The sequence below is a fragment of the Cydia fagiglandana genome, chromosome 3, assembly GCF_963556715.1.
Source record: "Cydia fagiglandana chromosome 3, ilCydFagi1.1, whole genome shotgun sequence".
NCBI classification, from domain to species: domain Eukaryota; kingdom Metazoa; phylum Arthropoda; class Insecta; order Lepidoptera; family Tortricidae; genus Cydia; species Cydia fagiglandana.
Window position 1 is genome coordinate 11,026,273 of NC_085934.1, and position 135,974 is coordinate 11,162,246.

At 37.0% G+C, this 135,974-nt stretch overlaps 9 protein-coding genes and 3 non-coding genes across 14 annotated transcripts; 6 read left to right on the forward strand and 6 right to left on the reverse strand.

The window, feature by feature from the left end:
* Positions 1–2,665: 2,665 nt before the first annotated feature.
* On the reverse strand, positions 2,666–2,737 carry Trnaw-cca (transfer RNA tryptophan (anticodon CCA)). Its single transcript has one exon. It is a non-coding gene; the product is annotated as a tRNA-Trp (tRNA).
* A 1,746-nt stretch (positions 2,738–4,483) lies between these two features.
* Positions 4,484–4,556, forward strand: Trnar-ccu (transfer RNA arginine (anticodon CCU)). Its single transcript has one exon. It is a non-coding gene; the product is annotated as a tRNA-Arg (tRNA).
* A 222-nt stretch (positions 4,557–4,778) lies between these two features.
* On the reverse strand, positions 4,779–12,894 carry LOC134680020 (uncharacterized). Its single transcript, XM_063538997.1, has 12 exons — positions 12,568–12,894; positions 11,989–12,166; positions 11,044–11,325; positions 10,038–10,312; positions 9,460–9,645; positions 8,620–8,910; positions 8,246–8,363; positions 7,916–8,055; positions 6,983–7,266; positions 6,263–6,478; positions 5,332–5,521; positions 4,779–4,961 (listed from the first exon to the last, which is right to left on the reverse strand). Exons 1-12 carry the CDS (start codon positions 12,608–12,610, stop codon positions 4,813–4,815), a joined length of 2,352 nt encoding a protein of 783 aa, XP_063395067.1. The 5' UTR covers positions 12,611–12,894; the 3' UTR covers positions 4,779–4,812.
* Trnat-agu (transfer RNA threonine (anticodon AGU)) lies at positions 5,179–5,252 on the forward strand. The gene has a single exon. It is a non-coding gene; the product is annotated as a tRNA-Thr (tRNA).
* A 113-nt stretch (positions 12,895–13,007) lies between the features above and the next one.
* Positions 13,008–16,359, reverse strand: LOC134680021 (phosphatidylinositol glycan anchor biosynthesis class U protein). The gene is made up of 4 exons (XM_063538999.1): positions 15,407–16,359; positions 14,855–15,126; positions 13,948–14,645; positions 13,008–13,780 (listed from the first exon to the last, which is right to left on the reverse strand). The coding sequence occupies exons 1-3, from the start codon at positions 16,168–16,170 to the stop codon at positions 14,392–14,394; spliced, it is 1,290 nt and encodes a 429-aa protein (XP_063395069.1). The 5' UTR covers positions 16,171–16,359; the 3' UTR covers positions 13,008–13,780; positions 13,948–14,391.
* A 538-nt stretch (positions 16,360–16,897) lies between these two features.
* Positions 16,898–27,124, reverse strand: LOC134680103 (uncharacterized). Its single transcript, XM_063539149.1, has 6 exons — positions 26,953–27,124; positions 26,652–26,821; positions 19,231–19,301; positions 18,711–18,850; positions 17,876–18,025; positions 16,898–17,114 (listed from the first exon to the last, which is right to left on the reverse strand). Exons 1-6 carry the CDS (start codon positions 27,017–27,019, stop codon positions 16,963–16,965), a joined length of 750 nt encoding a protein of 249 aa, XP_063395219.1. The 5' UTR covers positions 27,020–27,124; the 3' UTR covers positions 16,898–16,962.
* A 6,095-nt stretch (positions 27,125–33,219) lies between these two features.
* On the forward strand, positions 33,220–53,012 carry LOC134680082 (transmembrane protease serine 9-like). The gene is made up of 12 exons (XM_063539118.1): positions 33,220–33,691; positions 39,857–39,930; positions 41,192–41,368; positions 43,071–43,192; positions 43,446–43,591; positions 44,321–44,406; positions 44,633–44,731; positions 44,923–45,086; positions 45,344–45,479; positions 51,462–51,600; positions 52,054–52,199; positions 52,828–53,012. Exons 1-12 carry the CDS (start codon positions 33,556–33,558, stop codon positions 52,981–52,983), a joined length of 1,581 nt encoding a protein of 526 aa, XP_063395188.1. The 5' UTR covers positions 33,220–33,555; the 3' UTR covers positions 52,984–53,012.
* Positions 53,013–54,040: 1,028 nt separating this feature from the next.
* Positions 54,041–63,957, reverse strand: LOC134680022 (serine/threonine-protein kinase greatwall). 3 transcript variants are annotated; one of them, XM_063539002.1, is made up of 12 exons: positions 63,885–63,957; positions 62,615–62,863; positions 61,491–61,719; positions 60,898–61,077; positions 60,588–60,709; positions 59,874–60,076; positions 57,860–58,069; positions 57,292–57,514; positions 56,417–56,571; positions 55,785–55,909; positions 54,947–55,159; positions 54,041–54,259 (listed from the first exon to the last, which is right to left on the reverse strand). In XM_063539002.1, the coding sequence occupies exons 1-12, from the start codon at positions 63,888–63,890 to the stop codon at positions 54,213–54,215; spliced, it is 1,962 nt and encodes a 653-aa protein (XP_063395072.1). In that variant the 5' UTR covers positions 63,891–63,957; the 3' UTR covers positions 54,041–54,212. The 3 variants fall into 3 exon arrangements, with proteins under 3 accessions (XP_063395072.1, XP_063395071.1, XP_063395070.1); XM_063539001.1 differs by lacking the exon at positions 63,885–63,957 and adding an exon at positions 63,061–63,253 and having other exon boundaries at positions 60,931–61,077; XM_063539000.1 differs by lacking the exon at positions 63,885–63,957 and adding an exon at positions 63,061–63,253.
* Positions 63,852–65,725, reverse strand: LOC134680023 (MICOS complex subunit MIC25-like). The gene is made up of 3 exons (XM_063539003.1): positions 65,488–65,725; positions 64,545–64,781; positions 63,852–63,998 (listed from the first exon to the last, which is right to left on the reverse strand). The coding sequence occupies exons 1-3, from the start codon at positions 65,614–65,616 to the stop codon at positions 63,894–63,896; spliced, it is 471 nt and encodes a 156-aa protein (XP_063395073.1). The 5' UTR covers positions 65,617–65,725; the 3' UTR covers positions 63,852–63,893.
* A 945-nt stretch (positions 65,726–66,670) lies between these two features.
* On the forward strand, positions 66,671–71,774 carry LOC134680095 (splicing factor 45). Its single transcript, XM_063539139.1, has 7 exons — positions 66,671–66,964; positions 67,843–68,020; positions 68,524–68,645; positions 69,120–69,317; positions 69,804–69,957; positions 70,711–70,808; positions 71,455–71,774. The coding sequence occupies exons 1-7, from the start codon at positions 66,809–66,811 to the stop codon at positions 71,725–71,727; spliced, it is 1,179 nt and encodes a 392-aa protein (XP_063395209.1). The 5' UTR covers positions 66,671–66,808; the 3' UTR covers positions 71,728–71,774.
* Positions 71,775–73,300: 1,526 nt separating this feature from the next.
* On the forward strand, positions 73,301–82,440 carry LOC134680024 (GILT-like protein 1). The gene is made up of 4 exons (XM_063539004.1): positions 73,301–73,605; positions 74,390–74,575; positions 76,264–76,437; positions 76,761–82,440. Exons 1-4 carry the CDS (start codon positions 73,462–73,464, stop codon positions 76,995–76,997), a joined length of 741 nt encoding a protein of 246 aa, XP_063395074.1. The 5' UTR covers positions 73,301–73,461; the 3' UTR covers positions 76,998–82,440.
* Positions 82,441–92,413: 9,973 nt separating this feature from the next.
* Positions 92,414–103,856, forward strand: LOC134680115 (general odorant-binding protein 83a-like). The gene is made up of 6 exons (XM_063539163.1): positions 92,414–92,557; positions 94,575–94,650; positions 97,044–97,132; positions 98,047–98,149; positions 103,444–103,514; positions 103,753–103,856. The coding sequence occupies exons 1-6, from the start codon at positions 92,492–92,494 to the stop codon at positions 103,768–103,770; spliced, it is 423 nt and encodes a 140-aa protein (XP_063395233.1). The 5' UTR covers positions 92,414–92,491; the 3' UTR covers positions 103,771–103,856.
* The last annotated feature ends 32,118 nt before the right edge of the window (positions 103,857–135,974 follow it).

The window sequence follows — 135,974 nt, forward strand, 5'->3', positions numbered from 1 at the left end:
TGCACATAACAGTAAGTAAACACACGGCCACACAAGGATATCTGCCGATGTGTGTGTGCTGGCAAGAATGCGATTCATTTGAAAGGCGCCAGTGGAGACGTAAACCAGTAACCTGACTAACCGTCTCGTCCACAAGCGTAGGTAACCCTATCATATGACTAGAACGTCATCTGATATTTTTCGGACACACCATTATCAACCCTCAAACGTTATGTATTAAAGTCAAAATTGGAAAAAGCGCGACCTTTTTAAGAATGAGGATTAACAAGGAATAAGCTTAGTAAACATCTTTGTATTTATAAACGGTTGTAGGTTGTGTAACTTGTGTAGGATTATCCCAAAAAAGTTGCATATTTATTTATTGACATTGCATTTGATATTAAGGAGCCGAGGAAGAAGTTGATAAATAAGTAAGTTATAGAATGGCCTCATCCTTGGTTTCATCAGGACGACTTTAATCTTTTATTTAAACTCATTATGAAATTTTATTAGGCTGTAGTGTAAGTGTGAAAAACTGCTGCTCAACTGCTGGCTGGTTTCATTCCGGTGAAAAATTATGACTCAACTGATGAGTCACAAGATCACGCCTACCTACAGTCTTGATTCATTTCGAAACTGGGTACATATTTATACTTAAGTACTGGGTACACATACATAAGATGAGTGCGTAAGATACAGGTATACAACTACTAAAGTCTAAATTAATAAATAATAACTTATTTAAATACATCGACATTACAAAATGTTTCTCAAAACTTATATACACATATAGGGAAGGCACATATCATAACCTCGTTGTCTATCTGTTCTGTCCAGGTGTAACGGAAGTTTTTTAATGCTTTTTTTATTGTGATATTTTTTTATGATGATATTTTCTTCTACCTATATCTATCTATAATAATAATACTTTTGCAGTAAAATAGGTACCTATACTTTTCTAAAAATTGTTTCTCTGAAAACCTAAATTTAAAAACTACATTGCTAAATAAAAACAAAACCCAACTCATCATTTTTATTTTTTGGTAAGTACATATATGCCCCGGTATATAAACGTTTTATATTAAAGTTTTTTTTTATCGGCACTCACGCGGATACGGATACCCGAGCTTTTTAAAAGTATATTCTTTATTTGCGCATTTTCGTGATCTCACACGTAAGAAAGATCAAGACAAGACTATCAAGACTATCCCACTCAGTCCCAACCTTTCTTTTTTTTTTCCCTGCCCTTATCCCACGCTTGTAAAAATAGATATAGTCGAAAAGTAGCAACTCCTCCTCCTCGGTATCGTCTTGGGTCGTCCCATTCGTTTTTCGTCAAGTTCTTAAATTAGTCCTATTCTGCTTTCGTCACTCATTCTACATTCGTCACAATCATCAGTGGCTTTCAATGTAGAATGAGTGACGAAAGCAGAATAGGACTAATTTGAGAACTTGACGAAAAACGAATGGGATACCTCTTCCTCCCCCCATGAACCCCATCTCACGTAATAAATGAATTGCACCAATTAACGCTAAAAGTGTTAAACTTTTCCACGTGCCCCTATATTTGAATAGACACTTAGATGCATTACTTAGGTCTTATTAGGTCTTGACTAATATTGTCTGTGGGAGCAAGCAAGTTTCTCGAATAAACCAGTGTAACAAGACCCTAATAACTATACGTAACAATACCTACTAATTGAAAAAAATAAGTAAGTAGATTATTTGTTCAATATTACTCGTTAAAATCACAATTTTAAAACATTTATACCTAAACCGCAGACCCATTAGTAAAAAAAAGACATAGAACCGTTTAATGGCGACTTTAGGACGATTGGTCGTCGTGCACGGTCCCAATACTATTATTGTACCTACTTTCAAAGGTAGATGTAAGATTTGCATTGTTGAACTGAATGGTATTTAAACTTTGACATCATAATAATTAAATAAATGTTGATCTTACATACTTCCGTTGTTTCTCCAATAAACAAAAAACATATATCATACAGGACGGCCTCCAGCGAATCGTACGTCCATCTCTTTCACTTTAGTATTGCAAGATAAGAATATGAACTCTGAATTTCGGCTGAACGATCTCTCTTGCACTCGACAACATGAATTGACACCCCATCCAGTAGATAAACAGGTCAACCTTACATTTGAGTAGATACATATTTAGAAGATCAGATCAGGCCGGTTCCGTGCAGCTCTTTAATTAGGGCATTTAGCACTTAATCTCAGCTATTCTGATCTGTGATAGCGGTTTGTAGGAGATGTGGCCGGTTACGGGATATGAGAATTTCACGAACGGATAATTTGCAAGTTTGTTACCAAGTGTTAATTTGCTCGACAACTCATCGTCGTAAATAGACCACCTAACCAATAACACATTTTTTATAGATTTTATAGCAGTACTATGTGAAGTGAATATAAAGTTGGTATAAGTGCGGTTAAAAATTGCTCTTACAACTAACAATGTTAAGGTACAGTCAAGGAATTTAAATTCCGACCCATTTCGTACTTTGTCACAGTGACAATCAATATGAAAGCCGCTAGAGACCTCATACGGTTGTCACTGTGACAAAGTACGAAATGGGTCGGAATTTAAATTCCTTGACTGTACCTGAAAACAAACGTCATTTGTTTTTCGTAAAATAAAAAAAAAAAACAACAAAAAAGCATTTTGTGACCCCGACGTGATTTGAACACGCAACCTTCTGATCTGGAGTCAGACGCGCTACCGTTGCGCCACGGAGTCGTTGGTGGCATCGACGAATTTACTGTACACAATTCAAAAGTATTAAAAACTACTTGTGCCTTCCACATTTTCTTTGATTTCAGTATTTTTAATTTTTAAAATAAATTAAATAAAATTAATTTAAGAAGAATAAGAAGCATCTGAGACTTTTTTAGCTTAGCGTCAATTTTGAATGTAGGTAGTTAGATATATTATGAATTATTCTTTATTTTTAATTTATGACCGAAAATCCAAAATTAAATCATTGTTTTAAAATCAGCTTCTCTATTCGATGAGAACCATTTTTCATTAGCGTCATATACCTAGGTAACCTAAATATTAACGAAGTATCTACACCTTTTATCTTTTGCAATCAATAAAATATCGTTAGGTTAGGTAGGTAACCTACTTTCCAGCGAGTGTGTTATTTTTATTTACCGCCAGTATTTGATAACTCCCGACTCCCGATGCGCGATATCACGATAACAAATCAAATCATACTCACCTTATTTTAGCAGGCTGGGGCCCGATTTTTGAAATTCGACAACTCGATTTCGTGTATTTCGTTAAATGATATCTCCACTACTAGGCGTTTAAATGCTACTAATAGGATTGAAATCGAGTAGTCAATACCACTAGATTCCAAATTTCAATCACTTGTATTTCAAAAATTAGCATTTCGCCGTTTTCCACCGATTTTCGAGTGACGAAATCGAGTGATCGAATTTCAAAAATCGGCCCCCTGTGGGCCGATTTTTGAAATTCGACCACTCGATTTCGTGTATTTTGTTTAATAATATCTCCACCACTAGGCATTTAAATTCTACTAATAGAATTGAAATCGAGTGGTCAATACCAATAGATTCCAAATTTCGATCGCTCGTATTTCAAAAATGAGCATTTCGTCGTTTTCCACCGATTTTCGAGTGACGAAATCGAGCGATCGAAATTCAAAAATCGGCCCCCTGATCTAATACTTAACCTCGTAAGGCCCAAGGGGTTATGCATAAATCACGCGAGGTGTTTTCGGCTACTTTTTAACCAACAAGAAACTTTCGTAAACCATAAGTAAGTAGCATTTCCTTTGTTTTGTTGCTTTCTAAAACAAACGAAATCCATCCCAATTTATTAGGTGTATAACAAGGTTCATATCAAATAAAGGGAAATTTTGCATGGTGGGCCTTACAAGGGACAAATTGCTAAACCTACCCATGATATTATTTTTACAATGTTTAATTTGTCAATGGGATAAGTGACCTTGGCGACAGTTGGGTCCCTTTTATAATACCTACCTATTCGTACGGATATAATTTAATGTGTTTTGGGGTGCATATAATTATAACATTTATAACTGGAAAGTATCCGAATGCTTTTCATTCAATCAGATGAAGATTATATCATCTTACCTAAAGAATAGACATCAGAATGGACACTGGATATAATTATTTAGGTACTGTACTTTATAACATAAACTGGAACTGTTGGCAAACAAGTTACATTTCAAAGGATGCGGCTTAGCACGGTGGCCTTTTTATCGCTCGTCACCAATTGTCACGTTCTAACAAGTATGTAAGTGCAAAAGGGACGCGCATAGTGATAGTCGATAAAAATGGAGCCGTGCTGCGCCCGCAGCTCCTGCTACACAATCAAGTAGAAAATAATACCAAAACAGATGTCATGTTGTATAAAAAAATTATAATTCGTTTTTATAGTAGTCTTAAAATAGCCCGTAGAACGTAGCGTGTAATTTCAACACTCATGCCAAGCGCCCCTGTGGCCTAATGGATAAGGCATCGGCCTCCTAAGCCGGGGATTGTGGGTTCGAGTCCCACCAGGGGTACAACATTCTTTTTTTTATTTAATTAGCTATGCACTATACAAGTGATATATATAACTCATATAACACATGACTCGGTACTGTTGCAGACGTTGACCTACTTGAGTTTGTGAAATTTTATTTAAATTGATATTTATTAAACATGTTTACGATACGTAGACGGAAACTGGAACTTCTTCTTGCTTTATCATTAAAATAAGCAAGAGAACGAACAGATCTAAAATAATTTATTAATAAATTCTTAACAGAGTCCTTACAGTCAATAAACACATACAATTATAAAATAAATTAATAATTGCAGTTTCCAATGAAGATAAATTCTTGACGCGGATCCACGTAGAGGCAGACACCGCAAGCCTGAATGCTGCACATAATAACCCACTTGGTTTGGAAAGCGGCAATCGTTATCTGTTGAAGATATAATATTATTTCATTTAACAAGAATAAAAATCTCATTAGTACTAATTATACTAACAAATGCGTGGACTACTTCATGTCATGAAAGTTACTAAAATTAATAAAAAGGTTATTGAACTTTAGGGCCCGTTTATAAAATTAATTTCCTCTCCTGCGAACACTTTTACGTTATAACCAAGTAGTTGTTATTTTCGACCTACTGCCCAATGGCGCCGTGGCTTAGTTGGTTAAAGCGCCTGTCTAGTAAACAGGAGATCGGGGGTTCGAATCCCCCCGGGGCCTAGGTTCCTCTGATAATGGGGAGCTGAAACTATATTTTTTTTAATTTTCTCCTTTTTAAATTCACCATAATTATACTTACTTGCACAAAAATTTTCGGAAGCAGTAGCGCTTACTTCGAAATTAACTGGAATGCAGAAGTCTATCGACGGACAGGGTGTAGTGACATTGAAAGTGTGCAGATTTCTTTGAGGAATAGTTTGGCAGCTACGTGATGCTTCTGCACCACGCCAATTACAAACCAAAAGTTCTCCGTGACCTTGATTACGAAACTGAAAACATAATTAAAAATGAAATTTTCATTACTTATATCCACCTATCGCTTAATTTTAGTACTTATATTAGTAGAGCGTGTTACCAGCTTGTTTTTCGGTGGTTCATACATACGAAGATAGATGGCATTGTAATTAAGTTCTATGTGCTGCCATCTTTTTACAAGTGTTAAAACTAAGGTTTACATCAATGCTTCACTAGATGGCGTTACAATAGTACCAAGATGGAATTACCTATGTAAAAATATATTAAGACGAAACAGGAGCTAAGTTGTAAATACTTTAGGTAAATATACCCGTCTCGCTAACGGAAGCGGCTCCTAAAACTAGTGCGATAAGGACAAGGTGAAAATTCCCGCGTAAAAATCTCAAAAATCGAGGTTTCGTACTCGACTATTTCCTCCTCCAAAACTTAACCAATCCTAACCAAACTTGGAAATTTAAATGATTATGAAATTATCTGTGTCGGACCGTTTTGCTTTTTTGGCTAATTGATATCAGTTTTGAATACTACGCCTCTCATTGCGAGATAGTCAATTAGGCCATTTTGGCCATTATTGAAGGTCTCTAGCGCCTTAAAAAACAAAAATATCAAAAAAAGCAAAAGGGTCCGATCCGACACAGATATTGACAATATTAATCTGGGTTGAAAAAATCATTGCTCTAGCATCAAAATCCACGGAGGAAACAGTCGAGTACGTTTGTATGGAGAAATGACCACTCCCTTTGGCTCTTAATTACCTGTACATTGATCAATGATTGGTCCCTCAAATAGAACGGATGTATGCGATACGACCGTTTCACACCTGGTGCCAACACGAAATCCTCGTACTCGACCAAGTCAAAAACGGTGTCGTTGAACGGGCATTGCGCGCCGATAATTCTGGTCGGAAGGTCATTTTCCTTCAAGTAGAGGTCAACGGCATTTACTACATCCATGACGGTTGGCGACTCTGTCTGTGAAATTAGGTAATAAGTATTTATTATTACTTGAAAAAAATATGTGTCAAACATTATAGACGGGTCTAACGCGAATTATATTCAATAATAATGTGAGTCTATAATGTGAGTTAATATGTATTCAAAACGCGAAAGTTTAAAATATTATATGTGTCAAAGTTTAAAAATGCCATTTTAACAGTAGTTGGTAGGTATCATAAGAAGCCTCAATAAGATTCATATTTTGTACAGCGCTTTATACATTACCATTTATTTATTTATTTAATTCATTATTGTTGTCGATTGCGCTATTATTATGTGTGTCCTTTTAATCCATTTAGGCATGCGTTGTATGTATGAGGGTGGTATTCCACTTGTCCAATGTGTACTTTGTCTCACATTTTGCTTAAAGAGAGAGGGAGAAGCACTGACATTGGACCAATATATTGGACATATGGAATACCACCCTAAGACATAAAAAAATAGTCCTGTACGTGACTAAAATTAGTAAAAAAAATGTACCTGTAAAAATATCTCAGAATAATCCATATACTCGTTATTGATATTCTGAAACGGTCCCAAGTCCAACGCAACATAACCGAAGTATATATCGAAGAACGAAGTCCTCAAAGAGAGCATCAGTTCCCGGGCCCGTTCGACGTCGTTGGCAGACGGACGGTCGCTTGGACTGATTATGAGGACCACTGTGCTTAAAGCAGCACTGTTGTTCTGCTCAAGAATGGACTGGTTTTGACCATGCTGGATTATGGTTGAAATCACGTTTGGGATGTTCATACGATTTGGCCCTGTTGGAGAAGCGATATGTTAGTTATACTGCAATAAGACTTTATTTTTCATTATTACTCGTATTAAGACAAAGTCCCTTGCCGCGCATGTCTGTCCGCGATAAACTCAAAAACAGAAGCCGGGGCGTGTCGTTAGTTTTTGATAAGAGGGAAGGTTTGGTCTAGTTGGCAGACGGATGGTCGCTGGGTCTGATTATAAGCACCACTTTGCTTATGGCTGCGCTACTGATGTCGTTCCAGGCTATAGTTCGTTTTTTTAGCATTAGAATGAACTTAAAAGAAGGTAAGCAGTCTTGACATGGCTTTTAATTGAAAAACGCTTAATTAGATTCATAATTGTTACATATTTGCCGTAACTTATTTTTAAATTGTGTTTTCCAATTAATGACACATCAAGATTGTTTACATTACTTATTTCTAATGCTAAAAAAACGAACTATAAAGTCCGACCGCTTAAATGAGTCCTCGCCTGCGCGGTACGGGGGCGACGGGGCGGGACGACGTGCGGGCGGTGGGAAAGGTGCGGGCGCCGTACGCCTGCCGCCCGCACGTTCCCCGCCACCCTTAGTCGTCCTACCCCCTGCGCAGGCGAGGACTCAATTAAGCGGTCGGTCTATAGAGTGCACCTTCGCATTCTGATACAACTTACAATCGTCAGTGAAGTTGCTAATGTGTGTGAACACGGCGGTCAGGTTATGGGACGGGGGAGCGATCCATCGGCCCGTGTTCCCGTGCAGCAACCCCAACGTGCTGCGTTCTAAATCCAACTCCAGTGCACCTCCCACCCATCTGCATACATATTACAATCATTTCAAAACTAAAAACAGCATAGAGGTAAAACAAAGGTCTGACTTATTTAATTAGAATATGCAAGTAAAATGGAGTCAATCACCATCGCTTTACGACATTAACTTTTAGTTACGTACAGTCAAAAGAAAAATAGTCTTGAAAAAATGATGACCTTGAAGTATGAACTTACGAGACAAATTGTTCCACATCGTATTGTTTCCACGCGGCATCCGTCGCGATCACGAGATTCATCTGAGGAACACTGCTCGGGCCTTTACATTCTCTGTTATTTTGGCTAAAAAGTGTAGCTGAAACCAACATCAAGCTGTGAGTGACACAGACAACAAGCATGTGAACATCAAAACACTGTGGTACTATTTCATTAAATCAAAGCTCTGTCCCTGTCATTTGTGTGGAAGTGTAAACCCTTCAAAGTATGCGTCTGCCGCGCAAAGGCCTACCGCGAACACCGAACTTCGCAAATATTTTTGTCTGTCACTTATTACGGTATTCGCGGTAGGCCCTTAGACATGCATCCACTCCCTCGAAGCATTTAGAACTTACTAAGATATTCAGTAAAAGCAGAAACAGCGGCATCACTGATCCGATTCATCTTCTCCACAGGAATGTACACTCCGCCCTGAGTGAGATACAGCACATTTGCAAATCGTGAAGTCTCCGTAGCTATGGTGGCACTGTCCACGATGGCTTTGAACAGCGTCTGCCGGTTGCACGCCCTCACTCGCGGCTCGAACGACACGCCTGCGTCGGAGTAATACATGTCGAGGACTTGCGAGAGCCGAAGGGAGTTCCTTTGAGAAATCCATGTGGGTAAGTAGCTTGCCAATATCAATCCTGAAAGTCAATATTTATTTTGGTACCTGGTAGACTGCCTTTAGGGATTAAAGTAGACAAATGTAAAGACAACATTTCAAAATAATGCAGATACCACGTAGCTTTATTTGTTGCTATTGGTAAGGTCAAAGAGAATTTAGACTTGAGGATAGGCCAAAGGTATGGTGCCATCTTTTCGAGCGATGCCGCCATACCTTAGGCCTACTCTCGAGTAGATGGCGATACTTTTTGAAATTTAATAAATTTAGCACATCCTTATTGGTGAAAGAATAAGGATCAAAGTCAAATGGTGTTCTACAAATTTTAATCATTTGTGTCGAAAGATGGCAGTAAAGTAAATTATGTAGTCAGTACAGACTACATACATAATTTACTTTGAAAATATTATTTTATTTTAAATTATCTTTGGTAATATTTTTTTTTTATAATGAGTAAAATATAAACTCGGAGTCTAGTGATTGTTTATAGCAGAATCGCATGGACTCCATAACCAACAATATAGCAGAATTTAGTAAAGGCGAATAGGGACTAAAAAAATGATAAATATACCATCGATGCCAGCCAATATTTCAGCATCGGTAATCTGCCAGTCCACGATAGAGCTGTTCTGCGGATACATGAAGTAGTTCCGTGGCAGCATCGTGTCGTTCCAGCGGTTGTTGCTGCCGATAACCAGGCGCTGCGACGATGGGCCCACTCGGGGGCCTTGGTTTACTACTACTTCTGCTAAGTCCCCTGGAATCATAATTATACAAAATAAATATTGGACTTGTGCAGGAAGGTATGGTGCCATCTATACGAGCGATGGCGCCCTACATTTGGCCTACTCTCGAGTAGATGGCGATACTTTTTGATATTTAACAAATTTAACACATATCAGTGAAAGAATAAGGATCAAAGTCAAATCGCGTTCTAAAAGTTTTTATCATTTGTGTCGAAAGACGGCAGTGAATGTACTGACTACATAACTTACTTTGACAATATTCCTCTATTTCAAATTCTCTTTTTTATAGCCTAATAGGTACGAGTAGGTACTCGTAATATTTTGAATAATATCTATAAGATGCCGCAGACCGCATACTTTATTTACACACTTAATAACTTTAAAATATGTTTGAAAATCATACCTGCTAAAGTAGCGACATACAAATTACTAATATCGGCCACATCTCGCTTCTCATCAGCGTTCAGCGTCTCTATATCCGAGTACCACTCCTCCTTCGCCTCCACCATGAGTGGCTCGGCCACGTCAGCCTTGTACACGTCCGCGTTGAGGATGTCCGCGACCGCCACTCTCTGCGGCTCCAGGGCTGCGGCCACGGCGGCCACTAGGGTACCCGCGGATATGGAGCCCCACTCAGTTTTTATCACGCCGACTTCTATTGGGCATCTGCTGATGACTCTGTAAAGTTTAGAGGTATTATTAATATTGTTTGCTAAAAATTTGTTAACAATAATAGACCCACTGGCCACTGCCGATCTCTCTATAATGGCCAGGGGCCCGTTTCTCAAAAGCTTGTAACTTGTAATACAAGCGGATGTCACTTTTTGACAGCTTTTGTTAGAAAGGGACTTCCACTTGTATTACAAGTTACAAGCTTTTGAGAAATGGGCCCCAGGAGTCTGACTAAATACCTAAATCAGAATCACAGATTTCTCATTGTCTCAAAACCGACAATTTACCGTAGGCCTGGTCTTCACTGCAGCACAAGATGGTACAGTATGCCGTAGTATCGGTAGTATACATATAAACTTACCGGAATCCAGTTCAGTAGGTAAAGCCTGACCAGTGATATATGATCATTGTCAAGAGGGCGCTGTTATTCTCATGTATAGGCTGACAGTTTAGTATATATGTATATGAAAAAAAAATAGTTCCAACGAAATTCCGCAAAATGGCGCGCGATCATATATTACTGGTCAGGCTTCACATGAGAAGCATGAACTTACTAAACGTGCAAGGAAGCTCGTCAGTAGAGTCGGCATTAAACATGCTCTAAATATTTATATGAGTGACACTACAGCTTTAAAATTTGAGCCGTGAAAAAAAAAGGTACTAGAATTTAGGTAGCTAAACACTTCTTTCGCTCCGATATATCCTAAATAACTTTAAAAATGTGTCTCTTTACTAACCTGCTCTCATTTAGCGCCAAGTGCTGCATCTGCTCACTCGCTAAAGGACAAACTCTATCCTCGTCCCCCCTCTCCCAATGCCGCACTGACCCACTCAACATCGCGTGGAGCAGACACTTCTCCTCAACCGACAGGACCTCCGGGTCCAAGAGGTTCTGAGTCGGCAGAAACAAGTCCATTAGGAGTTTGTACTTGTTGAATTGGAAACCGGAGGCTCGGTAAGGGGTGACGAACTCGGTTTCGACTGCGTTCGCAGCTTCCTCTATGCCGTCTAGGCGAAAGCTGGAAGTAGAAAAAGTGTTGTAAGTGGTGAGTATGTAATGTAACTCAATTCACCACTAACTAGAGTCGGAACAAAAAATGTGTGTAGAGGATTTGATAGCCCACGCAGTGCAAGTGTCATTTATACGACATAATTTCATAGAAGTTTAACGTTTAAAATAACACTTTCACTGCCTAGGCTATCAAATTGGCTGCAGACTATTCTTGGTCTGACTCTAGTTTGATTGAACACCCTGATCTTTCAATGAACAGAACAACACAGAAACACAATGAAAGTAGGCTGAACTGATAGATAGAGGGTTCTCCATCCAAAGTTGAATTTCTCCGAAAATGAATAACTATTGTTGTTGGCCTTTACTATTTATTTATACTTTGAGAGCTAGGAACTTTTACCGTGACGTCATTTAGGGAACAGCCAAACTAAGTTTCATTAGATATATGGGACAAAAAACAGTAATTTAGGTACAGCCGCAAAAGTGCATGGCCACTTTTAATGAATTCCATATTTTTTTTCAGCTCGCTGTTCATTCTGAGATTGGGGCCTTAAAATTAGCAGTACCTATCTAATAAAGACTTAATAAGGTCTTCTTTATTCATTAACTAGGTACTCGTCTCTCTTAGATCATTTAATGTATTCAATAGCAACTGTAACGTATTTCTTACCTTCTAAGCAACGAAGTACTGAACAGTCTCATATCGAGTGCATGGTTGACCTCAAGCTTCTTCAACAGGGAGAGAAAGACGTCCAGCCGCCGCGGCGCCCCGAGGGCTGGCCCGCCGCCCCGGTAACACGGTAGGAGGTGCTCCGGCAAGCTGGAGAAGACCACGCCTTCACTCACGCCTGAAAGCATCAACAAAATAACATATTTCACAACAAAGATACAGATTTAGAAATAATCTAATTAGAAAATACGTGATGTTCCATACAAAACTGAATCACGCTTATAACTCCGTTACCTATATCCAAATTCAAACAACTGCTTCTAAGTGTAACTCAGGTTAAACTAAAGGAAAAATGCAACTCGTGTGTGAAGATTAGAAGTTTTTAAAATTCACTGGTCTGTGGCTCTATGCATGAGCTGTTTGAAAAACGCGATTCTCGGCATAAAGAGATGGATGTAGATCGGTCTCACTCCACCGTACTACCAACAAAAACCTACACTGTAGATTAATAACCCTAAACTACTTATTTTAATGCCATAGATATACTAATCAAAATAATTTAATAAAGTTTGTACTTACCACAAGTTAAAGTTATGAATACAAACACTATGGATTTATTCATGTTCACTGTATATTGTGTTCATTTGTTTTAACCTAAGTTATGTTTATACGCGGGAGTGCCGTGGTCGGTGCGTAATGTATCTGATAGATAAGATAATACCCAGAATGGGTTGAGCAGATAGCCGTCATATTAAGCCATGCTTTACGTAGGTATTTTCATACAATACATATGTATACGTTGGAAACACCACTTTTATTAAATTTAATGACTATTATACCTTGTAGATGCGCTTTCTGACTTCAACATTATAGTTTTGTGCTGATGAAATTGTTTAAAACTTAAAAACAGCGTACACCTAATGCATTATGCTTCAGTGGGCCCCTAATATGTTCTTGTACCTATAAAAAACTACATTAATCTATTGTATCATCGGGAAAAAAGTTATATTAAAAATACATTATTAAAAATATGTTGTTTTTATTGACTTCAGTACAATTAATAATTATAGACCCTAAGTTCTAGGTTGTGATAAATAAGACAGCTCTTTTAACTCAACATTTCATCATGAAACAAAAAAAATCTTCTATTTTAATTGCAGAAAGCAAATTTGCAATTCGAATGCAATGCCTGACTTAGTATCTTGTCACATTTATAATTGCCTGTCTGAATGTACACATAGAATAGAACTAGGACTTGATACAAAGATGTTAACTCACTTTTAAATTTGAACATAGGTATATTAATTCTTAAGTCGCAATAATAAATGCAAACAGGTTAATACTTTTACAAGTACCTAATAAAAAAAAATCTACTGTCATTTTCACATATATTTATAGCAGTATATACAATACAACCCTATTACCCTACCATTTAACCCAGCTGGTCAGTTAGTAGTGAATATTCTAGTAAAATATTCATTTAAGTCTAAATCTAGTTTAAGTATTTAGTTTTAATACAAAGCAGTCGCACACTGATAAAAATTAATCCATCTCTCACCAACCACCTGAGTTCAATAGTAGGTAACAATATATTCTAGTGGGTTCCACTAGAATCTAGATGTGGTACATGACAATTATATCAAATTAAAATTAAATGTAAACTTAAAATTCAAGAACATAGTCTCATAACTTTTTACTTGTTTCAATAGTAGATGTACTACCTGCAGAAATAAGTGACCCCCCTGCATAGAAATTTGTTTGCAGGGGGGTACTTAACTCTGCAACTAAAAGGCTTGCTACACGGTCGCCGACAAGCCCCCAGACCGCGTGGCCTTGGCCGGTCCCGGACCGTGTAGACAGTTGTTACCAACAAAATTTGACCAAAACTGATCAAGGACAGATCACGGTCAGACGGTTAGAAGGCTTGTCGGCGACCGTGTAGCAAGCCTCTTACTGTACAGTTTGTTCGTCTAGAAATGTTAATATTTTGCTATACAAGATGTCCTTTTGGCTTCAATAAATTAATGTGCAAATGTAAATCAGACTATCATTACCTATGTAAAAAGTAAGTAATTTAATTACTTGCCACACAATTGACAATTAAACTAGAATATTTAGCATTAGGTACAAAACTCGCAATATACAATAAGTCGCCCATAATATACTAAACTTCTGCTCGAGATTATGGAGCATTCATGTAGTACAAACTAAATAAGAAAATAAAAATGTGAGTAAATGTTAATTGTAAAATGTTCTGGTAAAAGGTAATACATTGTTGGTTGTCAACATTATTTTACTGGCTTTAGCATACTATTAGAAATTATCCTTCTTAACAACCAACAAAGTTGTACATTTTTTCTTAGAAAATCACATAGTTATCACTGGAATGACACAACTTTGATATTATCGCAACACTAACTTGGCAGGTTTCCCGTCTACCTCTCTTGATGAGCCATGTTTAAGAGTAAATTCCCTCTTGATAAATGCAAAAAGCAAGTCTGTTATTAAAAATATTTGTGCTGTTGCGAAGGAGAGTGTAACACCAAAAAAGAAATTGGCATTTGCTGAGCCAGAGTATATCCAGAGGTGCCACACTGTTGGTCCAAGTGCTGAAGTGATGATGAATGCACAGCCAACTATGAACTTCTGTTGCATAACTGAAAAAGGATTAAAAATTTTAGCTTAGTTGAAGTTGAAAGGATATATAAGTAAAGTCTGTGTATATTTGTACAAAAGAATGACTTGCAAAATACTTATATTATATATATGTCCATCTAGATTAGAGCAGTAAGATGGAGATCAGTAGTTAGTTGGAGATAAATTAATTATTATTACATATTACCTAGTAGCTATTGACTATACTTACAGGTAAATAAATGTTTCCACATGGGTAAGAGAGCCAAGTAAAATCCAACATCTCCCACACAAGGGTAAGATCGGAATATGGCAGAGAGAGCAATCAGAACTGTAGCTAACAGGATAGGCTCCGTCTTGAACCGCAGTGTGAGGGGGATCACATACAGAGCCAGGGCGTTGATTTGGAACGCACACACAAACAGCAGTCTGAAGTGCTCAAACATCTCCGTAAAGAAATACCAGAACAGACCAATGTTTGGTTTCAAGTCTGGTACAGTCAATCTGAAAATTAAATTAAAATAGTAGTTTTTGAATTTTAGTTTACATCAATTGTGATTTGCTTATTTTTACTATAGGTTGTGTAGCTGCCTAAAATTTTACCATGATAGGAAAAAATATAGAAAAAATATAATAAAAGAATTACTTTTAGCAACTAAACCAATATACATTTACATTATTGAGCTTACCGTGGGGCTTAGTCAATTTGTGTAAAAAATGTCCAGTAATATTCATTTATTTATTTATTATTTACCAAGATATTATTGAAAGGAATAATACTCACATGAACCCATAAGTGTTGTACACATACTGATAGGAACCATTCATAATAAACGCCGAGATATAAATAAGGAATCCCCAGCACAGGACAAATACCAGCAATGTCCTGATATAGGAGCACTTGTTGCAGCCCTTATTGACATCCGCAAGCAATATGGCCACCGGCACAATGAGCAGCACTGGGTAGAGAGCCTGGTGTGTAGCGAGCGCCACAAACGCACAAGCTGGCACCCTACGCCCACCAGATGCACTCCACAAAGCCGCTGCCACTAACAAATTCTGTATAACTGTAGTCGTCATTCCAGCACAGTTCAATATGGAGTAAGGATTGAACAAATACACAGACAAAACGTACTCCGATGCCTCTTCCAGCTGCGAATTACTCAGGAGCATAGACTTAGAATCCTCAGCTATCTCATTCTTAATTTTCTCTTGAGAATCCTTCAAAATCCTTACAAAAGCTTTCGACATTCTGTACAGCAAAAACGCCGTCAGTAGATCAAGTAACGTAAACAGAAGCGGCAATATGAATGGAGCCTTCTTCATGATGTAGTAGAAGATTATGAGCATTATGGGTGATTCATGGAAGGCATCTCCTTCGTATGGGTTTACATTATGATCGTAAAGGTACACGCCCTCGACTAATCTCTTCCAAGAGTTCAGAGGCGTAGCTATTTCCACTCTGTTTGATATTGTTTGCCAGTAATCTATGTGCATCAGCCAATACCGGACCAAACCGGCAAAAAGGTATTTCAAAAAGGAAGCCATAGTTTCGTCGGTTTATACATATACTGCGATTACATTTGGAAACGGAACCGCGCACCGCCACTAAGTATGGACTTTTGTCAATGAATTAAGAGATAAGTATCATTTAATTTACACAAGAAACACCACTCTTTTGTAAAAATGCAGCTGTCGCACCTACAGTTTGACATAAGTTCATTCTATTTTATGACGTTTAGTTGTCAGTACTGTTTTTTTTTCCACTGTGACAGATATTGTTCTAAACACTAAAATAATCGCTCACAAAGACGCACCTTATTGTCTTTGTCGCCAATATTTTGTCTGTCAAACAACTTTAGTAGAAAAGGGCGCGAATCAAACGCGAAATTCAAATTTTCTAAGGCCTCTACAACGCGCGTTAAAAAAGCGTTTGAATGACACAAATGGATACATGTGTATTTATTCACTCGATGGCGGTGGCGCTTTTATCAAGCGTTGTTGGGTTTCCGACTTTAAGTTAAGCCTTAGTCAAGCCTAATTCAAGCGCTTAATTATAACGCGCGTTGAAAAAGCTCTCGTGCGTTGGGGCCACTTAGCTCCCATACCCACGGTCGCTTTTACAACGCGCGTTAAAAAAGCGTTTGAATGACACAAATGGATACCTATGTACATGTGTAAGTCATAAAGTACTCATCATCAGGTAATTTAGGTACAAACTCGTAGTAATCTTGACATGTATTTTCTAATATTTCACGAAAAAAAAACAAATCAATATCTATAAAATAAAACTATAATTATTTATACAAAATAACCTTACACGAAAATACAACAACTAATCTAAGCCGGGAACATCTTGTCGTAGGGCACTTTGAGGAAGAGTTTGTTCGCGATCCGGATGCCGATCTTGTTCCAGTTGGCCTGCGCGTACGGCAGCAGCTCGCGATACAGCGGCCGCCAGTTCGAGTTCGCGAAGTTGTTCGCTAGCTGGACTGAAAGATAAAAAATAAATTGAAACTCTTATTTTTTTTTGGAAGTCTAGGGGGAGGGCTTTGCCCAGCAGGGGGACACCTTGCAGGCTCGTTAAAAAAAATTACAATAATTTAATTTCTTGGCACAGTCAAGGCAGGCGTGGCTCACTCCGCGATTGCGTCGCTTTGCTACAGGTAGCTAAAAGTAAATCCGTTCCACACCAATTTTGGGGAAAACCATAAGCCGCGCGTGGCGCTGTCGCCACCTAGCGGCCATATCTGTGCTGATCGTAACAGACGCGTTTTGTTAGAGAGTGAGTCTTCTGTACCTAGTACTATTATTTATTCTGTGGTCAAGGGTAAAAATATGGGTGCACACATCATAACTCAAAAAGATGTCCTAGCTCAAATGTCAGCGAATTACTTAAGATCTATGGGGACATAGTTTTGAGTAAGTTAACTTTGACTGTAAAAGCTTTTATCGCTGACTGTACTTTTCTTTCCACAAGCAACTAATACTCACTGAGACAATTCTAGCCCCAAACACAATTATGTAGTTTGCATGTATTTTATCCCAGAGTTCCCATAGCCATCTCCTGTCTGCCAGATCAGCTCTCTGTCATTCATCATAATATTGCATGCAGTTGCTATGATCGATGGCGGGGGGAGGGGCATACATTTAGTTACAAATTTTATCATGTTGGTGTGGGAGAGGGGCAGCTGAAGAGCATTTTGGCAAATTGGGATACTAGAAAGATTAAACAGAACAACAGAATACTCACTTATAGCCTGACTCTCGGGAATATCATTGGACACATAGGCCTGTAAGCTCCCTAAATCAGGCCGCATGTAGAATGACTTGATCCTGATGTAGGTCTCGTTGTCTCGTTTCTCCGGGACCCCGTCCAATTTCCAGGTGTACACCAGATCAGCTGCAATAAATCAATCAGTAAGCATTCATTTTTAGGCAAATAAGGCCCATATATATAGGTACCTTAAGAACTAAACTAACATACTCGTATATACTTACCTACATTAATAAAAATCTTAAATATCTACTAAAAATCATTAAGTACAAATAAAGTATACGATTTAGTATTTATATTAACTTCATAATGTATGATTAAAACTTATGACGCAATTAGGTATACACAGGTACTGCGTCTATTCTGGTTCGTTTGCCAAATCAAACAATGTCGCCTTGCAAGAATGGAGTTTTTGATGAACATGATGAACTTCATTCTCACATTACATACATTATGCATAGACAATGCATGGTCAGTTCTAAGTTCCTTTATTACCTATTCATTTGATGTTTTTATTTTATTGGCTCAAAGTGCACAAACAGACAAACATTTACACTTAAGTATCTATGTTAGTAAGTTTATTTGTTTGTATTACAATAAAGTTATATAAAGAATAATTTATTCATACCATAGACATTCAACGTTCAATAAATAGTAGGTATGTATACCTATTTGTTATTCAGTTTTTTTTCTGTGTGACCTAATCTTGTGATGAATAGGTAATATAATAATGTTATATTTTTTTAGTGATAGTAAAGTATCTACCTACCCAGATTTTCTTCAGGTACCTGGTCTTTAACAATTTACTTACTCATAGTAGTGTTGAACATTCCAGTTGCGTTGAATGTAAGCGAGTTGAATCGCCCTTCGCCAAAATAGTTTCCTTGGACGAAAACTCGCGGCGTAGTCATATCTACTTCTAGATGGAATCGATCTTCATCTGCGCGTAATCTGCAAGCAGCAATAACCCTATGTATAATTAATTCATTTTGATTTAAGCTAACTATTACACATTAAAAATATTATAGAAATACATATCTAAAAGTAGTTCGTTTTTTTAAGCATTAGGATTACGATCATTATTATATTCTTCTGCTTTCATAAGAATCATTTTTAAAATCGTAACTATCACTTATGATTCTTATGAAAGCAGAAGAATATTAAAATGATAGTATTAGATTCATAAGTGTTATTTGCAGTGACTTAATTTTTAAACGTGTTTTTCAATTAAAAGACACATCATGATTGTTTGTTACCTTTTTTTCGAATGCTAAAAATAAACAAGTAATCGTATTCTGAGATATTCAACAGTCTAAAATGTATCAACCAACCTAGCATCGTGGACAGTACTTTTTTTCAACCCTTCTACATTAATATCCTTCATGCTCATCCTGGCGAAAATCTGTAAAAAGGAGAAAAATCCTAATTCATGATTCACTCAACATAATACAGATTAGCGGCAATAGCTAATTTAATTATGAAAAAAATAACATTTTAATCTAATTAGACAGTCCCTCGTTCTCGGCACCGCACCGCTATCATTTCTAAAAGTGCAGTTCTACCAGGCACCAAACTCATGTTCAGATTATGCCAAAAATATGCCAAAGATTTTTGAAATATGTTAAAAAAATGCTAAAATGTCACTTGAAATTAGACCCTTAAAACACATACACTATTCAAATTTGCCGCCTTTTTCTACTGACAAGAACTGTTTATAGACCGTCGACGTCCATTCGTCCACAAAAGTCAAAATTCATATGAAAATATGAACCACATATAAGGCGATGGCGCATATTGTTGCTGCCAGGTTGGTGCAAATTTGGCTTAGACTAAATTATGCTAAAAAATATGCCAGATGTTAAATGGAAATTTATGGTGCCAAAGCGAGTGAAAATATGCCAAGTCTGGCATCATTTATGCCAAGTTGGCAACACTGTTCCGCACTAACTCTAACCTGGGGCGCATTTCTCAAAAGCTTGTAACTTGTAATACAAGTGGAAGTCCCTTTCTAACAAAAGCTGTCAAAAAGTGATAACCGCTTGTATTACAAGTTACAAGCTTTTGAGAAACGGGCCCCTGATTGTGTGCGTTTTGGCAGCTACGTATACCTATAAGCAAACTACTATAGTAGTATACCCTATAATGGGCGTGGAACCAGTAATGGGACAAAAAAACATAATTCCTCTAAAATAAGTATCTAAAAGTAAAGCAAGTAGTAGTATGTAGCGTGGGGACTATAGCCCAAGCCCTCTCGCGCTCGAGAGGAGGCCTGTGCCCAGCAGTGGGACGTATATAGGCTGAGATGATGATGATGATGATGAAGTATCTAAAAGTAGTTTATAAACACTGGCTGTATATTATCATAAATAAGAGTCCTAGAGCTGTTTCAGTTTGAAGTTTCATTAAATTTGGTTGCTTTTTAAGAAATTGGCGTCAACCCAAAAGTTGTCGTGTCACTGAAAAAAATACCACTACGAATTCTTAACAACTTCGCTGAGAGAGGCGAGTTAATTTATTAAATTTCAATTAATTAATACTTGATGAAAACTAGAATGTGTTTTGTTAGTTGCATTTACCATGAGATAAGGTATACAACACACTATGTTGTGAGTCCACAGATGTAAAAAAATAGTGGTATTTGGCCCAATCCCATTATAGGAGCTGTAAAACTGCGTACCTCCTATGATGGGACAATTGACAGAATTATGCTTGCCATGCCATAATTTCATGTTTAAACAATACAGAAGTAAAATGTCGTTACGAAATATGTCAATCAGGAGGTATTCTCGGACTTCGGATAAATTAATATCGTTTTTCCAAACTTTTATTTAACTTGCCCTGTTAGTTAGTGTGGGTCCAATCTTGGTAGCTGAATTTGAGCCACTTTTCGATTTCCGATTCAGTTGAAATTTTGTGTAAGTCCATAATTAAGTATGCAAATCGGATGCAATAGTATGATAACATGGACCTTATCTGATGATGGAGACAGGAGGTGGCCATGGGAACTTTATCGCAATAAACCCTAATTAATTGTGTTTGGGTATATAAGAATTGTCTCGATGGATCTAATACAATAATAATTGGCTGTGGAAAGAAAAATACATTCAGCGATAAAAGCTTATACCAAAAATTGATTTTTTTGCCGTAACTCATTCCCCATTTCAATATTTTATACTGATAGAGCAATGTCCATTATAGGGGGCCCATTACTGGATCCACGTCCATTACCGGGGGCCCATTACTGGAGCTTTGGTGTCCATGACTGGAGAAAAAAAGCATAGTTTTAATTTGTTAAATATGTGGAAATGAATTGCTGTATCTTTGATACAACACGCCTAAAACATAAAAGACGGGTAGGACTTTCATCTTTTACACGCTCAGCGGTAGACCATTTACATGTATACGGGAAATATCATTAATACTCCAAATTTCCTCTTAAATGTCCCATGACTGGTGCTGTTACTATATATACCAACATAATGATCGAATGCCCTAGCCACGAGATAATGTTATATTATATCTAACCACAAAATATTTTTTTAATAATAAGTACACATATCATATGCCTGTTATTATAAATGCATTAATGTTATTATTAGAGCCAAGGATAGCAAGGATGTTACGCTTCTGCTGCATTCATTATTCGTTTGAGTCTGACCCACATGGATATACTATATCAAGGGTAAGTACTTCATTTGTACCTATAACCAGTAGATGAAGGTCAAAGCTTTACTTGGTAAATCAACCCATGTAGTCTAGGTACACATACCAGACTTGTTATCTGCTACATCATGCCTTTAGATACCGATTTACCGATACGAGTTATCTAGTGTACACCTAATGAGTGAAATCACAAGATTTAATTAAAATTTACTTGAGTCACTACGGACTGGCCCGACAGGCCGTTATCTATCTATCTATATATATAAATGCAAGTGTCCTGACTGACTGACTGACTGATTCATCAACGCAGAGCCGAAACTACAAAAGCCAGAAAGTTGAAATTTGCACACCAGATTGCATTTATAAAGTGTACAAGAGATAAGAAGCGATTTTGAGAAATTCAACCCCTAAGGGGGTTAAAAAGGGGATGAAAGTTAGTATGGGGTTAAAGTTTTCTTTTAAGCTAGGAAATTGAAACTTCGTAAAAAGATATATTATTAAAATGCAAGAAAACTAATTTCAGCGTTTTTGAAAATTCATACCCTGAGGTGGTGAAAAAGGGGTTGAAAGTTTGTATGGATATCAAAAAAATTTCCGAGTGGTGGACTTGAATCTTTGTATTTAGGAATATTATTAGAAGACAGGAAAAGTAATTTCAGCGTTTTGTAAAATTCATCCCCTAACAGGGTTAAAAAGGGGTTGAAAATTTTAATCCATTACAAATGCTTTGAAACTTCTTAGAAAGGCATAATAGCCGATAAGAAAAAAAAGTGATTGCAACGTTTTTGGAAATTCAACCCCTAAGGGGGTTAAAAAGGGGATGAAAGTTCGTCTTCGGGTGCAAATTTTATTTTAAGCTAGGAACTTGAAACTTTGTAAAACGTATCAAATTCAAAAATAAGAAAACTAATTTCAGCGTTTTAGAAAATTCATCCCCCAAGGTGGTGAAAAAGGGGTTGAAAGTTTGTATGGATATCAAATATTTTTTTAGAGCGCGGGACTTGAATCTTTGTATTTGGGGATATTATTAGAAGATAATAAAAGTAATTTCAGCGTTTTGTAAAATTCATCCCCTAACAGGGTTAAAAAGGGGATGAAAGTTTGTATGGGGATAAAGTTTTCTTTTGAGCTAGGAATTTGAAACTTCGTTAAAAGATATAATATTAAAATACAAGAAAAGTAATTTCAGCGTTTTAGAAAATTCATCCCTCAAGGTGGTGAAAAAGGGGTTGAAAGTTTGTATGGATATCAAAAAAATTTTCGATCGCGGGACTTGAATCTTTGTATTTGGGGATACTATTAGAAGACAATAAAAGTAATTTCAGCGTTTTGTAAATTTCATCCCCTAACAGGGTTAAAAAGGGGATGAAAGTTTGTATGGGGTTAAAGTTTTCTTTTGAGCAAGGAATTGGAAACTTCGTTAAAAGATATATTATTAAAATACAAGAAAACTCATTTCAGCGTTTTTGAAAATTCATCCCCTAAGGTGGTGAAAAAGGGGTTGAAAATTTGTATGGATATCAAACATTTTTTCGAGTGTGGGACTTGAATCTTTGTATTTAGGGATATTATTAGAAGACAGGAAAAGTAATTTCAGCGTTTTGTAAATTTCATCCCCTAACATGGTTAAAAAGGGGTTGAAAGTTTGGATACATTACAAATGGTTTTGAAACTTCTTAGAAAGGCATAATAGCCGATTACAAAAAAAAGTAATTGCAACGTTTTTGGAATTTCAACCCCTAAGGGGGCTAAAAAGGGGATGAAAGTTCGTCTGCGGGTGCAAATTTTATTTTAAGCAAGGAACTTGAAACTTTGTAAAAACGTTTTAAATTAAGATGCAAGAAAACTAATATCAGCGTTTTTGAAATTACATCCCCTATGGTGGTGAAAACGGGGTTGAAAGTTTGTATGGATATCATACATTTTTTCGAGCGCGGAATTTGAATCTTTGTATTTGGGGATATTATTAAATGACAATAAAAGTGATTTCAGCGATTTGTAAAATTCATCCCCTAGCAGGGTTAAAGTGGGGTTTAAAGTTTGAATCCATTACAAATGCTTTGAAACTTCTAAGAAAGACATATTAGCCGATTACAAAAAAGTAATTGCAACGTTTTGGAAATTCAAGCCCTAAGGGGGTTAAAAAGGCGATGAAAGTTCGTCTTGGGGTTTAATTTTATTTTAAGCTAGGAACTTGAACATTTTGCAAAAAAAAAATTAAATTAAAAAACATGAAAACTAATTCAAGCATTTTTAAAAATTATCCCCCAAGGTGGTGAGAAAGGGGTTGAAAGTTTGTATGGAGATCAGATATTTTGTGAGTGCCGAACTTGAATCTTTGTATAAGGGCATAGGTACCTATTATGAGAATACAAAAAAGTAATTTCAGCAACCAACATCAAAATCCACTTGACTTAAAACTTCATACAACTTGCATATGAAAATTATAGGTAGGTACTAAAGATGTAAAATGTTGAAGATAAGATTCCACGCGGACGAAGTCGCGGGCAACAGCTAGTATTCAATGAAGCGACTTACTGCAATTGTTTTGTGTAATAATTACTAACGTGCATTTATAAATGCCTAAGATCCACCTCAAGTAGAAGTTCCAGTTTTGATTGCATCAATGTGCAAACTAGCGGAATTTATGGGCGCCACGACAATTTTCCAGGACTTTACTCGATATTTCGACTTTTGTCGCAAAAGTCGATTTTATTATGAAGTTAGGATCTTTTGAAGCTTGTCTACTAGAAAGATTAATGAACCTATTAAATGAATTAACACGTACACTGTGGCATCGGGTCCATTCGATCCCTCTCAAGTAGGTAAAATCAAAAATTATGCTGCTCACCTATATAGTGCAAATGTTAACTAACTGATATGTATACTTGTATAGCGAGACTGTGACTAGCAGACGGTTACAAATAGAAACATGGTTACTCGGGGGAAAAAATAAAATTCCACTTTTGTGTAGGTAAGTCTCTCATTGCATTCCATACGGTATGCATAGTGAAGGGAGATCAACTTATGGAAGGCCTTGACTTTTAGGTAATAAAGAATGCTATCATGGAAGCTGTTATAATACCTATTGCAAGTCAATTTTAGCATCGTTATCCAATCATAACAAAATAACGTACCTAAGTATAAATATATGAATTTTAAACACCTGTGAGGAGTTACAAGAATTATCTCAGCTAATTTCTGTACCTAGGGTATGTAGGTCAGTTTTGTAAAACTTTCTTCGTTTCGTGACCCCCTTGGTCTGAAAAGGCGATTAAGTCCCTTGTACCAAAAATGATGCAACAAAATGTATCTCAAAAACACTGCAAAACACATTGATAAAAATTGGGTTATGTACGGAACCCTTGGGACGCGAGTCCAAACTCACACTTTGCCGGTTTTTATTTTTTCGAATGTCTATAAATACGTATATCTTAGGAACTTATTTTATTATTTGTTATGCACCGACAAAAAATGACAGAATATCAAATAAGGACACACGGGCAAAAAACGGAATGATGAGAAGATGTGTTTTGCAACAGATACATAGTTCGGAAAATCACCGTAATCTTTAGTTGCGTGTTTATATAATTTGCATTAACCGGTATAATTAGTTACATAAATATACTGTAATTAAAGTAGACGGAAGTCTTGAAAACAGCAGAAATTGTTATAAACAAAAACAAGTACCTAGGCATGAAATTAAAGACTCGTGGCAAGATAACTGCAGTGTCACTCCAGCCTGCAAGTGAAACATATCATTACTGTCATTACACTCATCCATTTACTCATCTAACTGATGGATGAGTAAATGGTTCAACAATAGTTTCACATTGTCATTTAACGTTATTAAAACTTGGCTATTGCGGAAACGTACTAGAGGTGCTAACTATTTAATTAGCATTTTAATTAGACGCCTAGTTATAGTATAAAATCAAATACAGAGGTAGTACATATATGTATAGTTAGAGCATACACACAAGCTGGTCCATTGTTACACTAATCGTAAAAGTTCCTTTGTATAGAGGAAATTAACTATAAATGAAATGTACCTACATATGTTATTTATTTATCTACAATGAAATGAATGAAATAAATTAATTCAGTCTTAAATCCGGGTATAATATTATGTGAAAAGAAAGAGTCAATTTCTAGTCCCAAAAAAATCATTTAGAGACAAATGGTGCTCCCATAGTAGCAAATATCTGGGAGACCGAGCTTTGCTCGGAAAACATATAAAACTAAAAAATGCGCGTTTTCCCAGAGATTAGACCTAGCTAGATCGATTTATCGCACACGAAAACCCACAGCAAATTTCATCGAAGTCGTTACAGCCGTTTCCGAGATCCCCAAAATAGATATTTCAATAAACAAGAATTTCTCGTTTAAAGTTATTAGATTAACATAGCGCCATATAACACGCGTAAGAGCACCATAAGTCAAACTTACACAGCGAGTAAGTTATGAATAGTTATGATTTTACAATAACAGCTTTTTACGATACGTGACTATAATAGTTATTTGTTTTACAAGGGGGCAAAGTTGTTGTTTAACCGCTCGTGCTAATATTGATACCCGAGCAAGCGAAAGATTCGAAAATGGAATCTTGAGCGTTGTGAGGGTTTCAAAGCACGAGGGTTTGCCCCCGAAAACGAAACAAAATTTGCCCCCGAGTGAAACACAAAATTTTTCACCACAGCAACCCGAAGCAAATATCAAATGTAAAATATCAAACAAAATCAAACCAAATCAAATCCAAATGATTGTTATTAAATATTTATCCAAATTCATCATTTGAAAGTCAATTCTACCAGCAAACATAAGAAAACAACTCAAAATTTGCATTTGATTACTTTGCCTCACATGTGAATAAAATGCAACTTTGCTATCCGTTTTTGAAGTGCAAAGTAAGCCTTTCCGAGTTGGTGTGGTGAAAAAACATCTTCACTGTATAGTGTGCATTAATTATTACGGCAGTAATAATCTTGTTTTTTAGATAATAGGTAATTATAAAACGCGCGGCAAATCGAAATTTAAATATGGAGTAGGTACCTACTTTCCGCTAAAGTAGTGTACACTTGACACTTACCTGATTCCTTTGATACATTATTCGAATTTCCTTCTCGTGATTAGGGTCCAAAGGAGGCACATCGAGCTCTTTGAGACCTCCAGCCATCGCCACAATACCCTTCTGGATGGCTTCCACTAAGCAATCGTTCACATCCACAGCATTTCTATCGCATATCTTCAGGAATTTTCCTGTTGTAAAACAATACGATCATTTATATATGCATCTTATAAATATCGTATAAATGCAGATATGTATAAATATTATACACGTATCTACTTAAAAAGAGCGGTATTCAACTACAAATAACAAATATCCGTACCTAGATCAACTGAACTGTAACCAACACGTAACACAGTTAGCAAAAACAAAACACTTTTGAAAGACATCGTATGAGCAACTTAATATTTGTTTACTACATTTACTTATTTAATATTTATATAAGAGTTGTGCAGCGAACCACAATGAGCAAGTTCGCTGTCTAGTCTGGCGCTGCGCCGGTCTGCTTGGGCGCTTTAATTGCGTAAACCCGGCTTCAATGTCATTTACTAGGTGTTCGGAATACATAACCATTACAACACTAAACTGCGTTATTTTCTTCAACTTCTTATTAACTAAAACCAGTTTCCAAAGATATATATAAGTTCGTATAAGTTGAATAAGTAAAGCCTAAGGAGAAAAACGTGCCTCGGAAATTATGAAAAATTTATTCTAGAATAGATGGCGCCACCTTTGGCCTATGCTAACATAGAGGCTCAGGTAGATGGCGGTGTCCGTTTGATATTTAACAATTTTAACACATATATCAATGAAAGAACATGGGTCGAAGTCATATGGCGTTCTAAAAAAATGAAATATAAAAATTTTCATTTTTAGTTTTAATGCTGTGTCGATAGATGGAAGTAAATTTACTGTGACTACAAAATTTACTGTTAGAGTAACTCTCTATAGACTCATTCTCTTTGCAGTTACAAAATGTGTTTTTCCTACAAATGGATGTGATGGATGAAAAACTTGCTTCCTGGATCAAAAGTCAGCCTTGAGTTGAGACCCCGCTAACTGCTAATTACTACCGTAGGAACTTAGTACCTACACTCCTTTGTTAAATTAGAAACTAATTGCTTTTATTTTTAATCGACACTAGCGAGTAGCGACCCGCCCCGGCTACGCACGGGTTACAAAAAACCTTAACAAATTATACACCTAAATCTTCCTCAAGAATCACTCTATTGATAGATAAAAACCGCATGAAAATTTGTTTAGTAGTTTTCGAGTTTATCGCGAACACATTTTTTATAACACCCGTTTTATTCTCGTCCACAGGTTCACAACAAAAACATAATGTGATAACCACGTGATAACCATTAAATTTTCAATTTGGGCAGGCATTCTGATAGTGCGTCTTGTCATCCATTCTTCTCCACTTGAGTGGTCAAGTGCTCTAAATTACTTACAGAATGGGTATTATAATATTTCTCACGTTAGGTCAGTCAGGGCCTCACAGGGCCAGATAAGTGCGACGACGAGCGAAGCGGGGAGAAGCGTGATTGAGTAGCTGTGACCTACGACCAAACAGTGCGCCAAGCCGAGCGAAGAGGGAAGCGAGAGCGTGCGGTTATGAACCAAAAATTGTCTAGTAAGTTTTGATATTATAAAAGAAAATAAGTACCTATCCTAAAAGTTAATAGGTACCCAAATGTAGTGACGGCCAAAATAGCGCAATATATTATAATATACTTTTGTTAGGTACCATAGAAATGAGGATTTTTTCCGAAATAATTTTGGCCTATAAATACGTAGGGTAAATCGTCAATTACTAGCCACAAGTTAATAACTGGCCACCATAAACTAAAAATGAATTCTATTCACCTATAAACATAATTCATTTTAGTATGTACTTAGATAAGTACATACTAAAATGAATTATGTTTATTATAAGGTTTCAATAACTGACCACCCTTCTATAACTAGCCACCTCATACTAAAATTAATTCTGTTTATAGGTAAATAGAATTAATTTCTATATAAGGTGGCCAGTAATTAACGAATTTACCCTATATTGTGAAAATAATTAACTAATACTTACTTACTAGAGGATGCCAATCGGAGAAAAGTACGTCGGGCAAACTTGAAATAACTAAAACTATTTTAAACCAATTCATAATTTTGTTGATAAGACCAATACTTTATTTAGTACACGGCTGTTGACTGACCTTTCCTCGCAGGTCCATGGTATCGGATGCTCGCTCATTAACCGATGGCATATGATAATCATCACCACGAAATTGCTTCGATAATGATCAGCTTTGATGCCTTTGATCAATGTTATTGCACTTAGATCGAAATGATAGATATTGTTAATTCCTGTGTAATGTTTGGACGGTAGACACATTAAACCAATAGGATAGGTTGGTTAGATTGCTTCATATGTTCAAATTGACCAGAAATAGGAGCCAGGCTCTGTCGACTCAGGGAACGAGACAATGATTTTCACGATTCACGATATGAGGAATTCCATGATCTGCCTGATTTTAGGATTGGCCGCCGACAGTTATAAATGTTATAATAATTGACATAGAAAATGAGTGTTTTGTTGTTTACTGTGTACCTGATTGAAACTTGTATTTTCGGGGTCCATAAGAGCTGCCCCACTACCCTTAACCGCCAATGGAACGCGATCAATTATTTACTTGTTTTCGCGTAAGTAAAATATTCTAAATTCAAACTTGTTACGGCTGTTACGCGTGATTACAGAGCAGATGGGTTTCCTTGATGAACTAACAAAAAAACCTAACGGAAATCTAAAAGCAAAGTTACTTTATAATAAATAGAATACGCAAAATATCGCAGGCGTTTATACATATTAACAAACACAGTTTAAGGAATGTTTGTTGTTGCAATAAGTTCGTTCGTGTTCTTCTCTCACTCTCACTGAGCGCAAGCGTGAGCAAGTGCGTGCCCGGGAGCGCGGATATCATGTCTTTTTTTTAATTTTAAGTTTTCGTTTAAAAATTAAAATAGAAGTAAGCGCTGAGTGGGAACTTGAGGGATCAAGCATATTATTGCTCTTTTTTAGTTTTTGTGTAATATTTATTATATTTTTTTAAAGAGCATTAAATTTAAGATCTGTTTTCTATCGAGCGAAAGTCAAAAACTCAGGATTTGAATAGCTGAATTCCCTTAACACTTGCACAAGCTGGGCTATCAAAATCGCTGCCTACTTAGCTTGGTCTGATTCTAGTAGGCAATCACGGGCCCACGAAACCAACTATAGGTACCTACCTAGGTACCTACCTACCTACTTAAAACTTTATTGCGGTAGGTGCGGTAAACCAACCTTTCTTGACTTAATTTTCACTTAACAGTTAAGTATTACTGTTATTTTATTGGTACGAGTATAACATTTTGATTGCCCTGAACCGCGAGTTCTTCTCATCTGCTAAGTAAGTCGACTGTCGACGACGAACGAGTAATATTTATATTCACGCTGGCCCGTTGATTGACGAGATTGACATAACGGGATGCAGAGATTAATGAAGCTAATGTCGTACGCTTAAATCTAAGTAGGCTCATAATCGCCGGGCTTGTACCACTCACGTCGCAATGTATGGTATCGGCATTCCGATCAACTTTTTACGACCTAGACAAACACTAGGTATAAATTATTCAGGTCGGTATATAAAAATGATTTATTTCTAAAAAGATATCTTTATTTCAGGCAGCTAAAAGGCCCATAGATAAACGTGCGTGTTTTCAGTAAGTATAAGCTAATTCCGTTGACAATTACACCGTGATTACACCTCAGGCCAAAAGTATAGAAATGTTGTTTTAGCAAACATATTTAATATAAAATTTATAGGTAAAAATAAAAATTACAAAGAAAATATTAGTTCGGTATAGTTACAATATCAAGCAATAAAGCAAGACTTCGAAATTGGGAAATTGGAAATACGTTATTGATCAGTGAAAGCCAGAATTGCTTTTTCTTTAAGTGATTACCTGCCAAGACATCGGAAATAAAAATACTTACCTAAAGCATGTCGAAAGTTCGTCAACATTGAAAGGCTGGCGCCCTTTATGTAGTTCTTACAAGACTGTTTAATATTTATTTATCTCTCCTCGTCTTGCGGTAAAAATGAATCATCAATTATATTTGGTCAGTACCTTAGCAAAAAACCTTTTCAAATTACATGTTAATTTTAAATCAAAATGGGATATCTTGTTGTTACGACTTCGTACACGATACAATTCGGGCTCCGTAATAAATAACCGTCGTTAACCCATATTCAACACAGAATGATCGTTTTTTCATCTTTCAAAAAGCTATTAGTCTTACTGAGCGATATAAAAAAATCCCGTTGCGCTTAAATTGTGTTCACTTTGTTTGCGAGGAGCACCTAAAGCTTATATTATAATGTAGACAGGGTGATAAACGGGTACGTATAATAATGTATTATTACAGGACATTTATATGAAGTTACTAAAGTTATTTTTTAATGAACGAACTCCACTAAACTGTAGTTTTGTTCAGAAGTCCCAATTCACTAAAATTGTATCACGGAGAGCATAATACAGTAGTTACCTACTTATAAATTTAAAAAAAAACCGGGCAAGTGCGAGTCAGACTCGCGCACGAAGGGTTCCGTACCATAAAGCAAAAAATAAACGGAAAAAAATGCAAAAAGAAAACGGTCACCCATCCAAGTACTGACCATGCCCGACGTTGCTTAACTTTGGTCAAAAATCACGTTTGCTGTATTGGGAGCCCCACATAAATCTTTATTTTATTCTGTTTTTAGTATTTGTTGTTATAGCGGCAACAGAAATACATCATCTGTGAATTTCAACTGTCTAGCTATCACGGTTCGTGAGATACAGCCTGGTGATAGACAGACGGACAGACGGACGGACAGCGAAGTCTTAGTAATAGGGTCCCGTTTTACCCTTTGGGTACGGAACCCAAAAAAATACCAATAGCATATTTATTTAGGTATCCGTTTCTGCCATTTTAGCTACGGAACCCTAAAAACATCTCGACGAATTTTGAACCTTCTCCTTTTTGAAGTATTTTCAAAACCAAGCATAGGACAGGCGAACAACACCGCAATTTCCAGTCCAGTATCAATCATTTTACTTTACAGCCAGGAATTAGAAATTAAATTAATTATCTTGCATAAATCTGCATTAAATACCTATTATTTGCCCTTACCTTACATAAAATCTTCAAAATATTATTTTTGTCTTAGCAAACCAATTGTAAAATAAATCCTTTCGAAGTTCATTGACTTTTAAAGGTGCAGCGATACCGTGAGAACGTTTCAAAAATTAATCGGTATAGTCAGCACATAAGCTTCAGATTGCATAATTATTTTCCTTCGTATTTTCACGGAAACGTATTTCTGTAAGTCTCGGTACAAAAAGTACTGGGGGCCGATTTTTGAAATTCTAGCGCTCGATTTCGTCACTCGAAAATCGGTGGAACAGTGAAATGCTAATTTTGGAAATACGAGCGATAGTAATTTGGAATCTAGTGGTATTGACCACTCGATTTCAATTCTATTTGTAGAATTTAAACGCCTAGTAGTGGAGATATTATTTAACGAAATAGGTACACAAAATCGAGTGGTCGAAATTCAAAAATCGGCCCCTGAGGTTGACTGAGGTAGCATGACAAATACGAACGTTTCCAATAAAATACGATGGAAAACAATTAGGTATGCTCTACATCTGTAAACAATAATTACCTTTAAGCAAGTATCAGGTATCTCTTTTTCGGGATCGTATATATATAAATAGTTATTTGTTTTAACAGGGGGCGAAAAAGTTATTTTAATTCCTAGTGATACTCGAGCAAGAGAAAGATTCCTTTAACCACATCGTCTAGGAAAAAATCTTCTTATCCTTTGAAATAACCGAACAAATTGGATTTAACCGTCTAGAGCGGAAATGAGTTTGATGTAAATTTTGAGTAGGTTAGATTAGATGGAAACTACTTTTGACCGGTGATTAAATAACATTCATCTGATTCAGATTTGTAATGTTTTACAGGTAGTAGGTATTGTCCTCGCAGTGTTGAAGTTATTTTTAAAATGTATTGTCTCGAAATGAAGAACGTATTTTAACCGTTGTACTTTTAGTTAATTATAGCAAATGAACGTCAAAAGGTGCATGTGTAGGTACATAATTAACATAATGTATTACCAAATGGTTACACACGGGTCAAACTGAGAACCTCCTTTTTTGAAGGCGGTTAATAATTATCCTAGTTAAGGTTCATAACTTAAATATATAGATGTTACAGCATAGGTTATTTGTAGTATTTAGATTTAAAACATACTTTTTATAATAGTTTTAAGGTATTTAAGTAGTATGGGCCACTAGTTAGTTATCTGAAATAAAGATTAATACTTATTAATATTTTCTATAATGATTATGATAAAAAAAACATTGGATTTGCAAAACGTAACTTTATGATTTCTAAATATTTAGAATAAATAAATGATAATTATAAACTGGTGCTTCTATTTTATACAATATTCTTCATTATAGTATTTGTTACTCACGTTGTACCTATTTAAGTGTAACGGAACTCCCACGTCACTGCTATATCACGAATCATCATGTCCTGAAAGGCATAATCCATCTTAAGTGCACCGAACCTAATGGTTGTCATAATTTACAAAGCTTCGGTATCATTGGCCGCCGCAAATGTCAGGCTTTACAAAAGGAGGAAAAGCTCTGTTATCTTTTCAACTTTTTATATGTGGAGCGTCCGTGCAAAAATATTATAAAGGCGCGGAGGCAACGGACCCAAGCATTTTGCAAAGAGCCACCTCGTGGGCTGTACGGTCTTCGCGCGCGTCCCAAATTGATACATTTACTGAACAATTCTAGTGCATGGTTCCTGGGTATAATTTGTGTCAAGATGCTGCTAACGAATAGATTAGCGGCCTTCTGCTTCGCCTTACTAGGCTTGGTATGCGAGAGTGTCTCCGATGGTTTAAACGGATTTTCTGAAAAGGACGGCGCTTTTTACACTGACGATGCGGTAGTTTTAAATGGTAAGCGATGTATTTTTGTTATGTTTGAAAATTTTTTATTTTTTCGGTACAGAAGTAATAAAAAATTGAGCGCTATTTAATTAATCGTGATTACAGTCAGCGTCAAAAAGACAGTGACAGCCAAAGTGTGATCAATTAGGTACCTATACATATTAACCACACTTATAACCATATATAAGGTACCTACTTTTATGGGGTATTTTTAAATAGCCTTTTTTTGGCTGCAACTAAGTATGTATATGAGGCTGATAATACACATAGATAAGTATCTACTAATGTTAGAAATTATAAGAACCAATATTATAAGATTTATAAGTTATGGTAATTTAAGGGAAATTAATTTCCATTCACCCATTATAATTAGGATTGTTCATTTTTTTTAGACCCCCATTTTTATTTTATTTTCTGAAAATATAGGTTAATTTAAGATACCAATTTGAATGATTTAGTAATTCGTGGCTCGGTTGAATATTTATAATTTATTGAAAATATGAGATACGGCTTCTCGTAAATTACATGTCGTCGGCTGATTAGGATAATGCACAAGCAACAACAAGCATTAAAAAAATTGTTGTCATTGTCAATTGATTGTAATGTCACCTGTCGACAATGTCAGTGTCACGTGTTTCTATAAATAACAATCGTCTGGAATGGAAAACTCGTTTATTTTGAATCATTAATTTCAAAATACCTACGCTATAAATTTGAGAAAGCTGATTCCAGAAATCTGCCTAAGTTATATAATATAACTTAGTTTTATTGGAGTATGTATCCATATAGCATCCAACTCCAACCATAACTTGGCTGAAATCAAGGGAGCAAAAATACAAATGTAAGTTACCTACATTATATATATTTTAACTGATTCGATTTGTAAGAAGATTGGATTCATAAAATCGTTACAAGCGTCCATTGCTGAAGGTAGCTTAGCACCCAGTGGGTGCTTTCTACCGGCTTGTCACCATTGTTTGGATATTGTACTACATACTTATACTACTATATTAGGAACATGCCAATTTTGCTAATTATATCCTATTATTTCAGGTCATCGTGATTCCTATTTAGATACAGCTGTGAGATATGTAACTGCACTTGGGCCCAGAACAAAGTTGAGCATTTTGTATTGAAACGAACGTCATATTAATTATTAATCGTCGTAATACTTTACGACCGTAAATAATGCCTGGGAACAGAGTAAATAACAAACCATACACTTCTCTTCTGGATGGTCAACAAGAAGCCATGACATGATAAACATACATTGAATGTAAAGTTACTATTTTTTTTGGAAACATATATAACATATTTCCCAAATTAATAAAAAAGTAGGTAAACAAAAACATGTTTTATTATTCACAACTCTTTATTAAGTCTTGTCCACCATGATATCAACAGCTTGAACTGCAACATGTACCTGGAAATTAGAAATTATATCTTTTTAAAGCAGTTTCAGGCTGAATTTTGAGTATGGCTATGTATTCTTGTATATTCCTTCTTTCTAGTAGGCACCATCTCTGTTTAACGGTTTGCCTTTAGATACTCTGGCTACATTACCACAGAAAATAAATAGATACCACGACCCTACCAATAAAGTGAGCTTTTAAATACTTAATTGTAGTAAATTAATATTAATTTTATACTTACATCAACGTGATTCTCACAGCAATACTGTGTGTAACACGTGAAGTAGGTAGGTATTCCAAGTTTAATTCACGGCACCATCTTTCACGTCGTAGGTCTTCGTGGATTCGAACTATTATTTTTGTGAATCATTCCCACACATAGGAACAAGGTTTTTGATATATTATTAAGCAATGAAATCTACTGTTTAGGTATTAATTATAAATCAAATTGTAACAAACAAGCGCAGCGGTTTAACTGAAAAATTTTGTTATGACAATCGATGACAATGATAACTTTGACAATACGTGAGTGACGGATTTATTTACTATGGTTCGATAACTTTTATTATGCAATGACTTTACATTCAGCCCAGGAGAAGGTCAAACTAAGGTCATAAGGATATTTGTTGAAATATCTTCAATCCTCAATTATTATATCGCAGCAAATGTCGGAAACTGTTTAAAAACCTTATATCTCGAAATGGTTTTCGAAATAGAACATTTGAAAAAAAATGAACAATCCTAATTCCGGTCATGTCCATTGAAGGTTAACTGTAGTTACTAGTTAATGTTTGTTTACGTTAGTCGTGTGAAGAAAGGACATAGTTTATTTAGTAAAGCGTTGTATGGCGCGGACTCAAAACAATGCAACACGCACGAGTATGAGGTTTTGAGGCTAGAGAAAGTTTAAATTTGCAACTGAGATGTCCGGTCGCGGCGAAAACTAATACTGACTGATACGAATAACATGTGAATCTGTAAGGGCTGATACAGACGGACTGCAACCCACTGCAATTTATATGGGAATTGCACGCAAACTGTATCGTCGGCGAGCAGGGGGCCGATTTTTGAAATTCGATCGTTCGATTTCGTCATTCGGAAATCGGTGGAAAACGGCGAAATGCTAATTTTTGAAATACTAGCGATAAAAATTGGGAATCGAGTGGTATTGACCACTCGTTTTCAATTCTATTAGTAGAATTTAAATGCCTAGTAGTGGAGATATTATTGAACGAAATACACAAAATCGAGCGGTCGTATTTCAAAAATCGGCTCCCAGTTCGCATACAAGTTGCAGTCCGTCTGTACCGGCCCTAAGAAAAATCAATTTTGCAAAATATTTATGAAAAATAAGGTAGGTGTACCTATAATATTATAATATTTATGTTAACAAAATCCCAAGTAATTAGCTGGTGATTATTTTTTCAATAATCCTTACAAAAACAGAGCTAAGGGAACGCGGAAGCATATGATATTATGTCCTAAAGTAACTTATAAGGTTCTATAAAAAATTACTACAATATGTCATTGTATTCTAACTTATGTTAATTTTTGAATAGAATAGGATACGTGTGAACAAATCTAATAAAGCACAACTAACATATTCGAACCACCAAAAATGAGTAACTCAGTTTCTCGGTACCTACATGTTTTGTGGACAAAAAAAAGCATCACTGTCGAGAGATTTGACATTTACTAACTAGAGTGATATTTTGGTAGATATATAAATCGTATCTTTTTAAATGGGGCCCTGGTCATCAACCTATAGGTATGTCCACGCCATTATTCGGATGATGTGTAAAGATCGATTCAATGCAAATGTCCCGCCCACATCAATCGAAGACTCCTCACCACCGGTTCTGAGAAGCTCCGACTTTTTGCCTCAACCCAAGTTCATTAATTAGATCAGACAGATGTGAGCACTTATGCTCCTGACTCCTGACATTTCATTGCATTAGGCCGCTGAACCCGGAAACCTAAAAGAATAATTGGACCTATTTATCTCTTGCCTATTTCAATGTCGACCGGTTAGTTGACAACTTAAAGCTAAATGAAAACAATGTGGGATTTATTGCATTCCCTGCAACAATTTGCTAATTAGGTAATTTGTGTAAACAATATTGTGACATTTCGAGACACGTTACATTCTCGAAGTTATATTTTTTACATGAAGTAGGCAAACGACTACCTATATAAGGTATGGCCGGGCTGCTGAAAAATCGCTGGCCATTGAACTTGTAATTTTTAAATTGACTTATTTTTTGTGGTATTATAAGCGTTACTGCGATTTTGAATGCCGACTGTACATGACACCTGATAATAAGAGTAGTGGGTGGGATCTAACGCCCAATTGTCATTCAAAAGAAGATAATCGCAATTTGATGTCTTGTCATCAGTCCACTTTTTGTTGGTTAAGTGTTTAAGGAACCCTGAACACAGGACATAAAATAAGTTCCGATGCTCCAATTTAATCAAGTTCAAGGTGTCCGTCGACCGTTCGGATCAGCCGGTTCTAGGGATACGCCTTACTTGCGCGTGACGTTAAAATAGTCCCTAACTTCACGACTTTAAATTACATTTTAGAGTAACACGTTTTTTTGAGTTGGCCTTTAGGGCTATTTTATTCTCGTCGAAGTCATAGGAAATAAGGTTTAATTACCTAGAACTTAAGGTGCATGTTGCGTGCACCCAGTGTAACGTGATCGTAATTTAAAAACATGCCCAAGGCCATATGTAGTGACATTTAAGATACCACCGAGTTGATTGTCTAGATACCACCCTATTTTTTAGGTGACAAATAGGTAACCACAAACAATAGTTTCTAAAATTTCTATCGCGAAGGACATCACGTGGCGGTACCTAAATACTTAAGCCAAAGAGCGTAACCACAACCACGTTGTAGAAACCGTATTAAACATGCTACACACATAATGTGGGCGCATTTTGAATGGCATGACTCCAACGTTACCGGTACCTACGTAAATATTTCAATAAAAGCAAACCGTTAGGCGATACGAAACAACTTGCGGATTACCGTCACCGCCCACAGCAGTTTTCAAAAACCTTAATTTAAGGTTCGAACGGGTCCATCCGACAGCGGATTAACATTAAACAGGTTACTCGTATATTGCTTCAGAAAATGATTTTTGGCCACTTTTTATCGATTTAATCTACCGTATTCGAACTTCAAGATATTCACAAGAGACGACTCGTACTTAGATCCATTCTAGATACGTTATAGTTTAGATATCAACTAGTTCTCTTTTGCAGAGCAATTCGGGCAACCAATGTCACTTTTACGTTACATAGAGTAAGATATCTATTAAATATGAATTAGATCTCTAAGTCCTATCCTGCGGAAATCGTTCAAGAGTATCTCCAGAATCGCGCAAATGTCAAATTTGACAGGTTAGATCTTAAACATATCGTTATCGGTAATGTCTAATAGATGTCTATTTCATAATCCGAATCGGGCCCAATATCAAGTAAAAAGATTACGCTAACTTACTTCCATTAATTTCATTCGGTGTAACACGCAAGAAGCGAAAGAAAGACTATTTAATTTTGATATAATTTTACAAGTAGGTAATAATAAAATTTTAAATAAGTTCCTATTTAATTTACAACTGTAAACCTTTTCAAACTTATCCGACCGTCTTTATTACTCGGTTTAATTCAATAGTGGTGAAGTACCTATATACGTTGATTTAACGGCACTTACGAGTAGCTTAGCCGTTTTGTTTACCTCGTCCATCATATATGTATTTACATAAAGGTGTATTGTTTTAGGAATATTTTAGTAGAATTTACTAGTAGATAATGCCCCAAGTACCCACGTCGACATACTAGCTGTATAGAAAAGTGGATGCTTATGGTAGGGCACCGACTCGACTGTACTTATACCTCGTTTTTTTTAGCATTAGAAAAAAGGTAAACAATCTTGATGTGTCTTTTAATTGAAAAACACATTTTAAAAATAAGTTACGGCAAATAGTTATGTAACAATTATGAATCTAATACGATCATTTATATCCTTCTGCTGTCATAAGTAATAGTTTTTGGTTCTTAAAAAGCGTTTTTCAATTAAAAGACACGTCAAGATCGCTTACCTTCTTGCAAGTTCTTTCTAATGCTAAAAAACCGGGCAAGTGCGAGTCGGACTCGCGCACGAAGGGTTCCGTACCATAATGAAAAAAAAAAACAAAAAAAAGCAAAAACAAAAAACGGTCACCCATCCAAGTACTGACCACTCCCGACGTTGCTTAACTTTGGTCAAAAATCACGTTTGTTGTATGGGAGCCCCATTTAAATCTTTATTTTATTCTGTTTTTACTATTTGTTGTTATAGCGGCAACAGAAATACATCATCTGTGAAAATTTCAACTGTCTAGTAACGGTTCGTGAGATACAGCGTGGTGACAGACGGACGGACGGACAGCGAAGTCTTAGTAATAGGGTCCCGTTTTACTCTTTGGGTACGGAACCCTAAAAAAATGAACTATAGTAGTATGTACATAATAACGTACAAACCATGCGTAAAATAAGGGAACTAGGAAACAACAGCAGGTCTTACTGTAATAAACCTGACATTGTTTTACTAGAAGTAGGTCTTTCTTTTCGTTGGTTTTATTCAATCGGGGCAACACAGATCCTTTATAAATTAACTAGATTAGTGTTGAATAAGAGTATGTAAAATTTACCACGAAAATAAACTAATTTTTCCAAGTAATTTTCTTGACATAAGTAATAACTTCTTTTTCAGCTCCCGCGAGTCGGGTGAAACGCGACCTCACGAATAATACTCGCAGTGGAAAACAACTTATTTTGCTGAGACAGGTAAGAATTAAGATACATTTTAGTAGGATACGCAGTAATTATTAGAGATGCACCGGATATCCGGTTACTATCCGGTATCCGGCCTATCCGGCCATTATTTTACTATCCGGCCGGATACCGGATAGTGACCTGCTATCCGGCCGGATACCGGATAGTAGCATTGCTTGATTTCGGAGTAAACAAATTGGATTTAAGAAACAGACACGGTCAAAATCGTACTTGTTTATTATTTTAAAATAATTTAATCATTCCACTGACTTGCACGCGCACTCATTTCGACCCTAGAAATAAGTCCGCGCGAACGTTTACTAGGAAACAGGTGAATCCTGCAGAATGCGCCCCTGAAAAACCGAAATGTAGGTATAGTTCCGCCGGCCGAATATCCGGCGGCCGGATACCGGATATTCGGCCAGGGTCCTGGCCGGATATCCGGTATCCGGTATCCGGCCAAACAACTATCCGTTGCATCTCTAGTAATTATATTAATTTATTGAACATATAAGGTACTTTTTGGGACCAAAATGCCGGTAATTGCCACATGTAACAGCCAAAAGCATTAATTAGAAAAATAAAAACATTTATTATTAAGCTCAAAATACCTAACACCGGATGCACCCGCTCGGTTAATTAAAATAAATGGCCGCTTTAATTAAATAATTGATAACCATCAAATAAAATTCCTCATTTTGACCTTCTGTGGTTGTTTTGATCCCTGTTTTGGTTCAACTTTTTGCCAAAACCATTGACCCCACTATGACGAATTTGAATGGGCATCGTGATAGTTTTTTAATGTTACTCGTATGTTATCGATTATAGTAATTACGTAATTAGAGACCATTCAAAAACAATAACTGTTGATTTCAAATCTAACATAAATAGTTTAATATGTTTATAGTCTAGCTACTTTAATTCTTTTAGACGAGACCGCAGATGTACCAACAGAGATACATCTAATATGTGATAACTTTAACTTGTTTCAAATCCGAAACCCAGAAATTTATGTGTCTGTAGGTAGGTACCCTCTACACTCTACATACCAAATCTCGCAATCTGAGCAATAGCAATTTGTACGCTAGCTTTATTTAAGTAGAATAAACAACAGAAGTACAGTCAGTATCAAATAGACAAAAACAGTTAATGTGGCCAAACACATTGTAACACATGTTACCACAGAATTAAGGTTATTTTTCAATGTATTTGGCCATTTGGGCCGTAGTCGTACCTATACTAAAAATGAATTCACTAACTTGATAACATTAAGGTGCAACCCGAAGGAGCGTTCGGACTGGACTGCGAGACGACGCTCGGGAAACAGGGCACTTGCAAGAGCTTCCACGACTGCTACCCGCTGCTGAAGGTGGCTGACCTGTCGGGATCCAACGGCTGGGTCATGGGCCACTACGATACCTGCAGTTACATCAGCGCTGACAACATGGAGGTCAGTCTGGAAATTAAACACAAGTACAGTTACCTAGCGTCGAATGGTTGAAAAAACAATAGTCTATAGTTCGTTTTTTTTAGCATTAGAAAGAAGCACAAAGAAGGTTTTAAGCGATCTTGACATGTCTTTTAATTAAAAAACGTTTTTTAAAAATCATTAACTGTTAGGTACTTATGAAAGCAGAAGAATATAAATGATCGAGATACATAACTGTTACATAATTGTCGCGACTTATTTTTAAAACGTGTTTTTCAATTAAAAGACACATCAAAATTGTTTACCTTTTTTCTAATGCTAAAAAATACGAACTATAGGTTCGATTGGTCAAGTTGCATACAATATATTGTTTAAGAGGGGGCGTCATTGCTACCTATATTTTTATACAACTGCCTAAAGTACTGGCTTATCCGGTCAAAGGATATAAAAAGAAACACATATCGATATGTATAGTATACCTCAGGGTACAGAAATGGACACTGCCTAATAAATTGTATGTCTGTTCCTGTGAATTAATGAGCACATGGAAGGTTTATGGAACGCATACCGAGCAACGAAGTCTATAAAGTGGTAAAGCAATAATGTCTGGCCTGGAACGGCCATAATCGTAATGTACAGGGACATTTCTAGTGTAATTATGTTCTCGTTAAAACACTGTTGACCTAAAGGGATAATACGTAAATAGTGGATAAGTAGGTAATCAATTATGTATACATATGTGCCGCCGACCTTAATATTTCTTGGATAAAATGTTTCGAATACATTTAGCATGAACTTATTTATTTCGACGGCAGTGGTTGTAATTTGAGTAGGACAAAAAAAGCTTCGCCTGGTATGATAATCCTACTATAAATAATGTAAATTAAATACGCTCTCAATTGTATGGAAACCCTGATGCTAATCTTCGGGCCGGTTTTCTTTTTCTCAGCAGTTATGGTAAAAAATAACAATCGATAACATTAATCGCATGTAACTACTAGTTTCTCGAATAAATGTCGGTACCTATAGCGAAACTTTTGAAGATTAATGTTATGATAATAATGCTCGCTGAATAAGCTCTTCTAAATTATGAATAAGTACTTGTATAATTAATAATTTTAATTAAAAAATATAAGCCGTTTTGATTAAACAATCTGATTATTTAGGGTTTTAAATACCTACGCTCGATAGGAGGTACTTGATTTTTTTTGTTTGGCCAGGAAACTCGCTCCACAGCCCATAGCCATTAGCCGCAGCATGTGTACCGTAAAATGAGGAAATTTTAGGAAAAATGGGGTTACTTAAGGCGATAAAATTTAGCATTACTTACTTACTTACTGCCGTGGCGCAGCGACCCAAAGTGGATCTTGGCCTCTGACACTAAGGAACGCCATGCTTCTAAAATTTAGCATTAGGTATCCTTTTTTCAAAGCCATTAACAAGCCTATTTTACGGTGACGACTAAAGAAAGTCAGTCAGGCTCACTTTGTTGGCCACGTTTACCAACGCTTTCTCTGGTGATTCCTATCTAAAGCTAACCTTGATATGACTCCATAGAATCTTTCATCAGGGAGATCCAAGTCTTTCAGCATTTCCATAGAATGGAGATTTACTCGGGCCGGTAAACGCCGTGTTGCTTCCCACCTACAAGTACCTAATAAGTAATGTTCAATTCCTTAACCAAGAATCATATGCAGAGCTTCCAATTTGTTTCTTACCACAGGTGTTCGGCGTGTGTTGCACGGAGCCGGTAGGCACGCCTCCACAGCAAGAACCTGATGTCCAGAGACTGGGCATGCTGCCCCAGGTCATGCCAGCGCAGGGACCGCCACTGGCTTATCAAGCGTAAGTACCGCTATTAATGCTATTCTATGTTGGTTTGGTGCTTTATTCTATGAACATCCTCTTCTGCATTGGCTTGGCAATGTTTCCGGACAGTTCGTGGGAAGTCATCTGAAATCATGCTGTTAGCGTGCGGCGAAGTGATAGAAAGTATACCTAGTTATGGTTATCACAATACAAAATGCTCTGGAACATAACCCATAGTACAAGCTGTACAAGCAAGCATATACATAACATAAGTAACTTACATTTGAAGGTTTCCCGGCCACCTAGCAGCCTTCGCCCCACAATGGCAGTACGGAGCAAACATGCGTCAGATTCCCGCACAGTGGCCGCCGACCATCCCGCCACTGCCCACGCACCCGCCAGACCACACTGCACCTACCCACCCTCCTTCACTAGGTAAATCACCACATAAACTGTTCAGTATCTTTGCATTATTGGAAAAGCGGTGAATCCATCATCCATCATTCATCTCCGACATAAGACGTCCACTGCTGAACCTAGGCCTCCCCCTTGGACCTCCATTCGTACCGGTTGTAAGCTACCTGCATCCAGCGTCTTCCGGCGGCCTTAACAAGGTCGTCTGTCCATCTTGTGGGTGGACGTCCTACGCTGCGCTTGCTAGTCCGTGGTCTCCACTCGAGCACTTTTCGACCCCAAGCGGTGATAGCCTGATACTTTTTCAAGTTCGATTGTTGGCTATGTTCGTTCTGCGTGAAGCTGGTAATAGAAGTTGCACCAACAACAGACTAATCAACGTCACGCAGCAGAGATCTATGAAACGTCTCATACAATACAATTTAGCGAACGCTTCAACGGTGCCAGACTGTATTAAACTTTTGTGAGACATATTTTAAATGTGTGTCGACGATGTCAGACGGTTTGGTGCAACCGACCCTAATTGATGCGCGTTGTACTTTTCAGAACCGTGTTTCCATTCGTAATAAATGTGAGTCAAGTAATCCAATGACACTGATTCATCGTTCTGCGGCGTTCATTGTTCACATAGCCAATAATCTCGATAATGCAGTGGTGTTTCATTTCGTACCGTTTTTTGGGGATTATCTTTTTAATCGTTATTCCGCTGGCTAATATGTTACGTTTATAGAATGTTTTATTGTTTTAAAGTGGCCGGAGGAGGAACCACCCGTCCCCCAACACAAACTACTTGGGGCACGAGACCACCTACTTCTACCCCATCGACGACTAAACAGGTACCAAACAGCATATCTCCATTGAAATTCGTTATTTTTTAAGATGTTTTCATTTTGTTTTCTAATCTTTACTCTAGCTGGGTCCTATGCTGCGTCGTCCTGTACCACTCAATAACATTTTTGGCCCATACGCCAACATCATTTTTGATTCTACTATAGTTAATCTACTATATGACACAATTATTATTGAACAACAGCAGGTATTACAAATTGAAATTGTCCACAGTCCTGGCCTCCGGCGTACCCCACGCAGCCCACTAGGCCTACGAATCCTACGACTACGCCTGCGGCCGACGGCACTTGTGGCATTAAAAACGGATACCGGGTAAGAACTCACATTCATACATACACTGAAGAGCAATGAAAACGAGTCACTTGGTAACAAATTTCCCGTTACACCCTTATGTTATTGTTCAACGTCAACTGCTATAATTATTAGGAAAAAACTCGTGAGGAATCTAATATTGTGTTACGGTAAACCTTGAGTAGCTTTGCAAAGTCCTTTTTCATTTTCAGACGTACGAAGCCTTCCTGGACGAAGAACGCATTGTGGGCGGTCACAGCGCCGACTTGAACGAGTGGCCGTGGATCGTGGCCCTGTTCAACGGCGGACGGCAGTTCTGTGGAGGCTCGCTGATCGACGACCGACACGTGCTATCGGCGGCTCATTGTGTGGCCCAGTACGTACCACACTAATATTTCTTAGTCGTACGAATAACGTATTGTCTACGCCAATCCCATATTTTACGAGAGGCCGTAAATCGTAGGACTGCACGACAGTCAAACTTTCTGTGGCAAGTGACTGCGTACCTTAGTTACTTATTACCTACCTTTCTTTAAATGCTATGTGATCCCCGACAGATAACAAGTAGTAAGTGATATATTCCACGTCCTTTCATTGAAAAATATCAATAAAATTAAAACCTTTTATTTCCAGCATGACGTCATGGGACGTGGCACGTTTAACGGCGAGAATAGCTGACCACAACATCCACACCAACACCGAGACTCAGCACATCGAGAGGAAGATCAAGCGAGTAGTGCGGCACCGCGGGTTCGACATGCGGACTTTGGTAAGGCTGCGGGAAAAAGGAAAAAGACAAAATCGCAAAACAACAAGTCTGAAGACATGACTATCAATAACTGGAATGTAGAAGGCAGTAAAGGCAGATGTAATCTAGGAATAATAAGTTTTTGGCAAAAAAATCATTTTTGGTACAAGCTTTTATCGCCGACTGTACCTTTTAAGGGTTCCGTACCCAAAGGGTAAAACGGGACCCTATTACTAAGACTTCGCTGTCCGTCCGTCCGTCCGTCCGTCCGTCCGTCCGTCCGTCTGTCACCAGGCTGTATCTCACGAACCGTAATAGCTAGACAGATGATGTATTTCTGTTGCCGCTATAACAACAAATACTAAAAACAGAATAAAATAAAGATTTGAATGGGGCTCCCATACAACAAACGTGATTTTTGACCAAAGTTAAGCAACGTCGGGAGTGGTCAGTACTTGGATGGGTGACCGTTTTTTTTTTGCTTTTTTTTGTTTTTTTTTTTGCATTATGGCACGGAACCCTTCGTGCGCGAGTCCGACTCGCACTTGCCCGTTTTTTTTCCACAGGCAACTAATACTCATCGAGACAATTCTAAGAACCCCAAACACAACCCATACAACCATTTCCAGTCGCCGTTACGACGCGGTGTAGACACATCTTGTGTCGACACCGTCTGTTTCGGTCACAATTCCAGTCGCAGAGTCGTCGCCGTGTCGACACAGTTACCAGAAATGGGGAAGGGTCGACACATGACACAAAGTGACATAAAGTGTGGTCGCCGTGTGCACACATTGTTTCGGGTTTGCGACTACTTTATGCCAAAATCATTCGTTCATTCGTTCATTTTGTTCCTGTCAAATGGAAACTGTCAGATAGGAAAATAGTTAAATAAAAATAAGTGACATTAATACGCCATCTCTAAAACGGATTACAAGACGTAATTATATATTGTTTGCATTTATATTACAATAGGACTTAAATTATAATGGGGAATTAAACTGCTCGAGTGATTTGATAAACTAAGTGTAATATAATCAACGCGCCACCACATTGTTTTAGTTTAGCCGGAAATGAAATTGTTTACTTCTCAGTGCTTGTGTTCATAAATATATTATTTGATGCATTTTTAGTACTTCGATGCGTATACTATACTTAAATAACAGAAATAACGCTTTACATACTACGAAACTTGTTAATTATGATGTATAAATATGGTTTAAGGCTGAGAAATATTGCAGTCACAAAGTAGTCGCAAATGTTTCGACTTTGTGTCGACTCTGTGTAGACACATGACACGCGCTGTCAAAAGTAATAACAAAGTTACTGGATTTGCAAAATGGCTCCTTGTGTTCATTTGTTTTCAGATATTCTCAAAGTGTAAAAATGACGTGGTCAGAGATGGGACTTAATAGATTAACTGTTTATTCGACTAATTAATGGAATAAAAAAAGTTAATCCTCAAATTTTAATCACGATTAGTTTAGTCGACCTAACATAGATTGAAATTGAATTAATCTGAACATTAATCGAATAAATTATCGATTAAATCTCGGTTGGAAGTTGACAGGGGGCCATTTTTGTACGTAAAAATAATAGAAATGTCTTGCATGCAGATGGTAGCCAAACACTTTGTCATAAAAGTCGAGATGGGTGTCTATTTATAGGTTTTAGGGAGTGCCGATTTCGAAAATGATGACCATTTTGGAATCCAAAATGGCGGCCATGCACTGTGTCATAAAAGTCGTCATGGATGTCGTTTTATACGTTTTAGGGGGCCCCAATTTTGAAAATGATGACCAATTTGGAATCCAAAATGGCGGCCATGCACTATGTCATAAAAGTCGTCATGGATGTCGTTTTATAGGTTTTAGGGGGCCCCGATTTAGAAAATGATGACCATTTTGAAATCCAAAATGGCGGCCATGCACTATGTAATAAAAGTCGTCATGGGTGTCGTTTTATAGGTTTTGGGGGGCGCAGATTTAGAAAATGATGACCATTTTGGATTCCAAAATGGTGGCCATGCACTATGTCATAAAAGTCGTCATCGGTGTCGGTTTATAGGTTTTAAGGGGCGCAGATTTCGAAAACGATGACCAATTTGGATTCCAAGATGGCGGCCATGCACTATGTCATAAAAGTCGTCATGGATGTCGTTTTATAGGTTTTAGGGGGCCCCGCTTTCGAAAATGATGACCATTTTGGAATCCAGAATGGCGGCCATGCACTATGTCATAAAAGTCGTCATGGGTGTCGTTTTATAGGTTTTGGGGGGCGCAGATTTCGAAAACGATAACCATTTTCGATTCCAAAATGGCGGCCATGCACTATGTCATAAAAGTCGTCATGGATGTCGTTTTATGGGTTTTAGGGGGCCCCGATTTAGAAAATGATGACCATTTTGAAATCCAAAATGGCGGCCATGCACTATGTCATAAAAGTCGTCATGGATGTCGTTTTATAGGTTTTGGGGGGCCCCGCTTTCGAAAATGATGACCATTTTGGGTTCCAAAATGGTGGCCATGCACTATGTCATAAAAGTCGTCATGGGTGTCGTTTTATAGGTTTTAGGGGGCGCAGATTTCGAAAACGATGACCATTTTGGATTCAAAAATGGCGGCCATGCACTATGTTATAAAAGTCGTCATGGATGTCGTTTTATAGGTTTTAGGGGGCCCCGATTTAGAAAATGATGACCATTTTGAAATCCAAAATGGCGGCCATGCACTGTCATAAAAGTTGTCATGGGTGTCGTTTTATAGGTTTTAGGGGGCGCAGATTTAGAAAATGATGACCATTTTGGATTCCAAAATGGTGGCCATGCACTATGTCATAAAAGTCGTCATGGGTGTCGTTTTATAGGTTTTAGGGGGCGCAGATTTCGAAAACGATGACCATTTTGGATTCCAAGATGGCGGCCATGCACTATGTCATAAAAGTCGTCATTGATGTCGTTTTGTAGGTTTTAGGGGACGCAGATTTCGAAAATGATGGCCATTTTGGAATCCAAGATGGCGGCCACGCACTATGTCATAAAAGTTGTCATGGGTGTCGTTTTATAGGTTTTAGGGGGCCCTGATTTCGAAAATGATGACCATTTTGGAATCCAAAATGGCGGCCATGCAGTATGTCATTAGTCGTCATGGCTGTCGTTTTATAGGTTTTAGGGAGCGCAGATTTCGAAAATAATAACTATTTGGGAATCGAAGATGGCGGCCACGCACTATGTTAAAAGTCGACAGGGATGTCGTTTTGTTGGTCATGGTCATCATTTTCGATCTCTCGAATCTGCTCTTCCTAACACCTATAAATCAACATCTATGACGGCTTATATGACAAAGTGCACGGCAGACATCTTGGAATCCAAAATGGTCATCATTTTCGAATTCTGCACTCCCTAAAACCTATAAAACGATATCCATGACGACTTTTATGACAAAGTGCACGGCACACATCTTGGATTCCAAACTGGTCATCATTTTCGAAATCGGCACTTCCTAAAACCTATAAAACGATATTCATGACGACTTTTATGACAAAATACGTAGCGGCCATCTTGGATTATAAAATGATCATCGTTTTCGAATTCTGCACTCCCTAAAATCTATAAATCGAAATCCGTGACGACGCAAGTTATCTTTATTTTCAGATCTAACAAATTGCTACAGAATACAAAGGACAAAAAAAGAAGCGAGGAGGTAATGAAACAAGCAAAAATACAGATGATTCCTCGACGCAATTGGATGCTTCTTAAATTGTGTCCAGATTTTTTTGTCATAAAAGTTTTTATTTTTCACGTATTACTCTCACAAGTTCCGTGACATTTCGACCTTGTAATTTTTTAAGTAAATGTTTTTGTTTATCTGTGAGGATCTCACTAGAATAATATAATCAAGGTATGTTTATATTTTATAATTGAAATAGTAACGCAAAAAAAAATTATATTTGTGTCTTATATTCCTGCCGAAGACTTTTATTTTTCCTTTTCCTTCTACACAAGTTTGGTCAAGTAATAAGAATTTAGGGCTCTCAATTTTATTTTGACTTCTACAACAGTAAAGCTACGAGGCCATGTTTGGTATCGTTTTCGTATAAATTCGCAGTACCAAATTTAGTTATGGTATCACATTGACACCATTCCAAAGTAAAAACATATAAACTTACTTTCTTTTAAACTCCTCTTCACGCTTAAACTGCTGAATAGTTTTAATTTAAATTTCGTACACATATATTTTGAGTCCCGAGACAGGACATAATAAGTTATCTCAAAAATCATCCTTTAAAGGTGTGAAATGAGGTGTAGGGGGGAAATCAGAATTGACTTCTTGAAGTTAACTGTTTAAGTTTAGGTTTGAAGTCATGTTTTTTTATCATTTTTAACTAAATCAAAGATGTAGACCATCCCAAATTTCATATAAATCGGTTCAGCGGTTATTGATTTCCCGTACAAATTTCCACGCCACTTTTCACACCTTCAAAAGATGATTTTGGTTATAAGATCTATCGTATGTCCTGTTCCGGGATGCAAACTATTTCTATACCAAATTTCAACGAAATCGGTTCAGCGGTTAAGCGTCAAGAGGAGTTAAAAAAAACCGACCAAGTGCGAGTCGGACTCGCGTATTAAGGGTTCCGTACATTAAGTCCGACTCGCGCTTGACTGCACATTTCTAATAGGTTTTCCTGTCATCTATAGGTAAAGAACTATTTTGTGTATTCAGACAGACAGACATACAGACGCACGAGTGATCCTATAAGGATTCCGTTTTTTGCTTTTGAGGTACGGAACCCTAAAAAGATTTTTTTAATTTTGTGGAATGGTTTCAATGTGATACCTTAAATGGATTCAGCAACCCAGATTTATACGAAAACGATACCATACACGGCCTAGCACCTTCACTGATGTAGATATATCAAGATAAAATTGAGAGCCCTAAATAAACTTTCAAGAGCGGATATCTCAAAAACTATTCAACATATCGAAAAAATTGACTGAATAAACTTGTAACAAATTAAATTAACTTTCATTTTGTATAAGTGGCCATGTCGCTAAGATGCATAGTTTCCGAGATATAATCGAAAAACCGGAAAATGGGACATTCAAAGCCCCCTCTCTTCCCCCCGCTCAAGGGCTACGGCCGGGGACTTTTGATATGTTCACCTCCTAACTTGTCCAAACCAAGTTACAGAGTCAAAAATTGTGTTCCGAGCATTTCCCTCTACAACTTTTTTGAGCATTCGTTGGCTGACCTAAGTAGCTTATTCCATTTCTTTAAAAACTTTTCTGTAAAAGGTTGACGGGTGTTGGGTGTTTATATGGTTTTGGTCGATTATTATCATTTGCATCGCCCATGATGACTTACTAGAATTACTTACGAGCACACGAGACACTAATAGTAGTTTGACAAACCTTGGTTTTCAAGAGGTATTTTATATTGACATTTGCTGTCACAAATTTGCTGTCAGATTTAGTCGCAAACCGCACGCAAAGTGCACACAAATGTGTCGACACCTTGTTACGGAAAAGTGTACACACGGCGACGACACTTTGTTTCGAAACAATTCTAGACACATTGTGTGGACTCTGTTACGACACATCTGACATTTAGTTACCACTTTGATGATTCTGCGACTGGAATGGTTATATGGGAATTAGGTTGCGTTGTTTCATCACAGAGTTCCTATGGCCACCTCCTGTCTCCATCATCAGATCAGCTCGATGGTACCATAATATTGCATTGTCATCCGATGTACACATGCATGCAAAATTTCAGCTCAATCGGAAACCGGGAAGTGGATCAAATTTAACTTGCAAGATTTGATTACAGACAGACAGACAGACAACGGTCAGGTGAAAGTAAATAAAAGCTTGTTAAAGATATATAATCATGATGGAAATGTATTACTCGAGATGGTGGTTAAAATCTCTTATTGTAGGTAGACCATAAAGTCGAAAGTCTTACGGACTTGCAATTTTTTGGTTATATCATTTTTTTATTTCAGTACAACGACGTCGCCATTCTGACCTTGGATCAACCAGTGCCCTTCACGCGGAACATCAAGCCCGTCTGCCTCCCGTCAGGCAGCCGGGCCTACTCGGGTCAGATTGGAACGGTTATTGGATGGGGCAGTTTGCGAGAAGGTAAACTAAACACTTACGTACCTCAACATTTTATGATAACAAAAATTTTATGAACACATTGCAGGATTAAAAGGAAAATGGATTATGTGATTAATTTGTATGTAAGTAGGTTCTAAAAATACAGCCACAACCGAATACAGAACCTCCTTCGGTTAAGAAGTCGGTTAAAAACTCCACGTCGCCCGCGACTTCTGCGCTACCTAATACAGATAACTCTCGTTCTCGAGATATGAAAATGAAACTTACCACTAGTGTTCAGAGGCGTCAGCGTAACGTCTTCTTCTTCTTGTGCTTCACCGTTTTTCTCCATCTTCACCCGTTTTTTAAGGTCGTAAGCCAAGTGTTATGAATTCATCATAGACAGCTCTCCCGACTACACATTGATTCCAGAAAAAATCCTAAATTGTTCGCATTTTTTTGTGTAATTATGATTTAAAAACACTTGTTTTATAGCGGGCCCGCAACCCTCCGTTCTTCAAGAGGTCTCAATCCCTATTTGGACCAACCAGGAGTGCAGGCTGAAGTACGGCGCCGCTGCTCCAGGTGGCATTGTCGACCACATGCTTTGCGCCGGTAAAGCCAGTATGGACTCTTGTAGTGTAAGTACAATCAACTTTTAAATCTGATCTTTAAATGGGGGCATGGCAAATTTTTGATGTAAAGTTTTGAAAATTACTTGGAAACTATACCGTCAATATAAGACACGTTCCAGGACAGAAGTTGAGAATCGTACTTATAGATCTTAGACAACTTAAGTGGTATGTGTCTAGACACAAAGTAAACGGCTAGGCTTTTGATATCTGACTTGTCAGGCACCATAATATGTTTCTCCGCAATACAGAAGGCTGGGATTATTCGAGCCTTATAACGCTTATCTGTGTCTCAAGCTTGTATTGATAGCATTGGCAACGGCATTAGCAATAGGCGATGGTACTTCCGAAGCCCAGGTGTTGTCACGTCGTATAGTAGAACAATGTTACTATATATACCGTGCGCGTTGGAGGGTCTGCCATCTTGTGGCCTGAATCGGAAACATATGTGCACATGTAAATTGTCAAAGCAAGTGCTACCATTTACCGTTTTCGTCGGTACATAGTAGGTTCTGCCATCTTGTGGGCTACATTGGAAGCATAAACGACACATTTACGCCTCGCGCCAAAAATCTGACGGCTCCTATGCTGTCCCCAATAGTTCATGCACAGGGCCTATAATTTGTTTTGTGTGCAGGGCGACAGCGGAGGCCCCCTGATGGTGAATGAGGGCGGGCGCTGGACGCAGGTTGGCGTGGTGTCGTGGGGCATCGGCTGCGGCAAGGGCCACTACCCGGGCGTCTACACGCGCGTCACCGCCTTCCTGCCTTGGATACAGAAGAACGCTAAGTAGTCAGTTCAAATCTGCTAGAGGTCGCCACAGTTAAAGAATAACATTTTGTCTCTATATATTAGGTTATAGGTTCTCGCGGGCTTGGTTTCCGCAACTCGACGTCATATTATTGCGCCTATTTTGCGTGATGGGTATCATTTTGTCAATATTGACTACATAAATTGTGGGTTAGAACGAAAAGTTTGTAGACTAGAAAATGGTCAAGTTGTATTCGATGTCAAACTTATTTGACACATGAAAATTTCATGTATTTTTGACTAGCAGTGGCGCGTTCTGTGACGAGCTTCTAGTTCTTTATCTTAACTTTATTATAAAACAAGGTTATTAGGTTCTTGCGTTTTTGACCGCCTACTCATTTGCTTTTGCAGATTTCCATTTGGTTATCGGGTTTATCAATTGTTTTGAGAAAGACAACAGAAACCTTGCCTTTCTTAATGAATTGATATGGTATTATTATGTAGTGTTACAGGGTAAAGCAACCCTAGCGCATTTAAGTTGTGGAAATTGTGCCAATTTTGTATGTAATTAAAATAATAAATAATTTTAGATATTTTAATAATACATTCGTTTTATTCAAAATACCCTAATGAAATAAGGTTTAACAATATTTATATTTGTATAACAAACTACTAATAATGCATTGAATTCTTCACTCTACAATTAAACAATAATTATCATAATTACACAGCTCAAACATCAGTCTTAATCATAAAATAATACAAACGAATTGCTACCTTAAAATATTTCTAAAATATAGAATCATAATTGTTCTAAGACAGATGTGTTCTACTTGACACATTTCTATATTTTTTTAAAGCACACTCTTATTGTATTGCGTAGGTACAGTCAGCCAAGAAAGTGGTTTACCACTTTTCGACTCTATTATCTGATTGAAGTGGTAAACCACTTTCTTGGCTGACTGTACATTGCACCAATTATTAAAGTGAACGAATATTTACTGAAAACTGAAACTGAAAGTTTTTGGGGGCATTGTGCCTATAGCCCTTATCACAAGCATATTTTACAATGGTAAGAAGACAATGTGCATTAAACTTCACGATCGTAATTAAATAAAACTTACCTGACACAGTATCACAGCTTTCTTTTAAAAGTGAGACCGATAGCAGCGGTAATTCATTGTGACTTGAAAACTTTTGTTACTATAATAAATGTTTGCCAGTCCTTACTTTTCAGGTACCAAAGTTCCAATTACACTTGCACTCACTAAATTACATATCGAAGTTGGACACGTGTAGTTGCTGCAAGATATTGCGGGCTGAAACAAGAAATATCATATTGCAATTTCTAAAACGATTTTTATTTCCGTGAGTTACGATTACACATACGATAGGTTAAATATATTTTTGTAATTTATAATTCGTAGTTTAACATTGGCTTCTTTGAGCCTTTACAGACCCTTGCTCGTTGACTATTTTTTTGAACACAGTACACTATTGTTTTATTATAAGTATGTATCTTAACCGTTTTCTTACAATATACACACTTTTTGGTCCATATTTTTGCAAATATTTTGTATTTTTTATTTGAAGAACAGATAACAAAGAGAAATATCTGAAACTTAGTTTTTAGGGTTCCGTAAGGGTAAAACGGGACCCTATTACTAAGACTCTGCTGTCCGTCCGTCCGTCCGTCTGTCACCAGGCTGTATCTCACGAACCGTGATAGCTAGACAGTTGAAAATTTCACAGATGATGTATTTCTGTTGCCGCTATAACAAAAAATACTAAAAACAGAATAAAATAAAGATTTAAGGGGCTCCCATACAACAAACGTGATTTTTGACCAAAGTTAAGCAACGTCGGGCGGGATCAGTACTTGGATGGGTGACCGTTTTTTTTGCCTCTTTTTGCATTATGGTACGGAACCCTTCGTGCGCGAGTCCGACTCGCACTTGCCCGGTTTTTATTTGTTAGCTGACATAAAAATCCAGGACTCTATTTACCTTGAAAATATCCAGTATCGTGCAAATCATCGGGAGTAGGCACGAAGGGTGGCTCGGCGTTGAGTTGGTTCTCCCAGTTCACGGCTCTGAACAGGGGCATGCACTTGACCGCGGAGGCGGCGGGCCGGTCCGAGGGCTCCATGGTGAGGAGCGCCTCCACGGCACCCACTGCCTCTTCTGATAGAGCTTCCTCGCCTTCCGGCCATTCAAGATCTGCAATTAATAAAAATGTATATACCCCTGACAAATTAAAAGTCTATCTGTAAACCGTCTCAACACTTTCGATTTAACAAAAACCACACTCAAGTTCTTCAGTTGAGATGTTAAACTCATAACCTAAACCTACATGTTGCAGCATTTTTAGTGCAGCGAAGTGGTGTTAACGGAATTGGTATAAATATGTACTATGATTGCTCATAACAACCTACTTTTTCTGATGGGGGTCAAAATTAGCTCTATTAAGCACACTAGCCGGTATACGGTAAAATTAAAAAATGTTTGTACTGTATAATATTTAAAACTTTCGCGTTTTGAACACATATTAACTCACATTTTAGACGGGTCTAATGCCCCGTCTATAAATGTGAGTTAGTATGTTTGTACTGGTTTTATGGCTATTACTCTATTACTTATGCTGCCTTCTTGTTATCAGTATTGCACCTCGGGAAGAAGCGACGTTCACTACAATATGCCGTGTATACGTATAGACATGTAATCGCCAACGCCACAAGGTGCTAACCTGTCTGAACACATCAGCATCACAGACAATACGATGCATATTAGTTGGGGAACACCCGCCGTATTCGAACACCAGTGAAATAGTATGAAACGAACTTACTTCTGGACAAAATGTTAGTGAACACAGCTTGTGGCGTTTCATCGTTGAACGGCGGCACGCCGGTCATGAACTCGTACAGGCACACACCCAGCGCCCACCAGTCCACTTGAGGCCCGTGGCCCTGCCTGCAAATTTCGTTCAGTTATAACTAAATTGATGAGTGATTTCACCAAAAATATTGAAATAAAAATGTGATACGTCAAAGAGCTAGAAGTCCGTAATAAGATGTAGGTATGTCTGGAAGACTGGGCATTTGCGATCTCGCCCATAATATAAGTAGCTGAAGATTACTGCAGGGGCCGATCATAGGGACCGCCGTGCGCGTTGGTCTGCTACCTTGTAGCCCAAATCAAAAACATAAACTTGTCACGCCAATAAGCAAGTAAGTGCCCTTTTGCGCCTTACAGTTCACGCCCGCTCTTTAATGCGTTGGAAGGTAAGGTAAGGTTAAGTAAGGTAAGGTAACGTTAAGGTAAGGTTGGTCTGTTATCTTGTATACTCTCTATCGATAACTGAAACACGGGAACATGACATTTACGCTTCGTACATGTAGTACTTGAATGTCAGACGGTCGGATCACGATTGTAATATCAGCAATGGAGAAACAAAACACGAAAAAGAAAATGTCTTACTTCAATAAGAGCTCAGGAGCCAAATAATCCGGAGTTCCTAAAATTCTTTGATCAGAGACCTGGTTCCCGCGCCTTACACTCTTTGGTGTTCTGTACGGTGTCTGGGCTGTAGCTAGAGGCGTTTTGCACTCTGTAGGCGACCGGCTTCCTTCACCCTAAAACATACATTAAAATTTAATGAGGTATTAAACTTTGAATAATTTTACGGTTTAACTAGACTCATATGTTTTAAGTTACTCGCCTAAAGGAGACCTAGGCTCTCCGAAACATCCCGCGCAAGTGACTTAAAACAAGTGAGTCTAAATCGTAAAATTATTCAAAGTTAGTATGTCTCACAACAGTTCAAATTCAATTTGAGGTATAAAACTTTTTAGAAGACTACGGCAAAACAAAAGTCAGAAATTATCTGGGCATGTCCGCTAGTTGTGTATTTAGATTTTCATTCGCGAACGTAGTCTTAAAGACATGATAGCTTAAACATAATATGTACTTAGATAAAAAAAGACCATGACTGCCAAAGGCGTTAACTGACGCGCTCGGTTACAGCACAGAATAATTAATAGTACTAGGTACAGAAGACTCACTCTCTAACAAAACGCGTCCGTCTGTTACGATACGAGGATAGATATGGCCGCTAGGTGGCGGCAGCGCCACGCGCGGCTTATAGCTAGCCACCAAAATTGGTGTGGAACGGATGTACTTTTAGCTACCTGTAGCAAAGCGACGAAATGAGCCACACCTGGTTACAGTGTAATATCAACCTTCGTGCATTCCGATAAAGTTTACAATGGCTCGTTGTATAGGCGTGGCGTTCAAAGAGTTAAGAAAACGTAAATTTTACAATTATTAGGTATCTTAAATTTACTGTAACATACCTTACTCATTCTCCTAGTAGGAAATATTTCTAAGCTAGTTGAAATATGTTTACTGAATATGATAGCCTTTTCCTTAGTCCCCGACATTGAATGGTCATCCTTGGGTAAGTTGAATCGAGTAGCTTTTTGTTTCTTCTTGCCATCTGGTGATTTTGTATTAGATACGGGTGTTGAAAATATGACGCCAACATTAAAATGATGGCTGTCATTCTGAGAAACCCATCTGTGAAAGAAAGAAAAAAAAAACAAACAAAGGATAAAGAAACAGAGAATTATGTTACATTGAATTGAAAATTTTAGTAAATTATTAGGTACCAAAAAATGGGGACTATGGGGAGCTGACATATCTAAGTTATAAACCCTATTAGAGATAGGTTCATTGTATTATCTTTTTCTGTCTGAAAAGCGTATTGATGAAAAGTCACTAAAACACTAATTTGATTTTACTTTATTGTAATTTTGAAACATTTTGAATTGAAACCTTAAAATCAAATGTTTATCATGAATATAATGCTATTTAGCAAAAAGATGGCTGCTTACTTTGTTTAATAAAATCTACCACTCTTACCTCTTTTTTAAAACCCCTTTTATTGGGTTCTTACGCCTCTCTGGCGTGGGATGTATAGACATCCGCTTAGGCGTGTTCTGGCTAACCTCCAGCGCCATGATCTCCTGTGTGAGCCCACTGTGGTTCTCCTTAGACTCCGCGAGGCTCGTCACACCCGTAGGCGTATCGCCATCGACATCCAAGATTCTTTTCCTCTTCTTTGCTCTGAAACTATAATTATACATTTTTATAATTCTGGTACTACCTATATTTATCATCATCATCATCTCAGCCATATGGCGTCCACTGCTGAACATAGGCCTCCCCCGCTTGGCAGGCGGGTTGGCGATCGCAGTCGAGTACACTGAATTTGAGGGACGCTGCTGCCCGTCCACCGGTGGTCTTGGACGTAGTTTAAGGACATACCTGGGTCCTATATGTATTTATACATTTTTATAATTCTGAAACTACCTATAATTATACATTTTTTATAATTCTGAAACTATAATTAAGGACTGTATCGTTTATTATAAATACAAATAAAACCTGGTCTAACTGTTGACGTGTGTATTATTTTGTATTACTATGTTCTTAAGGTATACTCTGGGGGTATTTTTAAGCCATATCTGATATAAGAAGGTTTTACATTTATTTTATTTTAGGCTAGCAATTGTAATTTGGACAAGCCTATCGAGCTTAATTTGAGACTATTTCACCGATTCCTTGGTACGATTTAAAGAAACAAAAGGTTAATATGCTGCCAAAATATGCCATCTAAGTGTCCTTTTCATGATTGCTCAATTGAACATCCACAGAATAAATGTGGTGATTTTTTATCTTTACATGAAAACGACTTTTTATGCAACATTTTGGATGCCCGTCAATTTCTGACGCCAGCGAAATGAGGGAAACAGCTAAAAGAATCTACCGAAATCCAAAGCCTAACGGACATTCATGGCGTTGAACCATGGCTAGAACAGGTCGATAGAAACGCTCCATGATGGTTATATTGTATACCAAAGTCGGGGTTGTCGTAAGTAACATGCCATATTCTCTAAAAGGCCACCAAGCACAGATCCAAAACTTTTTTTCCAACTAAAAGAAATGATTAGACTATGCCCAGATGTTTCGCTTTACGAATCATATGTAATTGCTGTTTACATAGTACGATTTTTTTTGTGTAATATCTCGTCTTGTTCGCAAACCGTAAATTTTCTTGTAGTATTTGTCCAAAATCGTTGTAGTTACTCGGGAGGATTGGGTAAATATTGTCCAAACCATATGCTTTACGTGATCTCCCAGGACGAAATGTTACTTATTATTAAAGCACTAATTAAACTATATGTGTAATTTTTTAATAAAAATATAATACCAGAAAAAACGGCTAAGTAAAGTTGTATTTATAATAAACGATACAGTCCTTATACATCTTTATAATAAAACTTGAGATTGAAATTTAAATTTAACATTTACTGAAGCATTATCGAACTGCAATGAAAAACAGGATTTGCTTAGTAGAACTTCGAAGTCATATCGAAACTGTTTGAGGCATGATAACTTCTCATTTTTAACGAGCAAGTAAGAAAATGCGATGCATCCGTCAGGCCGCGGACTGGGCGCGGCGCGCGAGGCAGCGGGCGGCGACCGCCGCGAAATATGTTAATTCATCATCATCAGCCTAGTCTCGTCCACTGCTGGACATAGGCCTCTCCTATTGCACTCCATTGAGCCCGATTTGCGGCAACTCTGATCCAGCTTTCGCACTTGCTGGCAGCCTTGCGAAGGTCATCGCTTCATCTAGTCTGAGGGCATCCTACGCTACGTTTGCCGATGCGCGGTCTCCACTTGAGAACTCGTCTTCCCCAGCGGTCATCGGTTCTACGGCTAATATGACCGGCCCACTGCCACTTCTAATCCGGTGGGCTATGTCGACGACTTTAGTTCAAATGTTAATTCAAGTTCATGTCAATCCTGTAAGTCAATCCTTCTTCTATTCTGTGGAAGTACAGCGGCCGCTAATGAGTAGATAACTTACCTAGGTATCCTTTTCAAAGAATGTCCTCTACAGAGTGGTGATGTTGACTGGTCATGTTGAGAGTCAGCAGAAACAAGTGACTCTTCCATTGAGGATGCAGTGTTGCTGCTTATATCAGTTGACTTGTTGTCCCTGGACGAATCAGTTTTTGAGCTCTCGCAAGTGTGGTAGGAGCTTAATGATTCGGAACCTGAGTCTTGAGACTGGAAAACGATTTTTTGAATAAAAATGTATTGGTCACAAGTCACAAGCAACTACTTTTGGCAGTGGCGGATTTGCAGTCTTTGCCTCCCTAGGCCCCAGGCCCTGTAGCCGCCCCTTTCTCAACACCCATCATATTGACTACATTTTTAGTTATTTCTTGTTATCTGGTCATGTTCAGATAATTTTTTGTCCCAATTTGCCGCCCCTAAATATCTTGCCGCCCTAGGCCCGGGCCTACTGGGCCCTAGGGCAAATCCGCCACTGACTTTTGGACTACATATCATTACATTTCGTAGGTCGAAAATGGTAAGTATAATCAGCGTTAACAGCAACTAAATCCATTATAATTAGATCCCGAAGGTCCTACCTATCATTTAGGTTGATTGTACTTATTATAAAGACTGGTTTAACTAGTAGACTGATGGTCTAATATTGATAGTATTGATCTATAACAGTATTGGTATTAAAGTAAAATTAAAAGTCATGCACAGCATATATTAAAAAACATACAATCACGTCATCCAAATTAATACTCTCAGCACTCATAAAAGGGTGTATGCCTGAGAGCTGAGAGTGGTCCAGTATCCCGGTTTTCAAGTCCCCTATTTCACCAAACAGTCCCTTTGATTTACCTGCAATGAAAAAAAAGGCTAAGTAACAAGCTTTAGGACTTCTTCTCGGACTCTTATACTTATGATTTCTGTAACTTTCAGGGGTTCATTTTCACTAAATATATAAGTAGTATTTTTCAGTTATAAAGCTAGCTTTTGCGTTAAAGTCAACATAAATTAATAAGCCTAATAATAGAGTTGTGTCGTACACGTCTCTTTTAGGTCATCAATGAGGTTCTCACAGGGTTCCACGGACGTGACCGAGTTGTATGTACTATCCCTGTCTCCTCCAGAGCCAAATGACAGGTGAGACGTCAGAGACTGCAGCTGCCCAGGGGTCCGCAAGTTAAGGCTCGGAGTTCTGTTTACAAAGTCGGAGATCTCCAAATCTGGAAAAAAAAGAATTAAAGGCAAAATCAGTAAAATGAATAAATAAGTTGAAAATAATCATCAACTTTAGTATTTTTTTTAATCTGTTCTCTTTCTCTATTTCTTTTTAGGGTTCCGTACCCGAAGGGTAAAACGGGACCCTATTACTAAGACTCCGTCCGTCCGTCCGTCTGTCACTAGGCTGTATCTCACGAACCGTGATAGACCTAGACAGTTGAAATTTTCACAAATGATATGTTGCCGCTATAACAACAAATACTAAAGAGTACGGAATCCTCAGTGGGCGACTCCGAGTCGCACTTGTCCGGTTTTGTTTTACTACCAACCTTCCGATAATGACTTACCTTCTAGTGGCCCTTAGGACCTAGGAGGGTTATGACTTCTTAGACTGACTATGTACTTATTATCTTACCTCTATGGATCTCAATCCTAGACAGCCCAAAGTCTGTCAACTTAACATGACCACTCTTAGCAATCAGCATGTTGTCTGGTTTCAAATCTCTGTGTATGATATTGTGTTTGTGCAAATAATCTAAAGCCAAAGTCACTTCTGCTATATAAAACACGGCCATGGATTCCTCCAGAAACCCATACATTCCTAGCAGTGACTTCAGATCACCGCCTACCATGTATTCCATGACCTGAAATGTTTTAATTGTTGAGATGAATACAAGACCAAAATTGAACATATTATTATATTTTAAAACATAATGGGATTAAATTGAGAAACAGATTTAGATCCCAGCTTGAACTAATTAGGTTTTTTGGAATTAAATATACCTGTGCCCTGTATATCAAAAGCTTGTAACTTGTAATAACAAAAGCTGTCAAAAAGGGACTTCCACTTATATTACAAGTTACAAGCTTTTGATGAACAGAGCACTGATGTGCAATTTTTAACTTTTTTCTAACAAGATTACCAACACTATTAATAAAGCTTTGGAGAGTCACCAGAAAAACAAACACCTAAAAGATCGAATTACAGAATTTGCATTGGTCATATACTCGGTAACCTAACATTCTCTTAACTAAATGGGCTTGAATTTGAAGAAACCTGTATTCTAACAAAAGGCATCAGACCTAAATGCACAAGATGTATTCATGAATGTATCAAATGATATTAAATTTAACAGTAAATGTTTGGTGCAGGAAAACATTGTGAAGTAACCGTTTCTTGTATGACTTGATAAGTCTGTGCCAATTGTTAGGATTAGGTGAATAAAAGTAAACAAAACCATCTTTAGCACACAACTAGAAAAGTAATGAGCAGAATTGTATGGTTTTGGATTTTTTTTAAGGTGGAATGGACATAAACAAGTTGATTAGCAAAAACGCATGTTCTACAAGACATTAAAGCTCTCCAAAGGGCCTCTACGTGTTGGATCAGTATCCCCACGCAAGCCTATCAAAAGAACGTGATTTATGGGCCCATGAAATCCAAAATGGCCAAAGATAATAAGCTCAACATCAAAATGGCTTTTTGAAGTGGAATATTGCTTTTAAATTTAAATAAATAACACATTAAAGTTAACTCACCAGATAAACAGAAGACACAGACTGCAATGAATAAAACAAATGTACACAAAATGGGCTCCTTGATAAAGCCAGAGCATTCCTTTCTGTAACCACTTGAGTTACCATGTTTTTGTTTATCATATCAGACTTCTTCATAACTTTGATGGCATACATAAGTTCTTTGTTGTTTTTCTTGTGGGCCAGAAACACCTTACCAAATGCGCCTCGACTAATAGGCTTCACAATAGTGAAATCATTTATATCCGGAGCCTGTAAAAACAACGCAATTCGTACAATGAAGATTCAAATGCATGGTATTTATTTTATGAGATTGTTTTATGTTACGGAATTTATTACACTGCCCGAAGTTAAATCGATACTTATCTTTATAATAAATATTGATTAAATTAGAATGCAATAAATTTGAACTGAAATAAGACTTCTTAAAAATAAAAACAAGTACCCACCTTAGTAATAACATTATCACTAATGGCATTTATCTTTTCCAATATAGTGTGACCCGCTGACTGCTCTTCAATTTTCGAATCGTTAGAAGCCATTTTAAAATTATTTTAACATCAAATCATCAGGTTCAAGAATTATATTTATTTAATTATTATTGATAAAATTTTGAAACCAACCGCATGATTGTAATTTACAGTTTGAGAATTTGACACTGACAGACTGACAGTTACGACAGATTAGCGTAAAATAGAAAGCACCGTTTAAGACATTTAATAAGACGATAAGATCTTGAGACAAAATTGATAGAGACTGTACGAAATGGTGCGGAAAGAGAGGAGTCGTATGCATGAAGCCGCGAACGCGAGTTTGAGCGGGCTGTAGAATACAACTATGTTTGTCAAAGGACTGTCTCATTTCAATCATAGACAGAGAGAATCATACTATCTTTGTCTTACACTAGAACTAGCATCCAAAAGAAAAGGATGAGTATTACTGACTAGTTCTTACTGACTGACTAATTAGTTTGACCAACTATAGTTGGTCAAGCAGATCTTGTCAGTAGAAAAAGGCGGCAAATTTGAAAAATGTAGGCGCGGAGGGATATTGTCTCATAGAAAATTTGAATTACGCGCCTTTTTCTACTGACAAGATTTGCTTGACCAACTATATAACAAATATTCATACTTGACCAAAAATTAACTTTGTAAAATAAAATTATAGTGACTGGACAAATAAAAGGTTTCTGATGAAAGGATCATGGAATAAAGTTAATTTATTTATAACTCTGAAAGAAATTGTCACAAAATGTATTTTTAGATGACAAAACCGTCATAATTTAGTTCCCAGGTGAGCGGCATGAAGCTACACACTGTGTAAAAGCTTGAACAACTTCTGAACATACAAGTGGCTGGTGTGGATTCTCTTCATAACATTGCATGATCTGCAAAGTCACGCAAAACTTTTTATTTATCCTAGTCTTAATAACATTAATACGTTTACTCTATCTATGTACTTATGCATTTTGGATCCAAAATAAGAGTAGGTACCTGGTCCCTTATGTACATACCTATGATATCCAAACCAATACCGGTAATCGGCAAGCCGTTTTCGACAGTAGAAAGAAGCGGAAAATTAAAAAAATGTAAGCGCGAAAGAGTAGTCCTCATATAGTCGATATGAATTTCGCGCCATTTTCTATTGCCAAATTGGATTTGTCAGAGTAAAGTTTTATGACCTGGAATTTTCAGCTTCTGGCGTAAATAATATGTTCCCAGTTCTAGTTTCTGGTTCCATTCATATAAAAGAAAAACATCATCAAGAAATTTTGCATAAGTACCTACTCTACATATCTTTACCTGGTGATTCTAGTAAATAACGGCGATATTATCATAATAATATCTCTCTGTTGTAGAGAGAGGCCATGATATACCGTATGGATTGATTCTCCAAGTAGTTAGGTAGATAAAGATAATACAGTTATAGTTACTTTTAGCCGACAGTCCAAGCAAGGTTTTATTTTCTTTATTTTCTCGATCGTTAAAGTAGTAGGTGGTTCGTAGTATTTTTTAGCGCGTTCCACCGTTTTTTCATATTCTTTTTCAACAATTTTGTTAATTAATTGATGCTCTTTTTTTAGTGCGTCCAGTCTCTGATTCCAATAATCGTTATCCCCTGCTTCAACACCTTTTACTTCTTCTTTAAAATTTAGATCCTTCTCATTCTCCTGTAAAAAGTCAATGACATTATTTATTTTCTTTATTCCACTAAGTAGGGTCTTAGGTGGTCTTAGGTTAGGATTTTACAATGTGAGTAGGTATAAAAGTAAAATATAAAAACATTTACAAAACATTACATAAAACATATAAGCACATTATAAAAAACCTAACCTAGGGTGCCGCCGGCAGCGGGGCAGGGCCCAAGCTGCCGGTGGACAGAACCGCAGAGTGAGGAACCAACGAACTATACGCGCCGTGTTCAAAACTACCGCCTTCTGCATCTGACCCTTGAACCAACTACCCAGCGAGAGTTTCTCTAGGTGTTGGTCGAGACTCTTTATTATTATTAGATATTATTATTTATTAATACAATATAACATTGGGCAGCCCCAGTAACCGTTCATGAAAAAAGGACCTGAGAGTCTACCCAGAAATTAGAATCATACATTTTGTTTTCTGTCTCTCTATCACAGCTCTCTAATCCTATCACTTGAATATGCAATAGTGATAGAGAGGCAGTTGATAACCAAATTTCGGTTTTCGTGATAGGTCCTCTGCAACCATACTACGGTACGATAGATCATAGTGGATAGTGAACGTGGTTCGGCTCGAGATTACCACGGTAAGCCTGGCAATTCTGTGAGTGGAACTATTGATATTTAAATCTTATGTAAATAGGTTGACACAATATTAACAATTTTTACTTACGGTTACGATAGATTCTATACGAAGGACATCATCAACGTCATCACTTATAGAATTTTGAATGCTTAAAACTGGAGTCTCTGCTAGGTCATTGTCGAAACTAATTCGTCGGGTATCTCCACTGCTAACAATTCCCATGGCCAAATCAGTAGGAAAATAGGGATAAGAAGTTCAGATGGGGATAACATAAAGTAATAAAAAGTACTTCAACCGTTATAAAATTTTGTTCAGTTCTATGGCTTATGTCAGTAGAAATTTGTTATTAAATTTTTTTCAAACCTGAAGTACCTATCATACAAACTCTTTGGTAATCTTTCAATTTCTTATACCTTCGCAAGATATGTAGTGATATAGATGGTCAAGCAAATTTTGTCAGTAGAAAAAGGCGCGAAATTCAAATTTTGTATGAGACTGTATCCCTTCGCGCCTACATTTTTATAATTTGCCGCCTTTTTCTACTGACAATATCTTCTTGACCAAGTATAGTTTGATCAAAGGACTGTCTCAAGCTGTATCCAGACGAGACAATTTTTCGCTAATCTGATGAAATTCTCCGATCGAACAGGCCGTGCGGACCAAAGGTGCGGACGCAAATACCAATTTGATTCCCCGATCACATCAGCAGGTACGGACACAAAAATGCCAATTTTCATAGTGGAACGCAAATTGGTGATTTAATTTGTGTACGTGTGGACGTGTGGACACTAGATGAGATTGGCCAATTATTTTCCTGAACAAATCGACTGATTTGATCAGTCCCGTCTAGATACCCCTTCATTTCAAACATAGACTGAGAGAATCATACTATCTTTCACTTACATTAATACTAGAAAGAAAAGAAAAGGATGAGTATAGTATTTTTTTCTTATTTACTGACAATTTTGTTTGACCAACTATATTATAAATCATATTGCTAATATGTGGCTTATATATGCTTATAATAAAATGTAATATAACTAATTATACAGTTATTTACAAAATGAAATACTAATTATTTACTAAATCTAAATATTCTTCTTTATAAATATTGCGTAAAAAATAAAATCGCCTCATCGCCTCTCTTTCACAACCGCAATTTATTTATAAAAACGCGACGTTCACTTGCGTTTTTAAATGTGACTTGAACAGGCGACGAAAGTGGTTGTTTGACATTGACATTACTGCTTGACAGTGACAGGTGACACTGACAGTGATAAAATGAACGCGTACACGGGCTACACGGCGATATACTACAATTTTAATCCAAAAATTGTTTAATACTAATTTAAGCATTGCAGGCTACAAATGGAAGTATAATTAAACTGCGCACAATAGTGTAATTTGAAACAAAATGTCTTTGTATGACGATGTTGACACTATCAAAGCCAGAACCACTGAAAAAGTCGCTGGCTGGTCTTCAGGTATAAAGTTATTACAGTCACAGTTACAACTGAAAAAGGCTGCTGTAACACAACCAAAGCGCGACGCATTACGGCGATCTACACAGGTAAAATACAAACCGCTAATCCTTAAATAAACCATAACCAGTGATTAAAATGCTTACTATCTTGACGAGCCTTTGCGTCTGAATCAAAATCAACTAAAAATTAAGTATATCCAGATAAACCATTTTATATCTTAAACTACCCACATATCTATAATCGCGCAGAGTGAGCCGACTGACGTGACAGCGTTTAGTTTCGATAAAGAAATATTGCAAACTGAAAATAATTTTACGCGTGATAAATTTTATTAAATACAATCCAAAATAAAATAAGAAAACCCGTGAAGAAATACCATGATACAAAATATATATAAAATAACTCAAGTATGAATTAAAAGTCCCCGATTGAAATTTACTGGTATCGATTCTTCAACGCAATAACTTGTCAATGAAATGAAAATACTTGAAATAACATTTGAAGAAATGTCTGTCGGCAATTCAACGGTAAACATTATTCAGACAACCCAATTGCTTTTAAAAATGGAAGAAAGCATAGCTATCATTCAAATTATATATTTTTAAATACACCTAATTTCAAGTAGATATGGTATGTTGTATTATATTAAAGGAGTTCTGCCTGTGCCTTGAAGTTGTAGTTTATTTTCATTATCTTGTAACAAACAAATCTACAGCATAACATATTCAATTTCTTTTATGGTTGTGTAGTCCAGTGTTCTTTAACTTTTTTGGTGACAGAACCCTTTTGGAAAGCAAGATATGTAAATGCCCTAAATTAAAAATTTTCGTTTGTGATTGTGGGATATAGAAGAGCTGGTTTTTGATTTTTTATCCTTATTAATACAAGTATTCTCGCGGAGCGTCCACAGAGGCCACCAGGAGCTGAAGAACTAAAATGCATCATAATATTTCTTTATTTCCAGCTGACACCTGTAATTGATCTTAAAAGTAAGCAAAAAGATGAAGATGAGCCAAATTCTGACAGCCCAAGTCTGCAAGTAAACACTCTGACAGCAACATTGAATGTACAGGATTTTGACTGGAATGTAGCTAACGAATATGATCCCATGTGGCCTAATGATTATGAAAAAGTAGCCAAAGGTGTGTTATCGTTTTTTTTTTACTGATGGCAATAAGGCAGGTCTACAGAGAGAGGGTATTGCCGCGTGAGGCAGCTCGGTCTGTGTAGACCTGCCTATTGCAAATAAATAAAAAATTTATATCAGGTTTCCATAACTTTAGACTAGTATTAAAATCACTAATCAATTTTATATCAGATTGTAAGATTTTTTCCTTCTGTAAGCCAGTCTTGTTAATAATGAATTTTATATTAATACTTTTACTGGTCCTGGACTCCTGGTTAATCCTTTCGCAAATTATTCTGGAGTTGCAAGCATCCTAAGGTTACAAATGTTACTTTAGTACTAACTTTTTACTATGGTGTAAACCGTGTAAACTTATGATGCTTGCACTATAGTTATGCTTTTTAACCACCAACATGGTTTTTAACCCGTCGAACGCCATGCTCATAGGTTCATATTTGGCTGTAGCTGCAGGCGCATTTTGCAGTCAAAATTATAAAAATGATTGAATATTTGTTTCAGAATTACAAGCCAAAAGATTGCAGCTGGATGGTGGTGACAGAGCCGATAGATCTGACAGAAAACGTAAAAGCCGATTTGGAGATGAGGATGACATAATTCCTGAAAAGACACTTATACCTATGGTGATTAATTGATCAAATTTACATTTTAATAAGTTCAAAACATAAACTAAAAGAATGCTTTAACTCTCCTAAAAGGCTTCAAGAGAGTTCTTCTTTGACAGAATTCCGCGCGCGAGATAGACTCGCCCCTTTCTTATTTAATACAGTTAAAAAAAGAAACGTAAACTATTTTGTGCGCGATTATTTTCATTATAATTAGTATAATATTTTTGAAGACATTATTTTGTATTAATTATAACATATTTAGTGCACTTTAGCATAACTTCGCGCCTTTTTCTACTGACAAAGTTGTTTGACCGACTATAAATGAAGTATGTAGGTTATAACTGGGTAGAACACAAAAAGATGGAGAGTTAGAGAGGGCTTTATCCGCCAACAAACAGTTCTCAGTTTGGTGGTATATAACAATTTATTGTACCATTTAAGTTTTTTTGTGATAAAAAAAATTTAAAAAAATAATTCCTATTTCCACAGCAACCTGAAGAGGAAGAGGCCGAGGAGATATCAAAGCGCGCGGCGGGCGCCGCTATAGCGCCGCCGCCGTCGCTCACGGCCGAGACGCCGTCGCCGCCCCCCGCCGCGCCGCAGCCCCCGCCCCAGCCCGGCTTCTCGCTCGGCGGCTACGGCGCCAGCTCCATTGCGGCTAAGATTATGGCTAAATATGGCTTTAAGGTGAGATTGTCACTACACCTTATGAAACAATGTCCCCCGCCGCATGTCTGTTTGTCTGTAAAAGTAAAGTCTGGGTTTTTTATAATACAAACCCGGCGACGACCGGTCTGGCCTAGTGGGTAGTGACCCTGCCTATGAAGCCGATGGTCCCGGGTTCGAATCCTGGTAAGGGCATTTATTTGTATGATGATACAGATATTTGTTCCTGAGTCATGGTTGTTTTCTATGTATTTAAGTATTTATATGTTATATATATCGTTGTCAGAGTACCCACAACACAAGCTTTCTTGAGCTTACCGTGGGGCTTAGTCAATTTGTGTAAAAATGTCCTATAATATTTATTATTTATTATAAACCCAATACCTGGGCAAAAGCAATCTTAATTTGAAGAAGATCCAATATAAAAAGCATTTAATAAACATATTACAATCCAAGGCACTCTTATTTACTTACATAAGTTATTTTACCAAAGTGCTTATGTTGTAGGAGGGGCAAGGGCTTGGCAAGAAGGAACAAGGAATGTCCGTAGCCCTGCAAGTCGAGAAGACATCCAAGAGAGGAGGTCGTATCATCCACGAAAAAGATGGCGGCCCCGTTATGCCGCCGCCGGCGTTCGCCGTGCCCGCGTTGCCCGGATCAGGTACCGCATTTTGAGGAGACTTACTCTATGTTTTTTTAGGGTTCCATACCCAAAGGGTAAAACGGGACCCTATTACTAAGACTTCGCTGTCCGTCCGTCCGTCCGTCCGTCCGTCTGTCACCAGGCTGTATCTCACGAACCGTGATAGCTAGACAGTTGAAATTTTCACAGATGATGTATTTCTGTTGCCGCTATAACAACAAATACTAAAAAAACAGAATAAAATAAAGATTTAAATGGGGCTCCCATACAACAAACGTGATTTTTGACCAAAGTTAAGCAACGTCGGGAGTGGTCAGTACTTGTGGATGGGTGACCATTTTTTTTCTTTTTTTTTTTTGCTTTTTGGTACGGAACCCTTCGTGCGCGAGTCCGGTTTTTTTATTGACTTAACCCATCAACTCCCAGTGGGATAGATATATGACCTTGAAATTTTAAATTTATAATTGATTTTTTTCTCTTTTGTACCCCAATATCGCGTTGGTGGGATCCGAGGAGTTAAAACGCACAAAATAACTCGACACTGACAAATAAAAAAAATACGCATGCGTGGTATTGCTCGAACATTGTACCCTTTTACTGTTTGGCATAATTTAGAAAGAATATATTCACGAGATACCGCCGAGCCGAGATTTGCAAGAATGCAAGCAGTAGCGTGCATAGGGATTACAACCCTAAACGTTATTCAAATAAGTTCATAGTTCCTTACATTATTAGTAAGACTATAAATATTGCTCATATTTTTGATTCTAGATTCTCCAGGCACTGCATCTAACTCACCACAAATGTCGAGACAGGAACCCTCCATCACGGAGATTATGAAATCGCCCAGCAAAGTTGTACTGCTCAGAGTAAGTTTTGACTAAAATTTTGACAGATTAATATAAAATATATACCCCTCCTACCTTCCAATATTGGATTTAGGCTTCTATACCTGGCTGATTATAAAACTATCCCTCCCCCATCCCAGAGCGTGTCACCCCCCCAAATTTTTCACCCCTCCCCACAACATTTCGTCCCCTAGTATGCTGTCTGGTCCGGAGTGGGCATCTTCCCGGCTGGGTGTGGCGCATTCTTCTTCTTATAACCATAAACAAATAATCTTAATGTACAAGTACCTATTTTAAAATGAAAGCTGTAATTCATACATAAAGAAACTGCTATTCTGAATCTAATTGTAATTGTATTGGTTTATATGTCGGCGGCCGATCGTAATGTTTTGACAGTACCTATTAGTTTTATAGTCACATTAAACCAATAGATAGGTGGGATAGATTAGTTTAGGTTGCTTCAGATGCCCGAAAGGCAAACTGTCCAGAAATAGGAGCCCCGCGGGGCTCCGTCGACTTCGGGAACAAGACAAAGATATTTACGTTTCACGATATGCGTAGGAATTTCACGGTCTGACTGATCTTACGATACGATTGGTACCCAACAAGCAAGAGTACATGTGCAGCTCCAATGGCCATAAAATATGAATTTTCTCAATATTTACAGAACATGGTTGGGCCAGGCGACGTGGACGAAGAGCTGGAGCCGGAGGTGAAAGACGAGTGCAACACCAAATACGGTGACGTCATCAAAGTGCTCATCTTCGAGCTGCCGAACGCGCCCGCCGACGAGGCCGTGCGGATATTCGTCGAGTTCAAACGAATTGAAAGCGCTATCAAGGCTGTTGTTGACCTGAATGGCAGATTCTTTGGCGGAAGACAAGTGAAAGCTGGTTTTTATGACGTGGAAAAGTTCAACTCTTTACAGTTGACTGAGTAATGTGACTCATAGTTTTATCTATATTATTATATCAAATGATACAAATATTACGGAATTTATTTTGATGTCCACCTATGGAATCCCATCCCACATGTAAATTTCGTCGGGTGACAAGTAAAAGTCAATAAGTGCCACCATAAGTTCATAGCCATAGTGAACCATATTAGTACTGAAAGAAGGTCGATTTTTATTTAATTTTTTTAGTAATTAGTGGCTTTTGCTTGTCACCTGACGATTTATAGTAGTTAGGTACCCAACTTCTCATTGCTGATGCTAGTATTAAGTATGAAAATATCACTATACCTTATAAAACAAAGTCTCTCGCTGCGTATGTCTATTTACCTATATGTAAAACATATGGCAGAAACCATATCTCAACGGTGGAACCGTTCTCTAAGCACTATACTGGGCTGGCTGAGATGCAGGATCAGTATCGCCGTTATACGCGCCGCCAGCATGTGCATCCGAGGCACATGCCACCGGTTTATGTCCACCGCCAGGTGGCTTGGGTTCGACGACGGTGCCGCCCTTCCACACATCGACTGAAACCCCTTTTCTACCCTACCTATGTACATATGTCTTACCTTAACCCTTTGCCTATGTAGTTATTACTTATGATTGTTGTAATAAATATTTGGTTTATATTATTTTTACCTATATGTATGTATGTTCGCGATAAACTCAAAAACGACTGAATGGATTTTCATGCGGTTTTCGTAACCCGTATCTTACACAAATCAACCTAGCCCCACAGTAAGCTCAATAAGACTTGTGTTGTGGATATTAGACGACAAGATATAGATAAGTTCTTACCTAAATACTTAAATACAGAAAACATCCATAAAACGGGAACAAATATTTGTGATGAATATACAAATAACAGCCCTTACCAGGATTTGAACCCAGGACCTCCTGCTGTTGCTACTGCTATCATAAAAGTTAGAAGTATTTATAGTCCGGCACACCAACTTGTCAGTATAGAACAGGCGCGAAATTCAAGTTAAGTATGGGAGATCTACCTACAAGTTATAAATGTAGCTTATGCTATTGTATTTATTTATATACAATAGCATAAGAGATCTTCCACAGATCTCTGTGGGGAGATTGACCCCTTCTAAATCAATTCTACATGTTTCGACCGATAAAATTAGTTTAGGGAAACTCAGGGGGACTAGAATTCTAGTAACGGTGAGGTAAACCCAATGCAAATTAAAATCACATCAAATTTATGAAATGAAATAGAAGCAAAGAATATAATACTCACTAGGAAGTATAAAAGAATATTGAATAGAAGTACAAAAGAAATAAAATTTTATCATTTCATTGTTTAGTGTGATGATGTATAGTGTCGAGCTTGGGTCTATTACAATAAAAAAAAAAAAGAGCAGCTGTCAAAATGACGTGTCAACGATGTGACATATACCCGTGCAAATAAAGTCTTATTTCTAAACATTGGTAGAAGGCCTGTGTTGAAGTTTCTATCATATATAGTAGCAAGAAGGTTTAATATTGTATGCCAAATTTTAGCATCATGAAACGTAATGAAACAGGATTCGCCAAACGCGAACTAGGTTGCGGACCGAATAAAATGAAAATGAAATTACTTTTTTATTTATTTTTCAAGTCATTTTGTAAGTGAAGTAATAATCGAACAAAAATAGGACTTCCACGTAACTTATTTATTATATTTTCTATCATTGTTTACTCCATTTGTACTTCTATTATTACGGACTTATGACCACTTGTAAAGATTTTCTGAAAATGGCTTTTTCTTGTAATCGATACAGATTAATTGTTGTAATATTGCTGTCGTTAATAATGTGGCAGCTGTTTAGCATGTTCCCGGGAAATTCTGGGCGAGATGAGAAACTGTCTCAGGTATGTTTTGCATGAAATGTCTTAGTCGATTTAAGTGGTCAATTCTATTATATTGGGCTGGAATTGGCTATATTACTTTATGTAATACTTAGTATTGTGAGTTGCTAATGAAGTTTTGTTATATTCCGGTATAACATACTTTTTACATTTATTATTGATATAATTTGATAAAGTTTTTATGAACAGAAATTTAGTGAGAATATCTACTGCTTTAAATGCTTTAAATAGATAAATGTTTTTTAGATACACTAAATATGTTTTCAATTATTATCTTTTCAGCTACAACAATAATCTTCTCAATTAAGTATGTATTATTTTTACAAAAGGATACTTGAACACCAATTATTATTTCAAAAATGCTTTTAGATGACTTAATTCTGGATACTTATTAAGGCATTACAGCGAAACTGTGGAATGAACTGTCGTCCATGGTATGGCCGGACCAGGCCGATATAATCTTTAAACCTTAAAGGCCGGCATCACACAGTATCTAACCCCTCTAGTGTGGCAGGAGTCCACTCGCGATGGTAATTGCTTACCATCTGGCGATTTGTCAGCTCTTGTTTGCCCCCTATATCATAAAATAAATTAGTATAAGTTTCCCGTTTCTGCGGGATTACGCCATAAAATTTCGAAATATGTATTAAACATCATTTGACCAAAAGATAGGATTGCCACAGGAAACATATCTGTAAAAATTTCAACCCAACCCCATTGTCTAAGATTATGGTGCAACCAAATTCAATTTATAAATTCCCAACTTCATTGTTTTTTCTTGTTTTAGCCTGGAATAGTGGAACTAGAGGATGATAAGTTTAACATACATAAACAGGACAAGGTGAAAGTGCGGGTATACTATGAGGCACTGTGTCCGGACTCCAGGCATTTCTTCATGAAACACCTCTGGCCGGTCACAGAAAAACTGTCAGAGTTCCTAGACATAGCTCTTATCCCTTATGGAAAAGCAACTGTAAGTATTCCGAGCTAGTATTGTAATTATAATTATTGTTTATATCTTTTAGAAACTCAGAAGTTGATACAACCTGGTCACTGCAAGCTATTTTCATAGTGTAAAAAGTAACAGTGGAACAATGCCTTTGATGTTTGCATAAATGCCGACACCACATAAAAACAACGTAGGGTTGTCACAGGCTTTTACACAACTGCATAAAATTACAAACATTTTAAATAATACATACTAGCCCTGTAAGTAGTACCGAGCTAGACCTGTAAGTGAGCCTCGCCTGACATTATTTAAGTTACGATTGGCGTTTTCTATCAACAATTGTCATCTTGGCTAAGCCCCCAGGATAGCTAGTGAGTTATCCTTTAAACTAGATACATTTCCTTTCCCAGTAGTGTATATATTCCAAAATTTAGGTTATTGTTTTTATTAGGTCCTTTTTCCACCATAATTTCATTTTGCCCACTTGTGTTAATATTACAGATTTATTTTACATTCATGGTCATATTGATAATGTTTATTGCTATAGATAAAAATTGTCCTTGCATGTTCATATTTGTTAGAATGTCATGGATATTTTAGCTATAAACATACAACATACTTATACCCAGGGTGAAACTTGAATAGGTACTTTAAATTGCAGAGATGTGACTTATTTGAAATACTTGTATTTAAAATGCAAATACAAAATGCAAAATACCTATTTTGTATTTTGTATTTAAATACCTTTTGAAGAAAACTATTTTGTATTTTATTTGAAATAGTTTTTGGGACCTATTTTCTAATTTCAAAATACAAAATACTTTATAGTAGGAAGGTAATGTAGGTGGGAGTTACAATCTCTTCTGATGTTACAATCCTGGCAACTCTCTCATTCTTTTAACATGGAACTGTTGAATCTGCTGTTTAGTAACGTCGCACATGACCACAAGCGTAGCAAGTGGTTATAAAAGTGGAATCTTGAGTGTTGCGAGGGTTTCAAGGCACGAGAGGAGAACAAACTTTTTGCCCTGGTGAAACACAAACGAGACGTTTTCACCACACTAACGAGAGGCATTATAATAGCTGTAAAACATTACAAATTAATGCTTTAAAAGTTGGCCGTTAAAAACCATCATCCATACCTACATCCTACCGGTTAATATGAGCAAACAACTAGAAATTTGCACTTTAGATAGAGGATTGATTTCAAAGAATAAAGAGAGTCTTTTCAACTCGGAAATTCCGAGTAATACTTTTTAATTCAGACTAGGTATTCACTACTCAGAGTACCTTTTATCGCAAAGTATTTGTATTTAAAAAAAGTATTTTGAAAATACCTATTTCGTATTTTGTATTTAAATACAAATACAAAAACTATTTTGTATTTTGCATTTGAAATAGTATTATCAAGGAAGCATTTGTATTTTGTATTTAAATACTTTTTATAAAGTATTTTTCACATCTCTGTTAAATTGGATGATTAAGTACTCTAACATAATATGTAACCACACAGTAGGTATTTAATATGTTTTATAGTTATACTTAAGTCTTATGATTTTGATAATAGAGAGTTCAGATAATCAAGGTTGTACTTACTTACTATATTATTTACCTTTGCTTTTAGAGTAAGTAGATATATATTTTGAAGTAACTTTGTTGGAAACAAAAAAATGAAGACACATTTTTTTACATTCATTGTTCTATTTTTTTAGACCAAAGAGAAAGATGGAAAGTATTATTTCGAGTGTCAACACGGTGAGACTGAGTGCTACGCGAACAAGATCCACGCTTGTTCTATCGAGGCTATAGCTAACATGACAAGGGCAGTGAAGTTTACAGAATGTATGATCCTGGATAACAGCGACCCAGAGGAAGCTCTCTCAAGGGTAAGCTATTGAAATTACCTTGTAAACAAGGTGTGGCCTGTAACACGAGCCATTAATTAAAACATAGATTGTACTCCTCAACGGTGACACTTTTGTTCCACAACTTTTAAAAACTATAAAGTATTTAGACTCCTTATTTTTCATACTAAATAAATATGTGACGTTAAACAGGGTGGTCTCGGGTTTCGCATTTTAGAAAACAAAATAATTGAATGTCCTGATGTAGGACTAAGAGACATTTTTAGATAATTTTATGTAAGGTAGGTACCCGTAATATAATGTACTTACCATTATATTATCAATTCTCACTATATTGTTTTTAGTGTGCAAAAGAGATGAACGTAGACCCAGACCCCATCAGCACCTGTTCATCTAGTGAGCACGGATCGAATCTACTGAAGAAGTACGGAGACGACACCCAGATTATTGACCCATACTTCATTCCTACTATAACTCTTAACGGGTCGATACCAAAAAAAACTTTGCCCGCGATTCTCAAGAATTTCCTTCTCGAGGTGTGCAAGCGGATCGCCATGCCGCTGCCGCCCCCCTGCTTGTGACATCCCCGACGAAGACGAGTGAGGCATCAGATGCTAAAGTTAAAAACATGAATGTGAAGCCAAAACCTAAGTATTGATCATGGACAGTGTGACGTTTTCAGGAGATCGTCAATTTGATGACGTTGTTATACCTATAAGCAAACAGCATCTTTACCTATGTAAATGCTAAAGGCATCTAAATTTTGACAATTACGGTAAATGACCCATGTATTTGTCGTTAGCAACTATTCTTATAGCAACTGCCGCCTAAACACATTCACTGCCAAGAACACGTATGTGTGTTCATTTTGTCTGGAAACGGGGCGCCCGGCACCGAAAGTGTAAAAATCAGGTTGAAGGAAACAACCACCTGGGCCCAGTTTTATAAAGTTACAAGTTACAGGTTACAAGAGTACAGGCTACAGGCACCTGTAATGCACTGTGAACGGCTACAGGTGTTTTATAAATACACATAAATAATTACAGTTGTAAAGAACCACGGTCAATCTCGATTACATGTGAAATCTACAGGTGTGAAGGACATCACTATTTTTAAAAAAAAGTGTGTCATAGATACTCGGTTCTCTACTAAATTATGTGTTTTTGTTTGCTGTAAAATATTAATTACTGGAAAAATGGCCAGAAATGAAGGAAAAATCGAGTGGTTGAGAGCGGCGTTCCATGCCAAGGATATACTTTTTGGGCCGTTTTCAGATTCAGATTAAGTTAGATTTAATGAAATATTTACGTAATAAGTAAATAACATGTAAATAAGTAGGTACTCTTTCACATTCTTACATTAAAATGTATCGTTTCGGTAGCGGCTCAAAGATAAATACGGTGTGTATCGAAAATTATGAATAGTACACTTTACCATAATGTGAATGCACTATACTTATATAAAGAGACGAATGCTAATAAATCAACGACAAATATCGGCAATAATCCCTTTCCATTTCCTAGTAGATAAAATAAAACGAATCGTCAATAAAATCAATATCAAACATATTGTCACTTTATTTCCTATTTACTATATATTTCAGATACATTAACAAAAACTGATAAGGTCAGTGCATGGAAAAGTATGCATGCCCTGGCACAATCGTTGGCGTTGGTGCTTAACAATAAAGAGTAAAGTTTAAAATCTCTCAGAAAACGAGTCTACAAGTAACTGCTGTTGTGCTGTTACAGGACTCAAGACGTATGTAAGTTTTTGTTACAAGTGTACCAATCTACACTTGTAATTTACAATTTTTTTATAAAACGCCTGTTCGATTATGAGTTTAAAACTATAAAACTCCCGTATTTTCGTCTATGGTTGAGCTACAGGCACTTGTACCTGTAACCTGTAAAATTGTAACACAGTACTTTTATAAAACGCAAATTGTAAAAAACGGAGCAAGTGTTGCCAGTAAACGCCTGTAAACTTGTAACTTGTAACTTTATAAAACTGGGCCCTGACCGATAGTTCATATGTACAGTCAGCAGCAGAAGTTGCTAAGCGGGCGAGGTGTTCAAAATTACCTTGACGCACTCTTATTCTCTTAACAATAAAGTCGAGTCAAGATCATTTTGAACACCTGGCCCGCTTAGCAACTTCTGCTGCTGACTGTACTACCTTACTGTCTATTGACTTAGGGCCAGTTGCACCAACCACATTTGACAGACTGATCAACGTCAGCCGGCGCGCCCCGGCGCTTTACTATGAAACTTTCCATACATAAAAATTTAGCGAACTCTACAGTTTGGTGCAACCAACCCTTAGTGGTATGTTTTGCGCGACAATGACAAATTTCAAGGCTCAAGTAGACTACTTATACCTACAAGTATTTATTCCGAAGCAATTCATGTCTCAAAAGTGTATTGAGCATTTATTTTATCTTTATCACTTATGCATAGTTTATTTAATAGCTTGGAATAGGTACATTTAACGCGTTTTAAATTTAGCGTACAGTTTTTGTACTTATGAGCACTATTGTGTTTTTTTTTACAAATGAAATGTAACAAGTGGTATTATAATTTGTTTTGCTTTGATATTTCTCAAAACTTATTCTTTTATGAAATTGCTAAGAAATAACAAGAAATAGGTAATGGACATTTTGTATATCGGTGGTTTTTATAGACCTCAGTATTATATTAATACTTTAATTCAAACATATATGAGTAATTATCAAAGACTTTCGATCTTCATTCGTTCATGCGTTTCTCCGTAGCAAAGGATCCTCCTCACATATATTTTTATAAGTACTTTCCGCAAGACAGAAGAAGAAACATAATTAGCATAATGGCTATTGCCAGTCTTTATTTAGGTACTAGACTATTATTAAAATGAATCAAATGATTAATTAATAATCTAACGAGAGAAATATGTACAGTAAATACACACTTATTACAATGCAATCAGAAAAAAATGTACCGAGTATAAGTGTGTGGTCACTTTTATAACACGCACAATTAATAAGACGTTTTTAACTACATAAAACGTAATAAGGCTATTGAAGTATTATGTATGTACCTATACAACTTGAAGACTTTAGATTAATAAGTTGTACCTAATAAGTTTTTAAGTTTCCTATGCAGTAAATATGTAAACTTACTTACTACAGGCAAAATAGAAACTTGTCGATGTCTTTTAGAAATAAAAACTATGAACACCTATCATAAACCATATTAAACTTAATTCACATTACATTACGTCATTACAAAGTACTTTATTTAATTCCATTTTTACGAGTCTTATGCCTTGCGTTTCGTAAGCTTACATACATATATTACACTATATGTCTTATCTTTTATAAGTGTAATACCTATATATTATTATTTTAACTACTTAGATATAAATAATGTATTACCTACTATGTCTTAACAAGTTCCTCTTGACTTCGTAATGTGTTAATCTTTTAGTGATTCATAGAGGCTTTTTATATATTTTTTATTACTTACGAAGGGCAGCATTTAATTTTAAATATTCTACGTTTAGTTTATTATTGTATAATAATCGGAATAGTTAGGAATGTTACAAAGGACTATCCTTACCAATATTATAAATGCGAAGTAACTCTGTACGAGTATGTCTGAAGGTCTGTTGGTTACCTCTTTTCATTTTTTTGGTAATTTGGTAATGAAATTTGGTATGGAGATAGTTTGAGTTCCAGGAAACGATATAGGATAGCTTTTCATCATCATCATCACGCAGACGAAGTTGCGGCAGAAACTAGTTCTACATGTTTTAGTATAACTAAGCTATTTTTGCAGTGTGGACTGTAATGTATACGAGTACTTATTATATTTTGCTCAAGTGGCTCTCTGCGCTAAAAATATTTTTGACTAACCAGAGGCAGTTGCCACTTAGGTAGTTAGTTACCTTACCTATGATAAGTAATGTTTATCAGTGGAAGGTCCATAGATTAATAGAAAGGTAAATTTGCTCAACTCATAATGTCATTTTTATACAACGCATGAAATCAATGAGTTAGCAAAACAAAAAAGAAAACCCAAGTCACGTAAAAAAAATGCTTTCGCCAAGTCTTTTTCGCTCATGTGTTTTAATAGCTTTAAGGCGTGAGAGGGCTTACCGAGAAACACTTCGTTCGTCTCTTTTAAAACGCGCAAGAATAATAGAGAGGCAGATAAAGAAATTTCGATTTTCGAATTTCGCGGTAGGCCCGCAGGTCATTGACATCTCTTTTTTTACGGATTAGGTATAAGTATACGCCAGACGATGTATCTTAGCAGCGGTCCTCTCCACATTTACCCTATCGAGTGAGATATCGCCAAATCAAAGTGGTAAGATAACAACTATATAGGTACTTTTGTGACAAAGTTAATCCAAGATAACTCTGCACCCACTTGACAAGCGCAGAGTATGGCGGTGCCGCAATAAACGTAAAAATTCTAAGAAAATAGTGGTAACACAACACTTTTTTGATGCCGATTCTGTGCAGAGTTACATTAGTTAGACAGAGTCTAGCACTAGCAACAATCTAAAATTTACCTGTATTGTTTGCTTATATTATCGCCTATAATCTGTTGTATTAGATTAAGTATTATATTTTTATAATTTTAGGTTGCAATATTAAATTTACTTTTATCCGATAACTTATATTTTTAATATGGTTGTGTTGTATCCGAGTCGTAGTCAATAGTGGTTGTATAATTACGATTAATTTAGTTTGGAACAACATTGTTATTAGTGAGATTAATTAAAAAGCTTGCCCATTAATTTATATAGGTAAGTTATATTTAATCATTTATGTAATATGTTGGCGTGTAATCATTAACAATGTGGAAACAGTATACCTGCCTGGGCCAAATTTTTAGAAGTGCTTTGGACATTACTTTAATTCAAGTATAGTATAGGTATAATCATTTATGGCGGTATTCATAAACGCGCTACAAGTCTCAATTAGCTAAAGTCTGAGGGCCTACCGCGAAGCACGATCGAAGTGTTGCCTCTCTGTTCCACTTGTAAATTCGTACGTAAGTGTGACAGGGAGGCAACACGTAGAACGTGGTTCGCGGTAGGCCCTCTGTCCGGAAAGAGAAGAGTCGTGGAATGTATAGGGCCCCATACATTCCACGAATCTTCTCTTTCCGCACAGACTAGTAATCGTTTATCTTAATCTGTCATTTTTATTTATGTATCTGCACGTAAGAAATTTATACAAACACACAAATTAACGAATTGAGGCTTGTAAAGTTTGATGAATGAAAAAGGGTTAAACTGCCCATAGGCAGACTTCGAGTCTTTCATGAAGTAGGTACACACTAATGCAAGCGTTCATGAGAACTACCGGGAAAAACGAAATTCGAAGATGGTCTATCTTGCCCCATTGGATCGATCTCGAATCAATTTCGATTTTCGTAGTTCGCGGCAGGCCCTCATGCTTATACGTTGTTTAAAATAGGATTTTATAAAAGTCGTCTACCTACATAAAACATAGACTGTCAAATCTCGATACTATCGATCGAGGGATGGGCGGTCAAATCCGATAAATTGAGATATTTTGACAGTTAATATAGAACTCTACGCACGTCACATATAGTTCTAATTTTAAAAACCCATTTGCTGGAATTATCGGGTTTCGCACCGCACATTCCGCACAACCCTCGCGATTCTATGGTGCGTTGTATTGTCTTTTCAAATTCGTGATTTGTATTTAAGTATAAAGGACAACTTTAGACTGAATCCGTTTTTTATTGTTACCTATATGCACGGATTCTATGATAAGAATTTAATTTATTATTATTGCCTATTTGTGCCGTGTCCAAGCAAAAGGTAAACCTACATCGTCGGTTGTCCATAAGGGTTATCGATTATTTAACTAGTTGCACCATTCTGAGCGACGTCAAATGACTGCTCATTTTACATCTGTGTAGATAAACTGGGCATTCGTAGGTATGTTGCAGTATGTAAAAGGCATAGGCACAGCATGACAAAAATAAATCAAAATCAATTCTGAAATGTTTTTGTTTCCTTTTCTCACTTATATATTATACATTCCAAGTTCATGGTAGGTTTTCAGGTACCTACAGCAAAGCTATTAGCTTGGCACCCCGTTTTATTTGGCATTAGAAAAAGGGTAAAAAAACTTGAAGTGTCTTTTTATTAAATACGCTCTAAAATAGTAAGTATTACCTACTGAATGAAACCAAAAGAATATAAATGATCATATATGCTGTATAATTTTTACATATTTGCTGTTACTTAGGTATCTTTATAAGTGTTTTTTGTAAAAATACACGTCAAGATTGCCTACCATTTTTCTACGTAGTGCCAGGCGTGGCTCACTCCGCGATTTCGTCGCTTTGCTACAGGTAGCTAAAAGTCCACCTGTTCGACCCCAATTTTGGGGTTTGCCATAAGCCGCGCGTGGCGCTGTCGCTACCTAGCGGCCATATTTGTGCTGATCGTGACAGACGCGTTTTGTTAGAGTGTCTTCTGTACCTAGTACTATTATTTATTCTGTGGTAGTGCTAAAAAAACGAAGTAAGTAGTAAAAAACATAGAAAACGGGTACAAATAGACCCACTTTCATTGTTTTTAAGTGTTTCTTGTTCCGAAGATTAAATATGATAAATTCACTAATAGGTATTAATTTTATAAGTAAGGATAGAAGTTTAGCCATTATAGCAAAGTGTAATTAAGTAGCTTAACACAAGCTCATTTGATAATGTTCATGTACACTTGTACAGCCAGCAAAACAGCACGGCAAGTAAGAGTGCGGTTGACGGTAAGTGGTCACTGCAACCTATGAAGGCTTGTAATATCAAAGGTAATAAGATATTAATTTTATTAGTGATAGTCTGATAGTAATTGTAGAAGTTATACCATTATAGCAAAGTGTAATTAGCTTAACACGAGCTCATATGATAATGTTCATCGTACACTACAGCCAGCAAAACAGCACGGCAAGTAAGAGTGCGGCTCACCTGACGGTAAGTGGTCACTGTAACCTATGAAGGCTTGTTATATCAAAGGTGTCACATAGGTGCATAGCCATTATCGATCCTATAACAATTACATACACTTTTTTTAGATGGATTGTAGAAATGACGATGATCCCTGCCAATGGCGAGTACCGCTGGTAGAAAACAGCAATCGTTACCTATTTTATCTTTCCAGTGGCGGATTTGCCCTAAGGCTATTAGTTATTCTGTGCCTAAGGCCCAGGGGGCAGTAGGCCCGGGCCTAGGGCGTCAAATTGTGACAAAAAATTCGTTGATGATAACAAGAAATAACTCAAAATGTAATCAATAAGATGGGCGCCGAGAAAGGCCGAGACAGGCTGAGACAGGGCCTGGGGCGGCAAAGACTGCAAATCCGCCACTGTATCTTTCTCAACCCCACCGTGACCACGAGTGATGTAAAGAATTCTTAAAATGTTCGGATGTAATGTAAGTAGTCAATTGCTTAAATAATGATTAAGTGTTATCTAATTACATGATTTTATGAATAAAACTCAGAAATTATTTTTCATTCACAGGTTTTCTCCTAAAAAGGCGTTTCGAAAATGCCCGAACTTGATTTCTAAGCACTTCAACTGGACTACCTACAACGTATGGGAACAATGCGGTAAGTTTTCATTTTACACGATCTCTATGTGCATGAACAAGTACATTCAGGTGATTAAGTACTTAATTAGTTAATTACCTACTCGGTGTGAGCCTTCACCTTGATACGTAGACGTAGCGATTAACAAGTGCCCGTCTATACTATTATGTGTTGCAATGTAGGGTAGTTTAGTACCAACCTATATGTGTGTACCTGTTTTAATTTTTCTATACCTGTTCGGCATATACGGCATACACATATGTTAGGAACGAAACATTTAACGCAATACTGATGGAAGAGAAAAATATTGTGCGTACATACTTAGTAGGTACATACCTACTCGTATGTCAGTCTGCCTCAACAAAAGGTTTAGGATATATGTACTGTCGCCATAAGATAGGCTGAGGTGCTCAAAATTATCTGAACACGCACTCTATCGCGTTGACAATATATAGATCAGATATTTGTGAGCACTTTGGCCGCTCCGATATATCTCATGGCGACTGTACTTACTTAATAGTACTTCCGCGGCGCGCGTTGGTTAGGTACAACACTGTTAACTAACAACTCGTTAACATATTGCAATGACATATATACTTACCTACCTAACATAAGGTTTAAAACTAATGGTTGCGAGTGTTGCTGTTAGTAAGTATAAACTGTGGCTTACGCGCTCTTGAGGCACATTCAGTCATAAATATCGGTTACAATTTATTATTAAAAGTAAGGCCTCCCCTCTCGATCTCCGTCCGTCTCGGCTGTGGACAATCTCCGGCCATGTCATCCATCTTCTCTGCCTGAGCCTGCTAGCCTATCATGCGGCATCCACTCCTTGGCTATTTTGGCCCACATTCGTGGGTGTATGCGGCAGAAATGGCCGAACATTATCATTTATTTGAACAAGCGTGATGCAGTCATAATAAATTCAATTTTAAATAATATTTTACTAATTAATGAAATTAGGTATGCATTATGGAATCCGTTCGGACAATTTACCCTAATTGATGTAACGTAAAGTGTGACTTCCATACCGATCACGTAAGCCATAAATTAACCGCTTCACCTCTGATTCACCCGCCATCAACAAACAAGCCCCAGTCAATTCAATTGAAAAGCCACTCTGACAACACCAATTTGCCTGTCTCTAAATGGCTACCTTTGCCCCGAAAACCATTTCAAACACCATAATAAATCTCCACTGAAATCACGGGTCTAATTTCGTAAAAGCCCGTCTCGCTTGCTAATTAATATGAATGGCATTTGCATCCGGCTTTTTCTCTCGTACACCATTTCCAACTATTGTTTTGCAAAGATTCTCACGATTTATTCCTACTTTTAGCCGACTGCACAATGAGAAGGAGCGTTATTGCGATTTAAAATAGCATCTGCTTTATGGCTCCACAGAAATGAAAAGCTTTTTCTCTTTCGCTTACGGACAAATTAGAGTTCTTTGTTGAATAAGACTTAATCCGTTAAGAACAATGGGATGGAAAAGATTACCAAAAATTCACAACCGCTGGGAAATTTTAATAAAAAAGATTTTCTAAAAGATGATACCACTTTTATCAGTTTCATTACATAGTGCATGCTCTACATACTTTACCTAGGGTACCTAGGAGTACAAATTTACTTAAGTAACTCATTTTAATCGTTACGTCTATTACGTTAGCTAGGCGGCAGATACCCTGTCGATTATTTAGTCGCAACTAAAAAGGCTTTTAACTAATACCGGTGATAAAATTACGTCGGCAGCAGCATTGAAATTGATTTAATTTGGAGTGCATTCTGTGAAATTAATCAGGGGTATCACACTTCGTACACCATGTGCGCACATTAGGCTGTTCACAACGCGCAGACCACTTCGCAAGCTAACCAGTTTAAAACCTAACCTCCGGTTATGCGTAGTAGGTTGGTATTAAGGTCAAGTTATATTAGGAATGATATCAGAGACAAAATAGAATATGTTGTGAATAAAGTGGTGTTGATAGGAAAGCAATAAAGCCGCTTACGCACGGTCAACTGCCGCGCTCGCGGCCGCTGTGTCGTCGGCCGTTCTCTCGCTGATGCCGCGGCCGATGCACAGATCTAATGGATTTTTTATGTTGCCTGAAAAAGCACCAATATGAATAAAATGGAAAAAGCATCTTGCCAATGGATTTCATCCGCGCGAACGGATCGGGGATTCATTTTAATAGTGTATCCTGCTGGAATTATTTTTATAGACTCGGTTATTTTTTAACGATTCAGTATCGGTCAAATATTTTTAATACGAAATATTCATGCAATTGTTTTGCTTAAAACTTTTTGAAATGCAAATGAAGTAAATAAATTAATAAATGAAAAATATGATAATATTTATAGAATAATACGTTTAAAAGAATAGTAGGTAAGTACGGTAAGTTAGTAACATGAATATATGATACATGAGCCGGTTAGTAAAGTATTAACCTACGTAATATTTCGTATTTAAGTATACCAATAGTTTTAAAATAAACGTATGTACGTACGTACACAATTATCCTCTTTTTTGCAGGTACCTAAGTACTGTCAAGACTGCTTAGCTATAGGTACATAGGTACATATTTCTAATATCATTGGTATGCGAAAAGTCACAGGTGGATAGTCGGGCTCTTCCTCTCGGTTGACATCTCTTCTATTCTACTGACACTATTATAAATACTGGCTTTTTTTTCTCGGCACCATCTTACACAAAGTTAGAGCTAATTTAGTTGCCCAGCAAACTACTGCCACAAATTATGTTACAAAAACATGCAAAACGTAACACAAAATGCAAACCCGAAGCTCTTGCCAAACAGACAGGGCGCGGGCAAGGGGCGTCTATCCTGGCCCTGCTTTCACCTCTTACAGAGCACTCGTCTTAACTAAACCAGTATAAGTTTGAGCTCTGAGTACTTGAGTAGGTACAATATAGGTAGGTAGTTAAACTTCCCTGTCTATCATAGAAGGCTTGCACTCAAAGTTTTGAAACGTACTTAAGTGTAGCCAAAACACCTTGCATTTGCTTAGCATATGCTTTTCCGGTACAATTTCCACCGTCGATAGTCCATTAGGTTCGCGGTTGTCGTCTCTCTTATTTAGTTGTTAGGTGGTGTTAAGTTGCACTGGCTACGTTTATTTGTATTTTGTCGTTATCGTCCATCTCAAGATTTACTTACCTCTTTTATCACTGATACTTTACAGTCAAATCAATTCTTCAAATTTACTTTAGCGTGGCCAAAACATCTTGCAACACACCTTATGGTTTCCTGGTACATTTTCCATCATAATGATCTACAGACGTACGTGTAAGTTCGCGATTATCGCACCTGGCTTTCTAAGATAGGTGCCTAGCTACTAGGTGGTGTTAGAAGATGACACAATATTATGTTTATGTCATTTATTTTGGTGTCCACCTATAAGTAACCCACAAGCTGCCACTTTCAGTTTCTCTTATGTAAAGATCACAAGGTAACTGGTTTGCCAGTACAAGTGATAGCAATAACAGCCGTTGGTGGCGAGAGCCGTGTACTCATTAAAACTTTCCTCAGACTGGGCTTGCACGTGTTTTTAATTTTTATCGAGAGCACTCGTCGTTAGGGGCGGGTTCTGCCGGCTTTGATTGCGCTACCCGCACCCAAACCTTAATGACGTCGCCTATAGCTCTTCTCTTGCATGCCGCATCCACTCTATCTTCATATTAATTATTCCTTCATAGAAATTAAAACGTTATAATGATGCGACTTTCATGACCATCGTCATTAGGATTGCTAAGACGCTACGCAACTTTCAAGTCTGCGTGTATTTATGTCTTTAAGGGGTCATCCATTAATTACGTCACACCAATTTCTAGGTTTTTTGACCTCTCCCCCCCCCCCCCTTGTCACACTTGGTCACATTTGGCAAACCCCTCCCCCCTAGTGTGACGTCACATTTTTTCTACGAAATCGCCAAATCGAATTAAGTAAGTACCTAAGTATTATTAATATTTTATCAATATATTTTTGACGATATAAATATTAGTAATTTTATAACCTAAAACTGCTTAGGAAAGAAAATTAAACGATTAAAAACTATTTTCGTTTTAAAAACTTGTTATTTAAATGTACAGCGAACTAAATAATTTAAATAAATTTTCGGTTACTGATGAAGTTAAAGTGACGTCACAAAGTTTGTGTCTCCCCCCTCCCCCATGTCACAATATGTCACATTTTCTTGACCCCCTCCCTCCCCCTAAACGTGTGACGTAATTAATGGATGACCCCTAATAACCGAGTGTGACTTCAAAATTATTCCATTCATAATATATATGGTTCAAGAGGAAAAGTTCTTTTAGGTAACATTGACATGTAGTAAAGGCGAAGCGGTGAAGGATTTAATACCTTTTACCTTAGTTAGTTCTTGAGGGTAATAATTGCCTTACCAAGACTCTATTTTATAAAGAGTAGTTAACTATTGCAAAAGCTTAACCATTATATTATGCGTGGCACAGACTGACTCCGATACTTGTGTGCAGGACGGGACAACTATATCTGCAGCTGACTGCAGCGTAAGATGAAAAAGCGCCCTCGTCGCATCAGCTTGACGTTCAGTTATTTGAAGTCAGTTTCGCCATCCGGTCATCGGATCACATCAAAACGCTGTAAAGGTGCAACCGTGCTGATCTCGGCCCACGCGAGTGCATGATACTGTTGCTGGCAACACGGCAACAAATCGGCTTAGCACGGTCACTGACGCCGCCGCCTGCGCTTGCAACATATCCAAGTTACATAGCCTATCGAGGTGAACCTGCATAAATGTGATCTCGGGTTCTATAATAACTACGCAGAGCCCAAGAACGCAAGTATACTGGTTTTTTCGAGCGGTGCACTATGTAATCGTTTGGAATAACAGGGGCCACGTATCGCAAACAACTCTAATGGGTTTTTCGTGTTTACCAAAATACTAGCACAATGCATAAGGTGATAAGCTTATTGTTTTTGAAATAGAGTAGGCGTAGTATGATTATTTTAGATAAATTTTGTGCAAAAGAGCATGATACGTCATCTTTATGTGTTCCTCGACAGAGGGTAGTAGAACACAATAGAGTAAATTAAATTCCAGTTACCTGTAGGATTTTTGCTTTCGTAGTCTACCCATTGTTTTATTGTTTTGGTGGTGTTTTGACCTTAAACAAATGCATAACGACTTCATCCATCATTCACGAAAATTGGAAGCGTTTACATCGACATCATATTTAATCATTATAGTGTAGCATAAGCTGAGCGTGATTTTACAGGCTGTCTTGCAGCCATTAATAATAATTAAGCCCGATACCGCCGGGCTTAGGCCGCGCCCGCGCCGCCGACTCGCCAAATTATGACATTATTATTGTGTGGAACACAAAAGAGTCGTCCGCTAAAAACACGTAAGCGTCTTCCCATTGTTCAGCGCCAAACGTTAATGACTGGGGTGTAAAATTGCCCGGGAAGTGACTTTAACAATCTGTCGTATCATATCCTTGTGTATGGGATCGTTTTGCTTGTTTATGAGAAGTTTTCCAAAAACATAAATGGAATACTTCGATGTTGTACTTCGATTAGACTGTTGTTACTTTAGAACTCCGTTACTCAATTTTAGCACATTTGCTCGTAAACGGTGTTGGTTCATGCTTGCAAGGTTAGGTATTAATCGCTGACATTACTCCCAAGATATTTTTTAAAATTATGTCACTAAAGAAAACTAACGTTGAGAAGTCGTGTTTTTGTTGTAATCAAGACACTTATTTTATTTTAAAATGGTTTTAAAATTCAATCCGAGTGAGCAAATATTGAACTTATTTGAAACATTTTATTATTTAAGAATCACCAGATTTCGCTGCCAAAATTTCAAATACGAATTTACCTATTAGGTTTAATTTTAGCAGTAGACATTATTTACCAAGTAGCTAGTTGTCCGCGGCATCGGCACCTGCTTATTCATTCACCAACTTCCGCCCGCTGATTACACCTTGTAGTGACGAGACGGCGCTAATGTAATGTGTTAATTGCCGTCTGTCTGTAACTAACTACAGCTTCTTGTTGTGTGAGCTTGGTGCCTATTCTGATATAAAACTCAGGTGAAACGTTAACAAACTTGTGCGAAGTTGTTCGCGAAAGGACTCCGGCCGAAGTGGCTTTGAGTGAACTGAAAACGTATTCAAATCCAGAACAAGATATTACTATCTGAATATGCCTCATTTTAAGGTGGAGGTATGTATTAGAATAAACTCTAAATAAACATTTGCTTGTTTCTGGGCTTTATTTTAAGCACATAAACTAATCCACCTTAAACTAACACTACTACGGCAATTAACGTCAACGCAAAATCTACTGGAAAACACCCCACTTTTAGGTTGGCATTATTTATTCACACAAAACTAAATTTTACCCCCGTGGCGTCAGTGGCACGGCGAATGGATGCGCCATTTGGCGTTCAAAAGGTTAAAAAAAACTATTACTTAATACATAGGTAGGGTACTTCAGCAGCGTCGTGGCGCTTTTAGGCTCCTGCATCTTTCAGTCTTAATATCAACGGAAGCACTATTTTAAACGCATTGTTTAAAAAATGATTTATATTTCTTCTCAACATCTGACTTTCAAAATGATTGATATTTGTTTGAAATTTGTAAACTCGAAGTGGTTTTCTTATGCCGGAAATGAAATCTGATATTGATTCGTGAGTAATCGACTGAGTGAACACCAGAAATAGGTACTCGATTTAAAGCAATTTGGGTTGATTTCTAAAGAATTGTTAAGCCAAGCGCGCACCACGATTTTTTGTCGCGCGATAATTTAGTCGCAGAAATGTAACGTATGGGTTTATATGGCGGTGCGCGCATATGCGACAAAAAAATCGCAGCGATTTTAAAATTGTGATTTGTTACATTTTTCCGCGACAGCGCGCGACGCGATTGTCGCAAAGTGAATTGCAGCATACGAAGCTGTATGGCCCCGCGCGCACTGCGATAATAAAATCGCAGCCGGGACCTCAGTTAGGGTTGCCAGATGGTCGGGATTTGGCGGGATTCTCCCGATTTTTGGCATGTGTTCCCGATTCCCGACAAAGTGAAAACTGTCCCGAAAAACAGCTTCACGTTATAAAAAACAATGATTTCAAGTTCCGAACTATCGTCGAGTGAGCGAGCGACCCACGTCGAGCGATGAGCGAGACTGTTCAAGATCTCAAAGAATTTATACTATTTTTATATAAAAACGTTTATGAGCAGAGCAGCTGACGTAGTGCCAATAATGTAAAATATCGTTGTTTTCAATACAATTACTTTTTCCCGACTTATGTTCCAAAATCCCGAAACATTTATATTTTTTCCCGATAATAGCGCCTTTCGATCTGGCAACCCTAGTCAAAACCTAGTCAAATCATTACAATGCGCACCTGAAAAGCCGAAACGTAAGTAAAGTTCCGCCGGCCGAATTTCGGCTGCCGGATACCGGATATTCGGCCGATGGTCAGGCCCAATATCCGGTATCTGGTATCCGGCCAAACAACTATCCGTCGCATCTTTAAATTTTGGACGCAAGATTGCCATAAACAATCTTAAGCCCCCTCCAGACTATGCGCGTGAATCGCGGGCGAAGCCGCGAACGCGAGTGTGGAGTCGATTTCGCTGTCTGCGAAAATCGACGCCACACTCACGTTCGCGGCTTCGCGCCGCGATTCGCGCACGAGTGTGGAGGAGGCTTTACACTGACAATAATAGGTCATGTCCATAGAGGTACAATAATATAGAGATGAAACGGCCAAATGACCGAACGAGATGCACTTATGGAACTTTCAGTAGGAGTAGCACAGTCGACATTTCGCTCTCCAAGCGTCAACATATCGGAACCTGCTTCTCCAATGGAGTTACAAGATGAGACGCTAGATGTTGATCGTTTAATTATAGAAATAGAAGGAGATCACCTTTGTGGTATAAATACTCAGTCATACAGCGATTGCATATTGTTTCACGACAAGCGACTGGTACGACATCCATGTCGAGAATGAACAAATCGTCGACTTTTTCATCGCAGTGCGCGCACTGAATTTTCTGCGATAAATTACAGCGCGATTCTAAAATCGTGTCGCAAAAATTAAAATCGTGGTGCGCGCTTGGCGTTATATTTAACGAAAAAAGTATTTTGTTTTAGGAAATGATCATGAAATTAAAGAAAAGGAAACAATTATTGTGACACAAACACTACACTTTTCTAACAAACAACTAAAGTCGCATTGGAACATCTGCTCATCATTTGATCTAATCTATAAACAAGTACGATACGTAGAGGTGCAATGCATATAAAATTATGTTGTCTTATTAAGTTTTAATCAGACTTCTATTTCGGATCCGGCAGCCATTACGTTACGCGGCATAATTGTGTGAATAAAAGCACAGCGCGTGCCATCGCCGCTCACTGGCCCTACACTCCCTACAGCGTCGGGAGCCATGTCCCGGTCGCTGCCAGTGCTCTGCGCGCTGGTAGCTCTGGCTTGCGGCGGGAAGGAAACGCCAGTGAGTATTTTACAGTTTTTTTTATTCGCTCAGAGCATTAGCCTAGAAAACCAATTTGGTCTGGGAAATCAAATTGAAACTGCAGCAATTTTTTAAAATGTAGACGGTAAGGGTCGATTTCTCATATCAATTTTGAATTTCGCGCCCTTTTCTATTGAAAAATGGGTTGCTAGACTATAGTAGCTTTAGCTTCAAACAGCGATGCTGAAGTGTTAAGGGGAATATTTATGGTAAGAAATGACTTTATCACATTGCATAAAAAAATGTCTTAAATATTCATTACAAATTATAGGAGATAAATATTATGGATATAAAATATATTCATTGCATTAAAAAAAACTTTCACACAACTACATAGGTTTATTCACTTAATTGGTATTTAATGATATTTTTTTTATCAATACATCTAGCTACCTCATACTCAAATTATCTTTTCAAAATCTTTATAAGTTGTCATATATAGGCGTATTCCACGTCCCGAGAGGTTATGAAAGGTTTCACATTTACTTTATTTCATCGTCACCGCAAGCCATCCGTGCCCTATTCTCAAAACAACTCGTAGACATATTGCATTTAGCGAAGTCGCATCACATTTTTCGAGTTAGTTTATGAGCTGCAAGGTAAGGGCTGTCATTCACTAAACTCGCCGAGCTTGTTACCTCTGAATAACCAGTATATCGAAGCGTGATCTCATCGATGTTTCTTATATCAAGGTGAACTGGTTATCGGGGTAAGTTTACAATAGAGGCAGAATATTTGTGAATTAGACAGAAGGGTTGACGAATGAGGCGTCGCGGAGCGCTCGACACTATTGCTCAATGTCGCTCTTTAGAGCATACGTAATGCAGCCACGGGGCATGTTCCAATATCACACGTTACTTAACTGTAACTGCTGTTAGTGTGAAAGAAGTATGCATTGCCTTTTGATTTCGGATTAAATATAGCGGTGGTTGTAAAAACTAAAATGACTCTGGGTTTTGTTTGTGGGGTTTAGTTAAGTTTACTCCCCTCAGCCATTTCCGTCCTTTTTCTACTGACAAGCTTTGTAGTTCTATAAAATTGTAAAAAGTTTACGTGACCTTTCCGTTTGTTATGCATTTTTGTGTATTTATATAACTTATAATAATAGTAAAATAAAAGTCACCAATTTTATACAACAGTGGTAAATATTCGCCTTGTGACAATGGAGATGAATTCAGACCATTTTAAATATTAAACGCCATGATATAAGTTGATGCGCATTGGGTTAGTCCCAGTGGAATCACAACTTAATAATTTTCTTTGAAATGTTATCTCTTTTTTATTAACATCTTTTTTGCTCTGACGTTATTCACAAAGCAAAGACATGTAGATACGGGTCACGTAGCGAGTGAATAATAAAAAATAGGCACTACACGACTTATTGTCAATGTTTTATCACTCTTATATGACACATACGTGTTGATGTCGCAGATTGTAAGAATAAGCACCTGCTGTGAATAAATAGTTGTTGCCTGTCTTTATTTTGACAACATTCGAAACGTTATCTTTTTTTCTAATTTTATGTAAGTACATATTCATATTGTTGTACTTATAGTAAATATTTTCTTTTTGTTCATAAATATTAAAAATATTAAAAAAAAATATGCTTAAGTGTGCGTGCGTGCTTGAAAAGAAAAAAAAATGCGGACGGTTTTATTTTAGCTACAATCAATTATGTAGATACTTAGGTGTCTACTTTTAATTAAGACTGCATCGAGCAAAATCAGCGAAAAAGGCAGTCACCGTTTAGCCGCTAGCGTTCACATCATTAGGGGTCACTGACCTGTCCCAGTAAATTGAGGTAGTGTGCGTGAGCTGCGTTTGTGTGTGAAATGGGGTAATTTGACAGAATCTGAAAATTTACCCTCCTCTACGCCCTCTTAACGTAAAAACAAAATACATTTTTACTTTTAAGTCTTTTTTAAAGGTTTTATAAGTATTGTTTCATAGCGAATGTAAGAATGCCAAAATATTAAAAGTGTGAAAACTATTCCAGGTGTTCAGTGATGAAATCAAAGAAATAATACAACACGTTCACAACGAGTGCGTCGGCAAGACCGGGGTCGCCGAGGGTGAGTTCGCAAAAGAAAATTGTATTTCCACTTACCTTTGTTCTACGCTCGCATGCGAGTGACGTCAAACATTCAGCCCGCTAAACCTAACACCATAGCTCTAGGACGCTCTTAGATAGGGCTGCCATATTTTTATACTTAGATATGTATATGTATGTATGTATGTATGTATGTACGAGTATAAACTCTTTATTGTACAAAACACAAATTTATGGCACAGGATAGCCAGTACAAAGGCGAACTTATCCCTTTAAGGGATTTCTTCCAGTTAACCTTTGAGGTGAGAATTGATGAAGAACGGTAGACAAATATAGCACTGAGTACAATAGACTAGAGGTAAGTCAATAAAACTATAAAAGAGGGCGAAGATGCAGAGAGGGTGATGTGATATGGTGGTTAGACAAAAAACACTTATGAAATAAGAATGCAAGGTAAAATTAAAGTAGGTACCTTGGGGCCCACCGCGAAATCCGAAATTTGCAAATCGCGGGGATCTTTCTCTTATACTCCAATGAAGGCGTAATAAGAGTGACAGAGAGATGCCCGCAATTTGCGAACTTCGATTTTCGCGAATATAACCCAGTTTTAGATTCTCTCGTAAATTAACAGAAAGCAAGAATAATCATCTAAATTATATTAGTAGCAACCCTATTCTCGATTCGTCTCTATTGTAACTGTGGCGATGGAGTGGCTTTTATAAAGTACTCATTTCTTAAATCTGCCATTAGTTTTCAAGAGCTCTAAGTGTGTTTTTGTAGAAAGTGGGTAAAAATGCATTTGACATCTTTATGTTTTTCCCTACTGTTTTCAAACACTAGGTAGGTACCTACAGCAAACTTAAGATTTAATATGGATAAACATATTAATTTACATGTACCTATCAGTAACATTAAAATACACATAAATACCTCTACTCTATATTATCAAAGAGAATTTATAAAATGAAATTAATTAAGTATTTTAAAATTAGAATTTATTTCAATTCTCTTCGATATTATGCTGTGTATATATGTATTTTATTTTTACATGAACGTGAAAACTGCCGTAGTACGGATATGATATTTATAGTTTTTCCCAACAAACAAGAGTCTTCTGAAATAGTATTTTATACAATCGTGATATAATATAGAGCTTTTCAGTCGAGTACCGTGTTTAGGCAACGAAGCTTGCTGAGTTGCCTAACTCAGGTACGAGATTAAAAAGCTTGATTATATCACTATTGTATACAATACTTTTTCTACGAGTCAACAAACATAATACTTTAAACTAGTAGAATCATACAAACAAACCAAACCAAAAGTATGCAGCTAAAGGCCCCAGTACACAATGGGCCGTCGCCGGCCATTCCAAGGGACGCATTTATGCGTTAGATGGAGCAAGTGATATTGCTATCTCATTCTACCGCATGGCTGCGTCCCTTGGAGTGGCCGGCAATGGCCCATTGTGTACTGGGGCCTTAAGATGGTACGCGAGCAGCCGCGATACCTTATTCATACTACGCGCCCCGGCCGCCGCGCCCGGTGCGTTGGTCAACGACACCTTCTCGTAACTCATGAGGCCCTGGTACTTGCTCCGCGCTAAATTAAATTTTTAGACAGTTGTTTTCTCAATTTTGGCCACCGTAGCCTATGGAGACTAACAAGCAACACTAAGTGGTTTTCGTAGTCTATGGATGTTGCTATATTAAGGGTGTCACATGCGCGTTTCTGACTTATGAACCAATTGTTTCTACTATACAACCTAAAATAAATAATTGATTTGAGCTATGGTTTTGTTTCGTCCTCTTGATCGCGACGAGCTGTGATTGGTCAATTTCATTATAGTTGACTAAACTGTATCGATATGAATATTATAGTTGAGTTGGGAGCCCATACATTAAAAATACCCAATTGAAGTTTGGTATAAGAAATCTTAATTCAAGAATTATAGTCTACGAGTAGAAAAAGTTATATAAATTAAACTCCAATCTAAACTTTACGTAATATAATATGATAATGCTGCACTTAAAACTTCGTTTTTTTAGCATTAGAAATTAGGTAAACCATCTTGATGTGTCTTTTAATTGAAAAACACATTTTAAAAATAAGTTACGGCAAATACGTAACAATTAGGAATCTAATACGATTATTTATATTCTCCTATATTCATAAGTAATAGTTATTGATTTTTAAAAAGCGTTTTTCAATTAAAAGACGTGCCAAGATCGCTTACCTTCTTTCAAGTTCTTTCTAATGCTAAAAAAAACAAACTATAAGCCCTTTTACAGTTACCTAAGTATCCCCATAAATAATTTTCAAAAGTCGTCACCTCTACTCCCTTTCACTTCTATTGTTTTGAAAAACATGCCTCGCGTTTGAGTACATTAAAGAGTCTTTATTCTTACTTGCCCCCAGAGGATATAGCGAATTGCGAAAACGGCATATTTAAGGAGGACACCAAATTGAAGTGCTATATGTTTTGCCTGCTGGAAGAAGCAAGTCTCGTGAGTTGTTTTATTTATTTCTTTCCGTTTACGTCTCAGACTCATATAAGTAGGGAAAATAGTTTATGTGATTAAACTGATTAAAAACCTCCTTTGCATGTTTTTTAGCCTTAACCCTTAAATGCATAGTGTTGCCAAATGTCTACAAAGCATTAGACAGCACACAGATAAAAAAAAGGCTTACGTTCTTGAACGCACCTTTATACCAAAAGTCAAGGAGTAGGATAATGATACTAATGATTTAAGGGTTAAATTTACGGATTATTTTTAATTTATAAAAATTACATTCGTTTTAAGACGAAAAGTCGGAAAGCTTGGGAAAATCCAGTAGTTGATAATTTTTAGTATTTGATTTTGAACGGTGTTTTCGGGGTTTGTAATTATTTTATATTTAAAAACTTTATCAAACAGTGTACTTTTCTATCACAAATAGTGTACCTTTCTAATGGTAGTAAAAAAATCATACATCTACATGAAAATTACATATTTACATAAATATGATTTAGCTAATTCAACTTCTAACACTGATATGGCAGTGAAAATCGAAGTTATATTTTTTTTACTATTTTTCCTAGAATCGGCAAACAATTATGTGATACATATATTGATTTCGGCCAAAAAAAATAAAATAAAAATCATGCATTTAAGGGTTAAGGCAAGAAAAAGAGATTTTATATTTGATTTTTCCTTATTGATCAACCGATCATGTAATTTACGTAAACTTTTAAACTATCAAACGTAGGTAATTCTTCCAGTACCTTTTTAGTGTAATTTTGAATTTATCGAATGACTTTTTTTGTATCGTAGGGTGAACGATATGACTCAGGGGGTACCGAAATTTAAACCCGTTATGATTAACGTGTGTTATATAACTTATATAAGTAAGCCTATTAATTCTTGGTTTTGCCTGGCAGGTGGATGAAAATGATACGGTGGACTATGAAATGATGGTGAGCCTGATTCCCGAACAATACACCGACAGAGTTTCCAAGATGATATTTGCGTGCAAACATTTGGGTCAGTAATTACTAAATTATTATTTATTTAAAGTTGTTCCAGTTCCTTATTTTTTAAAGTGTTTTCGAAAAGTTAACATTACATTCGGCATAAATAAAGTCTGTTTTAAAACAGACTCTATAGTTCGTTTTTATAGCATAAGAAAGAATTTGCAGGAAGGTAAGCGATCTTGACATGTCTTTTAATTGAAGAACACTTATTAAAAATCAATAGTACATTACTACAGAGGCCGGGACAAAAGGGGTTGCCGGCCGAAGACATATAGACGGCCGAGCGAAGCGAGGCCGGATAGGTCTGAGCGCGGGCAACCCCATTTCCCGCCGAGGTATGTATAGTGCTTTTCTCAAACATGCAATGAAATAAATAAAATAAAAAATCCACGAAACCCAAGTTTTATTTATAGAAAAAACTAAAAGTAAACTACACCCAAAATATAACCAACACGTACCTATATCATTATCACGCGTATGTTTTACACGAGTCGTGTATTTTTACTACCCGTATATTTTCATGTATCTTTGATTTTTTCGCCTTGTATCCGTCTGACTGTCGTTTTCGTCACAAAGGTTTACATAGTCTTTCATGTTGATATCATGTTTCACATACATCGTTGCTTTATGCATGGAGTAAATAAGTATAATTTCCACAGTGTTGACGAATTTGTAGTTACATTCATTTAAAATATGCCACAAAACTGTTTCTAATAAACTGTAAGCCATTTTTCTAAGTTTCTCAAAGAATAAAATTGCCATAAGCAACCATATACATACTTCGTCTTTGACTTAGCGGCAGAGGCAGCAAGTTATTTAAAATCAATTCTGCTTACGCTGCCAATTCCAACACATACGATTACAATTAATATTAATTTCATTATTTCGTCGGAACTCATATTAAAGTCAAATAATTTGGCCAAGTCCGAGATAGCTCGAGGCATTTAGTGTTCCGTACGGCTACCATCAGTTTGGCATTGACATAAACGATATCGTGAACGTAATTTACTTCCTATAGGTATATCTCTTTCGCACTAATATGTCAGTACGAGAGAGATGCATAGAAAGTAAATTACGTTCACGCCCACGGTAGCGTTTATGTCAATGCCAAACTGATGGTAGCCGTACCGCTCGCATCGTTACATTTTACAGAGGTTGTTTGCCTGTTTTTAGGGTACCGTATTCAACTACACACACAGAACAATAGTACAAAGTGTCTAAGTGCGAAGGCCGAAGGCCGAGCTTTAGCAAAATGTCATCGCTTTAGCACAGAGCAATAGTACAAGTGTCTAAATGTGAAGGCCAAAGGCCGACCTCCGCGTAGCCCGAAGGCCCGAAGCGTCCAGGATGTCAGTGCTTTAACACAGAACAATAGTACAAGTGTCTAAATGCAAAAGCCGAAGGCCGAGCTCCGCGTAGGGCCGAAGGCCCGAAGCGTCCAGGATGTTAGTACTTAAACACAGAACAATAGTATAAGTATCTAAATGCGAAGGCCGAAGGCCGAGCTCCGCGTAGGGCCGAAGGCCCTAAGCGTCCAGGCTGTCAGTTCTGTGTTTAACCACTGACATCTTGCAGGCGTCGGGCCTTCGGCCCTTAGCGGAGCTCGGCCTTCGGCCTTCGCATTTAGACACTTGTATTAATTACCTGTGTTTAGAACTGACCTCCTGGATGCTTCGGGCTTTCGGCCCAATGCGACTTCAGCCTTTGGATCTTGCGACTTAGACACTTGTACTTAAAAATACTTGGAAAATTTACGGGAGGCGCGCGTCTGTCGGACGCTTCGGATCTTCGAATCGCTCCTTCGGCCTTTGCATTTAGTTAGATTCTTGTACTATTGCTTTGTGTTTGAATACCGAAGTCGAGCATCTCGCGAATGCTTGATGTATTATAATAATTTAGAGTAAGGCCAAGCGCGCACCACGATTTTTTGTCCTGCGATAATTTTGTCGCAGAAATGCAACGTATGTGTTTATATGTTAGTGCGCGCATATGCGACAAAAAAATCGCAGCGATTTTTAAATTGTGATTTGTCACATTTTTCCGCGATTGTTCGCGACGCGATTGTCGCAAAGTGAATTGCAGCATGCGGAGTTGTATGGCCCCGCGCGCACTATGATAATAAAATCGCACCCCGGCCGGACCTCAGTCGGCATTTCGCTCTCCAAACCCCAACATCTCGGCACCTGCATCTCCAATGGAGTCTCAAAATGAGACGCTAGATGTTGACCATTTAATTATGGAAATAGACGGGGATCACCTTTGTGTTATAAATGCTCAAAGTCATACAGCAATCGCATATTAAAGACACGTTTCATGACAAGCGATTGGTCGACTTTTTCATTTTCATCGCAGTGCAGCATTTACAGCGCGATTCTAAAATCGTGTCGCAAAAATTAATATCGTGGTGCGCGCTTGGCCTATAATACCTTAAAATGTAACATACTCCTTCAATTTGAATTTAGAACTCATTATTATTTTTACTTGATTTTGTTTCTAGTTCTATGCCATATATATAGACTTTAATATTATTTAGAACTGCTAAAAAACAAGATCGGCTTACTTTAAATATTTCGTCAATTTTACCTTTGTTTCTAAAAACTGTGATATTTAACTGTCATATACTATTAATGTCTTCCAAAATTATTTTCTCGTAACAGGACTGAGGGGCTACCGCGTAAACCGAAATTCGCAATTTGCGGGGATCTTTCTCTTTTACTCCAATGAAGGCGTAATTAGAGTGACAGAGAAAAATGCTCGCAATTTGCGAACTTCTATTTTCGCGGTTATAGCCCTGAATCTTGTTGCTCACCGATCCGTTCAAAAATATACATAAGTACTGAATATAATTAATAGATATTATAATTATACAATTAATACAGAAATGTAATGGCACTTAATGAAAAGGAATATTGTGTATATTGTTTCGACGAATCAGATACTCTCAATAAAATCTATACATGAGGCCAAAGCTGTTCATAAATATTAATAGTACATTATTGTCGAGGCTCGGAAGTAGCTACTTGCAGGCTGAGGATTCGTTTTAAACGGACGACCTTGGGAGTCCGTTTAATTGAATCCGAAGCCAGCAAGTAGCCTTCCAGCCGAGTCATATATAGTGCTTTTCTCAAAAATGGTGCAAGAAACATAAATATCATAGAAAGATTTTACAAAAGCAAAGTTCTTACGTATATATTTTCACAGAGAAAAGCCCTTGCCGCCTTTTTATTTTTTTAATAAAAAAATAGAAGTGTATTTTTCTGCCGAAAATACGCCAACCTATTTGAGACAACTAAATAGTCGCGGTACTAATCATCTGTTTGGCTGTTTAATGGGCCTGTGCCTTCATTTGATATGGCCATTTGAACTTTTAAAAAGTTTGGAACTCGACAAATAATGGAATTTGTATGCAAAATTGCAGTCCCAAAATCGAGACTGCAATGTTTTTAACTTTTTAAATTTTGACTGACCATAAACTCCGCGCTTCGCGACCTATTTTTTAGACGGCATAGTCGACTTTGCCGTCCATTTTTGAGAAAATGACTTTATTATCTCTATACGCCTTACTAACTCTATGTGTCCTATTGTGGAAAAAAAAACACAACGACAGTCAAGAACGGAATTCTTAATTTGAATTTTTCAGGTTTTTGAGATGCCTAGTCCATTGCTTGGAAAGCCCGTTCGAAATTGAAACTTATTTGCAATATAATAAGGTCGTATTTTGTAGATCTCTCTCATACTTATAGTAGGCTATTGAGATAAAATTAAATATCCCACAAAAATAAGCAAGCAGAATTAAACTTTGTGTCAAAGACATAAGTCATAAATTTCAATGCCAAAGTTTTAACTAAGGATGTTTCTCGCCTAATATGAATTGACCAGTGTAAGCATCAGTTAGCTAGCCCTAAGCAACCAAAGGTCAAGCTGCAGTTGAAAAACTAATAAAGATAAAGTTAAGCTGATAATTTTCCCGCCGTCTCCATGCTTTTTTAAGTTGGGTATTGACTGGTCAGCTGCCTGTTAGCTATAGTTTTCGCGAAAATCGCCAGGACAGAGGTGAAAATTTTTGTATGAAAACTTGCAACTTTAAATGCATTTTTTGACGAAACTATTGCAGTCTAAAATGAAGTCAAAATCAGTCCATCGACTCAATTTTTTGCAAGCTTTCTAATGGTACCCCACACGATTCTTACAAATGAAAAAAGTTTCAGCCTACCCCTCTCAACCCCCTAAATTTCCCCCTTTAATAAGAAATAAGCAGTTTTGACTTATTCACAATATGAGTGGTGGTAATTGCTATAACTGTTCCAAATTTTAGGTATCTATGTCAAACGGTCTCTGAGAAAAACGTTTTTAACTGATTTGCAAGACCGAAGTGATCCCATAAGTGTTCCGTAAACAAAGTTTTGTACGGAACACTAAAAATCAACACCGCACCATAAATCCAATAAAACAGAATGAATATTTTTCAACTTTACCTCCATAACAATTAAAAAAAATCATTACGCGTGTTTGAGTAGACCTTTTTACCGCTAACGTTTAGATGAAATATTTTAAAGATTTTTATTTGTGTAGTTAAATTTATAATTTAAAATTATAGAATGTATTATTTATATGTTGATTTTATACAAATAAAACTGCAAATTATAGCAAACATTGTTTTTTGTTTTTTTTTTTTATAGGCGTAGTGGCAGAGTGTCATTACGAACCATAAAGCAATAACTGCCTCTAGTTTTTTTTAATGGATGAATGCCACGATGCTGTGTCACAAATATCTGTGAAATGAAAATTAAAAAAGAGGACTTTGCCGGCCTAGGCCTGCAAGATGTGTATGAAATTCCATTAACGACCTTTTGTCCTAGCCGCACCTGAAACGTCATACTTCGCAGCCTATTATAAGGAACATAACATCAATATTTCATTGCATGTTTGAGAAAAAACTATTACTTATGAAAGAAGAAGAATATAAATGATCGTATTAGATTCATAACTGTTACATATTTGCCGTAACTTATTTTTAAAATGTGTTTTTCAATTAAAAGACACATCAAGATTGTTTACCTCTTTTCTAATGCTAAAAAAAAGAACTATAGTAGTGGATAAAACAACGTACCATAAGTATTTTGCCACCCTCAAAAACTTTTACTATTTATAATATAGAGGCATATATTATATATTTTTGTTAGGTTATTAGATAATGGTACATTTGCGGCTGACTAAGCGTAGGTATAAGAAACCTCTATAAGCTCAGAGAGATATATTTATTATAAAACAAGGCCATTAGTGACTTTACTAATACCTTTTCAGATACACCTGACAAAGATAAGTGCCAAAGGGCATTTGACGTTCACAAATGTTCATATTCAAAGGATCCAGATGTAAGTAAAGTTTGATTTACATATTACACTCACATTTTCTAAAAAGGTTCTTCAAATGTATATGAGATCAGTAAAAAAAATACTTTTTTAAAAGCTTTTATTTTATGCGCTGTTAGTATGGATGTATGTTAGTGTGGGTCTTTTGGAAGCTAAATTTGACTCACTTCTCAATTTCCGATTGAGCTGGATAGCCGCCTTACCGGCATCATATTAATAACTTGTTCGTATTCCTTTTCAGTTATACTTCTTATTCTAGACTACGAGTAAGCTTGTGTGCTGACAAAACAGAGAAGACTATGGTAACAATATAATTACAGTAATTATACTTCTTAAGTGCAAATAGATACTTGTTTTCATTCAATGTAAAATCCAACAATCTTACCACTTTCGTGTATAGTTACTAGTAACTCCTTTAAAGATGTACATTTTTTCATTGACCGTGAGTAGGTATAATTGTATGTATTACTTGTACATTATCAGTACCTAAGTATGTTCCTAGGGGACTTTTTACCGAATAAACAATTAATAATAGTACGTATCTAAAGATTCTTAACAATGTAAGTATTTTAACCGTAACTTGTAGACTTTGATAACGTCAGATCTTCAGGCACCGAAGCAACTAAAACTTACTAAAAATCTTGTAATAAAAACCGCATTTCAAAAAGTCGGGTTCCGGAGATTATTATTATTCTTAGGCCAAATATAATTGCAAGTCATATTGCCACCGTCTAGGGAGCAGAAAATACTTGTAAATAAAGACGTAATTTGGCGGTAGCCGCAGGCTCTTGCCCGCCTATTTTTCATGAAATCTCGCTGAAGTTTATTCAGATCTTGAAAGAAGTATAACGCTGAGGAATTAATTTGCTTTAAGAGATTTTTTGGGGAAAATAAATGAGTTCGAATCTTGTAAAACGTGTAATTGCGATCTTTAGTGGAATTAAATCCGCGGGAGTTCCACCAGTGAGCGGAGCGGGGGCAATTTTAAAATTCATTTTACAAAGAGAGCACTGGTGTTTGTGTTTTGTTTTCCTTTATAAAAACCAATAAAGCAACATTTAAGAATATTGTTGTCTACAGAAGATATTTCAATGAAGTTACTTTATGAATAAATGTGAGGCAATGGTAAAAAATGGTTCCTGGATTGAAGATTAATGTTTTATTAAAAAGTAACCATTATCGTTTACGTGTATGAATGTGCCACGTAAAACCTAGAATAGTACATTTCGATGCTAGTGCGGAAGGTATGTCATTACTTCACGAGTACCGAGATATCGGGACGAGTGAAGAATGACATTTCCGCACGTGTATCGAACGACGTTTTTTAATACAGTTGCGAAAAAATAAGAAAAACATTGTTAATCGTACACTAAACAAAAGTGGTAACAGTGACAGCTCGGTTAGACGTCGTCTTTAAGTATATTATATCTATGGGCGTTTGGCAGCTATTCCGTTCCATTCAGTCAACTTATTAAGAACGGAATTTTCAATATTGAATATTAAAAAATAAACGTGTTATAATGATGAAGAGGTAAGTAATTAAATATGAAATATGTAATATTTTTCGTATTCTTACATTAACGGTAGGTTTTTATGCTGATTACGACGTTTAAAGGAAACTAATATTAACACTCATCAATAAGTAGTCGTGAATTGGAACAAGTATAAATTTAAAAAAATTGGAAAAGTAAAAAGCACTAGTTCGAGATAACCAACTTTCCGCACGCTAAACAGCTACGTAAAGTAGCACTTTTTGAGCAACTGTATTAAAAAAATATTTTATTGCCAATGACTTCAAGCCCATTAGATTTTTAGGGTTCCGTTTTAAAATAGAATCTGTAATAAAACAACGCAAACTTATTGTGTTTGGGGTTGTTAGAATTGTCTCGATGAGTATACCTACAGTAAGCGATAAAAGCTTGTATAGGTGTAGCAAAAATGAACTGCTACTGTCTCTGGGGTTCCAAAAGGATATGATGGACCATTTTCGGACCTTCGGCATATTGTATAGTAGTAATTATTATGTAATGTCCTTATTTTTCCACCTTCGTCAAATAATCACCGGGGCCAGATAACCCACGAGCTCCCAATCTTTTTCAGTCCGCGGCGCACTTGCGAAATTAAAATTTCGGCGGCGGCGCCCTAACCTAGATAGGCTATTTGAAATAGGTAACATGGGGAGGAGATTGCCTCACAGCGCCCCTCTCTACTGTCCACGGCGCCCCAAGGCGCCACGGCACACAGTTTGGGAACCCCTGAGATAACCCCTCAAAATAACTGGTTCATTCTCACAACCATAACAGTCACTGATTTAGAAAAAAAGTAAATTTTTAAAGCCCAATTACAATAAAAGAGCACATTATTTAACAGCAAAACGACATTCAAAAGACGGAAAACCGAGGGTCGGAACATCTGCACATAAAGAGGCAATTTGGAGATTGCCGGGGGCGCGCAGCCGCCACGGTGAATTGTACTCGAACGTATTCAAAATTAAAAAACGAAGAAAATGTTGCAGAGAAATTCATTGCGGTAAAATAAACAAGAGTGGCTTGTTAGGATCTGTGGACAGTGCGGGTGCGGGTCATAGTGCGCCGGAGCCGCGCTCTGCAAACACGTCTCGGCGCCGCGCCTGGCCTCCTGACTTTCCTGCTCCCGGCTCCCGTACCCTGAAGGTGGCAATATTTCAATTATTTTTTATACGTTCTGACTTTCATTTTACTGTATAGCTCAAGGCCAAAAATCAGGTGTTAGACCGTATTTTTATGAGTTTTACTTATATGATTTTAAAATATATTTTTTTTCTACCTCGTAAGTAATAATTGTAAGTAATGTTTTAGGTAAGTACCAATTTTATACTCCAATGGCCACTTCCAGCACCATTTCGACCGAAACTTATTGTGCCTGAAACATAAAACTTGGTACAATTTTCATAGTTATGTTCCTATGGATGTTAAGTTAGTTACTAAATAACACAATGTTAAAACATAGCTTTTATTTTACGACCCATTCAAATAATCCAATTCAATGTGTTGATAACGTTGCATAATCCTATAGATGTTAATCAATGCTAAAGGTCCATCTATTGGACAAAATAACTGAACATAATGACGAAATTGGCTGTATCTGGCAGGCAGCAACGTCCAGCAGGCTGCGGATATCGCAATTTGGCCGGGGCCGTAATAACGCGCTGCCCGCCGCGCGACGTGCGCTGCCTGCCCGCCGCACTCCCGCTGGCCACACGTACGCGAGGGCATTCTTCGCTTCGCACACATTACTAATATAAGGGGGTAGCTAAAGTATGGCAACTATGGCATGATAAGGGTTGGATATAATTTTTTTTATAATTTGATGATTGGCTATATCTAAAAAAGCTTATAGTATAATGGACGTTCGTAATTTTGAAATTTATCTCGTATCTAATCATCTACCTAAAGTTCAGAATTATAATGTCATTTGGGAAATTAATTACTGGTTTGAAAAATGGGAGCACTGAGAAGGGTTTTTTTTAATAAAAATCATTACATATTTCCTACAAAACATTATTATTTATATGTAGTTATTGTAATACCTATATTAACTTTTTTAAAGAGAGATTACTTTTATATAAAATTACATCAGCAATTGGCCTCGATATTTACTTGGTAGACTTACACTCTAATGAGAATATTATAATAAATTAACCAGCTAAAATAAGCTATTTTAAAGGCATTGCAAATATTTTCATTTACCTACCTACTTGAATGGATAAATAAAAATATGATACACAAAATGTAATATACGTATGTAGTGCTTTGGTGTCCACTAGCCTGTAACAGTTTTCTTTTCGATATGTGAGACACAATTTATATGTTAATGAAGTAAGTGGGTGGCGCTTCGAATTGGCCTGGCCGCCGGACGCCGGAGCCGGAGTCGCCCTCAAATTATTCGTGTGCCCCCTAACCGGAATATTAATAGCTTCGAACGGTAACTGCATAGTGATTTGATAATCACAAACAGTGGACAGTCAATACGAAACAAACTGGTTTGCATCGGCGTGGCTTATATCGGCCGGGCGATGAAAATGCGGACGCCCCCGAACAATGCGCTCGGCTTCTGAATATTACGCTTTCATCGACCGAAACATTGACGAGCACAAAGGAATTGCCTACTTTAAGGTCACTTGGTGACATGAAAATACTAGTTGACTCAGACATTTGCCCATCTCCATATGACCTTCTCACTCAGTGAGTCCGATTAATATGATTAATAATATTTTTTAAATTATTCCGCTAGTAAATATGAAATTAATTAATCTATTGACTAAACGAGGTCCTATAAGTAAAGAACTGGAAATTCAGATGGTGCTCAATTTCATTCTGTGTGGTTTGCAACATATAAGAGAAAATAGAGCGCACATGAATAAAAGTAAACGGATACACAAATGGACAAAAGTTCACCTGGGCTCCTTATTATTGACTATTAAATCTTAGAGAGCTTCGCTCATGATCATTTTGATTGAGCATTCTCAGCACCAAGTACATCTATCCTTTTATTATGTATATTTATTCAGCCATTGTGAAACAAATTATTAAAGTTCCTAGCGGCACTGACGAAGCTGTAATTGAAATATTTATTATGGTGAGGTACGAGATAAAACAAGCCAATTATCTTAATAAATGAAGTTATCAGAGTCCCCGCGCCGGCCCCTGTATAACTAAGGCATAGTTCCCTTCAAAGGAATCATGTTATGCTTTTTAGGAAAGGTGTTGTTCCAGAGGCGCGCCACAAAATGAATATTGATGTCTTCATGGGGCCGGAGATGATTTGCTGAAAAATTAGCTTCTTTTCATCGTTTTATTGCCCCGCGCCGCTAGCTGATGAAGACTAATTTAACCGTTAATTTTGCTTAGTAACGGTGAAACGGGGATTCATTGCAGTTATTAAATTTATGCAGCTATTTCTGTATTAAATGTATGATTATTAATAAAGATTAATAAGTGTTTGACAATGCTACCCTTACTTCATAATTGCCGGTATTAGATAGGGTGTGGCGAAAGAAAATGAATTTTTATACTTGTTCGATCAAACATCTAATGGCTCCCTCGACTTTGATGGTTAAGACTTTGGCATGTGGTGAAAATAATATTCTCTCTCTCTAAATTGGTGAAAAAACTTGTAAGTTTTATATTGAGTATAAAATATTTTACAGTAACGACTAACGATTTGCACGTTCGTTAAAAACTCAGGCTATCCAAACTTCCTTTTCAATTCAGGAAACTATATTGTTTAACAATCCTGCTTACACAAATTGTAATTATAAATTTTAACAAGCTATCTAATTAAAACTGTTGTCACAAACTTTGTTTTCTATGCAAATGGCATTACCTCCCGAAATAATATTATGAATTGAGTTTAAAGAAACTCCAGAAACTGTATTTCAGTAAAGCGGGCCAGCTTAATCAGCAGCTGTTAGTAGTTAGTTTGAGAGCAGCATCCATCAGGCGGCGGGACATCATAGACGTATGGCATCTTCGTGTGTCGTGTCGTGTCGGAAGACACAATTTATATGCAAATCCGACATAAGATACAAGCCACTCAGCTGTCGACACAGCCCGCTCTCTCACCGCCACCGCCGACCCGTGTTAACACTTCGCAAATAACTTACCCAACACACAACATTGTCTATACTTATAAAACTCACATAGACCACTGTAGGTACCACTCTACTACAAAGGTTTTATTTTCCTTCGTCCTAAATTACGAAACAAACAAAAAGACTTATTGATATTTTGCCACCGCGGATACCTTCCCGCCTATTTCTTTTGAAGTGCATATTTATTTATTTTTTTGTGTAGAAAACGTTAAACAACGCAATTTATTTTCTTTGAGCCCATTTCCACGGTTTAAGCCATCATCTGTTTATTTAAACGTAATGATACCTACCTTCCTTATTTCGTTTCCTCGAGAAAAGAAATAAGCACAAGCTTCGGCCAAGGCCCGGGCGTCTTCTAAATTATTAGGATTTTTCCCAATGAATACGTATCCTTTAATAAAAATAAAAATAAATCTGTTGTTTAATAAAACAATATTCTCATTGATTGTGCGTTTTTGTGCGCTTACAGGAGATGTGCAAGGCTGAAGACACGATGAAGGCTTACAATGATCTTTTATTTACATCCATGAAAATATATTCGTAATTTTATCAATAGAAGCTAGTTTTAATCCTCATAATAATATGACCAATTCGCAGATTTTTTTTTTTTTTTGCATTTACCTTTTGGTAATTACAGTGTACGAAGTGGGACACGGTCATTCGGTCATAGCATACAGTTACAGTATACGCCTTGTTACAGTAATTGCATCTTCATTCAGAAGTCACCCTACACCAAATCGACTTCATGTTGGATTACTAAGTATAAAGTAAAATTATGGATGTGGCATATGGTACGGCCGATTCTCAGAGATGACCTTCGGTGCCAATTTTTTTTAACTTATTTGATATAGGACTTTAATTCCTAAAATGAAGCCTTAATATCAAAAATATTGGTAGTGGAGGCCACCATTAGAACCTTATACTTTTAAAAAGTATCGCCATCTACTAGACTCTAGTAACTACTCTCTAGTAACTAGAGAGTAGGCCAAAGCTATGGCTCCATCGCTCGACAAAATGGCACTATAACTACCTTTCATGATCTTCTCTCCGGATGGATTGATGCTTAAGGCCTGATTCGAAACAAATTTGACAAATTCAGAGTGATTTTTCTTGGATATTTTCTAGCTTACTTTATATATACACTACGACATTATAATTATCAGAATCACAAAATTATTATACCAAAAAATTTTTTTTTTATCAATTCTAAGATGATCAAAAAAATCAAATAAACGCCGCCGTCTTTTTAATTAGGCGCCAAATTGCTGTCAAAAACTTGATAAGTATGGAAGAAACTTGCACATAACTAATTTCCAACATAACCTGTTACCTAATATTATACCAATACTGAAAGGTAATTTCATTGCAATATCCATGAAACAATGAGGATCTAGACATATCTTCAAATATCTGGCGTATCAGGAATTTCGTCGATGTGGTGTCAGTTACCGGGCATTGGTTACTTTTCGACAGAGAAATCGACACCAACATCACTAAAAGAAACGGTTCGCAGCTTTAGTTTAATAATGCGGATTTCCAATATTACTTTGATAATATTTGGAGATGATCCACGATGTTTATGAGGCAATCAGCATGCTTAAATCGAAATCGGACCTCGAAATCGGACCAAAAAACTTGATTCAACAAAGTCCCACAGTATTGACCTATTGAACGGTATGGAGTGGAGTGTCCAAGGAATTAGTTCGTTAAAACAACAAAAACTATATGCAATATAATATTTCAAAATAAACATTGTTCTTGATAGGACTCAAACTAAGAAACTGTCAAAAAACACTGTCGGATGTATGATGGAGGGCATACAACAAAACTAACGACAGGAGCGGGAAGAAATGGAAAATGATGAATTTACTTATAAATAACAATTTTTAAACAAATTTTCAATAAATTATGGAAAAACAAATCTTGATTCAGCTAGCTTCAGTACCATTAATAGGGTTTTCAATTTGGCAGATTGAATTCGAATCAGGCCTTATTTTATCTACTTGATGCTGATGTAAAATTTGTACTATTGCCATAAAGATTTATGGTGAACATTATACACTGTGTAATTACAACAACTTAAAGCAGATTACTTATCGAAAACAACCTCATCCAATATTTGCAAGTTTCATGACTCCCGTATTGTTGTTCGGCGTTCGCGGTGGTGGCGACCGCTGGCTAAGCCAATTAGTGTCCACTTGGGTAAACACCGGCTCGTTAGCGGACTTGTGTGCTCTGTTCAATTCAATTTGCCAGCTCCACCACCACTTATTGATAGGACATATTTTTCTTTGTCCGCTCTCATTTACTACTAGGACGTGCAGAATCAGACCGATATTAAGAATGTTGTGCACATGCGGTACGGATGGGAATTCATAGGCATGGGTCTACGAAACTAATCATAGTGTATTTCGACGGACATCGGACATAAACTTCAATTAATACCTACTTATTGTGATTGTGTTTCATCAATTACCATAAAAATGTAGGTTAGTGTATTAGGCTGCAGTTAAATAATAAACCTTCGTAATGAAAATAAAACAACACAATAAATTTTTAACTAACTCGTTAATTTAACATTCTTAATAATGTTAATCACGTCAACAATAATTATAAACACATAACCAAGACATATTAATCAATAAATCTATTATCCAAATTTATATCTCTCTAGCGTAGGTGTGCAAAGTATTTTTTTTGGTATGTGTAGGTAATCATAATCACGACTGAATTTGGAAACTCTGCCTTTTTTAATGGCACCTTGTTGTCTTTTCATCAGTATATGTAACGCAAATTGTGTATCTACCTTTTATAAAATATGCTAATTATATTAATGTATTTCAAGTCGGTGTCGGTTATTAAGGGCTCTCCATTTTACTCGGGCGGAGGAACGTCGTGTCACGGTGGGCTCCTACTTTGTCTCTTTTGATGCTACGCTCAAAGGTTAATAGGTATGAGTTATTGTACGGAACTTAATTAGGCTTGAATTTGTTTCGTTGTATTTTGATTTAACTTTGTGTTTATTGGGAACTTCCGACGTTGATATCGTTGAAAAGGGTCAACGTGCGTCAGATTAATTGTACCTATCTGTTTATTTAATATTAATTAGGAAAAAAGTTCCAATAGCGCCATTATTATTTTTGTACCTATATAGAAAAATCTGCCAAGAGCATGTCGGGCCATGCTCAGGTAAGGGTTCCGTAGTTACCATTCTGTCTGAAAAGCGAAATATGTCGAGTAATCATCGATTTTATAACTGTGAGTGACTCGGTTTAATATATTTAATATAAATGTTAAGTGTATGAATAAATGACGCCTGCGAATCGATAACCTGCTAAATGCACATTTTTGTAAAATAAGCCAATTTTGATAAGAAACGAAGTAAACCTTTTACATTTTAAAAAGCTTCTTCGATTCAAACGTAACTTTATCACCCGTACTTGAGCTATAGCGACAGATCGGCTGGTTATGTCGGAAGGTTGTCGTCTCGCGGTAGGTAATCTAGTCCGTGACTTGCAAGTGAAATGCGTGGTTTTATTACCGAGCGGCGCCTGGGTATCCGGCACCCGGCACGGGCTCTGCCTCGCAAAACGAATGGGAGGGACAGTAGGTCCAAACATGTATTCAATGGCTTTATAATTTGTTCATCTTTCATACTCTGAAAGTGAGTCATTGTTTATCCGAGTAGAGGGAAGAAAGAGATAAATTTTGCCACTAAGGTTGGAAAGTGGAATGTTCCTCTTCGTCCCCGTCAATCAAACAAAACAAAACAATCGGGAATTGATTTGTTTCTACGACTTGGCCTCCTTGAAGTGCTTTTGTGGTAATACAATGTGAATAGGCCCCCAAAAAAGGGCTGACGCTCTGGTCAATATAGCGGGTGACCTAGCCAAGAAGCCAATCATTTGTGCTACGACAACGAAACGCGTTCTGTTACTCTCACTCACCGATAGAAAGACAGATAACGTTTCGTTCTCCCAGCGCAAACAGTTGACATCTTGGCTAGGCACCCTGGGATCCATTGGATGAAGGCAGCGCACTCAGATTTAGTCAGAACTCTAGAAGATGACTTTTTCCAGCAGCTCTTTTGGTTGATATTTTATTATGATATGAGTTAATCGGTGTTCGATCAGACACTCATTCCTACTCCATGCATGGATTGTAATTGCCCTAGTCATCCTTCTGTATTTGCTCAGTGGCGGCAGGGGGCGAGCAGTGTCGTGAGTCGTTAGTGCGCCGCATTGTACCGGTTATTGCCGCGTCGACCCGGTGTGACGACACGAGAATATCTCCCGTTTCCAATACGAAATCACGAATATCATTAAGTATAATTATTTTATTATAGGCATAAAATTCATTACGAATTTTAAAAAATCAATAATAAAACCAACATTTAATTTAAATGTAGGTACCTAACCTAAATAGATTTGAACGAAATAAGTAATTACATTCATCCTTCTTAACATTTTTAATACTTAGCATTTGCTATATTAAGAATATAATTTGTTATATTAAGAATAAATTGTTCTAGAAAGAACAAATCCAACTTAATCAGATGATATATAATTTAGTATTCTTTAGACTGATTGTGAGGAATAGGACGTTTACATTTATTTATTGTACCGCAATATTATATATCACAGGAAATAATACTAGGGCATTTTGGAACTAAAAGTTGAACTTTTGACCACTCGAAAAAATATCGATTTTGGCTCTCCGTGGCTCACATAAGTATAGTTCATCTATATAGAGAGCAATAATCGACCGATCGTTGATCTCCTGCCCTCGCCACTGCTATGTTGTCCGGTTATGTCTAAATTAAAAAAAGGAGAAACTCTTTTGATACATGGGTATACGTTAGGTATTTTTTTCAGATCAAGCTAGAAATTTATTTTCTTTAAATAAAAGATTAGTAACTATTAGGTACGTGTATTTCCCTATGAATTTATTTTAAGGTTGCGTGTAAAGAGGCTTTATATTTATCACTAACCACAATCGTACTTTACCGCACTAGGTCATTCAATCCATTGCTGTTTAAAATAACTGATTCTTCTTTTACGGAAAGGGTTCTATAAATATTTAACCCACTTGCTTTCCCTTTACACCACTATCGCTTTATGCAACTAGTAATCTTTGCCAATGAACGTCAACGATGAGGTACAATTTATTACGTCTAATGCTTTGGTGCTCATAGCTGTGCTTATATTCGCTGAGTAAGAAATTATATGCAGAAGCACGGAGCAAGTCACGGCCTGACGTAGAGGTTGATCGAGGCATAATTAATATTGAAACATTTTTGCCCAACGCGGTTAACTCTGTAGGAAAAATTAAGCTTTTACAAGTAGAAGCTAAAATACAGTCTCGCCAGGCAAGGGCGATAACTAGTAGGTATGTTAAAATCTGTAATGAAATAATGAAGCCCCTCATAATGGTGACGGAAAAATATCTGCTTAAATTTAAATTTGTTCGAGACTTTTAATAAGTACCTCTCTATTCTTTTTATGTCCGCTGAACAAGAAGGTTAAATATTTTTATGTATAGACCTACAGGTTTTTGAAAAACCATGAAATAAAATGTGTGTTCCTTTATCACAGCGGCGGCTTCCATACCTAGGCTATTAATTTAACGTAATAGCCCGGTTTCATTTTCAAGATAAACTCGATCTACTTATTATTAATTTAGGTACTCTTTTATTTTTATTTAAAAGGAAACCCCATTTTTACTAAAACCTCAAACAACAGTTTTGAGGTTTTGACCTTTTTTTTAATTAAATAAATTGCAACCAGTTTTAACACTGTGTTTTGCTCTGCACAGATTGTGCAATTTCTTCGTATAGAAAAAAACATAACAGGATTAATTTGGATCGGCTTCTATGGCGCTTTGTGTCGGACCATTTTAAAAACATGGCGCGTCCGTAATGATGGCTTGATGAGAGCGTCAGTTCGGTGCAGCGCCCGCCGCCGCCCTCTACGTGATACGGAAATTCACAATGGATTTCTGAAAAATACATTCAAAGTTCTAATACATTTGAATTTAAATTTCAACTTAAACATCGTCAAGAAAAAGAGACGAGTGATATAAGATTTTGTTAATGATAATAACTTTAAAATTTGAGATTTTTCTAAATAATTGTGCCTAAACAATCTAAACATCACGCTGTGCTTATTAAAAATAGGAGACAGGCCACTCGACGATATAGTTATGTAGTTAGCCAAGTTTATAGCAGACCAACTAAACTTATACTAGAAACCGTACCAAGACTAGACGTTAACATGTTTGGAAGTGAAAATTAGAGGGTAAGCTGAAGAGATACTTATCTAGTAGTTGAGTCGTAGCGTAGGCAGTAGTGAGTTGAGTGGAGAATATCCTAACAAGTAAACTGTCCGGGACCCGCGGCGAATAACAATGCTCGCGACGGCGACGCGACGCGGCGCGCGCGACTCGCACAAACCGTAACGACATTCAGAACTTCTTCCGATACGAGTATCGGGGAGCAAACATTTACTGTAGCTATTTCTTCGTCAGGTTCCCATACGCGTATGTCGCATTCTTGCTCCTATCTAGTCGTACTTAGTTTGTAAATCTGAATGTCTGAAACTTGAAGTGAAGGAACCTAACTACTTATGTTTGTTGAAGTTGTTTAATTAAGTTAATAAAACTTCAATAGTTACTACATAAGGAGTTTAGAGAGTACTATTAGGATTAATAGTGTGCTTCTTATTAGTTATACCTACACTACATTATAAAGTAGGTACCTAATTAAATTTAAGTTCAATAAACTATCGACTGATTTGAAAAAATAAATGTCATAAAAAGTGTCAATTTTGTAGCCGCTAAATGTACATTTTCAGAATGTCTATAACGTGATGTCTCGCTATATAATCTCTATTAACACGCTAGTTAAATAAAAGTTAGAGATTTTACCTATTTTTTTATATACAAGTACATGTCCATAGGCCTATAGGTAAGAAAGTAAAATTTTAGTAGGTATTTATAAAAAAAATGTTACATGCTTATCTACAGGCTGTGGCCCACATAACAAGAGCAAAAAATTAAAGTACATAGTAACAAATCAGGAATTAAGTCCAAATAGTTTAGATTAATTAAAATGAAAAAATTATTTTCTGTTACATACTTATGTATAAGTAGCAGTAGCATATCCTACGCCTGTTACCTATGACTGATCGGTCAAACATTAACATACTTTCGTATAAAATTTCGCACATACAACAGTAGGTACAAGTTGAGCGGAGTTTTTCAAAAGTTTTCTTCTTTACTTATTTGAGGACGGTCGGAGCGAGCGTCGAACTCCTAACTCGTGTTATTGAATTTAATGTACCCTGCTCGTACCTAGTTCCACTCATGTCGATAAAATCACTTCCACCAGTTACACGTCTGTACTTGACTACTTGCATTGCATTACTTAAGGACGTTAAAAGTAAAATGTTTAGTAATTGTTAATATGTATTCACAAAACTAAAATCGCTCTATCTGCCCGATTGGAACTTTAACACATTCACTGCCAGCGACCCGCTAGACGGGTTCTCTGTTCGTAGGCGTTTTCCGCTACATACGGTTTTTCCCGTGTTATCGGCTATCGGCTACGGTCGTAGCGCGTAGCTCGCGGTGGTACTGAATGTGTTAAGGTACGTCTATTATGTACTGTTAGGCACGTCAATTTCGATATATTTATTCGTATATGCGGACATCAACACAAAAGCGGTATTAAGATCTTAATTTTTTTAAAGATATTGATCATATTCTGTTACGACATATTGATGACCGCTTATGCTGATTAATGCAATACACATGTTATGACATATCATAACAATTTTTTAAAATAAAAAATCAGGTCCTGAACCCGTTAAGTGGGTTAATTTTGTATAGGAACCTCGAGCGAAGCTTAGAATAATCAACTCATTCACAACAGCTACGCTTGTAGTGTTACATCGTATGTAGATAAAGGTATAAACAAGGGTTGGTCAGTGGCGGATTTCCCATAAGGCACAGTAGGCCCGGGCCTAGGGCGGCGAGATATTAGGGGCGGCAAACAGTTGTGACAATAAATTCGCTGATGATAACAAAAAATAACTCAAAATTAGGCCAGGCAACGAATTCTCAAAAAAAGGTACCTATAGAGGGAAATGCTTGAAACACAATTTTTGACTTTGTACCTAGCAATGTACAAATTGCAGAACATTCCCAAAAAGCGGAAACGTTCTCGAGAATATTCTCAGAACATTCCTGCAACATGGAAATTATTGTTTAAACAAGAGAATATACTTGAAATAAAGTTTAAATAGGCATAACTTAAAACTAAATGTTATTATGCATATATTACTGTCTATTATAGTTAGCTATTTTGTTGATGTGATAAATTTACCAATAAGTTGCTTAAATTCTCACTTTATATCAGAGAACATTTCGACTTTCGAAAAAAATTTCCAAAATTTTTTTTTAGTTTCATTAGAATCTAGAGGCCTCTATCTCCCGCCATGCCAAATCTCAGCGCGCTCGGACCAACTTGAAAAAATTAAAAAAAAAGTCGGCCATTTTGTTTTTTTTTAGTGCAGTTTGTTTTGTCTCGGGGCTCTCTATGACATTTGGTCGAGCACCCCCCACCTATCACGCACCGTTTAAAAGTTGCCATACAAAATAAAAGTGGCCAGTTTTCCCGCAATTGTAGCATTTCTCCAAAAAAATTTTTTTCATAGGTATCTAGGGGACCCCGAGATTCCGTGACCAAAATTTCAGCGCGCTAGGACAAAATTCAAAAAGTTTAAAAAAAAAGTCGGCCATATTGAAAAAAAATGGCGGCGTCAAAAACTGCCAGGATCCCTCTATGACATTTGGTCGAGCACCCCCACCTAAGTCTGACCGTTTGGCCGGGCCGTCATACATTTTTCTGACCGGAAGCGGACGACCAAAAGTCGGAATTTTCTGGGGGTAAGGACTACACCTAAACTATCGTGAATATTCATGGTATAAACTACGATAAATAAATAAATTCTCGTTCTCGAGAACATTCTCAGAAGTTACCGAGAATTTCTCATGTGGAAAGTTTCGCAACTTTGGAAAGTTCTCGTGCGTGCATTGCTATTTGTACCTAACTTTATTTGGACTATCTGGGAGGTGAACATATCAAAAGTCCCCGGCCGTAGCCCTTGTGCCGGGGGAAGAGAGAGGTTTGAAGGTCACATTTTTCAGTTTTTCGCTTATATCTCGGAAACTATGCGTTCTAACGAACGACATGATCATTATATTCATTATACAAAATGAATGTTGGTTAAATTTGCTTCTTCTTCTTCCTCGCGTTATCCCGGCATTTCGCCACGGCTCATGAGAGCCTGGGGTCCGCTTGACAACTAATCCCATGATTTGACGTAGGCACTAGTTTTTAGGAAAGCGACTGCCATCTGACCTTTCAACCCAGAGGGTAAACTAGGCCTTATTGGGATTAGTACGGTTTCCTCACGGTGTTTTCCTTCACCGAAAAGCGACTGGTAAAAATCAAATGATATTTCGTACATAAGTTCCGAAAAACTCATTGGTACGAGCCGGGGTTTGAACCCGCGACCTCCAGATTGCAAGTCGCACGCTCTCACCGCTATGCCACCAGCGCTTCTGGTTAAATTTGCTACAAGCTACAATTTTTATGATATCTGGAGGGCCCGCCACACTTGTGGCGCGTAGCCGCGAACGCGAGTGTGGCGTCGATTTCGCATATTGTTGACGCCTTCGCGCCTTGTTCCCCGTTTGTAGGGTTCCGTACCCCAAAAGGAAAAAACGGAACTCTTATACACGTGCGTCTGGCTGTCCGTCTGTCACAGCCTATTTTCTCCGAAACTGCTGGACAATTAAGCTGAAATTTGGCACACATATGTAAGTTTTTGACCCAAAGATGAATGTGTAACTTAAATAAATGAATTTTAATTATGGAGGCCATTTTTGGGGGGTAAATGAGAAAATTTAAAAATAAAGTTTTTCAAACTATATCGTGTTACATATCAAATCAAAGAGCTCATTGTAAGAATCTCAAATATTGTTTTATAATTTTAGGATAAATAGTTTTGCAGTTATTCAAGAAAATAGGCAAAAAAAATGTTTTTCTTGTTTCTTTTTAAATTTTTTTGCATGTTTTGTAGGTACATAAAAAGTCAATGTTATTGGTAAAACTGTCATTTAAAATGAAAAAGTATTTGCTTATTTTTTTCCTATGATCATGTCACAAGGACGTATAGTTTCTGAGATATAATAAGCGAAAATGTGACCTTCAAACCAAACCCCCGCTCAAGGGGACTTTTGATATGTTCACCTTCTAACGAGTCCAAAAAAGTTACTATGTAATTGTAAGTAAAAAATGTGTCCAAAGCATTTCCCTCTATAATATATCTTTTCGTTGCCTGATCTAAATGTAGTCAATATGATGGGTGCTGATGCTGAGAAAGGGGCGGCTAGAAGGCTTGGGGCCTAGGGCGGCAAAGACTGCAAATCCGCCACTGGGGTTGGTAGCCAAAATGCTTCATAGGCGTCTCAAAAATATGCCGTAGCAAGGATGATTCAGCACTGTTGCATGAAAATTTGATAAAAATTCTTCAAATTCATTACTTTTTGATGTAGTTTGATAACAAGAAATTAATGTCTTGAATACCATCTGAACGTATGAACTACGTAGTACCTGAACGTTATCTATCTATCTATCTTCTATATATATAAATGCAAGTGTCCTGACTGACTGACTGACTGACTGACTTACTGATTCATCAACGCAGAGCCGAAACTACAAAAGCCAGAAAGTTGAAATTTGCACACTAGATTGCATTTATAAAGTGTACAAGAGATAAGAAGCGATTTTGAGAAATTCAACCCCTAAGAGGGTTAAAAAGGGGATGAAAGTTTGTATGGGGTTAAAGTTTTCTTTTAAGCTAGGAATTTTAAACTTCGTAAAAAGATATATTATTAAAATACAAGAAAACTATATCAGCGTTTTTGAAAATTCATCCCCTAAGGTGGTGAAAAAGGGGTTGAAAGTTTGTATGGATATCAAAATTTTTTTCGAGTGGTGGAGTTGAATCTTTACATTTAGGGATATTATTACAAGACAGGAAAAGTAATTTCAGCGTTTTGTAAAATTCATCCCCTAAAAGGGTTAAAAAGGGGTTGAAAATTTTAATCCATTACAAATGCTTTGAAACTTCTTAGAAAAGCATAATAGTCGATTACAAAAATAAGTAATTTCAACGTTTTTGGAAATTCAACCCCTAAGGGGGTTAAAAAGGGGATGAAAGTTCGTCTTCGGGTGCAAATTATATTTTAAGCTAGGAACTTGAAACTTTGTAAAAAAGTATCAAATTCAAATACAAGAAAACTAATTTCAGCGTTTTAGAAAATTCATCCCCCAAGGTGGTGAAAAAGGGGTTGAAAGTTTGTATGGATATCAAAAATTTTTTCGAGCGCGGGACTTGAATCTTTGTACTTGGGGATATTATTAAAAGACAATAAAAGTAATTTCAGCGTTTTGTAAAATTCATCCCCTAACAGGGGTAAAAAGGGGATGAAAGTTTGTATTGGGTTAAAGTTTTCTTTTGAGCTAGGAATTTGAAAGTTCGTTAAAAGATATATAATTAAAATACAAGAAAAATAATTTCAGCGTTTTTGAAAATTCATCCCCTAAGGTGGTGAAAAAGTGGTTGAAAGTTTGTATGGATATCAAACATTTTTCGAGCGCGGGACTTAAATCTTTGTATTTGGGGATATTATTAGAAGACAATAAAAGTGATTTCAGCGATTTGTAAAATTCATCCCGTAACAGGGTTAAAATGGGGTTCAAAGTTTGAATCCATTACAAATGCTTTGAAACTTTTTAGAAGGACATAATAGCCGATTACAAAAAAAACTAATTGCAACGTTTTTGGAAATTCAACCCCTAAGGGGGTTAAAAAGGAGATAAAAGTTCGTCTTGGGGTATAAATTTAATTTTAAGCTAGGAACTTGAACTTTTTGCAAAAAAAGGTATTAAATTAAAAAACATGAAAACTAATTCAATCATTTTTGAAAATCATCACCAAAGGTGGTGAGAAAGGGGTTGAAAGTTTGTATGGAGATCAGATATTTTGTGAGTGCGGAACTTGAATCTTTGTATAAGGGCATAGAGGTAGGTACCTATTATGAGAATACAAGAAAAGTAATTTCAGCAACCAACATCAAAATTAATCCACTTGACTTAAAACTTCATACAACTTGCTAAAAAAGAAAAGTACTTAATTTCAACATTGCTTGGATATGAAAATTATAGGTAGGTACTAAAGATGTAAAATGTTGAAGATAAGATTCCACGCGGACGAAGTCGCGGGCAACAGCTAGTCTATCTATATCTATATATTAAATATTTTATTTGAAGTATTTGTTTATCTTACGAATATTTATTCTTCACATCATTCATGATTGGCTTCAAGCGTCAACTCGTTAAACTATTTGTATTCCAAATCTTGTTTGATATTTCTGTGAACAGAGAACATTTGGAGGCATGTAAATAAGAGGAACGTGTATATTTTTGTTGGGCGCACCGCAAAAGGTTCTTGGGCTAACATTTACATTCGGCGTCTTCGCCTCGCCGCTGCCGGCGGCTTTAATCACCGAGAACAGGTGTGGAGCTCCGCACCAATCTTTTTAATGGAATTTCTTATCAAATAACTTTTTTTCATCTATTATCACGACAGTTTGCATCTATGTTGGTTGAAAAGCTAGCTTTCGAGAACAGTTTTCGAATGAATGGTACCTACCTACCTACCTACCTGCTTAATAGGTACCTAATATAATAATAATAATAGCTAAAGAAGTTGCTCGTTTGGAGAAAATAAAAGAGATTATAAATGATTTACGTTAAAAGTATATAAATGTTTAAAAAAAAATTGAAAAAGAAAATATTAGCGTGTTACATATATAACCGAAGTCGCCGAAAACGTTAATATTCAGTCTGTAGTGCCAACTAAAGTATTGACACGGAACTTCGGCCGACTTGTAATGGATAGTGACACAACGATGCATGTAAATATCTACACGTATTCAATTTAGTCGACAATATTTCACAGTGTTGGTGTTCTAACTCTGTACGCTTCCTCATGCGACTTAAGAACATATTCGTCCAAGGAAATTGAATTACCAGAGCTTTTATGTGAGACGCAAAACGCAGCACGGGATCTTCGGGGAGTCATTTAAATTTTCCGCGGTTGGCGTTTGTTTCATATCAATATCCGGATTAGGTCGAATCAAATTTGGTTTGTAGGATCAGGATTTATGCAGCGGTCTCAATTTCCTGCGACGACAGCGGAACATCCGCCATGTGCAGCGCCCCGCGCTCCTCCCCGTCTGAGGCCCTACGTTTGGCCCAAGCGGAAAATGGAGCGTGGGCATTTGCATAGCAACGCTCGAGCCGAGCGGACCGGCAAATTGTTGTCGCATCGATGACTCGATCAATACGCCATAATATATCGTTTATACTGGCCTCTGCGTTTTGTCTGTCTGCTTACGGTTGACTTATGGTCTTGTGCCTTACTATAATTTAAATTTCGTCGGTTTTATTCAATAAACAAACACACGCTTCTCTTACAGTATAATAGTTGCAGTGTAGTAGTTGTACTCAATACCTACTCAACAACTGGAGAATTTTTATGACATACATCTTGACATAATAATTATTCAAAATCAATTTTTTTTTAACATGCAGATACGTCTGCGAGCGATATAATTATTATTATAATAATTATTATTTTACAAGCTACTTATATGAAAATATTTCAAATATTTGTTTGTTTTTATCTTCGAGGACGATTTAAAAAGTTATATGAATTACTTTTGAAATTAACCTACCAATTGACCCTATTTAATTATAGTTCGTTTTTTCAATTGACCCTATTTAATTATAGTTCGTAATATTAGAAAGAACTTCGCAGAAGTAAGCTTATGGTTCCAAATCCGGCACTTTTAACGGTAATAAATTGAAGTAAATTATATGTATTCACCGTGCTACATTAGATAATTCAATAATTATTAAGAATTAAAGAGGCTGATAGAAACTGTACGCTTACTTCTGTGGAGTTCTTTCTAATGCTAAAAAAAACGAACTATAATTGCGCCTAAGCGCATTTGATGGGTTAATAAATAGGATTCGCCTAAATCTGCAGATACTTGGATGAAATAAAATAAATCTGCGATTTACAATTCATCAAAATGATTTTTGTTAAGAACGTTGTACTAAGGTGTTAATGTACCTACCTACATGTAACATGATACTGATTTATAATACTTACCTCTATTGGTAACCTGACATCGAAGTGATAGCTACCTACATAATAAAATTAATTGATGCTGAAGGATCCTATTAGGGGACCATATACAGGTTTCATGTGTATTTCATAGTGACGTTTATTTTTATTTTCTTTGAAAAATAAATTTTAAAATACATATTTAACGGTTTATTATCTCCTAGGGTTGCAACCTTTATGTTTTGGTCGAGTGTGAATTAAAAATAATTAAAAACTTTGTATTTATTGTTTTTTTTAAATACGTTGCACGACAAAAAGAAACCTTACAACAGAAGTTGGCGAAATTGTCATTATAAACTAAAACACTTTTGTCAACTTGTTCAAATATCACTTAATTTAAGCTTTCTAACCCGAAATTGAATTCAATCGTTTAATTTGTTATGACCAGCGAACCGATATATCGTATCAGTGAACACTTTAATTGTCTGGCTACGAATGCTACGGGCGGCGTGTCGAGGGGTTCGTAGCGGTTGCTACGAACTAAAGTAATGTTTAAGTTCATTAGCGTTATTTACTTATTACATTACCAAAAAAAATCAAACCGTGAAGAAACATTTTAAGATACTGTGAGCCCGATTTCAAATAAATATTTTGTTTACTTTTTTTATCTTATTTTGAAGAAAATGAAGTGAAAGTCGTGCGTGAGATGCGCGCCAATCACCAAGACAATCGTCAAGATCGTATCAAAACCAGTTCACAACCATAACAAATTGCTAAATTAGAATCGACCTCCTTGACAAGAGATTTCCGAAAATTTACTTTCGATTTGTTTAGTTCGAGTTTGTGTATGTAAAGTATCACGTATCATTCCTAGTTCGTTACGGCGCACGGGAACAAATATTCGTTGAGTGCGTCGAGCGGGCCGGGGTCGATTTCGGTTCGTTTAAGTTCGACATCCATAACACCTCTGTTTGTGAAGCCAGCCCCTCGTACTGTTTACGTAGCACGATGACAGAATTTGCAATGAAAATTTACTGTGTCAACGTGCATTGCAATCGTGACATAGAAAACAGCTGATACTCCTCAATACAACAATGCGCGCGTGTAATCAAATAACGTGAGAATAACCGAATAACACCGTGTATTTTTTCCTAAACCGTAAAAAAATATATCAGTTTGTTTGTCGTCATAAACGTGGCATGGTAAAGTTGGTCCATAAATATTTTAAATCGTAAAATCCGTTATACCCGTGGAGTGACGCCGGCGCGGTGTTTGAGCTGCGGTCCTAAGTAAATAGCGAGATTTAATGAGGCCAGAGAACGCTATCGAGTCGGGCCGTGGGCGGCGCGGGCGCGGCCGAGGCCGTTGTTGACTCGTCCGACTCCGCTCAACAATACCGCAAATCCCGAAGGTTTTTATACCCATTAAATACAATAAACAGTCCTTAAGCCAATTGCACAAGCTATAATGTAAACCAAAAGAAAAACCTTCAATTGACTGATTACGTATAAAAAAAGGAAATATAATAATATTTGCAATAAAGTTTTGCATCATTACTATTTCCAAATGAAATAAAAGTACAACAAATAATTAAGCGTGGGAGCGACCTGGACGAGTGTTCAGACTGCGGCGGTGGCAGCTGGCTTCGTACCTACCTATATCTATACAGATAACTTGGGTATCTACTCTCTACGTTTATTTACTCCCGCTTCCTCAAAGGATAAGTAATATTGGTAATTTCGCAATTGACTATAAAACCCACTGAACGGTTTCATAACTCTGCCACCTCAAATTTTAAAATCCCGGGGGTATTAACAGCTTCACAAAGTTCTCGCAGCATCCTGCTTTCATTAAAATCTTTCGTTTCCGTATTATATGAAAGTAGACTTGAATACTAATGCATGTCGGATTGCACAAGTTTATATTAATTTACTTGAGGAGTTCGCGATCGCTCTCTCTGATTTATTAGTATTCATTACGGCAATACCTACTCGTTACTGCAAAGCTGCTCGGTGGTGTCGGTAACTTTTTATTATTTATACATATTAGTAAAATATTATATACGTTGACGAAAAATGTTTCTACGATACTGAAAAGTGCAAACTTTAGTGGATATCGGGGCTTCAAATTAACGATATTAGTATAAACTATAAAGGCAACAGCACTAGAAAGTCTTAAAACTCGTCTGCAGGACAGTGCAGCACAGCTTGAGATGTGCCAGTCCCACTATAGGTCCAGCTTAAAACGCCGTAGAAGCAAATAGGTACTGAATAATTAGAGGGAAATGCATATGGGGTGCTGCTTGAATTTTTAATTAATGGAAAGCATTGAAAAGTTGTTCATTTTTAAGGTGGATTCGCAGGAATAAACAGCGATGAGAGCTAGGCGGCGTCCAATTAAAGGCTGCGGAGCAGTCTGGTTTATATAATTAGGTGTAAGTAGGTATCTGTTTTAAACGCCTTTTTTACGGGATATCGTGGAATGGTTTTTGTTTGTGTTATACGAATAGGATAATTTAGATTGTAAAATAACTAAAAATTAAAAAACATATTTACATTATACATTTTAAAATGTTTAAAAATTCCAAATTGCGGAGATCTGATTAGTAAAATTTAATTAGTCAAACTAAGAATGTGTAATTTAGAACTTTCGTACTAAAACATCACCAGCGCGATAAGCTGAATGCAATTTAAATTAGATACTGCGAAAGTTAGCGGACGCAGTGCGAAATTCACGAGCCTAGCGCCCGTTTATAATTTCACTCCGACTCACTGACCAATAGTTTTCGGGCTATTTGGCCTCTGTTTGTTTTGTTAGCATATGCTTGTGGAATGGATATCGTTGTCCTGTGTCGACATATGTTTGTATTATCTACACCGCGTTGAATTCTTTTATTTAAGTTATTTTTGACGTAAAATAAGGATATTTTTATTTATTAAGTTATTTAGACATTGATACTTCACGAACTAATTTGCAAAGAAATACGTTATTCGAATGCGATTAGAAAGGTTTAACTCTGTATCGCGTCAATCTATATTTCAGCCTTGATTAATTAATTAAAAGAAAAATAAATAAAAAAAACACGATTTTATTATGTCATTTCATTAAATTATTTTCGCTAGACACTAAATGATGATATAGGTATTAATTATTATTTTATTATTCATGATATAAACGTTTCAATAAAATTATAAAGGGATTAATAGACCGGCACTGGCAATAGAAACTCGGAAAAAAATCGGAAGTACGCGTAAATTTTCTTTTGGCAGTATTTCCCGGGAGTGTAGGTTTCCAATCGGCGGCGCGGGTCAGCCGGGAGTCAATGAAAAGCGGTAAAGTGGTGCCGCGGTGCTGATTAAAGCCTCGAGCAATCGCCCCGGAAAGTATTTATAGGTACACCTGTTCGTTAGCGGCAAGCGCGACTCCGGCCAACTCCTTGATTAGGCGCCGACGGGCGTTGCTTCGTTTCTACTACAAATAAAAGAATGCTCCCCTTTACTAGCAACTAAAGAATTCATTTTCGATTGAGAGCATGCAGCCAACAGACAATTCTGTAGAAAACAAAAATCGGATACGTACTTATGTACTAGGTACTTATATTAGTTATTCCGTTTACCTACTTGTGTGAAAAATGAGAAGCGTTATGTATATGCTGAACAATCTCTGGTATTTGCTGGGCATGCGAAACGTAACTCTAAAAGAATGTCTTTTAGGAAAAATGAACGGTAATCTGAATCGATCGCAAAGTTCATTATTCAAGTTCCCGAGCAAGAGATGGAGTTGACAACCATCGCCCGGGCCGCTATCAGCGGATTTATGCCGTACTTTACTTTGAAATGTCGCGCAGAATTTGATAAGCAGTTGATTTTGCATGTGAATGGGCCGGGTATTCGGTGCACGCATGGTGCGTTCGCGCCGCCGCATTGCGACGCCGGTCACGGAAACCCTTAATAACATCACGTTTGATGCGCCTCTATTATTATATTTCATCTTCAGTCGGTCCCATGACGGGGACGGGGACTTGGTTGAGCATAGTTTGTTTGAATTTTTCTGTAAGGTTCATTTTTTGCTCGACGACCGCAGTCAACAATTGCTCGCTATTTATAAATACTTGAGGTAAGAGCGCCTATTGTTTGGTTTAAAGCGGCGCATTTTTGTTTTACTAATTTTATATAATATATTGGAATTAAAGTCTGCGCTTCGACCGGTACGAGTCGTAGAAGCCGTATATTGTACGGTAGGCCGCTCACGTCCGTCGAATGAAGACGCTTACCTGAAACTTTTCTTACCCTTTAGCACATTAACCAGCGCGCGCTGCCCGAGGCTAATATTTTGCACTCGTTAGTTTCAGCATACGTAACAAGCTAAGTTCTTGTTTTGAGCTTAATGATGGTAATGCGGTCTGACTTCGTAGCGCTGTTGTTAGGGAAGTCTTGGGAAAGTAAATAACTTGAAGTCTTCATGTTGTTAGCGTTCCTAATTATGCTATCTGATTAAGATTATAAACGTGAATTCACTTTCTGCTTCAGATACATTTTTATATTTGTCTCGTATTACTTTTCTACCGATTCATTATTGTACATAGAGTTCAAAGTTCTATTACTAGTATTAGTTATTCAAGATGGTATTTTATATTTTTTTGGACCTATATGAAAGTTAACGTCCTAGCGCTCGATATGTTTTGAGTTTTTATTAACATTGTATTTTTGAATTATAATTTGCTAACATTTTTGTATCTTTTGCCGCTCGCTTTATCGTACGACGTTACTCAGACAACTTCGGTTGGATTAAAAGCACAATAAAAGAATTTAGAATATGATATTTACGTTTACATTGGCGAAATAAAAACAGACAAATAACTTGGCTCAACATTTTCCAGTGGCGGAGCTCAACATTACGTCTATTGTACTCGAGTAAAGGAATCTCGTATTTGCATCCAAGCGTAGACAGAAGCGAAGGGGAAGGAACGCACGGTGAGACGAAAAAGTAATTTTTCATAACCATCGAGGCTGGTTTTCAATAACACGCCAACTGAGTGCCAGTGCAGGTAAGGATTCTGTAGGCAGACAGAATATTAATGATATAGTGGGGTGTATTAGCTTAGCCTTATGCTACTTTATTTGGCGCAGGTTCAGAATAATCTGTTCATATTTACCTATTAAAGTGAATAAAGTCACGCTACAAAAGCACTCTTAATACACGTAAATAAGGTAGTGCAATGAAGGAAACGCTCAGAGTGCGGCCCTTGCGGGCCGTCGTCGCGGAGCGCTTGGGTTCGTTACGTGCGCTCCGCTGGATCCGCGAGTGACACCGGCGACTTCCACAGATCAAACCTCACCTCGCTACACTCCATGTTCAAAATCAAAACACCTTTTTCAACTTTCTCAACGAGTTCAAGTGGACAAATGTCAAGATTTTTCGTATTCACCTTCACGAATATAAATAACAACTCTGTAAATAAATATCAGTATTGTGAAAGGTACTTCAAGTTTTATGCCTCAATTAAATGTATGTTTTTATAACTCGAGATATTTATTATGAGGTTGTGCAATAGAGAGGGTATGTAATTGTATGGTACTGTATATGTACTTCTAATTACATATAAGTATAGTATGTATAGTCCACATGGAAGCTTCGCCAATTACAGGAAAAGCCTGACCTTATCCCTAAATAACCTGTCAGTTGGAGCATCAATGCGGTGGAGATTAGCTTACGAGTAACGATACGATCAACATTGATATTTAGCCTTCCGTCACGTCACGTCACGTCAGCTAATTCTCATTTCCAACAAAAACGGCTCAGGAAATTGGATATAAGGATCTGCGCGCTCGGATCCGGCTACGTGACGTTTGTCGAACACGTCACTACACTATGTGGTAATTTCCGCCCTGCGCTCGCGGAAAATTACTTTAGCCGCATGAAATTTCCGATGGTATAGAAATAAAGCTGATGAAACAGACATATTTTTTCGTAAAGATTGAGGTTGAAATTGGTTTCAGATTTTTATTTTGTATTTCGCTTTTAAGACACATCAACCTTATGTAGGTATATACCATTCATTGTAAATAATAATTTCCTGGGTAGGTAATAGGTATGGAATTCAATCAATCTGGCAGTGGTAGGGCATCAAGCATATCCGTTTAAAGGCCGAAGCTAAATCCACTGCATTTCTTTTTTACTTTTCTTGAATGGCCTTCAGACACACACGGCCTACTTCGAACAATGCTTCTAAGAGATTACCGCGATCTGTTAGATGGGTTAATACTTCAATAATACGTTAATAATTCGAAGCTAATCACGACACGTTGACATTTTGCATTTCCATGGAAATCCATGCTATCGGCGAGAACGTAGGGCTACGACCGTAGCGCGTAGCTCAGCGGTGAACGAAATAGTGTCGGTATTTTTTTATATCTTAACCTAATATTAAGGACTTTAATTTTCTACTATTTACTACTAGGTGTTGTTGCTACATCGGAATACTAGCACAACAGTAGATCCGTGAAAAGTACATAACTTTTACTGAAAGGTGTTAATAATGATACCTACGTGAAGTGTCTCATGGTGCGACACCTCGCCCACGCCACACCACGTCACGGCGCGTCACGCGCCACGTACGCTGCTACGTGTGTTCTGCCGCATGTCAACGTACACGTCACATCTGTAACGTGACATGAGGAAATAGTATTGCTTTATTTAATTCTTCAGCCTGCCACTGGATTTTCGGATGACCCGGTATTTATAAAATTCGGCAGTCGAAACGTCCTACAGTCAAAATATTGGAAACAATGGCTGCCGTAGAACTATTTTAGACTGTCGGGCTAATCTTGCCATTTTCCTTTCATGTTACATAAAACTAATTAAATAGGGATACGTGTAGAGTCGGACCAAACAAAGTCTGCAGCGGATTTGATAGACCACGCAGTGCAAGTGTCATTTATACGTCATAATTTCATAGAAGTTTGACGTTTAAAATATCACTTTCACTGCGTGGGCTATCAAATCCGCTGTAGACTATTCTTGGTCTGACTCTAACGTGAACAACAACATACTCGTACTTACAATGTTTTAATTTTCTTTATTAGGTAAGTAAATATTTTCAGTAAAAAAAGGTACTTAATAAAAGTCTAATATATGTCATAGGTACATGTGTTCCACAGAGGGGGCCCTTACAGTTTAGAAGGTTGTTTACAATAAATACACTACCTAGGTATATATAATAAGGGATTGGGGTAACTCCGAAAATGGACTATAATGTTGTGAAATTATGGGTAATTTTCGGAATTGCCTCAGATACTTGCATCTTAGCAGCTTAAGAGCCAACAGGAGTGATCATTTCTCCATACAAACGTACTCGACTGTTTCCTCCGTGGGTTTTGATGCTAGAGCAATATTTTTTTCAATCAGATTAATATTGTCAATATCTGTGTCGGACCGTCTTGCTTTTTTTGATATTTTAGCTTTTTAAGGCGCTAGAGCCCTTCAAAAATGGCCAAAATGGCCTCATTGACTATGCCGCACTGAGAGGCGTAGTATTCAAAACTGATAACAATTAGCCAAAAAAGCAAAACGGTACAACACAGATAATTTCATAATCATTTAGATTTCCAAATTTGGTTACGATTGGTTAAGTTTTGGAGGAGGAAACAGTCGAGTACGAAACCTGTATTTTTGAGATTTTTACGAAGGATTTTTCGCCTTGTCCTTATCGCACTAGTTTTAGGAGCCGCTTCCGTTAGCGAGACGGGTATATTTACCTAAAATATTTAAAACTCAGCTCCTATTTCGTCTTAACCGTTTCTGAAATGAACGCAAGTGCCAATACGACACGGAGTCTATACTTATTTAGTTTTTTAAATATTTATTTGTAACGTTTAAAGGTTCGGAACATTCCGTTTCGTGTGGTCTGACACACACTTATTCTGTTGTTTAATAATACCAATCGAGACACACAGACAACTAATACCAATCGAGACAATTCTAAAAACCCCAAACACAATTAGGTTGCGTTGTTTTATTACAGAGTTCCTATGGCAATCACCCCCTGTCTCCATCTCCATCATCAGCTCGATGGTACCATAATATTGGAATTCGGAAAGTGCGTCAAATTTAATTTGCAAGATTTGACCCGTACAAACATACATTGAAAGTTAAATAAAAGCTAGTAAAAAAATTCGAAAGTTCAAATCCACTTAGCAATCGCTATTGCAAATAAATTTAGGGAGTTTCTATAGTTAGTATCCATGCAGCCGTTGTGAATCGGTTCGCATGTTGCCCCACGAAGCGAATCGCACCGGAATCCTGAATGAGCAAAGCAATACCTCTGCAGGACGAACAGACGCCCGATGTTTGTGTATTAATATTACTGAAACAGAGCAGGTTTCCCAGATTACCATAATTTGCTTCGATGCATTTGAATAATGAGAACGTGTTCCTCTCTATTCTATAGCTTTATGAAAGTTACTCAATTGAGAAATGTATTATCGCTGCCGGAACCTCGTGCGGGTTGATAGCCATTATATAAATCGGGAACTATTTCGGACGCGAGTCATTATCGACTAAAGCTGACGCATTTGTGAGACAAGAGACAAGGGATTTTAACGATTTATTCAAATTTTCTAATTATTTAGGTAGGAAGTTAATATGTTCGAAAACGATTTATTTTAATAATACGTAGTTTCACAATCTGTGCTATCACTGCTATCAAAATCGCTGTAATCAGTTAGTAGTCGTCGCCGTAATCGATCACCAGAAGGAGTCCTTTTTAGTATGAGTCTAGGATAAATTGTCAATAAATAGTATAAATACCTTAGTAGTAATTAAGTAACTTAGGTATATTATTTTAAATCCCTCGACAGTTATTTATTACACCTTTATTAATTACCTGTAATGCAAAATACATTAATTTGATAGATCGGTAAATCCTAAGTCTCATGCAGTCAACTGTATGATACGATTGCTATGATTATAATCGAGCAGTTTGTAATTTCAATCTTGTGGGCGAAATTGGTTGGCGCTGGGAAGGGGTATTGTGACATTGTCTCATATTGCGGAGAGATTTATATGCGGTCAGAGGCGGCTGCGGACGTCGATCTATATCTAGTGCCGTGCCGGCACAACTAGCTTGTTTATTAACATCTTGTCCAGCAGGAACGTCGGATACTTTTACTTTGTATAAATTTAATGGACTTTTAGGTATTTTACAACTTGGATGGAGGTAAACTTCAATATACAAACAAAAAACCTTAAAAACACGAAACTGTAATAGTTAACTTTTTAAACAAATGTTTTCTATTTTCAATGACGAATGCAAGGCGGAACTTTTCCCAGACGTTTAACTATAATCGAGTTTTGGTCATTGATAAATGTATAGTTCGTTTAACTTTAGGGTTGGTTAGCCATTTAGGGTCCTAGCTAAATTGTTTGTTAAATACTTACGCTATGGAATGTCCAATAGGTATAGCTAGAACCCTAATGTCCAATAGGTATGGCTCAACATCGCAGAACGAGACTACATTTCTGCAATGGTCAATTCGTTTTTAGACTGCTTTTTTCCGTAAAACCACAAATTTTATTAAATACTTTTCCATCGTGTGGCATTAAATATCGTCTAACAACCAGCCGGTGGTTAGCGTACTATGCCCTGGCTTGGTTGGCATTTTTAGATCTTGAAATTACTCGTACTATATGTGGCAGCAGTCCTATGTAAGTTAAAACTGGGTGACTATCTAATAGAACGATCTCATAAGCGACAACCGTAAAAGGCTTCCTTAACTTCCGAATTTATTCAGTATACAAGTTTCGTGGCGACTTGGTGACAGCGTAGTCCATTTTGTTTATTCCTATTTGTCCGTCCAACAAACAAAGTTGGCCGTAGAAAACAAAAACTAGTCGACTCCTAAAGCACTGTGTTACCGGTTCCCAGCTCACTGCGTTCAGTTGGCAGCGACCGCGACTTTATAATTCAAACTAAAAACCCGATTTGAATTCCATGTAAACAAGTTTGTGGCTCTGCAAAACATATTCTCATAAAATCGTAACGAGCAAACTTTACCGATAACATAGAAACTACCCGCTGAAAATGATACTGATTTCGTAAAAAGCTACCTAATTTAAAACTTGTACAAAAATAACGATACTTGGGAGTAGTTTTTATCGATATGTCGTGGCCAAATCATAGATTTTGATCATTTCATGAAAATGTCATTTTAGGATTGATCAAATGATCACTTCATGATATTTAGGTAAGGTTAGGTTTGACTTTGTCGTGATGTGGCCGACCAATCTTTTTTTGATGATGTGATTGCTAGATAATGCAATGATCAAATCTAAGATCTGGCTACACGGCAGATATAAAACATTATTCATTACGTCCGCAGTTAGTTACCTGTATGTATATAACTTAATTTAATTAAATTTTAGATTTCACTTCCCTACTCACAAATGTCTCTTCAATGTAACATCTATAAAACTGTAAGTGGATTAAAACTTAATCCGTAGTGAAAGTTTAATTGTTCCACAGAACGAATCGAATTAGGAGATGCGATACTTCCAACCGTCTAGTTTCCAAGTGTATTGGGCTGGGCGACCAATAATATTACTATATTACGCAATTCAGATCAGAAATGATATTGATCAGGAATAAAAGTTTAATTGCAAAAGTTGTTTATAGTGCGCAGACGGCGAGCCCGCGTGTCCGCAATCTTTTAAGACAGATTTTCTTTGGTTTTTCCATTTTGCTGCATCTTGTCGGTATAAAGTGCTGATACGAGTATTACGAATACCAATAAGTTTGGCAATTTTATTAACCTTCTACGTATAGTTTTGACAATAATCGTACATTTTTTTTTAAACAGCGTGTTTAGATGAGAAATTGTTCCCGCATTTTTAACAACTAAAGATTCGCATCTGAATTCGTATTTACTTCTCGCTATTTTAATGTATTTCCCCGATAGTAAGGGCGTTTAAAATAAAATTTACACGCTTAAGTATCGTAATGTTGGCGTGGCGTAGATTACCTGAGATCATGGGGCGAGGAGGTGGGCAATGAAATCTGTGGAGATTTATTGTGTGTCGTACGTTACAGTGGGGGTTTATCTTGTTTACGGGCCGGCGTCGCCGCGTCTGGACGCTGCAATAAGGCCCGGCTGACCCATTTAGAATGCACGTCTGGGACGCTCGCCTGCTACCGGACACTTGTGATTGCTACTTTTCTTTATTATGATAATAAGGATAAGTGAACCGCAATTTTTGTGCTTTACAAGATTTAATAAACAACTACGCTTTGGTAATAATAGAGTTTCCAGTATGCTATAGGTTAACGCAACACAAAGTTGCCATTTTAAATACGAGTACCCATATGCATAATACTCGTAATCATCGTTCTACATATATTGTCCAAACGGCCTAAAATAATGTATGTCACACACATGTTTAATTTTATATGTGGTGATAGGTCTGTATATTTTATAACTACCAACTTTTTAAAACTTAAAACAAAGTTGCTACTGGACAAATACTTGTGTAACCTCTATGAAGATATGCGGATAAGGTTTCAATAACTTTTATTATTTTCACTATGATAACATTGCATGCTGAATTTATATGCTGTGCTATTGTTTTTGACTTCTGTTTAAATTTAATATAACGCACACCTAAAATGAATTAAAAATCTGCATTCTTGCAAATAAATGTATTTTATTTAAACACTGATCCATTTTTAATAACGAGAATGTATAAATAAGTGCACTGCTCTCTTACTATAATTAAAATAACATTTCTCGCAGCTATTTCCTATAGGTTGATGTATTGGACTATGGTCGCAGTTGCAGGTATAGGAACACTATAGGCAGTGTTGCCAGATGAAATCTGAAATATTCAGTAGAAAAAAAATCGGTTTAGCAGTAGATAGGGGAAAAAAGCAGTGATGCCTGCAATAGGTAAAATTGAACAAAAAAAAATTATGCTCTGACCTAAAAGTTTTTTTTTTAGGCCCCATTCGCACGGGAGCTTTTTCACTGCGCGTTAAAAAAGCGTTTGAATGACAGCAACGGATAATCATGTATAGCTGGTCAAGCAAATCTTGTCAGTAAAAAAAGGCGCGAAATTCAAAGTTTCTATGGCAAGATATCCCTTCGCGCCGACATTTTTCGATTTTGCCGCCTTTTTCTACTGACACTATCTGCTTGACCAAGTATATGTATTCACACGAAGGCGGTTTTTAAGCGCGGCGCTTTTTTATCGAGCACTATTCACTAAACGACACGATACGACGATATAAAGTAACTAGATGATCCGGTCACGACGAATAATCAATCGTTTTCGAAAAATCAGTAGCTCAGCAGCAAAAAGCAGTAGATCAGTAGATATTTTTTAAATCAGATAGATCTACTGCTTAATCAGTAGATCTGGCAACACTGACTATAGGATTACTAACTGGAGATGAAGCATGATTTGAAATACTTTTGTAACGCAAACTTTATTATCCCGTAGAGCTACGGAACCTTAAATGGACAATGAATAGCCGCTTGTAGTTATTTCGTTAACGCCCATTACGGTGATGTTTAT

Bases quoted from the DNA above. Each gene is read 5' to 3' on its own strand.
- LOC134680020 (XM_063538997.1), bottom strand. From the start codon at position 12,610: ATGAATAAATCCATAGTGTTTGTATTCATAACTTTAACTTGTG. The intron at 11,326-11,988 runs GTAAGAAATACG...TTCTACTTCCAG, and splicing joins AGTACTTCGTTGCTTAGAAG to CTTTCGCCTAGACGGCATAG. The intron at 8,056-8,245 runs GTAAGTTCATAC...ATATGTATGCAG, and splicing joins GATGTGGAACAATTTGTCTC to ATGGGTGGGAGGTGCACTGG.
- LOC134680021 (XM_063538999.1), bottom strand. From the start codon at position 16,170: ATGGCTTCCTTTTTGAAATACCTTTTTGCCGGTTTGGTCCGGTATTGG. The intron at 15,127-15,406 runs GTGAGTATTATT...TTTAATTTTCAG, and splicing joins TACAACACTTATGGGTTCAT to ATTGACTGTACCAGACTTGA. The intron at 14,646-14,854 runs GTAAGTATAGTC...ATCCTTTTTCAG, and splicing joins GTGGAAACATTTATTTACCT to TTATGCAACAGAAGTTCATA.
- LOC134680103 (XM_063539149.1), bottom strand. From the start codon at position 27,019: ATGTCTTTCAAAAGTGTTTTGTTTTTGCTAACTGTGTTACGTGTTGGT. The intron at 26,822-26,952 runs GTACGGATATTT...GTTTTACAACAG, and splicing joins TTACAGTTCAGTTGATCTAG to GAAAATTCCTGAAGATATGC. The intron at 18,026-18,710 runs GTAAGTAAATTG...GATTTATTGCAG, and splicing joins AATGTTCAACACTACTATGA to CTGATCTGGTGTACACCTGG.
- LOC134680082 (XM_063539118.1), top strand. From the start codon at position 33,556: ATGCTGCTAACGAATAGATTAGCGGCCTTCTGCTTCGCCTTACTAGGC. The intron at 43,193-43,445 runs GTAAGTACCGCT...TTACATTTGAAG, and splicing joins CCGCCACTGGCTTATCAAGC to GTTTCCCGGCCACCTAGCAG. The intron at 52,200-52,827 runs GTAAGTACAATC...TTTTGTGTGCAG, and splicing joins CCAGTATGGACTCTTGTAGT to GGCGACAGCGGAGGCCCCCT.
- LOC134680022 (XM_063539000.1), bottom strand. From the start codon at position 63,153: ATGGCTTCTAACGATTCGAAAATTGAAGAGCAGTCAGCGGGTCACACT. The intron at 58,070-59,873 runs GTAAGTTATCTA...GTATAATTATAG, and splicing joins TCTTTGAAAAGGATACCTAG to TTTCAGAGCAAAGAAGAGGA. The intron at 56,572-57,291 runs GTATGTTACAGT...TGTATGTTTTAG, and splicing joins CTACTAGGAGAATGAGTAAG to GGTGAAGGAAGCCGGTCGCC.
- LOC134680023 (XM_063539003.1), bottom strand. From the start codon at position 65,616: ATGGGAATTGTTAGCAGTGGAGATACCCGACGAATTAGTTTCGACAAT. The intron at 64,782-65,487 runs GTAACCGTAAGT...GACTTTTTACAG, and splicing joins TCCTTCGTATAGAATCTATC to GAGAATGAGAAGGATCTAAA. The intron at 63,999-64,544 runs GTAACTATAACT...GTGACTTTGCAG, and splicing joins GCTTGGACTGTCGGCTAAAA to ATCATGCAATGTTATGAAGA.
- LOC134680095 (XM_063539139.1), top strand. From the start codon at position 66,809: ATGTCTTTGTATGACGATGTTGACACTATCAAAGCCAGAACCACTGAA. The intron at 69,318-69,803 runs GTGAGATTGTCA...CTTATGTTGTAG, and splicing joins TGGCTAAATATGGCTTTAAG to GAGGGGCAAGGGCTTGGCAA. The intron at 70,809-71,454 runs GTAAGTTTTGAC...CAATATTTACAG, and splicing joins GCAAAGTTGTACTGCTCAGA to AACATGGTTGGGCCAGGCGA.
- LOC134680024 (XM_063539004.1), top strand. From the start codon at position 73,462: ATGACCACTTGTAAAGATTTTCTGAAAATGGCTTTTTCTTGTAATCGA. The intron at 74,576-76,263 runs GTAAGTATTCCG...CTATTTTTTTAG, and splicing joins TCCCTTATGGAAAAGCAACT to ACCAAAGAGAAAGATGGAAA. The intron at 76,438-76,760 runs GTAAGCTATTGA...TATTGTTTTTAG, and splicing joins CAGAGGAAGCTCTCTCAAGG to TGTGCAAAAGAGATGAACGT.
- LOC134680115 (XM_063539163.1), top strand. From the start codon at position 92,492: ATGTCCCGGTCGCTGCCAGTGCTCTGCGCGCTGGTAGCTCTGGCTTGC. The intron at 92,558-94,574 runs GTGAGTATTTTA...AAACTATTCCAG, and splicing joins GCGGCGGGAAGGAAACGCCA to GTGTTCAGTGATGAAATCAA. The intron at 97,133-98,046 runs GTGAGTTGTTTT...TTTGCCTGGCAG, and splicing joins TGCTGGAAGAAGCAAGTCTC to GTGGATGAAAATGATACGGT.